This window comes from Chrysemys picta, chromosome 6 (genome assembly GCF_011386835.1).
Source record: "Chrysemys picta bellii isolate R12L10 chromosome 6, ASM1138683v2, whole genome shotgun sequence".
Taxonomy (NCBI): domain Eukaryota; kingdom Metazoa; phylum Chordata; order Testudines; family Emydidae; genus Chrysemys; species Chrysemys picta.
In genome coordinates this window covers 131,922,242-132,066,420 of record NC_088796.1, presented here as the reverse complement: position 1 = coordinate 132,066,420, position 144,179 = coordinate 131,922,242, and positions in this window count along the sequence as shown.

Below are 144,179 nucleotides of genomic sequence, written 5' to 3'. Positions count from 1 at the left end.
AAATGAAGGAGAAAGAGCTGAAAACAATCAAAAGTACTGTTTTTTTTCATAGAATGCAATGACTCCGTTGGCCAACGAGGATAATTCCTGAACAATTTGCTAAAATCAATATCTTTGTCAATGTAAACTAACATCCCCAGTTCCCAATAGTTTTCCAATTTGTTTTTAGTAACTGACCTTAAAATTACCGTCCACATCCGCACATAAAGAAACCCCACCTCCGGACTACATGCACAAACATATGTTGCCTATGCCTTGATTTTCAGCAACCACATATTAAGGTGACATCATAGAAGTGCAAATCTTTGTAATGGTTCTTTGCTTCTAGGAAAAGGCTTAAGGAAAGTACACAAGCTCACCCATGCATTTTAAAAACTAAGCAGAAATGTCATGACGGGCTGCCTTGAGTTGGTTCCAAAAAAGCTTTACAAATTATAACCATCAGCACATATTCTGCCAAGAGCAGAGAATGAAACACCATTAAGACTAGCTGCTCCTCCTTTCTCTCATGCAGAGTTTAGTGTCCATCATAGAAATACTTCCTTTTAAATGCAATGCACTAACAGTAATTACCATGATTATGCTGCAAAGCCAAAGTTGGTTCTTTCTCTTCTCACTGTGACCATATCTCTTCCCAAATCCAATTTTGGTAATTTACTAAACATGTCCATAAGCTGAAAACTCTTATTAGAATCACTTTGAATAGGAAGTGGGGGTGGGGAGGGTGTCAGCTTTTAAAACCCAGGTCAACATTCTTCATTTGTTCCAGCCTGGATCCAGGCCTGATTTAGAAAGAGCTGAAGCATTGCAAGAATAGGCATTCTTGTGAGATTCTCACTCAAGATGGCAGAAATCTCAGTAAATCAGCTGATCTCTTGAGATTTTACTCTACTTTGGGACAAAATCTTGCAAGAATAGTTCACAAGATTTTATCTCTAGGGTAAAGCTGACAAGTTTTGAGGACAAAGGCGTCAGCTAGGGATGACAACAATATTTGATATTAAATGACAGGAGAGAAATTACATCTCTAAGCCAGATCCCTGACCCAGTTCTCTGCCCACCTGCTTTGTGCCTCATCAGTAGAAACAGATCTGATAGGCTGGGTATTTCCCTATCTAGGTGAATATGAGATGATAGGGACACAGACACTTCTCTGAAGGAATATTGTGCCTCCAATCAACTAAAGTTCTCAGAGCATGTCAGCACCAGAGTGGATCAAGGGCAACTGGGTTGAATAATTTAGTTGGACTTTGAGAAAGAATCTTTTCAAGAGGCTATTAGGAAACTGAGTAGTCATGAGGTGAGGGGACAAAGTGGATCAGAAACTGTCTGAGAAACAGAAAACGGAGTAGGAATAAATGGTCAGTTTTCATCATGACAAAAGGTTAACGTTGGAAACCACTAGGACAGTTTGATGGCAACAATGTTACTTGCCAATAAATCCACAGCAGCACATACTTTCACCTTATGGGGATGCACCTGACTGCAATTACAACTACAAGTGGCAATGGTCATTTCTGAGGGGTTATGCAGTGGAAACTATGTAAGTTTTCCAAGCAATGACGCTTGTCTAGAATGACTGCTCTCCTTCCAGCCAGTTATATCCCTTCATTTCCCACTGGAGCTCTAACCATGTGGAGTTCATAGGGAGAAGTATTTTTTTCTGGACCGGCAGGAGCATATAGTTTAGTTCTCCAATTCCCACTACCTGCTGTGCATACTAGCCGTTACTAGGAGAATAATTGCAGACAGATGTTTTCTCTCCACAGCGCCATGGAGAATTGACCCTTCTGTCACAATTTAAAAGTGGCCATGGGCAAGGCTGGCTGAAAATTTTCCATCAAACCTCTTGTTTACCAGAAAGTTTGGGGTTAGATGGAATATCAGATTTTGAACAGAATGAAAATTTTCCACAGAATTTTTCAATTTTTTTAATTCAAACACTAGAAAATGATTTTTTCCCCAAAACCCAGATTGGGCTACATTCAGCTGAAATTTTTTTTAATGAAATGTCAACATTTTCCACTGAGCATTTCAATGGAAATTATATACACAACACACACACAAAGAGAGTGTTGAAGCAAGGATTGGAAATGAAGGGGATATTAAATGGAGAAGGAGAATGTGAAAAATGCTGCACAGCAGACAAATAATTTACATATTTGCAAAGGAACTCAACGTTCGTCAAGCCATTGATTTAACACTGCGTTGATTTATTCACTGGATGAGTTCATTCACTTATTTGCATATGGTTATTTTTTGCTTCTGAGTGAGCATTTGCAATTGTAAATCTAATTAAATGTTAAGAGCTCTTTATTGGTATTTACATCTAAATGAATGTTTTATGAAGATAATTCAAACATTTAAAAAATGTAAGAATTTGGCTTTCCAAAATACAGGGATACATATGAGTGGTAGAGATCCTATCCACACATCTTCGACTGGGAAAAAATAGGGGAAATCTTAGAAAAATAAAATTTCTTGTGTGATTTCCTGGGTGTTTATTTGGTCAGCCACAAGATTCGCCTTCTTTATGGTATTTTAGAATTTCCACTTCCTGTTCTGGATGAAAGCATCAATTAGAGCACATGAAAATGCTTGTTTAAAGTGCATTCAGACTGCTACCACTTAGATGATTAAAAATGCAATGATCAATGGTTAATATTGCTGTTATATACTCGTCAATGTGTTGTTCGGACACTGTCCTACTGTTGAGCAATACAAACGACCACAGTTTCATTTTGTGTGGCAATCGAAACCCTTCCATTTCAAAGAGCAATAGAAGTTTAATAAAGTGTTCCCCTACTAACCATTAAATGGTGTTGTATTTCCATCCGCAGGTTTGGGCAAGGAAATCTCTTGCTTTTGTCAGAGGCAACTGAATAAAGGACATGTCATCAAGAAGCAGCCCTTTTCTTTGAGTTTTGCAATCACTGCATAACAGACTTAGCCTAGCAGGATTTGTGTTAATAGTCAAAAGGATATCCAAGTGCTGCCTGTCCTGGAAGTGGAGGTCAGACCCCTGTGATATTTTGTACAACTAGGCTTTCTTTGTGTATAGGAATTAAATGTGCACCATCTGGGAAAAAACAAAGGCTGCAGGAGGATATGATAAGTACATAAATGATGCCACATGATGTAGTGGTTGCAAGGACTTCCTCAAGTGCAGATTGTAGAGGAGACCTCCTGCTGGTGGAATTTGCCCACAGGTGACCTACAGAGCCCCAGAAGAACGTGGTAGCACCTAAGCAGTGTTTATGGCCAGGGCATCCACAGATGCACTCATGCACTGTCCCCAAGCCGTGTTCATTAGTAGCATGCTCCTGGAGTGCTACGTCCAAATTCCATGAGGATCCCCATAAGGGGCAGCGGTGCAAGTGAAACCCCTGGTGATTGTGTATTACTACAGGTCTTTCCCTGTGCCCAATACACAGTGGATAGCTAGAGTGTTGGCTCTTTTAGCTCAAGCTATAGCAGCTCATGCTTTTAGTTCTGGGGGTCCCTGGTTCAATCTCTTGTGTTTTGGCCATGGTGGGAGTATCTTGGGAGTAAATCCCCTCACTGGTGCAACCTGACCTGCTGGCAGAGAAGTAAAGCAATAATTTAGAGGGGCAGAATTAAGATGAATTCAGATAGGGCTGCAGCAGAATTCATTTTTAAGGAACAAAGATTCCAGTTCCCTGCAAACATCTTTACTAATTAAAAAACAAAAACAAAAACAAAACAGAAGCTAAATCAGAGGCCAGAAAAAACAGGGCCAATTTCAGAGGTAATGGTGCTTTAATAGTGCAGTGACCTCAATGCAAACTGGTGTAATCAAACAGACATTAAAATGATTAAAGCCAATTCACTGGGAGCACCTTCTGCACTGATCCTCAGGCTACCGGCATCTCTGGTGGAACTCTATTGAAATCCCTCTGTGTTTAACTCTTCCACAGAGTTTCAGCTCCTATTTCCTGGCTGACGTTGCTGGTTTTGTATGCTCACACTTTTTATATCTACAAAACCAGGAGTATTTGAAACTCCCTTTGGCCGTTTTACTACACTGGAATTTGATGATAGTTCTAGTGATAATTCCTAATTTCATATATTTTTTAAAAAATACTATTTTCAAAACATTGAACATCTTTGAATTTTTTATATGCAATCTGAGCTACATTTAAAAACAAAACAATGCAATTTGCTATTTTCCTGCCCTTGGCCTAAAACATAGGCTTAAACTGATCCTCATGCGCCTGGAGGACCCAACCAGTATCAGGGTCTAGTCTTCTAGGCATTGTGCATACACACAGTAAGAGACAGTCTCTGCACTACAGTCCAAATACTCAGGCCACAGGATGGGAGGGGAAAGAAAGCCATAGAGAAGAGAAATGACAACTCAAGAATTATCTCATTTTACAGACGGAGAACCAAGGTATCTAGAGATTAAGTGACTTGTCCAAGGTCATGGTGGGAGTTTGTGGCAGAGACGGGAATTAAATGAAATTGTCTCAGTGCCTAGTCTAATGCCTCCGACACAAGTTCCATATGCCAAACTCCCATAGTTTTCAATAGGAGTTTTTTCTGACACTGAAGGAATGCTATAGATAAGTTAACTGATCTATGACTCCTATAAGGCACCCCAATCAAAATATTGTGGGTGTCAATTTTTCATACAAAACTCAAAATTTTCTGTGGAGAATTGAAATGAATTTTTTTTAAAAATCAAAGTTTGCCATGGGGAACAACATTGGATCGTTGGAGAACATTATTTTTCCAACCAGCTCTAGTCTTAAGGCTTGAAAAATATTCAAAGGCTTGTTGACTTATTATATTTTACAGTTCTTTTCCCATAAAAGTAATGGAGGCTGTTTGCTTTGTGACTCATGTGTTCTCACATTCCAGAATGTAACATTGCTCAAACTACAGTTAGTTCTGCAGCAATCATGCAAATTCTGGTCGGTGTCTCTTGACTCACTACTTTGTTTTTTGAGTGCCCTGACATATGAAATGCATCCTGCACAGAGGACACTGCTAATGACTAGTGGGATGGCCAGCCTGGGCTCCCTCACCCTACTCGCTGCGCCACAGCTAGGCCTGGTTGAGTTACTGGTTGCGATTAGTTTATCCATGAGTTAGACACTTTTTTTCTGTACCAACAAATTCTCTGGCTCTGCCGCCACCACTCAAATCTTTCTCCACCTATCTTCTGTACAATGCTCTGCAGGTTGCTGCAGAGCTCAGCTCTATCTTGAATAGGAAGGGCAAGAATATCCTGTGCTTGGGACACTAAAATCTTGCTCTCCCCCTTGCATGGAGGCGACACAAGATCCCCCACCAGTGAGCCCTCCGTGCTATGGAGTACAGGCAGAATTGACGCCTCCAATTCTCACTGAAGGGAAGGAATGCAGTAATGAGTTCCATGGGTGAAATCCTGACTCTGTTGAAGCCAGTGGGGGCTTTATGATTGACTTCAATGGGGACAGGATTTCACTTAATGCATGTAAAACTTTTTGAAAACAGAGAAAAAAATCTCACTCTTTGCATTTTTTTCTTTTTCTTAAAATCCGTTTCAACATGTGAAAATATTAGACCAGGAGCAAACTTTTTAAGAATACATTTTTCAAAAGAGACTTCGGTGCTTGCGAGCCTAAGGGCTTGTCTACATGGAGCAGCAATGCGCTCTACAGAGGTGTGATTTCTCAAGCGCACTAATGCCTTGTGCATTAATTGATCTGTTTAGACTCTGTCAGTGTGCACAAAAGTTTCCTTAGTGTAAAAATATAATTAGGAAGGCCAAAAAAGAGGAGGATAGGTCCATCAATGGCTATTAGCCAGAATGGGCAGGGATGGTGTCCCTAGCCTCTGTTTGCCAGAAGTTGGGAATGGGTGACAGGGGATGGATCACTTGATAATTAACTGTTCTGTTCATTTCCTCTGGGGCACTTGGCACTGGCCGCTGTCGGAAGACAGGATACTGGGCTAGATGGATCTTTGGTCTGACCCAGTACGGCCATTCTTATGTTCTTATGTTATGTTCTAGTAGTGTGCTTTAACATAATACTTTCAAACAGAACTATAGTAAAGTGCACTAGCATGGTCTACACCAGGGGTCAGCAACCTTTCAGAAGTGGTGTGCCGAGTCTTCATTTATTCACTCTAATTTAAGGTTTCGCGTGCCAGTAATACATTTTAACCTTTTTAGAAGTCTCTTTCTATAAGTCTATAATATATAACTAAACTATTCTTGTATGTGAAGTAAATAATGTTTTAAAATGTTTAAGAAGCTTCATTTAAAGTTAAATTAAAATGCTGAGCCTCCAGGACTGGTGGCCAGGACCCAAGCAGCATGAGTGCCACTGAAAATCAGCTCACACGCTGCGTTCGGCACATGTGCCATAGGTTGCCTAACCCTGATCTACACTGACCAATTAATGTGCAACATGTGAGTTTGCTTTTGAAATCATATTCTTGTAGAATGCATTACCCCACATGTCTCATTGAAAGTCAATGGGACCTAAGCTGTTAAATGTCTAAGTCACTTTTGAAAATGGGACTTAGGTGCTTTTGGAAATTTTACGCTAACTTTATAGTTGGTGAAAAAAGCAGACACAATTTTTCATGTACAAAATATCTCTCTAACAGTTTCCCCATTATGTTTCTTTGTTTTGTTCAAATTTTTTAAAACTCTCACCCAGCTCTAATATTTAAAGAAGAATTTTTCCAGCGAGCATTTAGAAATGCCTATCATTATTTCTGCAGTGTCCATTAGTCTTGGCACCTCTCTCAGTGAATTAAGTCACTGGGTTGCCACATAGACATAGGGATGTGAGCTGGTGGTCCCAATGCAGTACTAGGCATGGTGAGTACAATGAAAGGAACAATCTAATTGGATTTGGCCAGTGGAATTGACTTGTGTTAAAGCTCTTAGTTTGCAGTCTATAATCCAATCCGTCAATGGCACACAGTGGGGTACATGAAACACATACATGTACCACCTATTCCTTCTGCTTTGGGATACACACACACACACACACACACACAAGGTGCAAGGAAAAAAGAATATCTTAGGAGCTTATGTGGCCCCCATCAGTGTAGTATTTGAGCACCTCACAGTATTTAATATATTTATCCTCACCACACCTCCCTGAGAAGTGCTATTATCCCTATTTTACAGATGAGAAACAGAGACAATAAATGACTTTTGCAAAGGTCACACATGAACTCTGTTGCAGAGTAAGGAATTGAACATGGATCTTAAGTCCTATGCTAGTACACTAACCACTGGACCTTTTCTGTTTGTTTGAAGAAAGCTTCAGCAGAGACATCCACAAGAAGACGATCCAACAGAGAAATTGTAACCTGTTTCAACATTCATTGTTGTTTTCCATTTCCCCAGGATTTGTGTAGTTTAGTTTACACTGTCACATAGTAAGTTCAACATTAAATCAAAGTACTTAAGCATATGCTTAACTTCAGGCTTGATTCAGTGCTCTAGTGAGTAGGAATGGACTGAGTGCTTGCAATATCCGCAGAAGTTGCATTGGTTTAAAAACTGATTTTGTGAAACTGATGCAAAACGCTATCTAGATTTCTTATTCTTTTAAGAGTGGCTCATTTTGATTTAGCTTAAGTTGGTAAGGAATTAACTTAAAGTATATGAATATAAGCCACTAAAAACAAAATAAGAGTGTCTACATACCAACTTGCACTGGTTTAATTAAATCACTTTAACCACACATTTTCAATTAAATCAGTGCATATTTGTATGTAGACAAGCCCTAAGCATGCACTTACAGTTAAGCATGTGCTTAAGTGTTTTGCTTTGTATGTGTCTGTACACGGTTCTCTCAGGTTTTTTTTTTATTGTTTGTCTGATTCAGTGATAATTGCATTATACACATTATGCACATGAATAACAATTATAGTTACATCAAATGCATTTAGTGTAAAGTACTCCATCCCTCAAGTTAATAGCAATGCATTCAAATGGCTATTAATGGAAAACACTCTGCCTCACTATAGATATGGATAACAACTTGAGTTAGGATGAGAAAATTGGCTCTGGAGTTGCTGAAATGATTTTAAATAATTCAGTTCATAAAGGTCATCTATAAAATTAACATACCTTCCATTTCTTGAAATCAGAATTACCATCCCAAAGGGGTTGCCAATTTAAATGATACTTTCTGACAGATGGCCAGTTTGAGGAGGCAAAATAAAATGAAAAGTGTCAGCTTCCTCTTTATAAAGCATTGGAAATTAGATCATTTCATGTAGATTCATCTGTAGATCCCCAAATGCTATACAAAGGAAGATATGTATCATTACTGTGAGGACATTAAAGAACAGGGAGGTGACTTCTCCAAAGTCACTCAGCAGGTCAGTGGCAGAGGCAGAAATCTACTCCAAATCTCCTGATTCCCCCCCCCAGTTCAGTGTTTTATCCAACCACTAGATAATGTTCCACCCAAACTAGTTACTGAGAAATCAATGACACATTTTGATTATTATCTGTTATTATTAATATAAAACGTACTTTATAGTAGCTTTGAAAAGTCCTGATTCACATTGATTTCTAATGGGAAAGGAAATCTGTTTAATTATACACTGATATTTCACATCATTAATTGTCAAAATGGCAGTTTACCACTTGATTGGGTGTTATGATTAATTATTTATTATTAATGATTTATTATTATTTTAAAAGGTACAAATATCCCATACAGGATATATGGACCTTTTCTGCTTGAATTAAGTTTACTCTTAGTAAATGTTGCATGTCACACTCACATCGCCAGAGGCCATTAGTATATAGGGTCAGTTCATGACACTTGGATATGCATTCCACCTTGCCACCCAAAGGAATTGCTAGGCATTTCAGTCTCCAGCTGCTTCCACAAGTCGTTCAAATTTCACCCCTTTTTTCAACTATCTATAGTCACAGTTAATTGTTTAACTTTTGATCCTTGGGGAAACTTGTAAGTGATATACTGTAAAAACCAGCACAAGTGATGATCCTTTTAGGTAATACCCAGTCTTAAGGGACCAAACTATCCCTCCTCAATATATTGACTACACTTATTGAGACTTTCATAAGAAGGTCATTATGAAACTAATTGTCATCAGTTTCTCATTTGGTCGCTTAAGACAAGTTACACATTACTTTATTTTCACCTGTAAGGAATCTATCTTTTCACAGAGTGCTCAATAGTCCCTTGTACTTCTATGGTGCATTCCATCTGATTATCTCAGTACGCTTTACAAACATTAATTAATGTAGACTACTGAGGAAGCTAAGTATTGCAGTCACCATTTTTTCAGATGGGGTAACTAAGCTAAAGATAATTCCTAGATTCCAAGGAGTAATGGTCTCAAGTTGCAGTGGGGGAGGTTTAGGTTGGATATTAGGAAACACTATTTCACTAGGAGGGTGGTGAAGCACTGGAATGGGTTACCTAGGGAGGTGGTGGAATCTCCCTCCTTAGAGGTTTTTAAGGTCAGGCTTGACAAAGCCCTGGCTGGGATGATTTAGTTATGGATTGGGCCTGCTTTGCGCAGGGGGTTGGATTAGATGACCTCCCGAGGTCCCTTTCAACCCTGATATTCTATGATTATGATTCTATAAGGCCAGAAGGGAGCATTGTGATCATCTAGTCTGACCTCTTGTAAAACACAGGCCAGAGAACTTCGCCAAAATAATTCCTAAGACATCTGTTTAAAAAAAACATCCAATCGTGATTTAAAAATTTCCATTGATGGAGAATCCACCATAACCCTTGGTAATTGTTCCAATGGTTAATTACCCTCACTGTCAAACATTTCCACCTTATTTACAGTTTGAATTTGTCTAGCATCAACTTTCAGCCATTGCATCATGCTATATTGCTAATCTCTGCTAGATTGAAGAGCCATTATGAAATATTTGTTTCCCATTTAGGTATGTAAAGACTGAAAACAAGTCACATGTTCATATTCTCTTTGTTAAGCTAAATAGATTGAACTCCTTGAGTCGATCACTATAAGGCATGTTTTCTAATTCTGTAATCATTCTTGTTGCTCTTCTCTGAACCCACTCCAATTTATCAATTTATTCTTGAACTGTGAACACCAGACCTGGACCTAGTATTCCAGCAGTGCGTGCACCAGTGCCAAATACAGAGATAAAATAACCTCTTTCCTCCCACTTGAGATTCCCCTGTTTATGCCTCTCAGAATTGCATTAGTTCTTTTGGCCACAGTGATGCACTGGGAGTTTATGTACAACTTATTAGCCACCGCAACCCCAATTTTTTTCAGAGTCACTGCCCCCAGGAATAGGATCCCCCATCCTGTAAGTATGGGCTATATTATTTGTTCATAGACATATACATTTGCATTTAGCTGTATTAAAACACATACTGTTTGCTTGCACCCGGCTTACCAAGTGATCTACATCACTGTGTACCAGTGACCTGTACTCTTCATTATTTACCACTCTCCCAATTTTTGTGAAATCTGCAAACTTTATCAGTGATGATTTTATCTTTTCTGCCAGGTCATTAATTAAAATGCTAAATAATGTAGGCCCAAGAACACACTAGAAATGCACCCACACAATGATGATTCCCCATTTACAATTACATTTTGAGACTTATCAGCTGGTTTTTAATCCATTTAATGTGTGCCATGTTAATTTTATATCATTCTAGTTTTTTAAGTAAAATGTCCTGCAGGACCAAGTCAAATGCCTTACAGAAATCTAAGTATATTACATCAACCCATTACTTTTACCAACCAAACTTTTAATCTCATCAAAAAAGTATCAGTTAGTTTGACAGGATCTATTTTCCATAAACACATGCTAATTGGCATTAGTTATATTACCCTTCTTTAATTCTTTATTAATCAAGTCCCATATCAGCTGCTCCATTATCTTGCCTGGGATCAATGTCAGACAGATTGGCCTATAACTACCCAGGTCATCCCCTTTATCTTTTTTAAATATTGTCACAACACCAGCTTTCTTCCAGCCTTCTGGAACTTCCCAAATGAGCTACGTTCCAAGACTTATTGAAAATCAACATTAATAGCCCAGCAAGCTCCTCACCAGATCCTTTAAAATTCTTGGATGCAGGAGAGACCCACCCACTCCAGACTAGCCCATAGCTCTGTAGTTAGGGCAATCACCGAGGCTCTGAAACACCCCGATTCAAATTCCTGATTTGGAATAGGGATTTGAATGTGGGTCTCCCACATCCTAGGTGAGACCCCCCTAACCCGCAGGCTATAGTGTCAGTGTCTCTCAATGTTGGAGCTCTTCCACTTTGTTAAGTAATTAAATATTCATCGGATCAGAGAAAGACTGACTCCATAGCCCAGTGGTTCTGATGTGGATTGAAAACAAATGTTGAAACTTCAAAATATTTCATGAAATGGAGCTCTTGTTTTCCAGCCAGCCCTACTATTGAATTGCTGGGAACTGAATTCAGGTCTTCTGATTCCTAGACATGAGCCTTGACCACACAAAAGCCCATCCATTTTTCCTCTTCTTTAGCAATATGAACAAAGCAGAAGAAAATCCAGAGGCCGAATTCTGCTCTGTCACATGCATTCAACCAAGTTGTTTCCACTGGGGTCTTGTGTGCGACTGAGAACAGAATTTACCCCAATATATACAGCAATATGTGTATTGTCAATTCCTATAGAAAGTGCATGAAGAGTATTTTCACAATTTTGAATCCTGTATTTATGATATTGTATCATCTGATTAATAGAATATGATATATTCTATTTTTTTAAAATCCATTCAATTATATTCCATGACTGATGTGTAATCATCATGAAGAGTATCACATAAAGATCTCACATACTGTAGGTATGACAGGTGACTGTCAGTGCTCCATTGCACTAGGCGTGAAGATATCACTTGCTATGCAGAGGACAAACCTAAAATTGCACAACAGCAATTACTAAATCTTCCCCGCAAAAGAATCTGTAGACACACCTTGCCTTCTGTAGTAAGATCAAAGAGTTATACAAACATGTTGGTCAAGTACTTTAGAGTGCATTATCCCCAATTCACCTGGAATTTCTGAGTGACATGTCAGGTGCTAATGCCCTTGCTGACATATCTAAGCTCCTCTTTGGGAAAGCACGCAACTCACATCCATAGCTAGACAGAGAAAGAAAGAAGCAACATTAAGAAAGAACCTTGAACAACCAGATCCTCAGCTGGTTAAAGATCAAGGAAGTGTCAACAAAGCTACAGCAGCCAATGATCTGGTCAATGATTAAACTGTTATTATTAAAACCTAATCTGATCATTCTGACCTATATTTTTATTTTAAAATAAATACTTCTTCACCAAGGGCTTGCTCCAATTGACTTCCCAGTGAAAGCGACTGGCTCCCAGTATAGCTTTGCTTTTTCAAAGATGATTTAACAATCTGTCTGCAAGAAAGATCTCTATTTCATGTTCTGTACTGGCTATCTATCTTAGGTGCTAATATATGGCTGCATTACTGTAGTAACTGAGCACCTCACAAACTTCACTGTGTATAGCCTCCCAACACTCTGAACTGAATCACAGCGAAGTTAAGTGACTTGCTCAAGGTCACACACAAAGTTTGTGGCAGAGGAAGGAATTAAACATGGATCTCCTAAGCCCTCAGCTAGCATCATAGCCAGTAGACCACTTCTATCCTTACCTCGTGTAATTGTCTCCTGGATAAGACTGGAAGTAACGTGTAATGAGTGGAGAACATGCAATAGAGAATTGATGCTGGTGGTAAGAGAGCCACTGTGTAAATTGAGAAACATTTAGATTTCACATTAATTGTATTCATCTTTAGATTTTAGTAAAAAATAAGGTAACTGGACCAAGATCAATTAGGATATTAAAGTTTTGTATTCACCCCGAAAATGGCTGTCCGATTTTATAGCCATACACAACTAGCCACATGCCCTACACCGAAAGTAAATGATGTGCCGTAACAGTGAAGGGAGGCTGGTAAGTTAGGGTTGGAGCTTCACATTCAGGTGACCCAGGTTCAGTTCCCTGCTCTAGCTCAGACATCTTGTGTGACCTTGGGTGAGTTGGTTAGTTTTTCGGTGCCCCAGTTCCCCATCAGTAATACAGGTATAGCTGCTCTTCCCTATCTCACACGGGCAGGGGTTGGGAGGATAAACGTGGTAAGATTGTGAGGTGTCCTGGTACTACGGTGACAGGGGCCATATAAGTATTTCTGCTAGATAGATCAGCAGAGGGGGAATTTAGAAGAGTAGTGCACAGATCACCCAATTTCATGCTACCATTCTGTTGCACTTAGCAAGGAATTTCAGGTAGAAATTAGTTTTCTATTTAGCATCATGGCACATGATGTCAGTGCATCCAGGATTTGTTGATCAGCAGCATGCCCAATAAGTGAAAGAAGAAGAGATAAAAACAGTGAAAAAGAAATAAAGCCCAAAGTCACTGTTTGTGTAAGTGGGTGACATGCCATTGAATTTAATAGAGTTTCACCCTCTTGAGCAGTGTGGTGCACTCTGCCAAGAAGGCTTCTTACCTCACTTTTAAACTCTCTCTTTCTCACAAAATGCCACTCACAGCTCCTGCTAAGCATTGTACATAGTGTGGGAGATATTCCACAAATTTGCAGCTGGTGTGAACATTTTTCCCAATGGTATATGGCTTTTTTGACATGCAAATATTTGCAAAATCTGTCCATTTCTGTCAAAATCTGAAAAATGTTATGTTTTTGATTAAAAAAGCAAAACATAAAAGGTAAAGGAAATTTTGATGAAAATGGAAAAAAAAAATCACTGGAAAGAATTTGTTTCCCACCTTGCTCTGATTGGGAGATCCTGTGCTGTGAAGCACAGAATGCACTGCCTAGGGCAAGACAGTACAAAGGAGCCCTTCTTTTGAGAGCCTTCCCTCCTTCCCAGCACTGGCCTGCAATCTGTCTCTGCCACTCTCTTCCCAGTACAAACGGGCTCTGCATTCCCCATTCTTTTCCGCCACTACCCCTTATCTGCCTCCCCCAGTCACAACAGCCTTTTCCTTCCAAACCCCATTCCATCCCAAAAAACTATGTACTCACGTATACATAACACAGATTTTTAATTATAAATATGCGGTGAGGGGATTAATTATATAAGACAGAGCCGCTATTGAGTGGATGTACAGGGACCTCTAATGTGTTTGAACTGGCCCTCCTCACCCCAACAGAACAATATGGGGGAAATTCAGAAAGAATTCCCCCTCATGGAATTTTTCTTCCACACACAGCTTTCCTCTGGGAAGGAGTGATCTGATTCCCTTTCCTTCTCAGAATACCACTGGACAGGCTCAGAAAGTGAGATTGATCTTCTCTCTACCATTAAGGATAAGAGAGCTTAATTGCCCATGAAATTTGTGGAATCACTTAGTAGTGTGATGGAACACGTGTATCATTTTAGATAATTATCTAATCAAAGAACAGACTGACTGAAGCCAAGTTAAAACAAGAGCACTGTCATTATTACAAAAGCAAGACTGAACTTGATGGGGAATCTGGGCTATTACTCTGACAATATCAAGCCTTCAAACTTTCTTTTTTTGGTCAGGTTTTTGCACAGAACTAATCACTCTAACGTAACACTGGAGATTTTCAGTGCTAATAGGTGCCTTATTGATCGAGGGTAGAATTTTCAAAAGCACTGAAGTTATTTAGGATCTTAAGTCCCATTCACTTTCCATGAGACAGTCCCAGAACCAGATTTTCAAAAGGATTTAGGCACCCGAGGATGCAGATAGGCACCAAGTAGGATTTTTCAAATTGCCTAGGTGCCCAACTCCCATTAATTTCATTAGGAGTCAGGCACCTAGGAGCTTTTGAAAATCCCACTGGGTTCTTCTCTGAATCATTAGCTGCATAAATACTTTGAAAATCTGGCCACTAAGTCACGACGATGTTCTTGAAAATTTTGCCTGAAACCTTTATACTGGAATTACAGGAAAAGTCTTCTCCATTATTTTCTCACCATTTCATTGAAGATGATAATAAAGTAATAGTCAATTAGTAAAATAAGACCCCAAACTAAACCTGGTTTGCATATCCCGTGTTATTAATAACATGGCTTAGTCAGATCTAGGCAACAGGCTGTAATTGAATCCATTAGGATCCATTTTCTATTGGTGTTTCCCCTGTCACAGTATTTAAGACCTTATCCACATGCAAAAGTTGCACTGGTTTAATTAAAATCAATTTCAAAATCAATGTAATTAAATTTGGAGCAGTTACCAAATTAAGCTAAACCAATATGATTCACCTGCAATGAGATTTAAAAGAGTCCACGAAGAGATTTGCGCTAATTTAACTAAAGCAGTTGCACAACTTGGACGTGTTCTAGGAAGGCTAAATAGAGTGTGTGATGCCGAATAGTTAAAGACGCTGCCGGAGGACCAACGCTAGCTCCTGTTGAAGAATGAGGTCCACAAGGCCAAAGCATGGAACTCTCACTCATCTGAGCATCATTGAAGTTAATGGGGCTACTCACAGGCCTGATCCTGTAGGATGCTTTCTGAGAGGTGCTTAATACATGGAGCCAACAGAAGGCAGCACTTGCCCGTTGGCTTTAACAGAATCAGGCCACCTTGTGCCCCACCCTCCCCGAGCCCTGTGGCAGCTCTCTGCCCCCCATCCTAAGGTGCCCCCCCCCGCGGCAGCTCCCCACCCCCCCTCCGCCCTGAGGTGACCCCCCCCCGCGGCAGCTGCCCCTGGCCTGGGGAGCCGTGCGGCAGCTCCCCGCCCCAGCTCACCTCTGCTCCGCCTCCTCCCCGAGCACGCTGTTTCCGCTCCACTTCTCCCACCTCTCAGGCTTGTGGCGTCAATCAGCTGTTTGGCGCCGCAAGCCTGGGAGGGAGAGAAGCAGAACGGGGCGCCGTGTTCAGGGGAGGAGGCGGAGCAGAGGTGAGCTGGGGTGGGGAGTTCTCCTGCGTGTCACCCCCCCACCTTACTTACTGCAGGCGGCCCTCCCCGCGCCCCTCTGCCCCAGCTCCTTCTGCCTAAATGACGACGAGGACGAGGGCGGCCGAAGATCCCGCCGCCGCGGTCGCCACGGTCGCCGCTGAAGGACCTGAAATGCTGCCCCCCTAATGCTAGTGCACTAGGCGACCACCTAGGTCGCCTAATGGGTTGCACCAGCCCTGATTGAACCCTCAGCAAGTTTGCAGATGACACTAAACTGGGAGGAGTGGTAGATACGCTGGAGGGTAGAGACAGGATACAGAGGGACCTAGATAAATTAGAGGATTGTGCCAAAAGAAATCTGTTGAGGTTCAACAAGGACAAGTGCAGAGTCCTGCACTTAGGATGGAAGAATCCCATGCACTGCTACAGACTAGGGACCGAGTGGCTAGGCAGCAGTTCTACAGAAAAGGACCTAGGGGTTACAATGGACGAGAAGCTGGATATGAGTGAGCAGTGTGCCCTTGTTGCCAAGAAGGCTAACGGCATTTTGGGCTGTATAAGTAGGGGCATTGCCAGCAGATCGAGGGACGTGATCATTCCCCTCTATCTGGCATTGGTGAGGCCTCATCTGGAGTACTGTGTCCAGTTTTGGGCCCCACACTACAAGAAGGATGTGGAAAAATTGGAAAGAGTCCAGCAGAGGGCAACAAAAATGATTAGGGGGCTGGAGCACATGACTAATGAGGAGAGGCTGAAGGAACTGGGATTGTTTAGTCTGCAGAAGAGAAGAATGAGGGGGGGATTTGATAGCTGCTTTCAACTACCTGAAAGGGGGTTCCAAAGAGGATGGAACTTGGCTGTTCTCAGGGGTGGCAGATGACAGAACAAGGAGTAATAGTCTCAAGTTGCAGTGGGGGAGGTCCAGGTTGGATATTAGGAAAAACTTTTTCACTAGGAGGATGGTGAAGCACTGGAATAGGTTCCCTAGGGAGGTGGGGAATCTCCTTCCTTAGAGGTTTTTAAGGCCCGGCTTGACAAAGCCCTGGCTAGGATGATTTAGTTGGGAATTGGTCCTGCTTTGAGCAGGGGGTTGGCCTAGATGACTTCCTGAGGTCCCTTCCAACCCTGATATTCTATGATTCTATGAACATCTTACAGGAGTGGCCTATTTTGCCAATAAAGGTGAGATTTTCAAAAGCACTCAGCATTGGCCTCACTCTGCTCCCCTGGGTGCATTGACTTCTGTGGGTACAGAGTTAGACATGAAAATTTAACACTGAATTCCCTGACTTGTTAATGTGTCATTAGCATTTCATGTTGTAGTAACATAGCTTGTCAAATAACATCGACAGCTTAGTGCAAAAGCAGACTGTTAAAGCGGGAATGGAATTTGACCTGTCATTGTTCCCCAAGAGCAGTTTGGCGCACCTTTTGTTGCTTTTGGATAGATGGATAAACTGTAGTCCTCCCCCTCCCTTGCACCTTTCTTTCCTTTCAGAGCTTAAGGCTCTGACATGTTTTTTTCAGTTTGACATATCTGTGTTTGTTATATACCTGCTGAATGATTAATCCCGAAGATTGAATGTGCTAACTCAGAATGTACAGCACTGGTAATTCTTTCATGGCTTTTGCTTCCAGTAAGAATAATTAACACTGTAGAAACACTGACAAAAACAAGAATCAAAACCAAAAATCAACTGCAAACGTGTTTGGTAAATAGTAGTTCAGAGATTCTTCTCAAGCTGATGAGAAGGTAGCATTCAGGCAATGATAACTACAAATTGCTATTCCAACAGTATGTGCTGTACCATTTCCACTTTCCAGGAAAACATAATTCCAGAAATGACACTAGATCTACCGTACGGTTTTGCACAGTCACTCATCACTGAAGTATCTGAGAGCTTTCCACCTAAAGAACATTGACAATAGCAAGGTCCCTAGTGGACTTCTTGGAGTCTCTATCTCTTCTTCCATTCTAGGTTATGGAAATCTGTGCATGGGGTAGTTCTAAGGGTGTTCTGAGAGAGGGCAATGGTTATTGATGTGAATGGTATTCAGGTAATGGTGGAAAAGTCTTACTGAATAGGAAGGTTTTGTCATGTTGCCTTCATTGGTGTCAAAATATTATTCCCTCTTTCCTGCAAGAAGGCAGTTTAGTAGGATATAGCACTGTAGTCTTTTGCAGCTTTAACTCCAATTAGTGGTGCCTCTCACACTGAGGCACTAGAACCTAACCCTGAGGTTCTAAAAGGTTGTCGTTCTCCGCTCCCCACGCCCGTGTTGACTTTAAACACTAATTTGTCCACTGACATGTCTAGTAAAGCACCATGTGTTCCAAGAGCATGATATAAATAGTGTCTGCTTGAAATCAAGGTCCTCAAAATCAGGGCCGCCCAGAGGATTCAGGGGGCCGCCTGGGGCAAAGCGGGGGAGCTGCGGTGCTTGTATTCACCCGGTGGCGGTCTGGGTCTTCGGCGGCATTTCGGCAGCGGGGAGCCCTTCAGTGGCTAAGCGTCTTCGGCAACACTGAAGGACTCGCCACTGAAATGCCGCCGAAGACCTGGACTACCGCCGGGCCAGGGCTCGTGGGCCCCTGCGGGGCCCAGGGCCTGGGGCAAATTGCCCCACTTGCCCCCCCTTCCCCTCCCCCCAGGCAGCCCTGCTCAAAACGGGGCTCATGTGGAACTTAAAGTAGGGCATAGCTCATCCACTGGCCCTCTGGACATAGGTGAATTATATTGACAATTATTTTAATATTAAAGAATGTGCCAGCTTCTCAGCTGGCTTCAATGGAACTACACTGATTTACACAAGCTGAAGATATGGCCCAGTGTATTCACTCATAGATTTTCAGCACTGAAGGAGCCATTCTGATCACCAGGTTCACCCTCCTACATAACACAGGCCATGGAATTTCACTTAGTTGTTCCTGCATCAAATGTAATAACTTACAGTGGAAGAACAGCACATCATTTAGAAAGACATCCAGTCTTGATTTAAAGATTCCAAGTGATGAAAACTAGAGCTGATAGGAATATAGAATCATAGAATCATAGAAGATTAGGGTGGGAAGAGACCTCAGGAGGTCATCTAGTCCAACCCCCTGCTCAAAGCAGGACCAACCCCAACTAAATCATCCCAGCCAGGGCTTTGTCAAGCCTGACCTTAAAAACTCTAAGGATGGAGATTCCACCACTTCCCTCGGTAACCCATTCCAGTGCTTCACCACCCTCCTAGTGAAAAAGTTTTTCCTAATATCCAACCTAAACCTCCCCCACTGCAACTTGAGACCATTACTCCTTGTTCTGTCATCTGCCACCACTGAGAACAGCTTAGCTCTATCCCCTTTGAAACACCCCTTCAGGAAGTTGAAGGCTGCTATCAAATCCCCCCTCACTCTTCTCTTCTACAGACTAAATAAGCCCAGTTCCCTCAGCCTCTCCTCATAAGGCATGTTCCCCAGACCCTTAATCATTTTTGTTGCCCTCTGCAAGACTCTCTTCAATTTGTCCTCATCCCTTCTGTAGTGGGGGGACCAAAACTGGACGCAATACTGCAGATGTGGCCTGACCAGTGCGAATAGAGGGGAATAATCACTTTCCTCGCTCTGCTGGCAATGCTCCTACTAATGCAGCCCAATATGCCTTTAGCCTTCTTGGCAACAAGGGCGCATTGTTGACTCATATCCAGTTTCTTGTCCACTTTAATCCTCAGGTCCCTTTCTGCAGAACTGCCATTTAGCCAGTCAGTCCCCAGCCTGTAGCAGTGCATCCTAAGTGCAGGACTCTGCACTTGTCCTCGTTGAACCTCATCAGATTTCTTTTGGCCCAATCCTCTAATTTGTCTAGGTCCCTCTGTATCCTATCCCTACCCTCCAGCCTATCTACCTCTCCCCCCAGCTTAGTGTCATCCACAAACTTGCTGAGGGTGCAGTCCATCCCATCGTCTAGATCATTAATGAAGATGTTGAACAAAACCAGCCTCAGGACTGACCCCTGGAGCACTCCGCTTAATACCGGCTGCCAACTAGACATCAAGCCGTTGATCACTATCCATTGAGCCTGACTAGCAAGCCAGCTTTTTATCTACCTCAGGGGTCTCAAAGTCCCGGTCCGCGGGCCATCTGTGGCCCGAGAACCTCCCCACTGTCACCCACAGAGGAGAGACGCATGCAGCCATACTGCCCGCAATGTCTGCTGCAGGCACCACCGCCCACAGCTGCCATTGGCTGTGGGAGAGGGACAGAGATACCATCATTAGTTGCCGGGCAGAGTCAGCCATGGTGGCAGCATCATTAGTTACCAGGCAGAGTCAGTCATGGAGGCAGCGTCATTAGTCAGCCATGGAGTAGCCATGGAGTCAGCATCACTTTTTTCCACAATGAATATAAACAAGTCAAAATACCGAACACAACTATCTGACGCTCACCTTGCTGCAATCCTGAAGGTTTCAACTGCTCAGTCACTGAGGCCAAACATCAACAAACTGACACAACTGAAGCGTTGCCAGGTGTCTGGCAAACACTAAAAACTCTGGCAGGCGAAGAATTGTATAAAGTTGTATGACAGTTTTATGATTTCTAAGAAATTCAAAATAAAAAATACAAATATAAACGTTTTCTTTTCTGAACACCATCTTCAGTGACATTATTGGCCTGCTGGGAGGATTTGAGGACTGGCACTAGCCCTAAGGTAAACTGACTTTGAGACTCCTGATCTACCTTATAGTCCATTCATTCAATCCATACTTCATTAAGTTGCTGTCAAGAATACTGTGGGAGACCATATCAAAAGCTTTGCTAAAGTAAAGGTATATCACGTCCACTGCTTTCCCCATATCCACAGAGCCAGTTATCTCATCATAGAAGGCAATCAGGTTGGTCAGGCATGACTTGCCCTTGGTGAATCCATGTTGACTGTTCCTGATCACTGTCCTCTCCTCCAAGTGCTTCAAAATGATTCCTTGAGGACATGCTCCATGATTTTTCTGGGGATTGAGGTGAAGCTGGAAGCTGACCGGTCTGTAGTTCCCCGGATTTTCCTTCTTCCCCTTTTTAAAGATGGGCACTACATTAGCCTTTTCCCAATCGTACGGGACCTCCCCCAATCACCACCAGTTTTCAAAGATAATGGCCAATGGCTCTGCAATCACATCAGGAAACTCCCTCAGCACCCTTGGATGCAGCGCATCCAGCCCCATGGACTTGTGCATATCCAGCTTTTCTAAATAGTTCTTCACCTGTTCTTTCACCACAGAGGGCTGCTCACCTCCTCCCCATACTGTGTTGCCCAGTGCAGCAGTCTGGGAGCTGACCTTGTCTGTGCAGACTGAGGCAAAAAAAGCACTGATTACTTCAGCTTTGTCCACATCATCTCTCACTAGGTTGCCTCCCCCATTTTGTAAGAGTCCCACACAGTCCCTGACCTTCTTCTTGTTGCTAACATACCTGTAGAAACCCTTCTTGTTACCCTTCACATCCCTTGCTAGCTGCAACTCCTGATTATACCCCTGCATGCTTGAGCAATATTTTTATACTCCTCCCTAGTCATCTGTCCAAATTTCCATTTCTTATTAGCTTCCTTTTTGAGTTTAAGCTCACTGAAGATTTTTCTGTTAAGCCAAGCTGGTTGCCTGCCATATTTGCTATTCTTTCTGCACATTGGGATGGTTTGTTCCTACGCCCTCCATAAGGCTTCTTTAAAATACAGCCAGCTCTCCTGGACTCCTTCCCCCCTCATGTTAGCCTCCCAGGGGATCCTTCCCATCAGTTCCCTGAGGGAGTTAAAGTCTGCTTTTCTGAAGTCCAGGGTCCATATTCTGCAGCTCAATATCAAAGGTTCCCTCTCCCACAAGAAATTTTGAACACAAAAATAAAAAAAAAATTGGTTGGAATTGACATTTTTTCTAAAAAAAATAAAACATAAACAAAATGTTGACAAAACTGGATTTTTTTCATAAAGAAAACTTTTTTCCCCATTAGCACTAACAACAACTTGACCACAGCCCTTGGTAAGTTCTTCTAGTGGTTAATTATCCTCATTGTTAATATTTGCATTTTATTTCCAGTCTGAATTTTTCTATTTTCAACTTCTACAAATTGATCTTGTTATGCCTTGGTCTTCTCTATTAAAGAGCCTTCTATTATCAGTCATCTTCCTTCTGAGTAGATACTTTCAGATCTTGAGCAAGTCACTAATTAACCTTCTCTTCTTTTAGCTACCATGCGTCTAAATCCAGAAAAAAGTCAAATTTAAGAGGAGAGAAAATATTTACCTGTATTTTTAGTCAAGTAATTATTAAACAACTCTCCTTACTACACTGGTTTATTTAGTACTGTGTCCCTAAAACATGGAGATAATTATCTTGTACTTTTTAAACAATCCCTTTTCTAAGTATAATAATGCAACTCATAATCTTCACATACAAATCTGTTTTCACAGTCCCTAGGCTGACTGTAATTTACTTAGATGACTAATTAAATTGCTAAAGGACAAACCTTTCATTAGCCATAGTAAAAGAAGAGAACTTGTTAAAGAGGCCGCATTACAGTATTTCAACATCTCCTAGAGAAACCCAGTCACTTAATTAATTATTTTTTTAAACGATCAACAAGGAAAAACACGTAAAACAAAAGCAGTGGCTCTTTTTCTCTCCCTTGAAAACGGAAGTCTCAACAACTATAAATGCTGCTGCTATTCTTGTTTCTAGATTTCTGTCCCGGATGTTTTACCCAATCTTCCTTAAACATGCTATTCAAGAAAGCATTTCAAAAATAACAATAATTGTTTTGATTACTGAATTTAACTTACACTGAATAAAACCCCTATTGCTAAAGCTTTTGATACGTGGTCATATTTCAGAGGGGTAGCCTTGTTAGTCTGTATCAGCAAAAACAACGAGGAGTCCTTGTGGCACCTTAGAGACTAACAAATTTATTTGGGCATAAACTTTCATGGGCTAAAACCCACTTCATCTGATTTATCACAAGGACTCCTCGTTGTTTTGGGTCATATTTTGTTTCATTCATAACATCAGTCAATAAACTGGGATTTTTCACAGGAAGAAAGCTGGATCTTTTACCAACCCGTGTCCAATGTTATCACTATTCCCACTGTTCTTGTTTCCAGAGGTATTTTATAAACAAATTTAGTACTCTTGAAGGTTCCAGCTTGAATGGCCTGAACTGAAGCCATTATATATCAGCAAAAGAGGTACATTAGCAGTGCATGCTTATGAATGTGCCTCATTGACTATGACATAGCGAGAAAACGACTACAATGGTGAGGATAGTCCATTCTGTTCTTGGCCTTTCTGTTCAGACTGCCAACAATTATTATTATTATTATTGGACCAACTTCTGCTGGTGAGAGACAAGCTTAGGAGTTTACACAGAGCTCAGGAGCCCTGAAGAACAGCTCCGTGGCGCTCGGAAGCTTGTCTCTTTCACCAGCAGAAGTTGGTCCAATAAAAGATGTTACCCCACCCACACTCTAATATCCTGGGACCATCACAACTACAACAACAATTATCATCGTCCTTATTTGTATAATCAGTACCCGGAGGCCCCAACCAAGTTCAGGGCCCATAGTGCTAGTTTCTGAACACACAGTGAGAAAATGCCTGCCCCAAAGAACAAAACAAAGAAAGATAAAGGGTCAAAAGTGAAACAAAGGCATAGAAAGGAGAAATGATTTTCCCAAGGTCACATGACAGGTCAGCGGCAGAGCCGGAAGCAGAATCCAGGTGTCATGAGAGCCCAGCCAGTGTTCTATATACTGATCCACACCGACTCTCTAATGAGGGTGCCACTGCACAAAGCCACTGATTATCCTCCGCAAAGAACAGTTAGGTTGCTGGCTCACTGAAACCACTGCCTGCCCTGCTGACCAATATTGTTGCATTGCTTCCTTTTGCTCTCCCATCTGTATCTATCTGTTGTCTCTTGTCTTATGCTTATATTGTAAACATTTTGGAGCAGGGACTGTCTTTTTATTCTGTGTTTGTATAGCACCTAGCACAATGGGGTCCTGGGCCAGGACTAGCGCTCCTAGGAGCTACAGCCATACAAATATAAAGTGCCGAAAAGTAAGTGCTTGGTAAAACTGCTAGCAGAAATTCTGTTGAAATGTTAGACAGAATGTTATATGCAGACTGGAGGGTAAATATTACAGGTCATTGTCCTTAATGTAAGGGCTCAACCCTGCACAATGCTGAGCATAGACAGGAATCAGTTCCCATAGAGGGAGGTGATATAAATGCATCAGACACTTATAAGAGACACAAGGCAGGTGAGGTGATGTCTTTTATTAGACCGACTTCCATTGGTAGACGGTACAAGCTTTTGAACTAAACAGAGTTCTTCAGATCTGGGTAAGGAAGCAGTGTCTGAGCTAAATACAAGACAGATTGTTGAGCAGAAGGGGTAATGCACACTGGCACCAGAACCCAGGGGTCCAGAAGGCCATGGCCCCCCCACTTTTAAAAGTGGGAAGGTCATGAACCCAACTTTTTAACAAAATAAACGTGTGCAGAATTCATGTCCCCCACAGATTTTTCCCCCAAGCAGAATAATAGATTCCGCCAGGGAGACGCTGCAATTACACCTTTCACCCACCAGAGGATGCTGTGGCACCAGAAGAAAGGGCAGATGGTTCACCGCTGGAGTAGCCAGCTGCCAAGAGGGAGTGGGCACTCTGACCTGAGCATTCCCAACTTCTACAGAGGTTCCGGCACCATCAGTAACGCATGTCTGAGGCAGTCACTTGAAATGAAGTGGGAAATTATGGGTTAGATTATCATGCATCCAGGGTCTGAAATGGACAATTAAGGGTAGCAGACAGTGGTGTGTTACAAATTGCCCACTTGTGCTGTAGTTGCACACTCAAAGGAGGATCTTCAAACAGCCCTTAATTGCTTCTCTGAAGCTTGCAAAAGCCTAGGGCTATCTCTGAACATCAGCAAATCACAAGTTTTCCACCAGTCAGTCCCTGGTCAAGCATCAGACCTAGCAAGGAAGATCTATATCAACAAAGAAGAACTGGAAAATGTAGAATGCTTTGCCTAGGTTGGCAGCCATCTCTCACAAAGGGCAGATATAGATGTCGAGATTCAACACAGAATTTGCTGTGCCAGCCTTTCCTTTGGCAGACTGTCTCTCTGGGTGTTCAACAATGACAACATCAGAACACACACTAGACTTTTAGTTTACAAAGCTGTGGTAGACCCAACTCTCCTCTATGGCTGTGAGACTTGGGTGACCTACAGAAAAAAGCTGAAAAACCTGGAACATCAGCACCTGCACTTTCTTTGGAAGATCCTCAACATAAAGTGGGAGGATCATCGCACTAATGTCAGTGTCCTCAACATCTTCAGTGCTGAGACCTTGATTATCCAGCACCAGCTGAGGTGGAGCGGGCACTGTGTGCGCATGCCTGATGTGCGCTTACCAAAAAACTACTGTCTGCCCGACTGACCAAAGGAGAAAGGAAATGAGGAGGCCAAAAGAAACGCTTTAAAGACACCCTCAAGATAAACATCAAGAGATGTGGAATCGATACCACACACTGGGAGACAGCAGCCCAGGATAGGGATAACTGGTGAAGACTTGTCAGAGGGAACCTCCACTTCTGAGGAAAATCGCTCTGCCCTGGTCGCAGAAAAACACCAGAAAGAAAGGAAAGACGACGGTCATGTAGCAATCGCGGCCCAACCCTGTCTTCCAACACCACCTGCAATGTCTGCCAATGAGCCTGTGGCTCAAGAATCAGACTCTTCAGTCATCAAAGGACCCATGAAAAATAAAACCTGTGAAAGAGATCACCCTCGACCCCGAGGGATCGCCACGGCCAACAAATTGTTGTAATGAGCCATAAAATCAGTGTCCCTGCTAAGTCCATAGTCTTTGGTTTCTAATAGGTTATGAACTTAAGTTCCCAGGCTCAACTTTTGAAGGTATTTGAGGACAAGTATTCCAAGATCAGGCAGGGGAGTAAACCCCAGATGGAAGTAGCAGGACCACCTCTCTTCATTTGGCCATCTCCACTCCACATATCCTCCCTACTTCCTTTGCATGACTCCATGGCTCTGAATATTGGAAGAAGGTGCTATAGCATAGCAACCCACAGTTGCTTCGGAAAATGAGCAAATTCCTGTCTTCTGTCTTGTCTCATTTGATTTATGACTTTGGAATGTTACTCGAAGGCTTCAGCCTGTTGCCAAAAGATTCTGTTTGAAAATGTTGAAAACGCCCCCTCCTGCATCTCACTTGGGGTCAGATTCTGGTACCAACGTTCACACTGAGTAGTGCCTTACTTCTCCAATGTCACATTGGAATCCTGCATCATTACTGATTTCAGTGGGTCTGCTCAAGGAGTATGGTACTGCTCAGGGTGAGTTATAGTTGTCCCCTATTTGTTTGTTGCTCATGGGACTTAACCGGCTGCTTTTATCTGTGAATAGCCTTCTCTGGCCTGAAGCTTCCTGACTACTGGAAGTGTTTCTAGACAGCATTCCTTGCTGCAGTGCGGCTTCGCTAATCAAAGCCATTCTGATATGGAACGGGGCCCTGGTCCCAAGTGTGCCCCCAGACATGCTCCTTCAGGGGCTGCTAGCACTGTCTCCGGCATTAGCCAGTCCTTCCCTTGTGGTCCCAATACTAGAAGCAAGATCATGGATACCCCATACATGGGTGTGCTGGCTGGTGGGGCTCTCTCTTCCATCTAGCATTCAGGCAGAAGCATAATTTACCCCCTTTACTGGAGGCAAAGAAAACCACTGGGGGACTGGACATTACACAGAAATATGAGATCTGACATACTTGATCAGATCAGTGCTCCATCAAGCCTGGTATCCAACCTCCAGAAGTGCCAGACTTCTAAGGGAAAGGTAAGAGCTTCCTACAACGGATCTGACCCACTCCACAGTGCTATCCATTGGTGTGGGGAAGAGAGGCCTATTACCTCAAATTTCCATAAAGCCAACATAAGAATAAAACTATTTTCCCTCCCAACACTTTTCCTGGGAAGCAGGAACTAACAAAGCATACCATCTCTCAAATAAATACCTTATAAAGCCATTTAAAAGTGTTGATGTAGCCACACGGCAACCTTAATAAGCTTTTGAAATTCTTGTGGCAAATACTTTATAAAGAGTTTGACCATCTTCTGCATAAACATTCTTTGAACCCTCTCTGTGTGTATGTACGTGTGATGTCTATTTAGATATTGTCTGAGTCACCCAGCTCTTGAAAGACACACTGTACAGAGCAATTAATAATCACTGGCCAACAGAAAGGAAAGTCTTATCATAGACAATTAGAACAGATAGGAAGATAAATAATGCCTTATGTATTCATGGCAATGCAGAGAGGAATGTGAGCCTGGGAACTGGATAGGCACATGTGAATGAATGACTAGAGGATGGTTATAGTTTTGAAGGTTTTTTTTTTAACTTAGAGTGATAACTTGCTAAAATTGCCTATTCTTTGTTCATGGGGTTTTGGATCATGTTGGCAATCCCCATGGGTGTGAAATAGAGCCTAGTGAAATATCTCACATCAAAAGCAAAACAATATCAGGACTTATTATTAGACCAGATCTTCGAAAAGTCTCAGCTCCCACTTAGGCATCTAATAAAGTGACCAGAATTTTCAGTCAGACTGCTCAAGATATTTCTTTGTGCTGAGCTCTTCAGAAAATCTGGGCTCTTCATTTACATGCCTACATGGAAGCTGCTGGGTGCTCCAACCCCTGTGGAAATCTGTCTCTTGGCTTATGGTATGTCTACACTGCAATCGGGGAGTGAGTACAGCATGGCAGACAAACCTGCGCTAGTTTGTATCTCGCTAGTGTTAATAAGAGTAGCGGTGATGCTGCTGCCACATGGGTGGCAGCACGGGCTAGCAGCTCAAGTATATGCCCAGCCTGTGCTGCTGTAGCTTCACTGCTATTGTGATTGGAGTTAGCTAGATCAAAGCTAGCTAAGGTACGTCTACATGAGCTGCCATCAAACCTCTGATTGCAGTGTAGACCTATCCAGAGTAAGTTACACAAATAGTAGATTTGCGCCCTCCCAAGTCCTTATACATCTTCTTCCCCAATGCAGTACAATTAAGAACAAGATCAACAGACCAAAAAAAAAAAAATCACCATTTGTTTTTTTCCGGAATGTTCCATTTTGGAAACTTCTGGGAAAATGACAGTCAAGTTGATAGAGAAACAAGGTAGGTGAGGTAATATCTTTTATTGGACCAACTTCTATTGGTGAGCGAGATAAGCTTTTGAGCCACACAGAGTTCTTCAGGCCTGGGAAAGATATTCCCTCACCCACCTTGTCTCTCGAATAGCCTGGAACTGACACAGCTACAACTACACTACATACAATAGTAAAATACATAGATAGAATAATCAGCACCATTTTGTAAAGTGCAGGCCACATACAATGTAACACAAGAAAGCCCAGGGACTGTAGCCATCTTTCATATGAAACATTTGAGAAGCGAAAACCCCATTCGTGCCACACGCTAAAGCATTACGCTGAAACCGGCAGTGGGAGTGTTAGGAGGAATGCTGGTTAGGCTGGCTCAGCGTGTTTTCTGGTTTCCCTCTGAGATTGCTTCACCCAACGTGTTGTTTTATAGGTGGATATTGCATGAGATCATCATCTCACAGCTGTATCGAATAATATTATAGCTACCTGCCAGGATGGAAACATAAACCGCCCCTTTAGTTCGTTGTGGTTGTTATGGTACAGAGGAAGCAGAATTTTCCCTGATGGGCATGTTTCCTGCTTAACATCTGGATTTCAAAATGGAAACCTCCAGCTCTGAAATCCATCATGTAATTTAGTGGTCAATACACCTGCAAACCCCATAAGCCTTGGTTAGAAAATTAGGACTGGAAGGGACCTTCTGGTTCACTGAGTCCTGTCCCCTGCTATCACAGGAAATCCCATCACATAATCCTCTTTATAGGCTTTTCAAGCTCCATCTTAAAACTAGTTGGGTTGTTTGCCCCCCACTACTCCCATGGGAAGGCTGTTCCAGAATGCCACTCTCCTCATGACTAAAAATCTTCTTCCAGTTTCCAGACTAAATTTATTCATGGCCAGCTGGCAGACCTCTCCAGCTAGATCTTCTCAGTATGGCTCAAAGTAGATTTCAATGTGAAGAACACATAGCACAGCATAGATAATATAAAATAAATCCACATACAATCTTTCCTGTAAGTAAAGGAAGAGAGAAAGATTGAAGGAATGAACCACATGGGACAGATGCTAGTTGTGCAACTTAACACCACTACTGGGATACGCTCATACACCACGTTGATAGGTGGGGTGTAGGGACCTGAATAGAATATGTCTGTTTGTACCCATCTATTGTTTCTTGTCTCACTTTAATTGTAAGCTCTTTGGAGCAGGGACCATCACTTTATTCTGTTTGTGCAGCTCCTAGCAGAGTGGGGTTCTGATCCATGGCTGCAGCTCCTAAGTGCTACTGCAGTGCAAAAAACATATTTCTTATTCTTGTTGTTTTTGTTAAATATTTAATCAGAGGTAGTTCAGAGACAGAGTTCTGAGCCCCTTTTGAGTGGCGTCATGCAAAGCCTGGTGGTAGTTCTAATTCTGACTTGTCTTTAGTGAATGTGCATGTGTGATACCTACAGATGGCTCATGCTGCAAAGTTCAGATGGCGACCTGAGGTTATTGAGATCTGGGATTTTGCTTCAGCCCGTTAAAAAAATTATTCGGAGGCCATCCGCAAAATCCAGGTCTAAGTTCTATTTTCAAGTACCCACAACATTCAGCAATGGTCAAGTGTTGGATTGAGGTTGAGGCCCATCTCTAATTGTGAAGCAGCACACACATATTAGAGCTATTAGAAGCTGCTGCATATTGAAAGGGTGCGTCATCATATGTTGGCTGCTGCTACTCTGAGTCAGCCTTCATACAAGTACATGAAGTGCTAATACCGAAGGTACACACTGAGCAAAGGAATGAAACAAGGCCAGAAAGGTGCTGATGTGGCAATGGGGAGAAAGTGAGTTGTGTGAACTCAGTGATTTGGTGATGGCTGGATTGCACGTTCTGGAGCTGACAATGGAGAATGAAGCCCTGGCAACTGGGAAGGAATGGGAATGGAAAGTGGGAATGGCTGTTTCTGTGTGTTTAGCAACCTGTTCTTAAACTTGCATCTACTGCCTTTGCAGAGATAATAACTCGATGAGAATACAGTTACTTTAAAACTATTTAAAAAAAAATCTTTCTTTGAATCCCCTATCTGGAATCTGAACTACAGATGAAATTCCATCTTCCTGTGTAGTTTGTATCAGAAACGTTTAGCTTGCACTGACTCCAATGGGAGGAGTGCTGGATGGGTGGCGTATAGCTGGGCCCATTGTTTGCCTACATAATCCTATTGAGTTGCTTGGTACAATTATAGATGTCAAAATGAAGTTAGAGATTACATGTAATAAACCTTTATTTATCTATGCAGAGATAGTAAACAAGGTAGGCTACAATAAAGGACACCAATATCAAAGGGATCCATTAATTTAATTGATGCACAAGGGTTGAGGAAGATACAGTGGCAAGAAGAACACAGTCCCATCACCCCTGGAAATGTTTTTTATCCTGCTCTTTCAAATCCCTTTAACAAGATCAGTGATTTCTGTGGACCTTGTTTAATGAGCAGTTCAATGTTTCTATTTCTCCTCAGTCAATACGTACATAAAGAAATAACAGTGGTGAGAAGAAGATATCTTCTGTTCTTGCTCCCAGGAGTGCATTACAATGTTCCCCAGATTAAACATGTTACCAGACCTTGACCTGAAATTCCAGTGTATCTGTCAATTTTGGGGGCTTACAGATCATGCGGAGAACTTTTTCCCCCCCTCTAAGAAATCACTGAAGTAAATGGATGATGTCGGGTAGTTTTCTTCTGTGCTAAATATTTACTATCTTTCATTGTTTCAATGGAGACAAGATTTATGTTATGCATCCTTGCATTGTGAAATCTAAACACATAGCACTTTCTGGAGCAGGGAACTTCTTGGAAGCAGAGATTGTCTGTGTTACTGTAGTAAGGTTTCTTTCAGAAAAATTCTGTTGGCATTAGGGTTATATGGAGGCAGCCTTATATCATAACACCTGTTAGGGCTGTATATTCAGTCTCTGCAGGAACCTGAACAAAGCAGAACATTTTAGTATTTGAGGATAATTAGTAGAATATTGCAGAGTTTCCCAGAGAAAGGGACAAAAGCACTGTTACAACACTATAGTTACGATTGCCTAACACTTTCCATGAACACCTTCTGTTTTCAGCTGGTTATAACTTTGCCAAATGTATAACTAGACTGAAGGAAACTTAGGGAATTGTGATATAGGGGATAGACCTCCACTGGTAAAGGGATGAGCTAGATCATAGATTCTCAACTTGCAGGTCGTGAACTGGTGTCAGAGGGCTGAGATCAACATGCCCTTCCGATATTGCTAAATGGGAGAGGCTCCCGGAGGACTCTCAGTTTGTGAAATATAATCTTTTCCATAGTGGGCTGGGACTAAGACCTGCTGGGATAGATGGCTTGATAGGTCTTTGCACCACTAATGATTTTATAATAAATCATTTGCACTTATGCACTTTTCATTTGAAGATCTTAAAAGAGCTTTACATAGATGGGTTAATATTCTATCCCCCTTTTACACATGGGAATATTAAGGCAGGGAGGGATTAAGTGACTTTCCCAAAGTCACCAAGTAAGTCTATGGCTGAGATGGGAGCAAAATAGAAGTTGCCAAACTCTCAGATCCTCTCTGTTCTAACTGTTGGAAAAATAAGTTTCTCTAAATATGACACAGCATGTTAGAAATCAAACAATGTGCTTAGGTTGCATTTTAGACATAGAACAGAATTCTTGTTCTGCCTGTACTGCCTGCAAGGTATTTGCCTGAGATTGTAAGCCTACTGAATAAGTCCCTCTTAGCTACCATTTGTTTGATGACGTTCATGGGAAATCGGGCCACATGGGCAGCCCAGCTGCCAGAAAGTTTCAAACTCCTAACAGAAGCTGTGCCAGTGATGTTCTTCAGCCTACAAGGGAACACGCAGAACTAGATCACAGTGTCTTCATCTTTTGGAATGCAATGGCTTGTTTGGATTCTCTGATGCATAAAATATCTTTGCGTGCCAGCCCAGCCTGAGGGTTATGTAGGCTGAGAGAGAAAAGCGGGGAGGATGTACTGATCCCCAAAGGAGAATACTGATAGGCACTTTCCCTATGGAGGATCTTAGAAGGAGATTATTGCCTGTGTCCTCAAGGAAAATGCCCACCTTTCCCCTGCAGTGTGACAGAGTGGGCCATCACTGAGAGAGTTTGGTGACTGGCTGGAGTTTAGTGGGGGGTGAAGGTTAGGAACTATGAAACTTGCCCAGCTTTGAAAGAGTCAGTCTGCTCAGGGAGCATGAGTTAGACAGAGGCCTGCTCCAGTTTTGGAAGGCTTAGTCAGCCCCGGAACTGAAGATAGCCTGGAAGCCTGGTCTAGGCAGAAGCTTACGCAGTTTGAAAGATTTGTTCTAGTCCTGAAAGACTTACTTTAGGAGCCTATTTTGGGCAGAGACCTGTTCCAGCTTTGGAAGACATAAGCCAGTTTGGGGCCAAAGTGAACCTGGTTTAAGCAAAGACCTCGTTCCATCCTTGAAAGACTTAAGTGCAGCCTAGAAACCACTAGTCTGGAGAGACTGTTAATTAGCCTAGGCAATGGCCTGTTTCAATTCCTGGGAAGAGGTTAATTTATCTTAGAGCAATATTGTTGTAAAGTTGTTATGGGAAATGTTGCAATGTAAGTTATTTCAGTTACCGTGGCACCTTGGGTTAAAAGTTGTGTGTGTGTGTGTGTGTGTGTGTGTGTATCCTATATTTTAATGCTCCCCAATCTTTTTATTCCTTTTTCCTCTTCAGTTTGAGTCTACAATCCAGTGTGTCAACCACAGTCTGACGTGGTAAAATGCGTTTAACAGATTTTTCTGACATTGAGAAAGGCCCCAAAATGATCTAACAAATGTAACAACCTTGAAATAACCAAGATTGCTGGAATCCTCTTCAATGCACTAAGGGCTAAAACCAAAACAAAAAAACTGTGCATTATAACACATCTATATGGAGGTAAGCTGCTAGGTCAATTTGAGCAGATGGAATGTCATTATGGTGACTTCAAGTTAAGATAATCAGTTAACTGAATTATCATGCCACTTACTGAATAGCTCAGAGTGCTTTCTCATTGGTAAAGTTAGGGCAGGTAATTATGATGTAAAATAAATCTTACAGCTCAATTTAGCTTTTCCCAAAAGGCTCAGATTGATCCAGAGCCAATGTAGTGAATGAAGAAAATCCAACACCCGATCTCTCATTTTTTTATTACTATTGTTGGTTCTTTCCCCATCCTCCCTCATATTAACATAGTTTGTCAGCAGTCCAAAGAATAGGATTAGAACACTATTGCAAACTCACATCTATTCTTCTGTTTATAAGAGAAACTCAAAAGGTGCTTTATGCATCAAACTTTATGGTCTTGTAAAGGTAAAGATAATTTTTAGTAGACAAAGTTTCAGTTACTGAAAAAGTGAAGTAGACTCAGTTTTCCAATGAGTAATGGAATTTTTTTTGAGGAAATCAGACACTTTTCACAAAACAATTCATGTTGTCAGAAAAATCAATTTTCTGATGAAAAATGAAAAAATATTGGACCAGCCCTACGTGATCAGAATACAGAAGAGCCATTTGTATAGAATTTAAGTAGGGTTCATTTCCATTCCTGGTTCAAACTCAGAAGTACAGAGGAACAGGAAAATAAAGATTAAAATTGAGTCAATTTTTCAATATTAATATTAATATAATATTAATAATATAACAATAATATAATTATAATAATCAATCAAGGATCATATTCTAACATCCTTCCTCAGATTGAGTGACATCTTGTTCCTTAAGAGGTACTACTGATGTTAATGGGACCTGCTTGGGAAATAAAATATTATTCAGCACAGGTAAGGGTAAAATTGGTTCATTTATTTTTACTGAAACACTATTTTTTTGGTGGAAAAATTTTGTTTTGGTTGAAATGTTTTTGTTTTGTGGGTCTCATCAAAAAAGAGAGTGAGAATGATTTCCCCCATTTAACTCCAAACCAAAAATGACACAATTTGGACAAAATGAACATATTCTATTTTGTTCAAGGTTGTGTGTGTTGAAAATAGGTCATCGTTTTTCAACAAGCTCTAGGTAAGGGTGACAGACTCTGACCCAGAGTTAGTTTCTCTAGTTGTGTTTACCCAGGGGCCTCGATCTGGGCCCCAGTACAGCAGAGATATATGGACTCACTGTGAGTAGTTCTACTGAAGTCAATAGAACTTTTCAGAGTGCATGAATGGACACAAGTGCAAAAGTCTTTGTAGAACCAAATCCTAGGTCAGGCCTCCATTGCACTAGGTACTGTATAGATATACAGTAAGTAACCAATTTAGCCCTCCTCTTACTTTTCCAAACCTATTTGCCCCTTTCTATTACACAATTACCATTTTTGATGATGGAAAAAAACACACACAGCAAGATGATTATATTTGTAGACCACTGCCAGAGTTCTACTTCAGACAACAAAAGCCCAGCCCCGAGAAATGTCAGTCTAATTAATATGGCTATGAGATACGAGACAGCAGTTCATGCTTATATATTTTTTTCCTGGATGGACCAAGTTTTGCGCTGACTTCTACCTGTTGACTGAACACTGTTTTGGTTCACTCTCTTAAACGATGTTTTCAGTGTCTGTTCACTTATTACTACAATGCTTTTAATGATCCCATGTAAAGATAATTTCTCATGATAAACAATTGCCATAGAGTTCAGTCTAGCTACATCTTTATGTTGTGGTTTAAAGGTCCCTTCAAAGGTATTCTGTAACAGTATAACCCTAATAATTTTAAGAATGGAATCTTGATATCATATTTGTTCCTGTACCAGAAAGTAACGGATAAGAGTAAATTAGGGACTTTTTCTCTTTTCAGGTACACTGTATAATTGCTTTTGTATTTTTGTTGTTGTTTTTAGCTGTCTTTTTTTCAATAATAGCCATGTAGTTCATATTTAAGGCACAGTCAACTGGCAAGCTGCAGGTCATGGTCTCTAAGAGTGAAATTTTAAAATTTCCATTACATGCATCTGATGAAGTGGGCACTCACCCACGAAAGCTTATGCTCCAATACATCTGTTAGTCTATAAAGTGCCACAGGACTCTTTGTTGCATTTAAAAAGTGCCCTTTAAAAACCTGCCCCTGAGTCACATATTCACAGTTATCAATAACTGATAAAATAAACCTCCTTTAAACCCTCTTTTCACATCAAAACCAAGGGGCGGATTTTGCCAGCTTTACTCACTTGGATGAGTACCTCTCTCTGGGCCAGTGTCCATAGGTGCTGGAACTAGGGGTGCTGGAGGTGCTGCTGCACCCCCTGGCTTGAAGTGGTTTCCATTATGTACGGCTTCAGAGTAGCAGCCGTGTTAGTCTGTATCCACAAAAAGAACAGGAGGACTTGGGGCACCTTAGAGACTAACAAATTTGTGAGTCTCTAAGGTGCCCCAAGTACTCCTGTTCTTATTATGTACAGGGTTTTCAGTTTGGTTCAATGGTTCTCAGCACGCCCACTATACAAATCGTTCCAGCCCCCCTTCCAGTGTCCGATGCCCTTACTCACTTCACAGTGTTCCGGACTCCAGCAGTGGCCCCATCTAAATCAGTGCAGCCAGGCACAGCATAAAGTGCTGCCTAATGTGACAAACAGTGACAGAAACTAGCCCCATGAGTAGTTCCACTGAGTCAATGGGATTATCTGCAGAGTGAGATGCAACTCAGTGAGAATGAGGATAGGAGCATCCAGCTCTTAAACAAAACATGGTCCACCTGTGAGAATTGGGTAATTATACGATTCTTACGGGTATTCTGGTAGTTCATCAGAGGTCCCAATATTCTAGGCACTGTACAAACATACTCCCTGCTCTGAAGAATTTAAAGTCTAAGGTCTTGTCTCCATGCAAAAATGGTAATACGTTATCTGCACCAGTATAGTTAAATTGATACAAATCTCTGGTGTAGATGTAATTCTAGCGATATAAAACATACCAGTAGAGTTGTTCCCATGGGGAAGGGGAATAAGGTAAAACTGTATAAGGCACCTTTATACCAATATAACTACATCCACAGTAAAGGTGGTACTGATTTAACTATGCTGGTAGAAAAATCACGCCAAGCCCCAACTGAAATAGTTAAACTGGTAGATAAGCTGTATGTAGACCAGGCCTCAATAAACATGGCAGAGAATTTCTCAAGACCACAGGCAGAGCCAGGTACAGAACCTCTGATTCCAAATTCCTCTTGGAGGTCCTTATCCATGGGGCCATGCTGCCTGCCAAGTAGCCGATACAGCATCATTGTTATTCTGTTTGACCATATGGAACAGTAGACTATTTCTGTGATGTTGCCACAGTCAGTGCTCGCATGGGTAACCACGAGCCACATCAAAAATTGCCAAAGACTTTACTTTTCCACCAGTGGGTGCAGCCATTAGCACAAACAAAAGTAAAAGAGAAGACAGATGACTGACATTAAAAAAAGATGGGAGGTTAATCTTCAAATCCGACAGACACCTTAATACCAAGCTGTTATTTTTGTTTAGTTTCTGAACCACTTAAAGCTATCGACGTTGTCTTTCCCCACTGTAAAATCTATGGTAGATGTTAACATGTTCAGCTTGATAAACCAAAACACCACTTTAATAGCAGTTGGCTGGCACACTGTATATTTGCCTAAAGTAAGAATTACTTACATTTGGTGTTGTGCCAAACGCTTAAAGAAATACTGGCTAGTACCTGTTATGTGCCTGCAGCAGCATCTATCTACTGCTGCTTCTTTCTCTACTGTAAAATGTCTGAAAGGGCTGCTCTGTCAGTTAACCCTTTGCGGATCTGGCTGCAGACCTATTTTAGTGGGAACTTTTGCTAGTGCAAGTTAAAATATTGTTCACATTTATTCAGTACTTCAAAAGGAAGGGTGGGTTGCTGGCTAGAGCAGGAGACTAGGGTTGAGGACTGGATTCCCTGCCCCACCATATCGACTTTTCTCATGTGACTTAAGCAAATTAGACAAATCTGTGTCATATCTTCAGCTGGTCTAACTTGGCAGAGCTCCAATGAAGTCATTCAGACATGTCCTTCTCATAACCAGGTTAAGGTGGGGCAGTACTTTTAATAAATTGGATTATTTTAGGAACCCTACCATTTATCTTCCTTCTACACCCTGTCTCACTATCTGTACGTCCAAGCTGCCCACCTACCTGATGCCTTTTTGTTTCCTTCTTCCCATTCTCATTCTAACCCCATCCTCCATGCAAGTCCCGATACTTGGAACATCCTCCAACTCGTCTATGACAAAGGACCACATTCTCCATGTCCAGATCTCTTCTTGTGCAGCACTCATCAGGGTTACCATTGAGATGTGTTGAGACTGAACTATTTTCTTTTACTGTTATATGGTAAAGTGAGACCAGGGGATTGCCACTAGAACTGGGAATTTCTCATCTACCAGTAAGAAGATAAAAAAAACCCTGCACCCACTCTAATCTGCCAGGCCATATTACTTCACCCAGTGAAAGAGTTTATCAGACACCACCTGACCACAGGGCCACCAAGAGCATTCAGGGGGCCTGGGGCAAAGCGGGGGAGCGGACATAAAAAAAGGCGCCACCCGCACTTGTACTCACCGGGCGGCGCTCCGAGTCTTCGGTGGCGGGTCCTTCACTGGCTCCGAGTCTTCCGTGGCACTGAAGGACCCCCCATCTCCAAAGTGCCGCCGAAATCCCGAAGCGAGGTGAAGGACCCCCCATCTCCAAAGTGCCGCCGAAATCCCGAAGCGAGGTGAAGGACCCCCCATCTCCAAAGTGCCGCCGAAATCCCAGAGCGAGGTGAAGGACCCCCGGCTGCCGAAGTGCCGCCAAAATCCCAGAGCGAGGTGAAGGACCCCCTGCTGCCGAAGTGCCGCCGAAGACCTGGAGCATCGCCGGGTGAATAAAAATTAAAAAGACGCCTCTAGCCAGGGAAGGGATTCTTGGGCAGGGCTCGTGGGACCCCTGCGGAGCCCGGGGCCTGGGACAAATTGCCCCACTCGCCCCCCCCGGGCAGCCCTGCCTGACCATCACTTCATCATCTCATGTGTTAGGTGCCCAAACTATTGCCCTGACTCTGTAATCTGATTCACAAGGGTAGATTCACATTGGGTTCATACAGTTATGTTCACACACAGTCCCACTGAAGTCAGTGGGGCTCCCCACAGGGATCTGCCTGCAGTGAGGTAATTGCAGAATTGGTGCTGTACTGTCTCATGGCAGCACAGATTCTTTTCTTTGCTCTGTAAAGCACCAGGCCCAGTGACAGCACTCGGTGAGGCCCAGATCTTGCAAATGGAAACAGTAGCACAGACCCCTGCGCTGACACAGAAAGCTCTTCAAAGGGGCAAGTGGATCCAGTTGTAGAATTGGGGCCTAAATAATGTATATTTGAAATAAATCCACACATCTTTAGCTGAAATGAGTTTGATACAAGGTAGCCTCAGAAAGTACCTCCCTTGTTCTGCTGTAAAATACAGTTTACTGGCACCTGTCTTTACATGTCTCATATTGCAAGACTGTTCCATAAAAACTCCATAACCAGTTATTCCAGTGACTAGTATTTTCATATTCTTAGCCTTTGACTACAAAACATTCCTGTCAATGTAAACCATAATTAAATAATGCATTTCACCCACGCAAGAACATACCATACAAGCATGCGATTGAAGACTGACAGCACAGCAAAGCTATGGCCCCTTCATACTGCACAGTTGTCACAGTGACAGCTGCTTGGATCTTCGTAATGACAGTGCAGATAGAAATCAGATCCTCCTGCTCCCAAAGCAGCTATTGCCTTTATCTGCTTTATTTAACATAAGACATATGATGCACAGCTGTTTGATTCTCATTCCGACCAGCAGAGAGGAGTGTTGCATATAAGAACTAGATTGTAAAGCTGGCTGGGAATTTTTTTGACAATATGGAAACTTTCTCAGGTCTGGAGTTGGAGAGGAGGAGTCATAAACCACCACTACCAATAAAATATCCAATAGCCCGGTGGTTAGGATGCTCACCTGGGATGTTTATGTTCCTGCTCTGCCTGGTTTGGAGCAGGGAATTTAAGATGGGTCTCCCATATCCTAGGTGAGTGTCTTAGCAACTCGGATATTGCCTATTCTAGGCTGACTCTCTAATTTTTCATGAACAAATTTGAAAGGTCTCACTTTCACCACAATGCAGAATGGGAACATTTTTGAAACCTCAACAGTTTTCATGGGACAGGAAAACAAATCTCCCATTTCAGTGGAAGACTTCACATTTATGTAACTTTATGCTAAAATGGATCAAAATGGCACCAAGAGAGAATAATAGATGGGAAATAAAAGTTCACGAATATGTATTAGACCCACAGGGTAGGTGAGTTAATATCTTCCATTGGACCAACTTCTGCTGTTGGAAGGGATAAGATCATAGAATCATCATAGAAGCACAGAAGATTAGGTTTGGAAGAGATCTCAGAAGGTCATCTAGTCCAACCCCCTGCTCAAAGCAGGACCAACCAAAACTAAATCATCCCAGCCAGGGCTTTGTCAAGCTGGGCCTCAAAAACCTCTAAGGAAGGAGCTTCCACCACCTCACTCGGTAACCCATTCCAGTGCTTCACCACCTAGGAAAATAGCGTTTCCTAATATCCAACCTAGACCTCCACCACTGCAACTTGAGACCCATTGCTCTTTGTTCTGTCATCTGCCATCACTGAGAACAGCCGAGCTCCATCCTCTTTGGAACCCCCCTTCAGGTAGTTGAAGGCTGCTATCAAATCCCCCCTCACTCTTCTCTTCTGCAGTTACTGCAATAACCCCAGTTCCCTCAGCCTCTCCTCATAAGTCATGTGCCCCAGCCCTCTAATCATTTTCGTTGCCTTCCACTGGACTTGGATATTAGAAAAAACTTTTTCACTAAGAGGGTGGTGAAGCACTGGAATGGGTTACCTAGGGAGGTGGTGGAATCTCCATCCTTGGAGGTTTTTAAGGTCAGGTTTGACAAAGCCCTGGCTGGGATGATTTAGTTGGGGATTGGTCCTGCTTTGAGCAGAGGGTTGGACTAGATGACCTCCTGAGGTCCCTTCCAACCCTGATATTCTATGATTTTATGACTCTCTCCAATTTGTCCACATCCCTTCTGTAGTGGGGGGGACCAAAACTGGGTGCAATACTCCAGGTGTGCCTCACTAGTGCCGAATAGAGGGGAATAATCACTTCCCTCGATCTGCTGGCAATGCTCTTACTAATACAGCTCAATATGCCGTTGGCCTTCTTGGCAACAAGCGCACACTGCTGACTCATATCCAGCTTCTCATCCATTGTAATCCCCAGGTACTTTTCTGCAGAACTGCTGCTTATCCAGTCGATCCCCGGCCTGTAGTGGTGCATGGGATTCTTCCTTCCTAAGTGCAGGACTCTGCACCTGTCCTTGTTGAACCTCATCAGATTTCTTTTGTCCCAATCCTCCAATTTGTCTAGGTCACTCTGGACCCTATCCCCACCCTACAGCGTATCTACCTCTCCCCTCAGCTTAGTGTCATCTGCGAACTTACTGAGGGCGCAATTCATCCCATCATCCAGATCATTAATAAAGATGTTGAACAAAACTGGCCCCAGGACCGACCCCGCATGATCCCTGAAGATTTCACTGTTAAGCCAAGCTGGTCTCCTGCCATATTTGCTATTCTTTCTGCACATTGGGATAGTTTGTTCCTGCACCCTCAATAAGCCTTTAAATCACAGCTCAGCACTCTTTGAGGGCAGAAGTAGGATGTAACTGGTCCACATCCATTGAACAATCTCTGCAGGCAGGTGAATTTCACACACTACTCCCTGTACTTACAATGTCCTTAGCACAGGGAATAGCAAGGCAATCTTATGGATGCAAAAGGTCAGATTCTGGTGTGTGTGTGGGAATAAATAGCTAGATCTACAAATAGAGGTGATTCCAAAGGTTTTAATGGTGATCATTGTACTATGGATCCAACATTATACACATACCTATATTTCATCACTTATTTAAAAAAATGTTACAGGATTCCAAAAGTGATGGACTAAAATGTTGTAGGGTGTAGCTTCTTCAAAGACACAAAGGGCAGTTAGGTGTCCAATTCACATTAGAAGTAAATGGCAGCTGGGTTTCTAATTGCCATTGCAGCCTTGTAAGTCTCCTCCTGTGTTAGCACTATTATGAGATGCAAAATTTTGAATCACTGTTGTAGTTATTCATAAGGGATAAGCAGTAAAAAAATGCCAAAAATGTTATTTGTTTGCTTTCCACGAGATTAAAATGAAGAGAAAAGGATCTAAGGGTTTTTTTGGGTGTGAAAAAAGTGAATTTATATCTTTGTTAAAAAAAATATCGAGGATATTTTGGAGTAGAGAACATACTAACTTCATCCCTTCACACACATCTGGGATGGGAAAAACAGTTTTAGAGTTCTTACTTTAAATATTGATGGCTCAATTTTCATTGGCCTCAGTGGGGATACTCCTGATTTACGCTGCTGGGAGAGGAGATGCTGGCCCTGAACATTTAAATCCTGAATACGATGGGGAGAAGGAGTCAGAGAGTCACACATGACTAAACCAGATTCACTTCATCATCAGCTATAGGTAACTTATGCCAAGGGCAGAGTCAAGAGACAGAAGACGAATAGGAAGGTATTTGTAACACAAAGGATCAACATCAAATTCCTTTCCAGGGGATTGTGTTCCAAATGGCTTTCAGACAAGCTGATTGGTCACTTTGGTAGGTGAGAAGTGAAACAAAACAGAGAAGCTAAAACGTCAGCGTTTCACTATATTGCATATACATATTATAGCAATATGGGGGTGTTGAGGGAAATGACGATAGTAATTGTCTAATAAGAGGATACAAATGAACATTTCAGACAGGGAAAGTAATTGTTTAGTGGAAAATGAACATGATGAGCCTAGAAAGGAAGAAATCAGGATCATTTTATGAGTAGGGGGAATAAACCTGGTTCAAACTCCAAACTAAACTCCAACCCTTCTGTGCAAGAAACAATAAAGCTGAGATTTTCAAAGACACCCAAATCCCATTAAAATGAAAGTTGTTGGGCATCTCAACACTGTACATGGTTTTTCAAAATCTCAGCCTAAAAATGTGTTAGAGCAAACGAGTAAGGGGATGAAATAGCATTTCTCTTTGTGTTTATCACACCAGAAATCAGTCCAAATATAAGTGGCTCTATAGCCCCATTACATTTGTAGTACTACTATTTGTTTAGATTCTTTATTTTCTATATTTGTCAAGCAAAAAAAAAAAATCTCTGTGCTTACCTATTGCCTTTCAAGTTCTCAAAACTGCTTAACAAGCATGAATGAATGACTCAACACCTCTGAGAGGTAGAGTTTATTGTATTTTTTCCTAAGGATTTCCCATCCATCTGAGGATGAACGATTTTACAAAGGTGGGTAAGATATTTTCCCATTTTAGAGGTAGGAAAACAGAGGCAAAGAAAAGTTCAGGCATTTATCCAAGATCTCAAAACAAGTCTGTGAGACAGCTTCATTTAGAACTCAGGGGAGCCTTTATTCTTAATTCTGACCCCTGCTCTAAGCACCAGACAATCTATAAAGGGATTTATTGTCTAGATTAAATACTGACTCACAGCAGCACAGGAAGTGGCTTGGGCTAGCCACTCGAGTACAAGCCCATCTGGGATCCCAGGTACATACTCAGTCTGTGTACTGCCCACGGTGCTGTAGCTTCATTGCTTTTTTCAGTGAGATAGCTCGATCAAAGCTAGCTCAGGTAAGCCTGCATGCTGAAAACACGCTTCCTGACTCCAGAAAGAGATATGCTGTTGAAGTAGGTGCAGAATCACTGGATGAGCATCGTTGGCCTGTGTTATGCAGGAGATCAGACTAGATGATCATATTGGTCTGTGATGGGGTGTATGGGCTCATTTTGGGCTCAGCCAGCCCTACCCGCCATACCTGCAGCAAATGCTCCATCTGCTGGAGGAATTAAAAGGCAGTGAATTAGCTCAGTTGAGGAGCAGCGCTGAAGGTGAACAGACCTGCAGCCCACAGCTCCAGCAGAGCAGAGCGAAACCTAAAGGCTCTGACACAGCTGCCCAAAGGGGCCCTCTGTGAGGGAAGGGAGGACCCTTTGCAGAGGCAAGCAGAGAGGGAAGTATCCTGTGACCCTGGACAGTGGTGACTCCCACTTGCTTTCTTGTGATTTGGATTTTCCCACCAGGCGAAGGCCTTGGACTGAAGTGACCCCAGATGGGGAGCCAAGAGGAAGAGGCCCAGGGAGAACAGCCTTAAGTAGTCTTGGTTGCCAGGTTACGGGTAGCTCAAGGGGCCCTGGGTCAGAGCCTGGTGGAATGGGAGGGCCCAGGCTCCCCTCCACACACTCCCTTTGGCAGTCTGGGGTTGTGGCTATGACCACTAGGTCACACTTCCCAACTAGACCCATCTGCCCTTAAATATATAAAAGCCATACTACCTACTTTATAAAGCACTTTGAGATCTACTGATGAAAAGCACTATATAAGACCTAGGTTTTATTATTTACTTTAAAAAGATGCATAGTAAAATACAAGTGAATGGAAACATAAGGTGCATCTTTGGATAACAGAAAAGAATACATGTACGTGTGTAAAGAATGACTGCGTAGGCTGCATATTAGTCATGGGTAAGCAAGATTTCTGAGTCACTTTATTAAATAATTATAAAGTGCAAACAATGTCCTTATATACTGGGCCCGCTGTATAACAAACAGATTCCCTACAAGTACCACATCACTGCCTCACCCCTTGGCCACTGCTTTCATTCACATAGGCAAAGTGGCTATTCTGAGAAATTATTGCTTAATTAAACTAAGGCTTAGGGAGGAAAAAAGCTTGTGTTAACCCCTTCACTGCTGTTTAATGTGCCACATGTGATGGTGAAAATCTGCCGCTAGCTGCTACACCAGACACATCAGCTACATTGTCATATTCCATTGCGGTTTTGGTACCATAGGGCGTTGATACAATGTTGCTATGCATCATTATGATGGTAAGTTCCTACAAGTCAAACTGAAATCAGGGACTCATTGTGCTATGCACTGCGCAGCCTCACAATGAGATAGTTCCTGCTAAAATGTTTACATCTAACTGGATGAGACACTCCAACATTGGGAAGAGAAAGAGAGGTTGAGAGCTGAAGTCACTTGCTCATCGTGGAACAGCAGTAGTGTAGAACCTAGATCTCCTGATTCCTAGTCCAGCCTTATCTTCTGGACAATTCTGTCTCTTGTGCATCACTCCAGTGAAGATGTTTGAAAAAGGTGCAGTGGCAGAAGTGGCAACATCAGCTTCAGAAGTTACACAGAAAAAACCCTTCTTCTGTTTCTCTGGTGCACGGAGCTTTTGAGCATCTCCACCACATATCATTCACACCCAGATTATCTCCTTACTTTTGATGAAGCAAGGACTGTATTACAGACCTTCCATTTTAATATGTTTGTTGCTGCTCTGTATCTGTATGATTCAGGGTCAGAATGTCCCCAACACAAGTTATTCCCTTAGAGAGAACTGGAAACCCTGGATGTTTAGACTCGCTGAGTTTCTGTCTCAAGGTTGGCCCCCTGGCAGTATCAGAGGGTTCAGCGCCTGACACCCACACATTGCCTGTGTCTCAGCACTGCCTCCCAACACCCCACCAGCTGCAGCTAGCTGCGAGGAGATGAATATTGAGGGAACTGGGGTAAATTCAAGCCAATGGGCTCAGCGGTAACTTATACTGACCCTTACCCCTCACAGCTCAACCCACCTCCCTCTATGGAGCCAGACCCCGGGGAGCACCCACAGAGGGCTTTTGTGGTATCCAGCAAATGGAGGAACATGCTGTGGAATGGCACTCCTCTTTCACGTGCCCCCAGGAGCAGCTCTATGTGTTTTGCCGCCCCAAGCACGGCTGGCAGGCGGCTTTCAGTGGCCACGTCATCGGCGTCCCCCCCACCGAATTGCCGCCAAAACCGTGGGACCAGCGGACTTCCCGCAGGCATGCCGCCAAAAGCTGCCTGCTTGCCGCTCTCGCAACGACTGGCAGGCTGCCCCCCCCGCAGCTGGCCGCCCCCCGCAGCTTGCCGCCCCCCGCAGCTGGCCTCCCCCCGCAGCTTGCCTCCCCCCGCAGCTGGCCGCCCCCCGCAGCTGGCCGCCCCCCACAGCTTGCCGCCCCCCGCAGCTTGCTGCCCCCCGCAGCTTGCCGCCCCCCGCAGCTGGCCGCCCCAGGCACATGCTTGCTGCGCTGGTGCCTGGAGCCGCCCCTGTGTGCCCCTCACACATGCCTCAGCCTAGATCCACCCAAAGTCCATTCCCTCCTTTCATTCCAGTTCTGTGGGCCATTCTTAAGCATCTGTACTCATTCACTTAAATAGCTAGCAAGCTACTAATAAGAAAACACTGAAACATGTAACTAGAGATAAGCTTAAACCTCAAACTCATCATCAGATCTGAATCCAAGCTGCACTGATGTTCACGAGAGCTCAGAGCCAAGTCTGCAGTTGAGCCTCATCTGTAGAGCAGATGCACCATTTCATCATGGGAAGGATCATCTTAGATACATGGCTGGGTTTGCATTAGAGCAGACTGGAAAATGCACCTCCACACCCCCCCCCCCCCAAACAAACTTTTGGTGAAAACAAAAAACTTCCACCACAATCTCTCCTCTTGGTGAAGGGAGATGGTGCTAATGGGAGTCCCTGGCCATGCTGCACCATGGGAGATGCACTCCAGTTTGGGAGCCCAGCCCAGCCCATAGAAGAGAATGGGGATTTGAGGCTACCCAAGTACAACTCCCATGAGGGACCACAATGGCATATCAAAATCAAAATACTTCCATTATGAGGCATTCACTTTTTTGTTGAAACAGGGTCTATTTCTGTTTATTATACATTGTTTTATCCATTCTAAAATATACAAAACTCTTTTACATAGACAAGACTCTGGTTTTCTAATATTTAAAACAAATTCTAAAGAGCCACTGCTTAAAAAATGAAGGTGGTAAACCATGCCCTTTAGAATATAGAGCATGCTTAATGCTTTTAAGAATGTATTATGTATAATTTTACATCCGGTTTGCTGCTGCTGCTCCTATCTTCCAGAACTGAAGTATATGTGAACTGAACAACTCAGACTTTAGTCTAAGCAATAAATCAAAAGCCTAATGGGTAAAAGGTATTTGCAATAGTTCTGTCTGAACACTCAGTCCTGTGGCACATAACTTCAAATCATAAATACATAAAATAAAATAATGATACTCATTAGTAAATACACAATGTGAGTTCCATATGTTAACAGATGGAAGGATTTCAATGCAATCTCCTTGCAGTTGTCACTGAGATGATGGAGGTAAGCTAAGAACATCCAACATTCCTGTAAACAAAGGCTATTATTGTTTTTATATAAGCAATAAGACTAAGAGTTGACTCATCCACTAGTACGTGTGCCTACAAATCAAGTTTCACAAGTTAATGAAAGCTGACTGGACTAACAAGAATTTAGCAACAAGTCACTTTTTCCACCTTTCATCTTCAGCTACCAAATTTGTCCTGCTTTGCAACTGCCAGTTGTTCTAAGAAATACATTTATTGGATAACAATATTCTTCCTATATCCACTTCCACTACAACCCAGACTACCCAACTCTGAATTCTTGTTTCACAGGAGGCTCTTTAGCTGCTAGGTATTACTGTTACCCCTCGTGTATTGTTACTGTAGACAATAGTTTAAGGTTCTCACAGATTTTTTTTTGACTGATTAGTAAATTCACTGAAAAATGTGTTTTTCAGGGCATCAAACTATTTGCAAATATGGTTTGAATTTGTTTAATAGTTTCATCCAGAAAAAAAATGAAAAGTTGAAATTGTTTGTTTTGACTAGTATCAGGGGGTAGCCGTGTTAGTCTGTATCTACAAAAACAACAAGGAGTCTGGTGGCACCTTAAAGACTAACAGATTTATTTGGGCAGAAGCTTTCGTGAGTAAAAACATCCGAAGAAGTGAGGTTTTTACTCACGAAAGCTTATGCCCAAATAAATCTGTTAGTCTTTAAGGTGCCACCAGACTCCTTGTTGTTTTTGTTTTGACTATTTTGCTCTGAAACATTTGGACTTTTTGTTTCAAAACAATGTTTCATTTTGAAATTTAGGTATATTTATTTAAAAAACAAACAAAAGGATAAAATCATTCAAAAACTAAAGAAAAAATGGAAAAAAATGTCAAAGGAAATGTGTTTGACCCAAAACAATTTTTTTTCCAATTTTTTGTTTCAGTCAGAAAAAAAAAAAGTTTCAGTGTGAACCAGTTTTTTTTCCAGGTTTTTCGATTTAGCACCTGAACCAAAAATAAATAAATAAATAAATAAATTATTCACTCAGCTCAAGTTATATGCTCTAGGGGAGCATAACTAGTGGGTACGGCAGAGAACAGGAAATTACCAGGACTGCTCCCATCTCAGTGGTGTGAATGTAGCCAATTCAAATTTTCTCTGTACCTCAATTTTTTCATTTTTAAAATGAAGTCAATGTAAAGCTGTTGAATTTTTGTGTGAAAGCATTTCCCCCCTAAGAAAACATAGCTTTTCAACCAAAATGAAAAGAATATGGAAAGTCTTTATAGACAATTATAGCTTTAAAAATTTTAGCCTGTATATCACAGAGGTTATGCCCATTTTAGAAGTGACATTTTCATGGGCAATTTTCAATTTTCTTGAGAAAATTTCTGAATTTTTGACCAACAAAATTGAAATAAAAACCAGAAGCTTTCAATACAAAAATATTTGGGGGCCAATCCTGCCCCCCCAGTTTTGGGATATCCTGTGAAAAATAATTGGCATCTTTATGACTAGCTCTAGTTCAATTATATTACCTACATTTGTCCGTTCATTTGACATCCTTAAATGAAAGGTGAAAATCCTATTAGCTGTTATTTGTAATATTAATACTTAAGGATGAGAACCCTTTCTTTACAGAACAGAGGTCACTGTGTGCTGGAGGAGGAAAGAAGCAGTGCCTAGCACTTGTATCCCCCTTTTCAAAAAGCTTCTTAGGTTCTCTGCCAGCCTCTGAGCCTTTTCGCCATAGGCAACTATAACTTCTCCATGTTAGACCCATTTTAAAGTCTTCAGCTTGTATGTCAGAGTTCATGCCCATTTTAGAATTGAAGTTTCCATTACGCAATCAAATTTCCCCCTCGCTGAGCTGTTCTTTTTTGTTTCAGGTCTCCATAACCTCAGCTAGACGATGCTGGTTTACCCCAGCTGAGGGTCTGGCAGTGTCTCTCTTATTTTGTTCCATGAGCTTGTTAATTTTGCACATACTTAAAAGAAAAGAATGGTTTGCCAACATTGGCATGTGCAGCATCTTGTTGAGACCAAGGAATCAATTTTATTCAGTACGGTTAGAGTTTGAGAAAAACTGATAAATATTTCCCCCCACCCAGATCCTCTCCAAAACAGAGCACACAACACATTCAGCAGCTCGCAATACATCTTTAGCTAATCCTTTGTGCAATTTGGCTTTGTCTCAAAAATATTTTTAATCTCAGAAGGTCTCCTTTGGGCATTTTGAATAGAAGAAATGCAGTTCTGTTTCCCAGCTCTATTTTTAGGAGGGCTGCTGGACTCTGCCCCTCAGGTCATACACACTGTGTGGATGATAAAAAGATTAGACCCCAGTTAACTTTTTAGAGGGTTTGTTGGATACATATTAAAAGGCAAACTAAGTCCTAACATTTTAGCAGCCATGCAGAAACTGCAGCCTGCATGGAAGGAAGGGTTTATGGTGAATGAATGATTATTTTATAGATGTGTTGTGGTACCAGCTAGGCACTTCAACCAAGTGCCCATTAGGCACTTTACGGACAACTTAACAAAGAAGACAGTTCCTTCCCCAGAGAGCTCCGAGTCTGGATGCCAGCCAGGACATGACAGATAGACAAAAGAGATGAAATGGTGGGATGGGTGGGAGGGAGGATGAGGACACAAAGCGAAGAGATTTCAGCAGAACACCACAAGTCTCATCTCACTACTTCCCTACCCAACGTCTGTGGGCGGACACGGAATGGACGAGCCATGTTTAGTTTGCCAGATATGAAATTGCAGGAACTTGTATCTATCAAAGGTTCTTGCATGGCCCCATTATTATACTATCTGAACACCTCACAATCATCACTATATTTATCCTCCACACCCCTGTGAAATAGGGAAATTCTACTCTCCCCATTTTACAGATAGGGATCTGAGGCATGGAGAGATTAAGCATATATCTAAGGTGTATTCTTAGCTCGGGTTAACTAACCCAGGTTAAAATAGCAGTGAAGACATGACAACTTGACTTTTAACTTGGGTTAGCCGCTTGAATTCAGCCCCAGGTTCCCGGAGATGCTTTAACTGGAGTTGTTACGTATTCACTGCTATTTTAGATTGAGTTCAGAACACACCCTTTTTGGCAGTGTAGGCATACGCTAGGTGAGTTGCCCAAGGTCACACAGAAAGTGTGTGGCAATGCAGGTGCTTGTAGTATCCACGTATTAGGCTAGTGATCTAACCACAGGACCATCCTTCCTCTCTATTTTTGCGGATTTCACTGGTGTTTTACAGTTCTTTATTCTGTTCATAAATGATCTAGAAAAAGGGGTAAACAGTGAGGTGGTAAAATTTGCAGATGATACAAAACTACTCAAGATAGTTAAATCCCAAGCAGACTGCGAAGAGCTACAAAAGGATCTCTCAAAACTGGGTGACTGGGCAACAAAATGGCAGATGAAATTTAATGTTGATAAATGCAAAGTAATGCACATTGGAAAACATCATCCCAACTATGCATAAAAAATGATGAGGTCTAAATTAGCTGTTACCTCTCAAGAAAGAGATCTTGGAGTCATTGTGGATAGTTCTCTGAAAACATCCACTCAATGTGCAGTGGCAGTCAAAAAAGCGAACAGAATGCTGGGAATAATTAAGAAAGGGATAGATAATAGGACAGAAAATATCATGTTGCCTCTATATAAATCCATGGTACGCCCACATCTTGAATACTGCATGCAGATGTGGTTGCCCCATCTCAAAAAAGATCTACTGGAATTGGAAAAGGTTCAGAAAAGGGCAACAAAAATGATTAGGGGTATGAAACGGGTTCCATATGAGGAGAAATTAATAAGACTGGGAGTTTTTCAGCTTGGAAAAGAGATGGCTAAGGGAGAGATATGATTGAGGTCTATAAAATCATGACTGTTGTAGAGAAAGTAGATAAGTAAGTGTTTACTACGTCTCATAACACAAGAACTATGGGTCACCAAATGAAATTAATAGACAGCCAGTTTAAAACAAATAAAAGGAAGTATTTCTTCACACAATGCACAATCAACCTGTGAAACTCCTTGCCAGAGGATGTTGTGAAGGTCAAGACTATAACAGGGTTTAAAAAAGAGCTAGGTAAGTTCATGGAGGATAGGTCCATCAATGGCTATTAGCCAGGATGGGCAGGGATGGTGTCTCTAGCCTCTGCTTGCCAGAAGCTGGGAATGAGAGACAGGGGATGGATCATTTGGTGATTCCCTGTTCTGTTCATTCCCTCTGGGGCACCTGTCACTGGCCACTGTTGGAAAACAGGATACTGAGCTACATGGACCTTTGGTCTGACCCAGTAGGGCCATTCTTATGTTCTTCCTTTATGTCTCTGCAGGATAGATATATATACCAATTTAAGTCATATAAAAACAACTTGCTGGAATATTTTTTTCTATTAAAGCAATGTCATTTCCATCTCCTGCTGACTTGTCCTCCTTTGCAGTGTCTTGGAGGACAGAGGATACAGATATTTAAAGACAATATACGAGGGGAAAGACTCCGAATCTCTTTATTTCCCACTCTTCATTTCCCGAAGATGTACTATAGACACTTTACTTATAAGCCTCACGCTTAGCTCTCTCCATACTACAGGTCATGAACCTGATCCAGACCTTGGGTGTGCCTGCACAGGGGGTTTAATTGGAAGCTTTTTGATGAGTGTCAGGTAACCCCCATATGCCAGTCACACAAATGGCATGCACACTCCTATTCCATTTTCAATTTACGTTGTGTGAACACACAGCAGCAGTTTGCTGCAAACTGAGGGCACAGTGGTCTCCAGGGGTATACACCAAGGTCCTTTGCTTCACTGCTGAGCAGCGTGCCTCCTGGGACTGGTTTTGCTGTAAATTGTGGGACGACAGATGGGTTCAATTTTTAAAAAATCCCATGATTCCACAGTCTCTGCCCCATACTGCTTTTCTTGGTGGGCTTGTGTCATTTCTGAATTGCTTTCTGTGAGCAGGGACCCTACAATGCTTTAGGTCACATGGTGACAAATGCGAATACGCAGAGGCTACTCAAGCTGTATTACAGCAGTCAAAGATGGATGAATTAGGCATTAGAATTCTCCCATTGCACCACCAAGCAGATCATTCAGGAGCAAAAGAATAGTCTACAGCGGCAGCAGCAAGAGCAGGAGGAGGACACTCTGTGGTGGTGGCAGTAGGATGAAGAGGATAAACAGTACAGTACTGAGCTGTTGGAATAAGAGAACCAGTTCCTGTATCACCAACACAGTGTTCAGCATGGATTGGTGGGAGAGGATTTGTTCTGCAGACGTGGGACGACCAGCACAGTGGTGAAAGAACTTCAGGATGGGGATGGCTACCTTGTTTGAGTTCTGTGCAGGACTGACCCTGGAGCGTCAGGAACAGCATACCAACATGTGGGGTCCCAAACCTGTGGAGAACCGGGTAGCCATTGATATTTGGAAGCAGGCCATCCCAGAATATCATCAATTCCAATTGGTGTAGCCAACCAGTTCAGCATGGGGAGATCAACTGTTGGGGCCATTCTCATGCAGGCCTATTATGCCAGTGACAAGGTGATGTCTAACTGGGTCATACAGTTGGGCAGTGCTCAGGAGACTATCAATGGATTTGCATGCATGGGGTTTCCCATGGGACAACGGATGCAACCCATGTGCCTATGATTTGCCCACGTCCAGGGTGTAGAATTTATACACAGAAAGGGTAATTTCTCCATGGTGTGCCAAGGACTGGTAGACCACCATAGCAGATTTACAAACATAAATGCAAGGTGGTCTGGAAGGGTCCATGATGCTAGGGTCTTTTGGAACTCAGTACTATTTCGATGAATGGAGAAAGGACAGTTTGCCCCTAGGATCACTTGGACATTAATGGTGTGGAGGTTAGTCTGTTTCTTATCGGAGAACTGGCTTATCCTCTGATGGGCTGGCTAATGAAACCACACACAGGCCACTTGGAAGGAAGCAATATTTTAACTATTGCCTGAGCAGCTGCAGGATGGTGGCTGAACGTGCATTTGGCCATTTGAAAGGCTGATGGTGCTGATCATGCAATAGGTAGGAAGCAGAAAAAACATTCCGATCATTATAGCGGCATATTGTGTTCTGCACAGTATTTGTGAGGGCAAGGGAGAAAGCCTTAACCATGGGTGGGAGGCTGAGGTTCAGAGACTTGCTCAGCGGTTTGAGCAGCCAGCGATGTTCCCACAGAAATGGCTAACGCACGGTGAAATGCTGTCAGGGATCCCCGTTGCTCCTCATTGGAAAAAGAACAGTGTTTATTGTTCATATTCCAGACAGGCTACGATAGCAGTTTTTTCATATGTATATGTGACTTCACCTCCTTGAGACTCTTCCCATTCTTTGGGACTCTCAGAGATGGTAAGCGATCCTGGGAACTGAAAACCAAAGCAGGGAGAGCACACAGGTAAATGGATAGGTCAGGAATGGTCTACATGCAAAGCCCTGTGGGATAGCTGTTGGCAGCATGCAAATAGTGGTGCACAGCAATTGTGTGCACATGAACAAAAGAGCTACTAATTCAATCTGGAGCAAACCTAGTCCACTTTGCAAGAGGATTCTGGAGTTTGTGATAAAAGCAGAGTTAGTGCACAGTGATACATTGTGTCGTCTGTACGCAAGCATTTTCAAACTAGATTAACTCGATTTGATTCAGTTTAAAACCCCTGTGTACACAAGCCCCTCAATTCAGGAGAGCACTTCAGTACATGCCTAAAGCTAAGCGCGTTGTCTTGAAACACAGCCCTACTGGCAATTGCAACTAATACTGTATTGCTTCCCCCCCTTCTTTATTTCTACAGGTAAATAACTTCTGAACTTGAACCAAGGCCCCACTCCTAAACACTTTGAACTTTGAGAAAATTTAGATCAAGATCTGATAGTTATAACTAGCCTCTGTGTTTTTTATGGAGTGACCCAAGACCCCGGATGGAAAATGTGTAACTGGATTTTGCTCTGAACTTGGTGATGGGAGCCTATCTCAGTTTTTTAAGGAATTAACAATAACTTCATGAAGAGCTAAAAGAAACTGAAAACCGTCACAGAGAAAGTGACACTGCTGTGATTCTGGATCTCCCAGTCAAGCACTATGAAATGTCCTTCAAACTCTTGGGCGTGACATCACTATATTAGATAACACACTGATCCAAAGCTCAGAAGGGATGGATTCAAAGTTCAGTGAAATCAATGGAAAGATTTCAGTGGGCGTTGGTTAGATCAGAACCTTAATGCATGACTACTGTATCCCCCAGCAAACAGCAGACAGTAAAAGCAAGAACAAGAAAATTGAGCTTCATGTAGAAATTAGTGAGTAGCTTCCCTGGCCTGTGTTAGGTAGGAGGTGAGACTCGATGATCACATATCATTTTGAATGGTCCCTGCTGACCTTAAAATCAGAATTCAAAGTGACACAAAGGATAAGAATTGAAAGCCCACATAGGTGTGTTTCCTGTGCAGGTATGGAATGTTCAGGGTGTGTACCTGCTCACCCACAGCTATATTTATGTTCCATAAAGACAAAATACAAGTTATTGAGCTAGGAGGGGGAAATGAGATAAAAGAACTTGCCTAATTACAAATGCACCTCTACCACCATTTTCCTTAACCCCTGACTTGTTATAATCAGATTCATGCACACTGACATTTTTGTTGCTTTCCACTATTCAGATTTACTCAGCAAATATTAAAGCATGTCCATATTTTTTATTTTTTTTGTTGGATTTTGGTTTGGTTTATAAATTAAAACAGTGGGGTAAATTTTGCTCTCAGATAGACCTGAGCCACCCCACTACAGGAGCTGGGGAGGTTCAGCTGTCACAAAGGGCAGAGCTTGGCATAGGGTTTGCAATTTTTCCTCCATATTTCGATTGGAAGATGGCTATTAAACATGTCACCACTCCTCATTTTGAAGGAGTTTTGTGTTACTCAAGGTGGGGTGAGGCAGAGATGGAAAAGGTAAAGGGAGAAGTGGGTAGGAGGTGAACACAATGACACAGTAAATGGGATCATAGGAGGACACAAGTATGGCTGGTTGTCCCTCAGAATTCCTGTACTACAGGAAATTTCAAATTTTAAAAAATAATAATAATTCCACATCCAAACAAAGTTTGTTTGTTTAACAAACCTTCAAAAGGGAGGTGGTGGAATCGCCATCCTGCGAGGTTTTTAAAGCCTGGCTTGACGAAGCCCTGGCTGGGATGATTTAGTTGGGGATTGATCCTGCTTTGAGCAGGGGGTTGGACTAAATACCTCCTGAGGTCTCTTCCAACCCTGATATTCTATGATTCTATGAAAATATTCCATGGAACAGGACTTGCAAAATTTCATTTGGAAAAAAATTCAAAACATTTAATTTAGACTTTTAAAAATGAAATTGATGAGGCTCATGTGAATGACTGTCAATGGGATTTTGTCTCCTAAGTGCCTAAATCCCTTTTGAAAATGAGACTTAGGCTCCTAAATCACTCAGGTGATGCAACACCTAAATACCTTTCAAAATCTTGGTCTCAATCTAACAGTATTTGGAGTAAGATTCTAAGGTACGCTGCTCTGTTGTCACTTGAGTAACACGTACAGACTTATTGGCTGCAGCTCTGCCGGGGTGTCTCCCTAGTATTGTGTGTTGTGGTCATGCCATCACACCCCCGTCCCATAGCGACGCTCCCTATGAAGGGTCTGCACTCAGTTCCTTCACTAAGAGTATTGTCTCCCAGCCATATCCAGGGCGTGTATGGGCCCTGTTTACACTGCTCCTGCCCCTTTACCCAGTATAAAGGAGCTGGAGCAGGGGTAAAGCTCCGACTCTTTGTTTATGGCGAAAGGACTATCACCAAAACAAGCTCAACAGCAACAGCTTCCCCCTCAGGCTCTGTGACCTTACTGGAGAGTTTGTTTGTAGTAGCATCGCCCGCGCACATAAGGGAAGGAGGTGTCAGTACACTTGCCCTGGACACGTGTGAGGAACCTCTAAGTAGCTTCCTCTTCACCTTACTCTGTAATAAGAGCCTGTGGTGCAGGAACCAAGCACAGCCAGTTTTCACGTAGCAAAGTGGGAAAATTACAGGGCTAGCAATGCATTTGGAGGTATGTTGATTTACACCATCTGAAGAACTGGCCCCTAATGTCTATATAGCATTTTCCATATTTGAATTGCAGTACAATTAATCACCACAACACCCTTGTGAGACAAGTAACTAAATAGAACTTCCATTTTATACATGGAGGCTGAGACCCAGGGAGGTTAAGTAACTTATTCAAGGCAACGGCACAGAAAGGGAGTATCAGAATGGCACTGAGGTGCATACAAAGCCAACTAGTTCACCCTGGGTGCAATCACATAACTTCAGAGATCAGAACTAGAGCTGGCCGAAAAGTCCTATTCGATTTCCATGGACATTTGATTTTTCAGTAACAAACATATTGCAAACTAGTTAATATTTTGTTTTGTTTAGAATTCATCAAAACCAGAAAATGTTGTTAACATTGAACTGTTATTGCCAAATGTTTAGATATTGACAAAACTGCTTTTTCCCCACTAAATATTTCCATGGAAAAGTTTTGACCATCTCTACTTAAAACTAAGAGAAGAGGAGAAGGGATAAGCATGAGCAAAGTGCGGTTTAAATGCCATTTTGACATTTTTGCTCTGTCCCCTCTTGTTTTATTGTCTCAATTTCTTCTGTTTGGTTACAGAACTGTCCACATTGGATGCCAAAGAGGATGTGCCACCCACACACTTGCCATCAGTGAAATGCCTGATGGTAAATTCCCACTGGAATCCAAAGACTTCTTCTTTCCCTAATCCCAAGGGAACTCAATAGAGTATGGTAATTTCCTCTGGCGCACATATTGCAATGAGTGAGACTGCGAGTCTGTTACAGAGGTCATGGAAGACATGGATTCCCTGACTTTCCGGGACCTATGGTCCCAGGCCGCCCCTTCCATCCCCCCTGCAGCAGCAGTGGTCCTGGGCTGACCCTCTCCCAAGCCTCTCTCTCCCAAGCACCAGCGGGTGTCCCAGAGCCCCCCCCACAGTACCAGTGGGTGCTCCAGAGCCTCCTCTGTACCAGAGGATGCCCTGTACACCCCTCCCAGCACTAGCTGGCACCTCGGAGCCCCGCCAGCACCAGCAGCATCTCCAGAGACTCCCAGAACACCCAGGATTTAGTCAGGGGTATATAGTACAAGTCATGGACAGGTCAGGGCCCGTGAATTTTTGTTTATTGCTCTTTTCCCAGCATAAAGGAGTTGGAGCAGGGGTTCATGACTTTTACTGTCCATGACTTTTACTAAAAATACCCATGCCTAAATCTTAGCTTTAGCAACGAGTACCTTGGGTTTGGATGCTGAATTCGTAGAACTAGCAAATGCAGTGATGCAAAGTCTGGGTTTAATTCATAAAAGTCTAGGAGTCTCACTGTGATACCATAAAGGGATTCAATGCAGTTACACCAAACTAAACTGGACTATTGCAATGGTGAATCATACCCTAGATTTCCAAATGGATTTTTTTTTACTGCACCTATTACTAATGTAGCCCTTTCTCACAGAGACTTAGAACATACATACCGTTTTAGTCTTTGATGGTGCATTTACACTAAAATTCATGAGGTAAACATTAAAGTGAGAATCTGAAACCACAAGAGAATGATAATTTACTTGAGAAGATCAGAACGAGCACGCTGGAGATGTTTCTTATTCAATGGCTCTATAAAGCCAAGCGGAGTGCCCCAAGCTTCAAGCGGAGTGCCCCAAGGGTTGGTCCTGGGGCCGGTTTTGTTTAATATCTTTATTAATGATCAGGAGACTGGTGTGGACTGCACTCTCAGCAAATTTGCAGATGACACTAAATTGGGAGGCATGGTAGATACACTAGAGGGTAGGGATCGGATACAGAGGGACCTAGACAAATTAGAGGATTGGGCCAAAAAAAACCTGATGAAGTTCAACAAGGACAAGTGCAGAGTCCTGCACTTAGGACGGAAGAATCCCATGCACTGCTACAGACTAGGGACCAAATGGCTAGGTAGCAGTTCTGCAGAAAAGGACCTAGGGGTCACAGTGGACGAGAAGCTGGATATGAGTCAACAGTGTGCTCTTGTTGCCAAGAAGGCTAACGGCATTTTGGGCTGTATAAGTAGGGGCATTGCCAGCAGATCGAGGAATGTGATCGTTCCCCTTTATTCGACATTGGTGAGGCCTCATCTGGAATACTGTGTCCAGTTTTGGGCCCCACACTACAAGAAGGATGTGGAAAAATTGGAAAGAGTCCAGCGGAGGGCAACAAAAATGATTAGGGGTCTGGAGCACATGACTTATGAGGAGAGGCTGAGGGAACTGGGATTGTTTAGTCTGCAGAAGAGAAGAATGAGGGGGGATTTGATAGCTGCTTTCAACTACCTGAAGGAGGGTTCCAAAGAGGATGGAGCTCGGCTGTTCTCAGTGGTGGCAGATGACAGAACAAGGAGCAATGGTCTCAAGTTGCAGTGGGGGAGGTCCAGGTTGGATATTAGGAAACACTATTTCACTAGGAGGGTGGTGAAGCACTGGAATGCATTACTTAGGGAGGTGGTGGAATCTCCTTCCTTGGAGGTTTATAAGGCCCGGCTTGACAAAGCCCTGGCTGGGATGATTTAGTTGGGAATTGGTCCTGCTTTGAGCAGGGGGTTGGACTAGATGACCTCCTGAGGTCCCTTCCAACCCTGAGATTCTATGATTCTATGATAATATGCTGGACATGGAAGAACATTGGACACCATTTATAACAGAGGACTTTGGTTGGTTGGAAACATACTTCTTTGATTGGCCAAGGACTCTTCTTATAATTCATTCATCCTCAATGATGAGGAATCATATCTTCAAACCTGTGAGAGGGATTGAAACTTTGATGCATCTCAGCTCTAAAATTGCTATTTACCTGTACTTTGGATTGCTCCTCTCTTCTTGGGAGAGAGGTGAAGACTATGCTGGAGTACACAAACATTTATAAGAGTGTGACTTGAAAAAAAAAGTACAATATTTTACAGCAACAGGAATCCAGAGCACTATAGTAGACCTACTATAAAATGCGGTGGGCATTTAGGGTGGGATTTTCAAAAATACTTTAGTGACTAAGGAACAGAGCTGTGCAAACGATTGTCAGTTTGCTGACAATTCCAAAAATAAATTTAAATACACTGCCCTTTATCCAAATGGCCTGGGGGACATCCAAAAGTTTTGGGTAACCGGGCATTTGGGTAAACAGAAGGGCTATTTAAGCTGCAGTTTCACTGACACAGAAATAGAGGGAAGAAGGCAGTAATGCTGGTGTTTGCTTAATACTTTGTACTGTATCAAAGAGTAAATAAACCAACTAACAACTTTGAGTTTATTAAAACACCAAAATTGTATTAAAACCATTGTAGACACAAGTTACTTCCGATTAGTTCAAATTAAACACAATTTAATTTGTCCTGCCAAACTTCCGTTGCTGTTGAAATTAGATTAGGTCTCGGTAACTGCTCAGAACCACTATACAAACACAAATCCAATGATTAGCCTTAAACAAGAGCTTGAGGCTAATTAAGACATTATTAGTGGATGATTAACTAACACAGGACTACATGGGGGAAACACTCTGGATTGGGATAATTAGGATTCTCAGATCAAGGGAATTCAGATAACTGGAATTATACCTTAATCCCTTTTCGGTCAAACAAAAAACAAAATGTTTTGATATTTCTGGCAAGTTGGAAAATAATATGTTTTGAGTCTGTGGAGTGGTTATAGAGAGACTTCCTGGTCCTCCACAGTTACCAGATGGGACGAGGATGTATTGCATTAGGGAGCTTAAAAATTGTGTGAACTTCCTAGTCAGGGAGTTCTCTAGTTACTTCAGGTTCTCACTGTGCTTATCCATTTATCAACATTTGCATTGTCAATTCATGGTTAAATCCCCATGTATACAAAAGATACCATCCTCTCTTTGCTCACTAGATGGTGCTGTTTCTAGCAGCAATTTAAAACCCCTCAAGTTTCAGGAAAAGATGAAAAGTTCTGAAAATACCTTCAGGGGTTTACATATGCACATTTCATACTGATACACTCTGGATGAACTGTTTTACTCTTCCCATGTTCACATACTCTCCTTCTTCATCTGTGGTCTCCCAGCACAGATAACCCTGGCAAACTATGAGCACAGGGATGGCAGTTATGGACCCTTCCTGCCAACACATACACACATGCTTAACTTTAGTCCACTGCTCATTTATGTAGAGGTAAGCAAGTGCACAGAATATTTATAGAATCAGAGCCAGCTGTGTGCAAGTAAAAGGAATAAGAGGAAACGTTGACCCCCAAGGTAGAGTTGAAGGTTTTGAATGTTTCAGTGTTATTTTTCACAGAACATCTAATTTTTGGCAGATTTTGATCAGCACTATCCTAAACTCCTATACAGCATGGTATATTCTTTCCAATATCCTTGGATTTGTTCACAGAGCCGTAGCCACTGTTGTCTAAACATCACGTTTGACACTGTTAGTTGGCATCAAACATTTTTCTGAGAAAGTTAATAATGTCCATTTGAATTTTCTGTATTTGAGTTTCTTTACAGAAAGGAGGGTGGAGGGAAGGTGTATATTTATTTGGAAGGAAAGGATAAAAAGGGAACAATCCTGTACAAGGAGCAATATGGATGAGACGATAAGAAGTCTTTTCACTAGTAGCAACTCCATTATTCAGGTTCTTGGATCTAGTCCACAGTAACTCAATTCCCTCAAAAGTACTGTAGTGTTTTAACCTTAGCACATGTACTTGTCAGGAATTTTGGTCTTTTCTAAATGTTTTCTTTTATTTAAAGACTTTATTGTTGGTAAAAAGTGCCAATCTTCTGGCCTTTCAGCCCAGAAAAGTTGCCGCAGTTTAGCCAAAATCAGTTTTTAAACTGGTTTCTTGCTACTGGTGCAAAAGTGTGGATCCACTGACTAGGTTGCCAGGCATCCGGTTTTGGACCGGAATGCCTGGTTGAAAAGTCAGTCTGGTCAAAACACCTGTCAGCAGCGCAGTGGAGCTAAAGCAGGCTCCCTGCCTTCCCTGGCTCCAGGAAGTGGATGTAGGGGCAGCCATGGGGGGCTGGGCGTGCTGGTGCCTGTGGATGCAGGCAACAAGCAGAGCCCTCTGGCCCCTCCACCTAGGAGCCAGACATGCCAGCCGCTTCCCAGGAGCCGCCTGAGGTAAGCGCCACTCAGCCAGAGCCCGCCCCCTCAACGGCCTCCCGCAGTTCTAATCATCCATCAAACAGGTATAGCAGATGGATCAGCAATGCAAGTCTCCTCAGATTGCTGCTAGAATTATGTTCCATACCTGACATCAAGGGCATGAGGGGTTATCCATATTTATTTTTTCTTTGGACTACTATTTCTACTGAGACAGACACCTGAGCTGGGGATAATGTAAAGAACTATACATTGAGACCACCAACTTATTTTGCACAGGCTTGCAAATTGGTTGGTCTGGACGAGATGGAATGGTGAAAAATGTATCTATTACAAATCACTGGAGAAAGCCAAACCCTTTACTGCACATATTATCTAAACAGTTTTGTATATTCTCATTTTCTTTAAAGTTGTCTGCAATCGGGATATTGCAGATTATGTTTTTTTTAAAGCTCGTTTGCCATCTCTGTGCTTTCACCAGTCCAAGAAAAGATGAACAGAACCAAAAGCCAACATTTTCTTGCCTTTTCTCTTAAGGCTGGCTCAGATACAAGCAGTATATTACATATGACAGCATGTATTCACAGACAATAAAGCTCAATTTTATACCTGACTGACTGAAGACTCCCTAACATTCCCATGCTAACTAGACTGGTTTAAAAATGTGCTTCTCTGCAGCTTCTACAAATTCCCTGAATCTTTTGATGTGACTGAGAAAGTATGCTCAGTACTTTGATTTTAATGTCTTAGAAGTATGATTAATTTCATGACCTTTTTTTAATTCTTGCATAAACGAGATTAATTTTAATCAGTGAAGCAACTGAGATCACTGCAGATAAGATTCTTAGGGAGCAAGTCAACATATCCCCAGCAAAAATACCCAAACAAACAAAAACACCCACCCTTAATTAAGCTATAGTCAAGTTGGAAAATACATAAAGAAAAAAAATACTTTAATACACATTGTAGTTTTTAAAAACATCAGAAATATTTCATTTTGATGCAAATTAGTTTGTAACCACAACATAAAATTTGCCCTGTGCATTTCTTAACAATGTGAAGTATAATACACTTGTTAGATACATAGATTTATTTAGTGGTAAGTAAAATCTTAAATAGTTTAATTTTTTCCACATTGTATGAATAGATCCCAAGTCACAGCACAGCATGGATACTATAATTGGATACTAAGGAAAACTTCTCATATCAAATCTGTCATCCCTGTTACAAATACAGCAGTTATTTTCCTGGAGTCCCAGGACCACATCTTGCTCTCATTGAACTAATAGGTGTTTTATTGTTTTAGGCCTTGATCCTGCAAACACTTCTGCACGTGCTACTGTGATTAGTCCACTGATAGCAAAGGGGCCACTAACAGGAGTAAAGTTAGGCATATGAGTATGGGTTTGCAGGATTTGGGCTTTCCTTTCAAGACTTCGAAATGTAGGTCGTGTTTATCTAGCTACCTGGGGTACTTATCGCCTCCTCATTACTGTGTTATCACAGCACCTCACAATCTAAAACATCCCTGTGAGGTGGGAAGTGCTATTATCCCTGTTTTACAGCTGGAGGATTGAGGCCCAGAGAGACTAAGGATATGTCTACATTTTTTAAAAAGTGTGTTGTTAATTCAGGTTAGCTAATCCACATTGGTTACCCGGGATTAAGATAGTGTGAAGACGTGGCACCTCAGCCTTGAACCTTGGCTTGCAGCTCGAATTAAAGCATGTAGGGGAGCCTGGGGCTGAAGTGAAGCTGCTAAGCCTAGTGAACAGCCAAGTTGCTATGTCTCCACTGCTATTTTATCCCAGGCTAGCCACACACCTCTTTTTTGCACCATAGACCTACCTAGGGTGACCAGGTGTCTGGTTTGCGACCGAACATCCGCTTGAAAAGGGATCCCAGTGGTTCTGGTCAGCACCGCTGACCGGGCCGTTGACTATCTGGTTGGCGGTTCCGCGCAGCAGGGCTGGCAGGCTCCCTGCTAGCCTCCACGCCGCACGGCTTCCGGGAAGCAGCCGGCATGTCCCCCCTCCAGCTTCTATGCATAGGGAAGGGGTGGGGACCCTAGGGCACACGGGCCAGATCCGGCCCTGTGGTTAGTTACATCCGGCCTGCAGCAGCCCCCCCGGGGGCAGGAGCCGTGAGCGCTGGCTCGCCCCACTGCGGGGGAAAGCCCTGAGCCTCCATGTCCCCCTGGGCAGATGAGTGGCCAGCGATTGATTTTTTTCTGTGGGTCAATAACCTGTGACAGAAAAAAAGTTCCCTGCCCCAGAATCTGCATCCCCATCCAGAACCCTCACACTCCTCCCCCCAAACCCTACCCCCGTGCCCCAGGCCAGAGCCCCCTCCCACACTCTGAGCCCCTCAGTCCCAGCCCGGATCCCCCTCCTGTACCTCAAATCCCTCATCCCCGGCCCCACATCAGAGCCTACAGCCCCAGCCAGAGCCCTCATCCCCCCACATCCTAACCCCCTCCTCAGCCCAGAGCCCCCTCCCACACCCTGAACCCCTCATTTCTGGCACCACCCTGGAACCACACCCCCAGCCCAGAGCCCGTACCTCCTCCCACACCCCAACCCCCTGCCTCAGCCTGGAGGCCCCTCCCATACTCAGAACCTCTCGGCTTCACCCCCCAGCCTGGAGCCCCCTTCTGCACCCTAAACCCCTCATCCCAGGCCCCATCCCAGAGCCCGCACCCCCAGCCAGAGCCCTCACCCCCCCGCACCCCCACACCCCATCTCCCTGAGCCAGCCCAGTGAAAATGAATGAGTGAGGGTTCGGAGAGTGAGCGATGTGGGGGAGGATGGAGTGAGTGGGGGAGGGGCCTTGGAGAAGGGGCAGGGCATAGGTGGGGCCTCGGAGGAGGGGTGGAGCAGGGACCGGACAAGAGTGTTTGGTTTGTGTGAGTAGAAAGTTGGCAACCCTAGACCTACCCTAAGTGACTTGCCCAAGGTCACGGAGGAAGGCTGTGGCAGAGGATGCTAACCATTGGAACTTCATTGCTCCCTGATCCCTTAGGTAGCTAAGCCTCCTTTGAATTTGTAACACACTTTGAAGATGTAAAACAGTATATAATGCAGCAGTATACAATGCAGCAGATACAATAAGTATTATTATTATCATGCCTGCTAGATCAACGTTCAGGAGGGCAGAAGATGCCAACAGCATTTGCATCATGCTCAATATGGTTCAGGGAGCTCTTGTTTTTTTCTTTAAATACAGCATTTTGTTTACAACACTGAACACACACACACACACACACACACACACACACACACACACACACACACACACACAGAGCCACTCAATATTAACCCTTTTATCTTGGCACACCATTTTGGTGCCCTGGCTGTAGATAAAAGGGTGCCAAGCATGCCCAACATGCTGCAAACCCTAGCTCAGAGATCCCCCAGCAATTTTTGCAGCTTCTCACCCCCGCTACTCCCTTTGAAAAAGCTACATTATACTGAGGTCAGGTAAATAAAAGAATCATGAGAAAAGCCTGGCACTTGCTGATTTGATGAAATGTCTATTGTTTTAGTGAATAAACTGGCTGTAAAATCCTATGGCAAGTGTCAGATTTCTGGAACAACAGCTTGGCAACATAGTCACCATAACCTGCAAGCAATGAAACTAACAGGTCAGCATGACCCAATGAATCACTTTAATTGAGAGTCAGGGATGACTCAAGAGGTCTCCTATTTTCTTATACCGCGCTCATCACTGTAGTATCTAAGCTTCTTCCAGTAGCGCATTAAGCAACACGACTAACATCTGGGAAGTGGTGTTTGTTCTCTCATCTTCTCCCCGGGGGGGTAGAGTGTGTGCAGTGGAGTGTCTTGTTTGGGCAGGCTTTTTTGTTTTGTTTTTTTAAATATCTAAATATACCTTTTGCTATGTGTTCATGTTAGGTAAGACAAGGTGAAAGAACTGTGCCTCAGTTTCCCCATCTGTGAAGTGGGGATAGTGATACTTCTTTGTAAAGCCCTTTGAGATCTCCTGGTGAAAAATGCTGTATAAGAGCCAGGTATTATTATTTCTATTATAGAACAACACAAGCTCTTTGAGGCAGGAACCATCTTTGTACAGCACCTAGCACGATGCAGCAGGCTCTCTAGAGGCTACATAAACAAATCCATACAAACATGACATGACTTTGTAATAACCACTTGTTCAGTGTTTTGGGCCCATTCCCACTAGCAAAGTTTTTACTTTCTTACCCCACCTCCTCTCTGGCAGCTGTGGGACCTTCCCTGTGCTAGGTGAGACACATATTCCCTGCAGAAGACAGTCAGCAGTAGCATCTGTGCACCAGCATTGGGCAGCCTGCCTCTATAGTCATCACTTGATTGCTCATGCAAGGGGCAGATTAAAGTACAGGTACTATAGCCCCATGTCTAGCCGACCCATAGGCCACCTACTGGAGTCACACGTTTACATCATCTTTCGTTTAAAATAAAATAAAATAAAATCACGTTTCCTGCCCTCATGGACATGCACAGAAGCTTGACAATGGGATAAGGTGGGGAAGCCATCTGAATTGCCACACAGCTTGGAATTTCAGCTCTGATGGGTGCAGAGTGACTCATTGATCTTCATTCAAATTGGTGCAGGGCCACAGTGTTGGTGATCAGGGACATAGGCTATGTGACTAGGATCCTGGATTAATTTAATTCATTACTTCCCCCATCATACCTCCATGCCCTTTCTCCCAAGGCCTCTCTGCATCTCTCTCCTCAGTTGTTTCTACCTCCCCCAGCCCTCTGGTTCCTTACTACCCCTCCACCTTTGGGTAAATGGGCTTAGCTAATGATGGCCCAAACCCATAAACATTGATCCTGAACTTCAAAAGCAAGATCCTTAGCTGGGTTAAATCAGCAGAGCAATACTCGTTTTAGTGGAGTGGTGCCAATTTGCATTTGCTGAGGATCTGGCCACATGCATTTAGATGGCATCCAGATCTGGACTGAACCTGTTTCTGGTTTTGCAATACCAATACTCCTAACAAAAAGGTTTTCTACCAAAAAAACCCCAACCAACCAAAAAAAAAAAAACCAAACAAACAAACAAAAAAAAAAAACCCAAACCAGTCTGGGTTTTGCCCATCTCCAGTACCAGCAGATTCATTTGGTTTCCTGTCAAATCAGTGTTTGTTTGCAGTAATCTCATTCAATTTTAATTGCTTATTCACTGGCATCTATTTGACATTTTCTCCCCATCTAGTGATCTGGCTAATCAGTATCAGTATGCTTTGCCATCCTGAGATTTGACTGTTTTGAGGATGCCAGCTGCTTTCCTGGCACCCACCATTCCAGTCCCACTTTTCTTTTCTTTTCTTTTTAAGATTTAGGTATCATTGTGTGGTTGTTAAGCTACTGAAAATATGTCTCCACATCCAAATAAATGGAAAGAAACAAGGGTATGAGATTTGATTCCTTGCCTGTTCTGGAAAGAACATGAGGTGGATATTGGGCCATAGTCTTTTCAGCAGAACTCCTCACTGATTTGGGGAAGGATTCTGCTGAAAAAATGGGTGCACAATATGGCCCCATGGATCTCTGAAACCATGCAGGACCACAGTTTTGAGAGTGCATCGAAGGCCGGATTAATTACAATGGGAAAATTTCTACATGTGATATGCCACTGAGTATTGAGAAGGCTTAATTAATTTGTTTCCAAAGTGCTTTTGATTTCTTTGGATGAAAGCTTCTATAGAAATATTACTGTTAAACATGGTTTGCTGATATATGGCCAAACTCTGTTTGAATTTACCATGATCAGGATTCAGTTCTGTGTGTCCGAACACTAGGAGTATGGAAAATTATCAAGAGTAGCCAAAAGTGAAATGACAGAAAATAGGAAATAGTGGGCATTAAGGATCATGTTGTTAATCTTTTCACAATTGGAATCTCAATATTGATGGGTACAATTTACTGTACAATATAGAAGATAGACTGAAAGAATTTTCGAATTTACAACACTTACTCTTTGAATACAGAATGTTTTTTTGATACTGTCCAAGTAAATCCGTTAATTAGTATATGAGTTAAAATTAATTAAAAATGAATATGTCCTTTCAGAAACATAACAGCTTTGTCACTCTTTTCTTTTCTCCCTAATTATTTCAACAGAATCATTCAAACACTGCAGTGCAACAACAAGGGGATAATTTTATCTTAATGAGTTTCCTCTAATCTGGAACCACAAACATTAAAATGCCTTACTCTTAATCACATGACTATTCCATGCAGGACAGAGTGAAAGTTCTCTGGGTACCCTGCTTGAGCATTTACATACCTTCATGTCTTTGGATGTCTTTTAAATTGAACCTGAACTCTGAAATTCCTGAATTTACAGTGCTTGTTGTTGAGATGACAATATCCCTTGTAATGTATTTTACCCTAAATTACTGGCATGTACGTGAACCTTAACTCTGTTGTGATATAAATGGGAGCACTGAATGTACTTATAAAATCAGTGAGGCAATATGCAGTGAGTGAATGAGCTAGGAAAGTGCTCAAAAATAGCAGAGTTAAATAAGTGTTTGCTGATATCTGGCCATCCTCTGCAATCTTTACTCAAGCAAAAATGCCATTGAACTCAGTGGGAAAAACTTCATTTTCTGTTCATGTTTGGTTCTCTCAGCGACATGAGATTCATGACAAATTTGAGAATATTCAGATTTGGAAAAAACATACTGGACCAATCTTTCAAAAAATGCTTCTTATTTTACCTCTTATAAATGAAAGAAATAAAAATACAGTTATTCGGTACATGAAAAAAATGGCATGAGCAATTGCATCATTTGCTTGGACAAGTAAGGCAAATAGATTGACACTTACCATACACACACATGCAAAATTAGAAGCAAAGTGGAGACTGGTTGAAAATTGGGCTATGCATGGAAATAATGGGGCTACATTATGAATGGGCAGAAGAATGAGAGGAGTAGCAGAAACTTTGTAAAATGGCAACAATTTGTAGCACTCACAGGTAATATCCCATTAATGATCCACCATCCTCCATCAAACACCAGCTGGCTCACAACACATGGTTTAGAGGACGTGTGGTATTCCCCAGCATGTTGCTGTCCAGTGGCATTCATAACGCCAATTAAATAGCAGTAGAGGAGCCGGGCACATACCGCAGGCAGCGGTGAAGATGGTGGCAAACCGCAGCATCTACGTGAGCTCCGGGCATTAAATGCGCTTGGGTGAAGAATGGAGAGGGCAGCAGGAGTTCAGTCCATATGATTGAAGTGAATGGCCCAGAACTGGCTACAAGTCAGTAGCAGAGGAGAATGGAGCAGTGGAGGAAAAGCAGCCTGGGCACAAGTTGTGCCCGAAGCAGAGAGCACAGACAGAAATGTTTAGCAGACAGATAAGAACAGCTCAAAGTAACAATCACTTATATGGCCCCACTCAATGCCAGACACACCCCGATTGTAAGCAGGTATTTATAATACATAGGTCTCAGAGTGCTTCTTCTACTGACTTGGGTGCTAAACTCACAGACTTATTACTGGGTGACATATTAAATGACTCCTTTTATTGCTGAGTCTAGGAGCTCTGCTTCTACCAGTCCATCCTCAAGCCAGCAGGGCAGGAGAGGGGAGGAGTATGGCTAAGGCACACTCCACTCCAGGTCCCACAGATGCTAAAAAGGGGGCAAGGAGCTCTCAGAATGGGACCTCTGCTACCTCAGTTGGTTCTCCGTGGATCCTGTCCCTCTCCTTTTCCCTCATTCAGGGATTGTGGATGCCACTTTGCCCAGGGGCAGCCCCTAGATCCACTGGCACAGCGGAAAGCAAAATGCCTGGTGGCAGGATTTCTCAGTGTATGCCCCTCCAGGTCCAACACTTGTGAAGAAGTGTAGATTAGGGGTGTGGTTCATCTTCTATTATCCTGGCAGGGAGGAGCTTGTAGGGACAATAGGCACCCAACTGCCAGATAGCAGCTTCATTCTGGAGCTCGGAGACTGCCCCCTCTCTCTCTGCCTGATTGTTAGTCACCCAGATAGACTCCTCCCCCTTAACAAGGCTTGGATGATGCTCTGCTTCCTCGCCTGCCACTCCCCAACATCTCCACTGCTATAGGTAGCAGTTGCAGACTACCCCCCGTTTTGTTCTCCCCCCGCCCCAGGGAATGGCATGGGGCTTGGTGACCAGGGAGAAGTTACACAGTCTCTAGTTGCTCCTTATGGCTGGAAGCAGTGATACATATATGCAGACTCACGATGGTCTTGTAGATAAGACACTGGACTGGGATTTAGGAGCTCTGGGTTCAATTTCTGGTCACTAATTTCCTGTGCAACCTTAGGCCTCCGTTCCCTCTCTGTAACATGGCGATAGTGATCATTTCTTTCTCCCAACCTTCGTCTGTCTGGTCTATTTCGACTGTCAGCTCTTTGGGGCAGGGATTGTCTCTTACAATGTTTGTACCTAGCATCCAGCACAGTGGGACATAGATTTCAGTTGGGGCTTCTAGAGGCTACTGTAATAAAAATAATTAATAATAACTGTTTTTTTAAAGTAAGCTCATTTACCAGGGAAGTTATCTTCATCTTGCTCATCCTTTCAATTACTTTAGTTAACATGCTGTAAATTAATGATTAATGTAGTTTCTCTTTTTTTTCCCTAGAAGAGAAAGGATTCTTTTCAAACAGTTATTGTCTGTGGCACATGCCAGCAAGAAAACAGTAAAAATAATAATTTGATACTAACCATCTTTTATAATAATAATAATAATAATAATAATAATAATAATAATAATAATAATAACTACTCAAAGCTTAAATAAAAGATAAATCAACATTACTATTGCACTTTGAAACATCTGGATTAATTAAATTTAAAATGTTTTCATTTGTCTTTAAATTTTTAATTTAGACACAGGCAGTTCCAAAACAGAATGCTTTCTAGCCTTACTTTCAAGTTCTTAATATCACCTCACTTGCAAATTTGCATTGTCACAGCCTGCACACACAGTAAGTATAATGAGAGGGTTAGGTGCAGAAAATGTGCTTGAGTAGATTAGCCTAGAGCAGAACTCAAACCTACATCCCACAATGCACTAGGACAGACAGCAGCTTCAAAGAGAAAATGCTTTCCCTAAAGGGATAGGGTAAAATTGGAGTTGGGTGAACCTCAAAGGGATTTTGATCTCACAAACATTGCTTGTGTTTGGATTTGGAATTAAAGTTGGCTCCAACGGTTGGCATCCCCTCCACAGGATGTGAACTGCACCAGCCACAGAGAATTGGAGCTTGAGGGAGAAGACTGAAATGCAGAGTTGACTTTCTGCTAAAATTAATGTGCATGATGATATAATTATAGCATTATTTACATTTAATTTGCTGTTTATTTTTATAATTTAAGAAAGTATCCTCTCGTTTTCCTTCCCTTCTAATACTCTTCCAACGCTTTGTATTGATTCCATCTCTTTCCACTCCACTCCCCATCTCTGTCCTCTACTTATTTGCACCTCCAGAGTAGCACAAAATAAGTGGAGACTACCCATAAGCCCCTACTCTTCCCCATCCACAGCCCGTGGTGCAGGGAATGTGTAGAGACCAGGGCACATTTTCCCAGCTGTTCGATAGTCCCTTGGAGACATTAGCCAGCTGGTGCAAATTAGATCAACCCCTCACTGTTGTTGTAAAATGGGCCAGAGAATCAAGCTCTTTACTCAGGGTTCAACCCAGCAAGCCCTTCATGTGTACAGCTCCCAGAGGTGTCAATGGGAGCTTCAGGAATAGAAATCTCGCAGGATTAGCCCTGTGTATCTACACTTCTTCTACTTCTGGAGTTAGCCTACTCAGAACAAAAGCACACGCAGGGTGCAAAAATTCACCCAAATGGTTGCCTACAACTTCAAAATCCTGCTTACTCTAGGGAAATTTACAAAATAATTCTCCCACTTGAGAGAGAGAGCTGTGACCTAGACACAGCTCCAATGTCCAGACACATTTCATTACTGTACAAGTTAAACCACATGAAAGTAACTCTAATAGAAATAGCAGCACAAGTGGGTATGGTCATGAGAACTTTGCCTCCCGTACAGCTCTCACTAATGCAGCTGAGATGGAGTTTCAACCAATGGGGATTTTTTTTTCATTATTTTCCCCAGTAGAGATCAGGCCTAACTTGTCTATGTATAGCAAGAAATTGGAGGAACCTCCTGGGACACATCCTGCCCGCATAAAGATATAGGATAAGAACTGTAACTTCATAGGGGAAAAAGCAGTGCAAGGGCAAAGCTAGATGCAAACAGCTCAGGGAGGGCAGTAACCATCATTATAAAAAGATCAAGGACATGGAGTGCTTCGTAGCATAGGTGCCACCGCATAAGTCACTTCTCTCCATGCAAAGAGCACACAGCTGCAACAAGTGGGCAGAATGGTAACCAATGAACACCAGAGCCATAAAACATCAACATCCCCAGGCCAAGAGTGAAGGAAGAGAGACACCACAGGCATGGTGGAGGAAGCAAGGAAGCAAGACAAATTGTTATTGTTAGACCATACAGCACATGCACGTGACCTGAGGAGGCCTTTCATTTCATACCCATCTCCCACACACATTATATGGTGGATCCAGCCAGCAGACCATAAGGCTAACATTGCTGTACCTACACAGAAAGAGCAGAACATGCACCAGTTCCCTCCATTCTCCACTTTCTACTAAAGAGAAGAAACAGAGGGACTCCAATATAGTCTGTCCCCTACATTGTTTAACCTGTTTGAAGCACCTTTCATTTTGCTCAGTGCTGCTACTGAACATGCCTTGTAAGGCAAATATACAGTGCAGCGTTCATTCTTCTGATCACACTCCTTTTTCCTGTGACCACTCCTTTGACAGGGCTGTACACTGACCTAAAGAGTGCTGATAAGCAGAGATTCTAGTTCCTTGTTGTGGCTCCAGTCCTATAATAGACTATTTTGTAAAATAAAGAGCCACTTGGCCAGAGCATGTAGAGGATGACAAATTAATTAAGTGATGGGAAGATAAATCATGGGAAGCTGTGGTGGTCACCCCACTCCTGCCCCAAAGAGCTTAAAACAGCCCGGGGAGAGGGATGCGGTGGGGGAAAAGCTGGGCTGATTGGGGGAAGCTGCCACAGGTGGGGCCAGGCTCCAATCAGGCCACAGCTGGCCCTATAAGAGCGCTGAGGGCCAGAGACTGAAAGAGACACTCTCTCTAGCTTCCTAGAGAGAGAAGGACCTGGCTGCCTGGGAAGCTGAGGAGGGGAGCTAGGGTGGAGCGGTGCTGGGGAAGGGCAGAGGGAGCTGGGGAGCTCCAGCCTAGCAAAGCCCCAGGCTACAGGCTGAGTTAGGGGACCACAAAGGTACTGAGGCTGAGAGGGGCAGCCCAGAGATAAGCAGAGGCAGCTGGTCCAACTCCCCGTGCCGATGGTGAGTGGTTTACAGACTGCGTCTGCCCCAGGGAGCAGGGGCTAGATGATGACGGGCAGTAGCCACTGAGACAAGGTGGGGATAGGGGGCTGGGGTTCCCCCAGACGGGAAGACCCAGCTTGTGGGTTACTGCAGGGGCTGAACCCTGATGTAAAGGGCACTGGGGTCCCGGAGGGACATGGGGGCCAGCGACAGGTGAGACACCGGCCTGCAGAGGGCGCTCTAGAGGCTGGAAGAGCTAATTCCCGGGACAACCAGCAGGAGGCGCCGCGCTGGTGAGTCATCGCCCCGCCACAGAAGCAAGGAGTTGCATTCATCAGAACTGCTCCACAGAGTGAAGAGAAGTAAATACCAGTTAGTTGGTTGATATTGGGACAAGTTATTATTTAATAGCCATATTCACGACGTGAAGGAGGAAGTGCAGAAATCAGTGAAGTTTGCTGCTGACACTAAAATGCTCGAGTCAGCAAAACTATAGGGCAATGTAGGAATCCTACACATTTCGACACATTGGAAGGTTAGGTAGCTTTGATGGTGCATTACATTTTGCTTGAAGAAATAAATGTAAGGTAATGCACACTGGAATAGATAGGCAGCAAAAGCTGAAGGAGGAAAAAATTAGATTAAGATTGGCAACAAAAAAATACAAGGATCCTAATCAATGTAAGTACAATCTTCAGAAAGTAAAATAGGTAGTATTATATTAAACATATGAGTGCAGTGTTCAGAACATCTTAGTTTCCTTTACTATGATGAATTCCGATCTTACAAATTATTGTGCAACATCGTTCAGTCCGTCCTGCTCCAGAGGATTCTATTTAAAGATACATTTTGATAGCCCGAAAATGTAGTATAAGGACCTCATGGAGCAGGTCCTCAAGGAATCAATTATGAAACACTTAGAGGAGAGGAAAGTGATCAGGAACAGTCAGCATGGATTCACCCAGGGAAAGTCGTGCCTGACTAACCTAATTGCCTTCTATGATGAGATAACTGGCTCTGTGGATGAGGGGAAAGCAGTGGATGTGTTATTCCTTGACTTTAGCAAAGCTTTTGATACGGTCTCCCACAGTATTCTTGCCTCCAAGTTAAAGAAGTATGGACTGGATGAATGGACTATAAGATGGATAGAAAGCTGGCTAGATCGTCGGGCTCAAGGGGTAGTGATCAATGGCTCCATGTCTAGTTGGCAGCCGGTTTCAAGCGGAGTGCCCCAAGGGTCGGTCCTGGGGCCGGTTTTGTTTAATATCTTTATTAATGATCTGGAGGATGGTGTGGACTGCACTCTCAGCAAGTTTGCAGATGACACTAAACTAGGAGGCGTGGTAGATACACTAGAGGGTAGGGATCGGATACAGAGGGACCTAGACAAATTAGAGGATTGGGCCAAAAAAACCTGATGAGGTTCAACAAGGACAAGTGCAGAGTCCTGCACTTAGGACGGAAAAATCCCATGCACTGCTACAGACTAGGGACCGAATGGCTAGGTAGCAGTCCTGCAGAAAAAGACCTAGGGGTCACAGTGGACGAGAAGCTGGATATGAGTCAACAGTGTGCTCTTGTTGCCAAGAAGGCTAATGGCATTTTGGGCTGTATAAGTAGGGGCATTGCCAGCAGATCGAGGAACATGATCGTTCCCCTTTATTCGACATTGGTGAGGCCTCATCTGGAGTACTGTGTCCAGTTTTGGGCCCCACACTACAAGAAGGATGTGGAAAAATTGGAAAGAGTCCAGCGGAGGGTAACAAAAATGATTAGGGGTCTGGAGCACATGACTTATGTGGAGAGGCTGAGGGAACTGGGATTGTTTAGTCTCCAGAAGAGAAGAATGAGGGGGGATTTGATAGCAGCCTTCAACTACCTGAAGGGGGGTTCCAAAGAGGATGGTGCTCGGCTGTTCTCAGTGGTGGCAGATGACAGAACAAGGAGCAATGGTCTCAAGTTGCAGTCGGGGAGGTCTAGGTTGGATATTAGGAAACACTATTTCACTAGGAGGGTGGTGAAACACTGGAATGCGTTACCTAGGGAGGTGGTGGAGTCTCCTTCCTTGGAGGTTTTTAAGGCCCGGCTTGACAAAGCCCTGGCTGGGAAGATTTAGTTGAGGATTGGTCCTGCTTTGAGCAGGGGGTTGGACTAGATGACCTCCTGAGGTCCCCTCCAACCCTGATATTCTATGATTCTATGACTCTCAGGAAGATGGACATGTTTTAACATTTTTAATAATGTTATTTTTAAGTTTCCTGCAGCATATTGGAAGCTCTTTTTACAGTAACAATAAGAACAGTACTAACTCTTATCTAGTGTTTCTCATTATTATTATTATTATTATTTGTATTGCTGGAGCACCAGGAGTTCTAGTCATGGAGCAGGACCCTGTTGTGCTAGATGCCGTACAAACACAGAAGAGAAAGACACTCATCTGTAGATCTCATATCGCTTAACAAGAGGAGGAAAATATCATCATTCCTATTTTACAGATGGGGAAACAGGCACAGAGAGGTGGTGCAGATAGCTTAAGGTCAGCTAGCAGGCCAATGGCAGAGCCAGGAATAGAACCCAATCTGGTCCCCTAGACCATACTACCTGCCCAGGGGGACCTTGAGAAAATGCACTTGGTAAACGGTAAATCTACACTGAAAATGGATTTTAGCATTTGCTGTTTGCTGAAGCACAAGTGAAATCCTGTTGGCATATCACAGATTGGGTTTTGACTTCATGCTTTCTGCAAGCTACAGCAGGACTACATCACTCGGTGCTCAATATTACTCTCAAACAGAAATAGGGCACTTATAACTGACTGGTGTTGTTGGATACCTCTCCCTACCCCAGCACTTGCTCGTTTGCAAGATTCACTAGGTAACCCTAAGCACCTCCCAAGAGTGAGGTCCTCCCGAACATATTTAATGCAGTATCTTTCATGGTGGTGGTAATGTATGCATATATAGTATATAAGACCCAAATTCAGGAATGCATTTGTGCAAGTGTTAAATCCATCCCTGTTCAGCAAAGTAGGGGAACACACACTTTACTTTGTGTTTAAGTGCCATTTAAGTCTCAATTTCCCCATCTGTAAAATGGGTCTAAGGATACTGACCCTCCTTTGTAAAGTGCTTTGAGATCTACTGATGAAAAGTGCCATATAAGGGGTAAGTATTATTAGTATTAGTAACAGGATTTAAGAATACTGAAATGCTCTGTTAAATAGGTTGAATCACGACCTAAGCCACAAGAGCCAATGATCCATAGTAGGTTTCTTTGTCCTTAGTGCTCAGTAAGACACTTTCACTATGTATCTGATGGTAAATGAATTCCTCGTCAGTACGACATAAGCCAATTATAGTAAAAAAGGTTTTACACAAGGGAAAAAGTTTTACACAAGGGGAAATTTAAAATCACACAATGCATCAACTCTTGGGATTACTGGCTTCTGTTCCTTTCCGTTTAAGGATGGAGGGAGAGTATTTTTCCCCACAAGAAACTTAATTATTTCTCAGCAAAGTCCAACATATTTTGAGAGTCTAAAATGTGTTACCAGCCTGTCCCAGTACAGGGTAACACAATTTCTTCATTGCACCACATATTCTTCCCACAACCAACCTGGCTGTAATGCAAACATTTGCTATTTCAAAAGATCATAAACTTTTAGACGTGATCTAATAGAATACTGGCAAAAACAAGGTGTCTGGGAAAGAGGAAGTTTGCATCTGTTTACCTTGTGTTGTAACACTGTGTCACACACATTCTGTTTTGGGCACTGCTGACTGGCAGAAGTCCTGTAAGAAAACAACCGAGCTGGTTAGCTAGTATAGTTAGCACCAGATCCACTGCCAACCTGAGTGAATGACAGTGTTAAAAACAGACGGCACTTCAAGTTAGCAAGTGGGAAATTAAAAAAAAAAAATCTGAGGTGATAAATTCACTCATTTGGATAAAAGCTGAGTTGTTCACAAAGATTCAGACTGGTGAATAAGCCCCTGCTATACTCCTTTGAAAGAGTTCACAAACCCATTGTGTCTGGCTCTTGGGGAAAAAGAAAAAAAAACATGGTTCATGGATGTACAATGACATTTTGAAAATAGGCACTGACTTTTCAGGAATGTGCCCACTGATTATTAACCAAATAGCCAAAGTTCCCAGCATGGCCAGAACCAGCCCTGCATTTCTGTTATGTGCAGGGATGTTCTCCCATTTATTTGTAGGTGTTTTAGACTCAGAACATGAGCTGGAGAAGTGTCACTATTCTGGAGTTCTGGTCATGGCACGACCCATTCCATTCTGACACCGACATGCTAACCTTGTCGAGCTCTTCTTCACACACTCAGTCTCTTTGAGGAAGAAATGGATCATGCTTATTTGCAACACAAAAGAAGACTTTTTGGAATGTTTATTTAAAAAAGAAACAGGCTTTTTTTGTGTTTTTAAAATGCAAGTTGTGAAAGAGACCTGCTTTTCTCTTTTAACTAATAGTGTTAACCACAATAATATTCCACACTTAAAAGTGGCTTTGTTTGGAGTGTTTTGGGATCAGAGGATGAATCAAACATTCTTTGATTTTAAAAATGTAAAACATCAATGGACCAATAATATGTTTGAACTCACGGGCCCCAGTTCTGAACCCCACCTCTCAGCAGACACCACTCAGGAGTGACAGCTTGGTGGGACTGAGGACATGCACATGCTTTATGCCACCTGCTTAAACAAGATGAAACCGAACTCATCTTCCAGTGGTAGCACTGGCCTGGCCTCCCTGCTGCCCAGGATGCAAGCAGAGCCAGTCTACATACCGGTCAGATTTTGTACCCTGGGATAAACTGGAGCAGCCTTAGTCTTAGATAAAATTGTCATGCCGGGGCTGTCTGGCAGCTCTGAAGCACTGGAGTATAGTGAGTTCTAACCACACATACCCTGACTTTCCCAAAACACCACCCTGGTATGGCCTGTCACTAGGTGCCGCAAGTAAGGGCTGTAGCCATCTCTGTGCCACCTGGAAAGTCCCTCTGGATCAGGGGAATCCCTGGATGGGGAGCTCTGACTGCGTTCCAGTTCCTGTGTTAAGAAACTATGTGAGGTTCATTTGTGGTTTCCATGACATTGTTTCCTTGGAGTGGAGGGAAAGCCGTGTTTTCCCCACCAAGGAATGATCAGTAGGTTGTGTCTCTACAAGCCACAGCGCCCCAAAGAGCCAGAAAAATCTTTGGTGATGGAAGCCCTAGGCCCAGACCCCGGAAGGCCCCTTCCGCTCCCTAGCAGCCCACCTCTTAAAGGGATCATGCTGCTACACTCTTGTTCTGTCCAACATGTTTTCCATGGGAGCTGAGTAAGGAAAACACCTAGCACTTTGGAAAATCCCACCCAAAATTCTTATTCTACCAATAGGACAAGTAGGCAGAATCCAAGCTTGAAACCAAAACTGCAGACAAATCCATAAGAAAGGCTTGTTAAAGCCACATACACATATCTCATCTTTCCAGCCTGTTTGCAGACTTAATCTCAATAGTAGGGCTCTGTTGACATACCAGCTCTGACTAATTAGGGATTTCCAATAAAGCCTCAATGATTTAGTTTAGCTCATTTTAATTTTAGGGTTTAAGAAAATAAAAGGGATATAACAATACAGACTAACCATAATTAAATGCCATCATAGTTTCAAATGGGATTAATCTGTAATCTGAGTTAGTTTATGATGCCGTAGAAGTGGGACAAATGTGCTCACATCTTCTTCAGTGATGAGATCTCTTCTTTAAATACCTCCTCCCCCCAAATCTGAATCTAAATCTATACACAAATTAATGGGCTAAATTTAACCCAGGATCTATGCTCGCTCTGCCCCCCACTGAGGTACTCAATTCACCAGAGAAGAAGGCTGGAGCAATTTCCTGTTACTGGAAACAGCTAGTGCAAGCTAAGACGTGGACAATGATGTGCAGAGAAGGGGCATGTCCAGAGATCTGAGATATGGACTGTATGCAGTTCAGGAGAGAGACCCCTATTTTGTTATGTGTTTGTACAGTGCTTAGCACGAGGAGTTGGGAACTTCTAGGCACTCCTCCAAAACACAAAATATATCATAAGCATGATTCAGCAAAGCCTGTCAGCAGACTCCACTTTCAGATCCCCACTGAATCCCAACCATGATCTAGAGCTGTTCTACCTAGCAGAAAATCTTGTCTCCTCCCTCAGATCATTTTTTCCTGGGCCCCTGGGGATCAGCTGGCCCAAGGAGGTGACAATATATAATATCTTATAAAATATCCTCACAACATTACATTGTGGTATTTCAGTACGTCTAAAGACCCTGCTGGTGCATTATTCGACATTGGTGAGGCCTCATCTGGAATACTGTGTCCAGTTTTGGGCCTCACACTACAAGAAGGATGTGGAAAAATTGGAAAGAGTCCAGCAGAGGCCAACAAAAATGATTAGGGGTCTGGAGCACATGACTTATGAGGAGAGGCTGAGGGAACTGGGATTGTTTAGTCTCCAGAAGAGAAGAATGAGGGGGGATTTGATAGCAGCCTTCAACTACCTGAAGGGGGGTTCCAAAGAGGATGGAGCTCGGCTGTTCTCAGTGGTGGCAGATGACAGAACAAGGAGCAATGGTCTCAAGTTGCAGTGGGGGAGGTCCAGGTTGGATATCAGGAAAAAGTATTTCACTAGGAGGGTGGTGAAACACTGGAATGTGTTACCTAGGGAGGTGGTGGAGTCTCCTTCCTTGGAGGTTTTTAAGGCCCGGTTTGACAAAGCCCTGGCTGGGATGATTTAGCTGGGAATTGGTCCTGCTTTGAGCAGGGGGTTGGACTAGATGACCTCTTGAGGTCCCTTCCAACTCTGATATTCTATGATTCTTTGATTCTATGTATGATTCACAGTCTGAGGGTATGCCCTTCCTGTAATGGCTTCAAAGTTTTCCCATGAAGTTGTATTTTATGGGTGAAATCCTTGGCCCCATTGAAGTCATTGGGAGTTTTGCAATTGACTTCAATGGGGCCAGGATTCATTCTATGTATCTCTGACCTGGAGAAGAACTTGAGTGAGATGTGAAGGCACCAGCCTGTGCAGCCAAGAGTATCTGAACTGCTGAGGCATGCAATGATTGTTTTAGGTTACTGGACATTCCCACTGTTGGCAATCGGCTACTTATCGTAGGTGCCTGTACACGAATGCAAGAAGACTGGGAAACAAGCAGGAAGAATTGGAAGTCCTGACACAGCTAAGGAACTATGATGTGACTGGAATAATAGAGACTTGGTTGGGTAACTGACATGACTGGAGCACTGTCTTGTATGGCTACAAACTGTTCAGGAAGGACAGGCAGGGGAGGACAGGTGGAGGAGTTGCACTGTATGTAAGAGAGCAGTATGATTGCTCAGAGATCCAGTATGAAACTGGAGAAAAGCCTGTTGAGAGTCTTTGGTTTAAGTTTAGAGGCGAGAGCAACAAGGGTGATGTCGTGGGGGGCGTGTGACCACCAGCCCAGGAGGATGAGGTAGACGAGGCATTTTCCAGACAACTAAGAGAAGTTTCCAGTTCACAGGCCCTGGTTCTCATGGGGGACTTACAGGGAAGAATTGGGAGGGGAAGTAGCAGTGGGTGGTAACCTGGGAGGCAGTGACCATGAGATGGTTGAGTTCAGGATCCTGACACAAGGAAGAAAGAAGAGCAGCAGAATACAGACACTAGACTTCAGAAAAGCAGACTTTGACTCCCTCAGGGAACTGATGGGCAGGATCCCCTGGGAGGCTAATATGAGGGGGAAAGGAGTCCAGGGGAGCTGGCTGTATTTTAAAGAAGCCTTATTGAAGGTGCAGGAACAAACCATTCCGATGTGCAGAAAGAATAGCAAATATGGCAGGCGACCAGCTTGGCTTAACAGAGAAATCTTCGGTGAGCTTAAACACCAAAAGGAAGCTTACGAGAAGTGGAAACTTGGACAGATGACTAGGGAGGAGTATAAAAATATTGCTCGAGCATGCACGGGTGTAATCGGGAAGGCCAAAGCACAACTGGAGTTGCAGCTAGCAAGGAATGTGAAGGGTAACAAGAAGGGTTTCTACAGGTATCTTAGCAACAAGAAGAAGGTCAGGGAAAATGTGGGACCCTAACTGAATGAGGGAGGCAACCTAGTGAGAGATGATGTGGAAAAAGCTGAAGTACTCAATGCTTTTTTTGCCTCGGTCTTCACAGACAAGGTCAGCTCCCAGACTGCTGCACAGTATGTGGAGTGGGTGAGCAGCCCTCCGTGGTGAAAGAACAGGCTAAGGACTATTTAGAAAAGCTGGACATGCACAAGTTCATGGATGTGCTGCATCCAAGGGTGCTGAGGGAGTTGGCTAATGTGATTACGGAGCCATTGGCCATTATCTTTGAAAACTCGTGGTGATTAGGGGAGGTCACGGATGATTGGAAAAAGGCAAATATAGTGCCCATCTTTAAAAAAGGGAAGAAGGAGAATTCGTGCAACTACAGACTGGTCAGCCTCACCTCAGTCCCCGGAAAAATCATGGAGCAGGTTCTCAAAGAATCCATTTTAAAGCACTCGGAGGAGAGGAAGATTATCAGGAGCAGTAAACATGGATTCACCAAGGGCAAGTCATGCCTGACCAACCTGATTGCCTTCTATGATGAGATAACTGGCTCTATAGATATGGGGAAAGTTGTGGACATGATACACCTTGGCTTTGAGAAAGCTTTTGATACGGTCTCCAACAGTATTCTTTCCAGCAAGTTAAAGAAGTATAGATTGGATGAATGGACTATAAGACTAGAAAGCTGGCTAGATCATCAGATTCAACAGGTAGTGATCAACGGCTCGATGTCTAGTTGGCAGCTGGTATCAATCTGAGTGTCCCAGGGGTTGGTCCTGGGGCCGGTTTTGTTCAACATTTTCGTTAATAATCTGGATGATGGGATGCATTGCACCCTCAGCAAGTTCGCAGATGACACTAAGCTAGGGGGAGAGGTAGATATGCTGGAGGGTAGGGATAGGATACAGAGGGACCTAGACAAATTAGAGGATTGGGCCAAAAGAAATCTGATGAGGTTCAACAAAGACAAGTGCAGAATCCTGCACTTAGGACAGAAGAATCCCATGCACTGCTACAGGCTGGGGACCAACAGGCTAAGTTGCAGTTCTGTAGAAAGGGACCTGGGCATTACAGTGGATGAGAAGCTGGATATGAGTCAACAGTGTGTCCTTATTGCCAAGAAGGCTAATGGCATATTGGGCTGCATTAGTAGGAGCATTGCCAGCAGATCGAGGGAAGTGATTATTCCCCTCTAATCGGAAGGTGATGAGGCCACATCTCGAGTACTGCATCCAGTTTTGGGCCCTCCACTACAGAAAGGATGTGGACAAATTGGAGAGAGTCCAGTGGAAGGCAATGAAAATGAATCGGGTCTGGGGCACATGATTTATAGGGAGAGGCTGAGGGAACTGGGATTATTTAGTCTGCAGAAGAGAACAGTGAGGGGGGATTTGATAGCAGCCGTCGACTACCTGAAGCGGGGTTCCAAAGAGGACGAGCAAGGCTGTTTTTTTCAGTGGCTGTTCTCAGTAGATGACAGAACAAGGAGCAATGGTTTCAAGTTGCAGTGGGGGAGGTCTAGGTTGGATTTTAGGAAAAAACATTTCACTAGGAGAGTGGTGAAGCACTGGAATGGGTTACCTACGGAGGTGGTGGAATCTCCATCCTTAGAGGTTTTTAAAGCCCAGCTTGACAAAGGTCTGACTGGGATGATTTAGTTTGCGTTGGTCCTGCTTTGAGCAGAGGGTTGGACTAGATGACCTCCTGAGGTCTCTTCCAACCCTAATCTTCTATGATTCTGTGACATTCATAAGAAGAAAGTCAGGAGGGAATCATAAAACCTGAAAATCTTTTAGGCTTGGTTTGGGGATGTTTTCAATTTTTGCTGAAGGAGTTTCCCCACTCCAAGTTACAAATGTATCCAAACATGCAACGTATTTGTATATGTACATGTTAGAAATTCTGCAGATAGTAGGGCAATTGCCTGTAGAGATGAGTTGATTTGATTGGCTCACAGTATGTTTTTAAAGAGCTCTGCCTCAGAACAAGAATACTCTTTAACTTCATTAATTCCTTTGATCTCACTCTGTCCTTTACAATTTCTAGATGATAATTTGTTAAGTACTATTTATCCTTCAACATAGCACTTTGTATTGAGGAGGTGAACATACTTCGCAAAAACATACCAGCTCAAAGTCTGGATGAATTTTCATTTTTCCCCCCATAAAAACATCCAATTTTTTCTTGCAAAAATAAATGCCACCATTTTTAACCAGCTTTAATCACCTGTTAGAAATGGGTCAATTTCTTTTATATCACATATTTTATTTCTCTAGGTACAGAGTATTTTTCAGATTCTGTCTCTTTTGGATATTGTACACTATTCACTAGTCTGGTTATCAGAAATGTATATCTGAAAGTGTAGCTCTGTTGGGATAAATAAGTAAAAGCTCCAGTCCAAATTTTCAGTCTGGACTGCACAAAGTTAGGCACCTACCTTTCTATTTAGTCTTGTCAAGACGGCCCATAGAGGACAATGTAGGAATGAGGGACCCAGAACTACAATTCCCATGATTTGCTGAGACAATACAGGCAGATGCAGACATTAATGTTGATCCAACTTGAAACAAAACATTTCATTTAGATTTTTCTCATGGAAAATTTAACTGAAATGTATCTTTTTCCACATAAAAAATTAGTCTTAACAATGGGAAACGTTTAGTTCGAAATTTTTCAACCAGCCGTAGAATACAGAAAGAATACAGGATCTTATCACAAGTCCATTTGAAATTAATGGAAAGTCTTATGTTGATTTCAAAGGCGTTGGCTCAGGCCCCAGATGTCCTCTAAGGTCTTGTCCATCTCTAATTTCTGTGGTTCCTTTAATTTGCAAGAATTAAAGGGATGAGTGGATTTCTTGAGCCCTACTCTGACCCAGACTTTCAAGACACAAGTCTTACAATATCTGTTGCTCTTATTAAAGCCCCAGGTGCTGGAATAAAGATATGCATGAGAAGCTCAGCTTTCATGAACAAAAAAACAACAACTTCTAGCCATCATGGTTGCCAAGAAAAGCTTGAAAATGTGAAGCAAGTGCACCCCAGAGGCACAGAGATGTGAAGCAACTTGCCCAAGATCATGCACTAGATCATTGGCAGAGAACAGAACACATCTCCTGAATGTCAGGTCCATACTATGTTAGCTGGACATTTCAACAATGTCTACATTTAATTTAAAACTGCAAGGTGTGTATTTAATTCCACAGCCAAATTTATCATCATTATTATGGGTTCCTACATATCTTCTGCCTTGGATTTTATATCCTTATTGAACTATGCTGGAAGCAAAAATGTAGCTTTAATAATCAGAGAACTGTGATCTCAAGCTGTAGAATTGATTGCATTTATTATTTTTTACAATGGGATACCTTTATTTATTCTCAGATGAGTATTACTGCAGCAGTCGTCTGCAAATTTGCCAAGATGAAAGAACCCACACTCAAAGAAGAGAGTCCACGCAAAATTCAAATTTTACATCAACAATGCAGCATTACGTTTCATTAGGATTTTAATTACACTAAACCACAACAAAACACAGACATACAAACAGACACACACACATACAGGCATATTATTCAAAAACAATAATCATAATAAAACTCAACAATCTGGTTGTAAAATATTTGCTATAGAATAATATCATTTCTTCAATAGCCGAGTGATGATAATTCATCTTAGATTTTATGATTGTCCTGAGGCAGTGCAGCCGAGCAGATAAAGCATTAGACTGGACTTAGGACCTGGCTTCCACTGCAGCTCTGCCATTGACTTCTTGTGTGAGCTTACACAAGTCACATTGTCTCTTTGTGCCTCAGTTTCTCTCTCCCTTAAATGGGAAAAATGATATTGACCTCTTTTGTAATGTGCTTTGTGATTTACTGAGGAAAAGCGCTAGGTATTATTATTATTATTATCTAATTCTGTAACTTAAAATATAATGTAAAAACCATTGTGCTGCAGATACACTGCTATAGTGTAGACACTTTCTACAGTAAAGGAAGGGTTCTTCAATCAGTGCCGTTCATCCATCTCTCCAAGAGGCGGTAATGAAATTGACAGAAGAATTCTTCCATCGATCTACGTAGGGGCTAGGTCAGCTTAATTACACAGGGCATGACATTTTCCACCACCCTGAGTGATGTATTTAAACCAACCTAACTTTGTAGTGTAGATCTGCAAGGTCTCTGGGACATGGATTGCCTCTTACTATGTGTTTGTATAGGGCCTAGCACAATGGGGCCTCAATCACAATTGTGCTTGTATGAGTGTTACTATATTACAAATAAATAACCATGAGACAGTCTCTGCCTTAGAGAACATACAATCTGCATGACAGGCAGGATATAACAGGTTGAAAAAATGAGATCTAGACCAAGAAGGTGGGGAGTGGTGGGTCAGTTGGGCTGATGAATTAACAATAAAAAAAAGTTTAGCAGAAAAAACTCTGCCTGGGGATTTTCCTACAAATATTCACTTGTGCTCCTGTGCAGACACAAAACCTCACTCCTCTGAATGATGAATGAAAGAAATAGGCCATGAATAGGAGTGAAGAGAATATTCACCAATCCTCTTTCAGTGCGTGTGTCTTTGGCCACAGCAGCATAATCTAATTTCAAAAAGTCCTGAGGCTCTAATAAAACCAATTGTATAATAAGAGTGTATTTCTGGCTTGTCAGTTCTCAGAATTTCAGTGCAAGCATTGCCTCTTTCAGGCTAGATGTGGGTTTCCCAGTGACATTTTTATGTTGATTGTAACCACTAGCAGATGGATTCAGTTATAGTAGCTGCTACCTCTTCTTAACCATTTACACAAGGCTTCTTCTGGAATGGCAAAGTTCTCAGTTCTATCCAATGGCAGCCGGCCACTGACAACACATAAAAGGCAGGTTTTTTTCAAGAACTGGTCCTTCATTTAATGAAAGACAGGGCCACTTGCAACGCCAAGTATAAGGCACATACCAGGACTTCCTCACAAACCAAAAATGAATATTCTCCAGGCAGAAATTGTACTTTAAATAAACACGGGAATATCACAAATGAGCTCCTCCCAGTTCAGAGCAGGGAAGAAATCCCTAACTGAATGAAGCACTAAGGCTTCCCCCATTCTATGCATGTGGATGTCCTGAGTGGTACTGAAAATGCCCATACTCATTTTAAAAATAAGGATCCCAAAATTCCGGTGACCAAAATCAACCAGCAAGGATGTTTCCATTGCTCTGGTCTCCTTCAAAGATCTCTAGACATCTTTGGAAGCCTCTGGTCCCCATTTGCATGTCAGCCATACCAAAGGATTTGGGATGCTATTGGTAATCTCATCTGAGATTGATGAGTTTGTGCATAGTAGAATAAAGGGATTCTGAGGTGACACGTGTCTAATGCGGTACACTGGGCTGGGGAAGAGGTGTTCAAAACAACAAGCTGAATTGTGTTCTCGGTTACATGGGGGAAACAGCTCATTAGAAGTTGCACTTATGGAACTCAGAGCAGACTTTGGTTCAGTGTACTTGGCAAGACATGGAATAGTTCACCAAAGCAGTTTCATTAACTACTGGCTTTCTCTGGGGTGATTTTCATTTTATTTTGGGTGAAGGAGGTAAGATATTGTGAAGGAAACCTATTAGTAGAGCTGGTAAAATATTTTTTACTTGAAACTTTGTTTCCAAATTTTAGAAAATGGCTTTTTGATTAAATGGACATTTCTACTAAAAATCCATTTTCACCAAAAAGTATCAGGTTTTCATTGAAAAACGAAAACCCTCCAAAATAAAAATAAAAATACAGATTACATTTTTGGGGTATTGTTGTTGAAACCCAAAACGTTTTCCAATCCATTTAAATTTTGAAGAACATTTTCAATGAAAATGAAGGGCTTTTGTTTTCATGGAGGTTAAAAAAAAAGTAATTAGCCAACTAACTCCATCCGTGACATTTTTATAAAGATTTTAGACTGCTGCACATATACATGAATAAATACTTCATTTACAAGAAAAGGGGCTTTCTAAAGTCATGAAATATGGTATATATTAAGGACATATCCTTCACAGATAGCAAACAATAAATCTGATGTCATATTGTATTATTGCTATATTTTCCTTTAATTAATTTTATTGTAAAAAAGCCCAGATGTAGATCATTCCTTCCTGCAGAAAACCTGGTGGAGATAGCTTGGAAGAGTGGGGGAGTCTGGGTTTTAGCTTTGGGAGTATTCCTGGACTTAGCCCCTCATTTGAAAGGTATATATTGAGATGGGGGCAGGGGGGAATTTGGTAGCCTTGAGACCTTTTATGTATTCCTCGGGATCTACAGAGGCTGGAATCCCTTTCAATACCGAGAGTGCTCACCATTCCATGGCAACATGGTGACAGCAAGGTGTGTGCTGTCATTGGCGAGAATGCCTGGAATTGCTCTGTAGTAGTTGAGTAGGGGATTTAGAGAGAGGTAACACAGCTTTGAGCTGTTTCCTCTTCTGTCCCCATTTCCTCTCTAGATGGACAATACTATGGAGGATGCTTTTCTGCTCTTCCTCTCCCTGGTACCCCACTCTAATGGAAGAGTATCTGCATACATCAAAGAAAGGGATGGTGGGCAAAAGATGGCATGATCTGGAGGCATGAACACAGGTCTGAGACAGAAGGTCTTGAGTTCTAGTTCTATCACCAAATCCCAATATGGCAGATAATTTCGCTACCTTTTTCACAATCTGTAAAATGGGGATAGTACTGGGGATCCATCTATCTTACAATGGAGAACAGTGCATAGAAGGACTGCAATATTGAGAATTTCATGTTCCTTTTCCTTGTTGTTTTTTTAACAGTAAATATGACTTGAACTCTACTCCATTTAGTCGGCCTGCATAATTTTATCTCCTTAGATGCGCACTAGTTTATGAAGACATCATTACTGCAATGACAATGTTTAACACCCCAGACAGGACAAAATTATCAACACCCTACACTATAAAAAGGATACAAATGTCATTAAAAGTTCTTTAACTTTCAAAGAACAGAAAAGCCATTTTCTTCACTTCAACCACTGCTTGCAATTTTTCTAAATCTTTTATTTGTCAAAACCTTGGCAAAAAAGTGGTCTGCATTGTGCTCCAAATGATGTTTTTGGTTGGGTTTTTGTTTTGTTTTTTTGCCACTCAGTAACTAAAAAACATATTGAAACTACCTTGGGCTTAAAAAGAGAAAGTCAAGATTTCATATGCAAAATCTAGCTGAGCCTGAACCATAGCCCACGCTATCAGTGGCAGGGACACTTTAATTTGATACATAAACTGGCACAGACAATGATTCAGGCTTTGAGGATAAGAGTTCAAAGCACAAGTTTATGCATCGTGATGAATGGGATTTGATATTCAAGAAACTTGTTTTAAAAGCTTGCTTCAAGGGCCAGAATCTAATTCCAGATGTATGCAGTAATATAAAGGAAACATTAAACAAAGCAAGCCTGGGATTCCTAACAGCTAATCTCTCATTCTAGTAATAATTCTACAACCCTAAGTCACAATTCATCTATGCTCAGGAACTCTTATTTTGAATTTTCTTGGCTATGTCTTTTCATTTCTGCATCAGCCAGGACTAAGGTTGAACCTTGCCTCAGTTTGAAGGATTCACAGGAGACTATACATAGCTTCAATGGTCCTGACTAGAAACAATAGTGAGAAAATAAATAAACCTGATTTGCAAAGTTTTTAATAAACGAAAGCACCAAGATTGATTTGCTACAATTTGGGGCTCACCTTAGTCACAGGTATTTGAACAACAAAGGGGTATTTGTGAAAATGATCAGAAAATCCCAAAGGTACAAAAATTTCAGTTTGAATTATTTGATCAAAAATTCATACCAGATGGGTTCTACTCAGCATTTGCTTGTAAGCAGAAAGCAATGACTACACTTATTTCATTACAATAGCACCTAGAGGTCTCAACCAAGATCAGGACCCATTGTGCTGGGCCGTCTATAAACATATAATAAGAGACAGTCGCTGCCCCCAAAGAATTTACAGTCTAAATGAACAAGACAGACAAAGGGTGGGAGGGGAAACAGAGGTAAAGGGACTTGCTCCAGGTAACACAGAAAATTATCACCAGAGCCAAAAGCAGAGGCCAGGTAACCAGAGTCATAGTTCAGCATTTTATCCATTGAACCACACCACCTCTCAATGCTAAGGCTATGTTTACACAACAGCCTATGTTGGCAAAACTTACATCGCTCAGGGGTGTGAATATTCCACCCCCCGAGTGACATAAGGTACATGGACATCAGAGCTCTCTCCCATCAGCATAGAGCATCTTCACCAGATGCTCTGCAGTGGCACTGGTACAGGTGCGCCGCTGCAGCTCCGTACCTATAGACATGGCCTAAGAAACTTCGGTCACCATCCACACAACATGAGAAACAGCAAATAGGCAAAGAGAACAGTTTGTGAGCAACTCGGAGTTTGAAAATAATTCATTCTCTCTGACAAATAACAAATACATTTAAAGAAAATCAGGATTTGAGCAGAGATGAGTCATTAAAATCAAAGGGGCTTCCTTTGTAATGAATGGTACCCTTAATGAATATTTCAACCATAAGAGAACTTCTTTTCACCACTGACAAAGTGTGAGTTGCACACAGTGAAGAGGAGCTCCAGCAACTTTTCAATAGATTTGTGCTAGCTTATGGTGAATTTGGACTAAGCATCAGTCTAAAGAAGACAAAGATTATGGCACAAGGTATGTTGACTGCACCAGAAGCTTTAATAGCAAACACCACACTAAAAGTTGTGCGTGTGTTGTGCTATTTAGGATCAACTGCATCGGATATCTCTAGATGATGAGCTTGATTCTTGCATCAGAAAATCAGCCACCACATTTGGCCAACTGAGCAAGCATGTATGAGGTAACAGGAAACTGGCATTGAATACCAAGGTACAGGTCTACCAGACATGCATTTTGAGCACGCTGCTTTATGGTGGCAAGACCTGGACCACCGTAGGCATGAGAGAAGGCTAAATACCTTACATATCAGCAATCTTTGCCATATTCTAAATATCAAGTGGGAAACCAAAGTTTCTGACATTGAAGTACCTGAGAAAGCAAAATATTAACAAGTCTAATCACTATTCTCAAACACAGACATCTCCCTTCCCTTGGTCATGTGTGCTGGGTGGATGATGAACACATTCCAGAGGATCTCTTGTATGGAGAACTTGTGGATGCTCCAAGGCCAGTGGGTTGACCTAGGCTCAGGATTAAGGATGTTTGCAAGAGGGACTTGAAAATTTTCAATATCAACACAGCAAGCATAGAGATGCATCTAGCAACAGTCTACACTGGAGGGCTGTGCTGTGCTGTACCAAGAAGTCAAAAAGGCTGAAGAGAGGTGGATTAGAGAGAGGGCAGTAAAGAGGAAAGTGCAGCAGGCCTCAAGTGCTAGTAGGCACAGGCTTCTGGCCCCACGCTTTTCACCTGCATCATCTGTGGCAAGGACTGTTGCCTGAGAATTGGATGTTTTAGCCATTCATGATGCTGTGGCACAGCACACAGTAACTGAACTGCTTTGGCGCTTACACGACCATCTTTCAAAATAGACAGTTGTCCTAAAGCTTTGTTCAACCACTTTCAGACCCAAACTTGTTTATATTGAAGTCAATAGGAAAATTCTCATTGACTGCAGTGGGAGCAAAATTGAGCTCAGAGGCCCAGATTCAGCAAAGCATTTAAGCATGTGCTTACAGAGCTTTGCCTAAACTCTGAATATGCAGTTTAAGCAGTTAACAAGGTCTTGGGCTGTCCCCTTAACCCAACACACACACACACTCTCTCTCTCTCTCACTCTCAGTCTCTAGCTGTTCATAATCTGGTCCTTAGAAATGAAAGCCTGCAATACCAATGGAAATGGTTCAGCAAAGCACTTCTATTTAGGAAAGTATTTCAAAATCATCTTCATGATTAATGCATCAGCGTTCTCTGCTGATACCCCACGCTGTACCCTGGAGCATTTTCCCACGAGGAGCTGCTGCCATAGTAGATATATCTCAAATGCTGTGAATGTTGGGATGTAGAGTAGCTTTATTTTTAAAAATTGAAGTCAATGGGAGTCTCTCCATTGACTTCACTGGCATTCGTGTCAGGCCCATTATGCATCACCCTGATTTCTTCTCTGTTGTTGCCGTCTACTTTTATGACAACTAGTATTTTTTTAAGTGAGCATTAAAGAAGTTTTTAATAATTTTAAAATACAAAAACAATGGCGTTGCCTTGCAGAGCTCAACTTCAGGCCATGTCAGGCTTTTGAAATTATCTGAAACATCATCCAAAAAGGAGAAAAAGCAATAGGATACAGGAAAGTTGGTGAGAAATTGAGAATCCACACATGTTGATTTTTAAAAATGAACATTTTCTGAGGATTTTTTCCCCTGAGCAGCTCTCAAGCTGGAAGAAAACTTTCCAAATTCGTGATAAAAAAAGGGAAAATATTCCTGTGATTTTTTTTTTATTTTTATTTTTCAGCCCCATCTGTTACAGAGATCATTGCAGGAATGTTGGAGAGCTGACTGAGACTGTACTTGTTTATATTCCCACTCTTTTAAAAAAAAACTGCAAGAGATTTTTGTTTAATTTGTAAAAAGAAAAAAATTGCTCCCTGACTGAAACTTTTTCTTTTTCTTTTTCTTTTTTCTTTTAAAGTTTCAGCAAAAGCATTTTTGTCTTTAAATGGCAGGGTGAATTATAAATTTCTAAACACTGACCCTTCAAAGCTAAGGCCACTAATGGGAAATGATCTTAAAGGAATATAAATGTGCTTAAAAATAACTAAAGAAGTAGCCAAATCAACCATTTGCTCACCTCCTCAACCTTGAACCTTCTCTCAGATAATCAGTGAAGGAGGAATATATGCCAAACCGATAGGAATTAGTTTAGCTGAAACTACTCTCTGAAGTCCAGTATTTCAGGTAAATATGGAGCTGGCCTGTATTTAGTATTTATGTGTATTTTTAGATGCTTTAGATCAGATATGGAAAATTAGTTTCTTTCTGGCCTTCAATCAGGGATGTAAGATTGAGGCCATATGGTGCTGTGTGGCAGCTTTGAATGTCTTCTGCAAACCATAGCATGTGTTAGTCAGCCCCAAACCACTAGTCTTATTAGATGCCTCAGATTCCAGGACCTTCAGTGTCTATGAATAAGCCAGCTTGTCAGGCATCTCTGGGTGAGCTTGGTCAAACAACTGCTTGATCTCCAAGACAGCACTTGGTTTAAAAAAATAAAATAACATGCTATGCTTCCCCTCTGCCTGCTGATTACATCTGTTAAGGAGAACGGAAGATGTCAACACAGAAACCACTGCCATCCACATTTCTCCCTATTAACCTGCACATCGTATCTATTAGCACACAGATGTTTAAAGTAATTATTGCTTCGATAGATTGCTGAGTTTGGGGCCACTAGATTAAGCTATTAGCCAAGATGATCAGAGATGCAACCCCCATGCTCTGGGTATCGCTAAACCTCCGACTTCCAGATGCTGGGACTGGGCGAAGGATTGATCACTCAATAATTGCCCTGTTCTGTTCATTCCCTCTGCAGGATCTGGCACTGGCCACTGACAGAAGACTGGCTATTGGGCAAGATGGACTATTAGTCTGACTCAGTATGGCCATTCTTAAGTGTTATTGTGATCCTCTTATGCTGCAGTAATGTGTCTTCATTGTTCAGTACATAAGAACATAGGTTTTTCAGCACACAACAGTTTTGTTTTGTTCTCTTTTCTAAATGACAGAGTGAGTTCAAACTCCCTAAAACACTGGCTCCTTGAGTCTAATGACATCAGTGGAGACCAAAGGTCAGATTTTCAAAGGAATTTAGGTGTCTAAAGTTTCACATCTGCCCTTAGTGGGATTTTCAAAAGTGCTTGGTGTCTAACTCCTATGGGAATCAACTGGAGTTAGAGCTAGGTGCTTCTGTAAAGTTCCACTTGGCAACTCTGTGCATCCTTAAGTGCCTAATACCTTTGAAAATCTGGCCCTAATATAGTTGAGTAATAGATAAAATTTTCAAAAGCACATAGTAGAGCTGATAGGAAGAAAGACTGCATTTTGCAGAAATTTTCAAGGTTTCAAAATTTGGTTTTGTTCTGCTTTGGAATCAACCTCTCTCTCTCTCTCTCTCTCTCTCTTTCTTTCTCTCTCTCTCTCTTGCTCTGAAATACCTTTTCAATGAACATGTTCTGACTAGCTCTACTTAGCAGCTTAAGTCTCATTGGGAAAATAATCACTTCAAACAAAATTGGTGAAATCCACAACTTGTTCACCTCCTGAATCATGCATTTTCCAGTCTAAACAGTTACAATGGGATTAAGTCCCAAACTACATTGTACCTCTCCTCATGATCCATTCCCAAGAACTTTGCAAGTTAGAGTCCTGATCCTAACTAGGGGCTGAGCACCTCATGTATGGTATTTGTGATTGGATCCTGACCCTACTGACTGTTTCTTAGTCAGCGGTAGAAACAGACAGCAAAGGGTTAAAGGATGTGGCTCGCATGCAGTTGGGCCCAGCTATTAAGTATAAAAGGAGAAAGAAGCAAGTATTGATAGCTGTTTGTGGGCAGGTATTGATGGTGACTACCAGGATCAAGGGAAGTGCAAATGCTGTTCTCCAGCTTGAAACTCAAAAAGGATGTAACTTGTTTCAAAGGGTTTTGATAGACTTTGCAGAGGGAAATACATTTAGCGAAACTTTTATTGAACCCTGAGAATCGGAAGGGCATTTTGTTTCATTGGATTATTTATTCTACTCCATGCAGTGGTAGATTTAGAGCTTGTTTAGGTGTTTTCTTCTCATACCACTGGGAGCATTAAATGTTCTCAGCTTGCCCTAGAATTGAGGGCACACAAGATCTTAGAAGACACTCAGGCCTTAGCGTGATTAGTCCTGATGGGTCCAGTCCGGCAGCCCTGTTTTATCAAAACTCCCACTGAATTAAATCGGACTTTTGACTAAGTAGAACTACAGGATCAGGCCCTCAATGCATGAGTCACTTGACCAGCCCTATCAAAATTTAGTTGGCTTTGTAGTTTGATGTGGCAGCTGTTTAACAGTGCAAAGGAAGCCTACATAACAGCTGAGAGTGGGAAGTGAAGAAAGCTGCAATATCCAATTAAAACTAGATAGGGGTTTTAGTTAGGCAGAATTACCCAAATTTTAATTTGGCCAGAACATCATGGTAGTGCATAAACTGCTGCAAAGAGCGTACAAAGATCCCACAAGTGATCAGGATCATGGTTTTATGATTCACCCAAAACCCAGCACCTTCATCAGCACTGCATATCCTGCAACCATGTCAACAGTGACTCAGAGGGAAAAGAGCCACCTGTTGAATCATCAGCACCAAATATTTTCCTTTGGGATTTGCTAATTCATAACACCTTTCCCCTCCTTAAGCTATATTATGTTTTGAAGCACATATTGTTTTGTTAATCACCTTCTAAATATTTGTATTTATGTAGGACATGAAATATCTTTTTAATTGTATTGCAGTATTAGTCTGCTCATTACAAACCCCTTGAGAATGAAAATCACTTTTGTAAGAGAAATACAACCAAGAAGACGGTACCTGAAAGAATCATAGTTGATGAGTACCTGATGAATCAGCAATTGCCCCAATCATTCCTGTAGGTAGTGTCTCACTGACTTACATGGGTCTGCTCATTAGGTCTAAACATATTTGCACACGCACATGCACACACGCGCACACACACAGATCACTGCAAGCAGCTGCAATGATTTTGCTATTTATACCGAAAAATCAAATTTGTTAGGGTCTCTATCAAATGTAACACTCACATAAATTACTCCTTGCAATCTGCCCAAAGACTAAATTTGGTGACTTGTAGGGATAAAAATGTTCCATCTGATATTTCAGTGGAGGACATGCTGGAGATGAAAAGGTACAGTTGAACATCAGAGTAATGCACACCTTGGGAATGGAGGTTGTTCGTAACCCTGAAATGTCCGTAACTCTCAACAAAACATTATGGTTGTTCTTTCAAAAGTTTGCAACTGAACATTCACAGAATCATAGAATATCATGGTTGGAAGGAACCTCAGGAGGTCATCTAGTCCAACCCCCTGCTCAAAGCAGGACCAATTCCCAACTAAATCATCCCAGCCAGGGCTTTGTCAAGCCTGACCTTAAAAATTTCTAAGGATGGAGATTCCACCACCTCCCTAGGTAACCCATTCCAGTGCTTCACCACCCTCCTAGTGAAAAAGTTTTTCCTAATATCCAACCTAGACCTCCCCAACTGCAACTTGAGACCATTACTCCTTGTTCTGTCATCTGCTACTACTGAGAACCATCCTCTTTGGAACCCCCTTTTAGATAGTTGAAAGCAGCTATCAAATCCCCCCTCATTCTTCTCTTCTGCAGACTAAACAATCCCAGTTCCCTCAGCCTCTCCTCATAAGTCATGTGCTCCAGCCCCCTACAACAGAAAAACTTCAAAAACAGACTCCAACGAGAAACTGCTGAGCTAGAATTGATATGCAAACTAGACACAATCAACTCCGGTTTGAATAAAGACTGGGAATGGCTGAGCCATTACAAACATTGAATCTATCTCCCCTTGTAAGTATTCTCACACTTGTTATCTAACTGTCTGTACTGAGCTAGCTTGATTATCACTTCAAAAGTTTGTTTTCTCTTAATTAATTGGCCTCTCAGAGGTGGTAAGACAACTCCCACCTGTTTATGCTCTCTGTTTGTGTGTGTATATATATCTCCTCAATATATGTTCCATTCTATATGCATCCGAAGAAGTGGGCTGTAGTCCACGAAAGCTTATGCTCTAATAAATTTGTTAGTCTCTAAGGTGCCACAAGTCCTCCTGTTCTTCTTTTTGCGGATACAGACTAACACGGCTGCTACTCTGAAACTAATCATTTTTGTTGCCCTCCGCTGGACTCTTTCTAATTTTTCCACATCCTTCTTGTAGTGTGGGGCCCAAAACTGGACACAGTACTCCAGATGAAGCCTCACCAATGTCAAATAGAGGGGAATGATCACATCCCTCAATCTGCTGGCAATGCCCCTACTTATACAGCCCAAAATGCCATTAGCCTTCTTGGCAACAAGGACACACTGTTGACTCATATCCAGCGTCTCGTCCACTGTAACCCCTAGGTCCTTTTCTGCAGAACTGCTTAATAGCCATTCATTCCCTAGTCTGTAACAGTGCATGGGATTCTTCCGTCCCAAGTGCAGGACTCTGCACTTGTCCTTGTCGAACCTCATTAGGTTTATTTTGGCCCAATCCTCTAATTTGTCTAGGTCCCTCTGTATCCTACCCCTACCATTGATTTAATACAGCTTTGAAACTTTACTATGAAGAAGAAAAAATGCTGCTTTCCCTTTATTTTTTTAGTAGGTTACATTTAATACAGCACTGCACTGTATTCTTTTGGTTTCTGCTGCTGCCTGATTGCGTACTTCTGGTTCCAAATGAGGTGTGTGATTGACTGGTCAGTTCGTAACTCTGGTGTTCATAACTCTGAGGTTCTACTGTAATATTAAAAAGAGCAGAATGGTAGCTGGGGATTGAGATGAAACTCATGTGGTTCACTTACACGAACTATTCCTGGAAAACTCAAACTTCACATTCTTGCAGTGTGAAAAGTCATTATGTTCTCATCAATTTTAAAATAAATTGACAGAAATTTTTAAAAATCTTTCAGGCTGAGCAAAACCTCGCTGCTTGCATCATAACGTGGCTCTTGGTCCAAAAACCATTTTACAATTCTACATGTTATGATCATTGGAACTTTATTTTGGTCAGTAATAATAAAATAAAGATTGTGAAAAACAAACAAGCAAAGAAACAAGAACAATCAGCAAAGGCAAGAGATGGAAAGTAGGAGCAATTGGCATCTATTGTGCTACATTCTTGTATGACAGACAGACACCGATCTTTAGAATGGAGGAATGTTGATGGAGGTAAGAAGCTTGTCCTGGGCTACGGGAATGACAGATATATAGCATTTATATTTCTAAAAATAGCAACAGTTATTTCACCAGCTGAAGTCATACACCACTTTGGGTTAGCAATTTATCAGTATTTTCAAGCCATGGCCAGGCCAAGTACTTTACTAGGAAACTTTCAAGGAAAATCCCAGTGCTATAGGAAGTGGTGGTAGTGACTCAGTATTAGTAGTGGGAGGCATGCTTCCTGTGAATCAGTTCTGGTGCTCTGGGGTGTTGTGCTGCTGGATTTGCTGTGTATGGAGGAGATCTAATTGACCACAAATGGTTTTACAACAATAGTTCTCTTAACTCCGATGTCCTGGCTTAATTCCAGGGTGGCTAATTACTGACTGCTTACATATCTGCTGCATTTTCAATCTTTGCTTTCTGCACCAAGGGCTTGGCTACTCTGGTATTTTAGCCGCCCATGTAACTGCACTGGTGTAGATATGATTTAGAGCAACAGAACAGCCCCAGTTTCAAGTACATCAGGGCAGCTATGTCCAAAACTAAAACCCCAGTGTAAAAAAGGCCTAAACTGTTGTGTAGTGTTTGCTCTACACTGTTAAACAGCTGCTACATTTTGCCCCCAAGGTAGCTGCATAATCTGCTGGTTAATCTGCTGGTTAAAGCTCTAGTTTATTCTTTAATATACTGGCAGAATGGAATGGAAGGATGATCTTGTGATTAGGGCACTGGACTGGAACTCAGGAGATCTAGATTCCATTCTAGCGCTGCCACAGACAGATCTCAAGCTAGTTATTTAACCCCCCAGTGTCTCAGACCCCTATCTTCAAAATGGTCAGCAAACCTACATTTACAGGTGATTTTAAAAGTATATTTCTTAACACACTAGAAAATAGAATGTACGCAGGGCTAAGGTGTTTTTTTTTTTAAATTAGGCATTGCAGGAATGTAGCCCTGAAGGAAGCACGAAGCAACTGGAGAATTATAGCAACTATCCATTGGACACTGCTAGCATTTGCTCAGGTTTCAAGTTAAATTGTTGTATATTTAATTGCTGTTTTTTTTACAAGTAAATAATCAAAACTCCCTCAGAACATGGCACCACAAATGGACTGTTCTATTGGGGTTTGTACCTGGCTTCAGAATAAGACCAAGCCAATCCCCTGTTGTGCCGTTTGATTTACTACAATTAGACAGGTGGCATGGTAGAGTCCCATGCTTTTGGTTCCTTTTCAACTTTGTTCTCCAATGCCATACTTCCAACAGTCAGTGCTTGCCTTGATCCACAAAAGCATCTCTTCTCCAGGATAGCAGCGAGGCTCGTGCTTAACTTAAAGTCAATAGGACCAGCACCTGATTAAGTGCTTTCCTGAATTAGGGGCCATGAGAGAAGTTTTAACTCTAGTCCTTATTCGAGAGAGCTTCCCTTCTCCCATGCCAACTATCGTTACATTGTTACCGCAAGATCAAATGACGGACCCAGGAGGGTGGCTGCCAGAGTGAAATGGCTCACACAGCTAAAAGTTTACCTGGCTTGTTTTAGATGTATGAGACAGTTCTGTGTCCCCTTGTCCTCAAGAGTCATCTCTCGTTAGCCTCAAACAGCTGCTCTCACATTCCATTAACATCACAATAATTTTTTTTGATGAATACCTCAGGCCCCATTCAAAATAAAAATATAGTAAATGGGTTTGCCTGGCTGTGTGCAGAGTTTCTATATTTGCATTTCAATCTTATGAATCTTGTCATTTGTATGTGGCAAAAATATACATGTTTTAGTTTTAGACAAACATTGCAGTGGGAATTGTCAGGTATTCTCTTCTGAGTCTTTAAAGGGACTCTGTTAACATACTGTTCATATATTTTAAACAAATGTACACATGTATTCCTAATAGAACCCCAAATTAAGATTGAAATAATTTTAAAACTCTTGGGCCAGATCTTTGGGTTCTCTTGATCTACTCTTGGGGGGAGGGGGAGGGAAGAAAAGTTACAGGACTGCCATGGCAACACTTTTTTGCCCCTCTTCCCGATACTGGGAGCCAGGAGCTGGTCCAGACCCGACAGCATTTTAAAGCAGCCTCAGGGTTCCTCAAAGTTACAACCAGCTGGTAACAGGCCCCTATAGGCTGTTATGTCAGCAGGGATCTCAAGAGGACAGTATGTCCCAGCCACACCTTCTCCTGTCCCCCTACAGCAGGGTGGGGGAATATAGCCAGCTATGCAGACTTTGCCTTTCCTGAGGATATGCCTATGCCAGGGAAATATTTTTAAACAGACAGCCACTGTCAATGCTTTTGCATGGGTATAATAGTTAACCCTTGCTCTGGAAATATTTCAAGAATATAGGCATTCGCTTCAGCTCAGGGTTCAGCAATACATGCTATGAAAACAGTTTTTTTCCATGGCATTTCCTGGTCCTCAAAGTGCAGATATGCACAACGGGGGTGGGGGGGAAATCACTGCCAAAGTTTTTTGAAACTTAAAATTTGAGTTAAGTTTTGAGAAAAGGTTCAAGTTGCTTCTAATTTATTCAGCTCAGTTCAGTACTCTGAAAAAGTGTGAATTCAATTTGACCTGAACAATACTTCTCACCCGAAAATTTGGGACAAAGTTTCACAACTGGTTTTAATTTGCCATTAAACATAGACATTCCTCATGGCTGTACTCTCACACAGATCACATTCCCAAGGTGGCACAAACATGGATTTCCAGAGATTGTGCAAGCCATAGCACTGTTCTCTCTCCAAAGTCTGAATGCTATCAATCAAAATATCTCATCAAAAGATGTCTGTCTTTTCATGACACCTTTATACCCATTCTGGAGTCAGGTTTCATAATGAATTTAAGCCAGCTGAAATACTATGAGGTTTGGCCATTTGTATATTCAGGTGTAAACTCTCCCAATTTTGGAATTCTTAACTGAAGCACTTCATCTCCACTTCATCCAGACCATAAGCTCCTCAGTATCCCAGACTTCTTCCTCCTTGAACCAACCATATAATTTCTCCTTGTTGCTTACTCCATCCTTCCCTTTTCCATTGTCTTCCAAATACTGATATCTGATTCTACTCTCTCCCTCCTTTCTTGCTGGGTCCAAAAGGGGATCTCTTCCAGGGATCTGACTATGTGGATTGGAGAAGGTTTTGACAGATGAGAGAACAGCAATTTATATATATATTTATTATACATTACGTCCCTCGGCCCGTGCCACTTCCAGCAGCTCCCATTGGCCTGGAGCAGCGAACCACGGCCACTGGGAGCCGCGATCGGCCAAACCTGTGGACATGGCAGGTAAAGAAACCGGCCCGGCCCGCGAGGGGCTTTCCCTGCACAAGCAGCGGAACAAGTTTGGGAACCACTGCATTATACAATACATTTTATAATACAATATACATTATATATACTTTGTTTCCATTCAGGAATATAGTTGAGGTCTGGGCAACTCATATATATATATATATATATATATATATATATATATATAAGTTGCCCTTCCTACCACAGCTGTTCTCTCATATGTCAAAAATCTTCTCCAATCTACATAGTCAGATCCCTGGAAGAGATCCCCTTTTGGACCCAGCAAACAAGGAGGTAGAGAGCAGAATCAGATATCAATATTTGGAGGACAATATATATATAACAACTCCCATGAGGCACTGCAGCTACATTTCACAATGGACATTTTCCAGTTTTCAGAATAACTATGTTGATTTTTAATTTTTTGTTGAAAACAATCCAAGTTTTCCATGGAAAATATATATGGAAAATAATTTTCATCAAAGCTTTCCATGGAAAAAAAATCCATTTTCTGACCAGCTCTAGTCTCTATGGACCCGATTTTTGAAAGTGTGTAGTCACCTCACAACAATCCAGATAGACACCGAGTAGAATTTTCAAAAGCACCTAGGTGCCTAACTCAGAATAATGTCTAGGGGAGTTAGGTACCTAGGAACTTTTCTAAACCCCACTATGCACTTATTAGCATCTTTAGACACCTAAACACCTTAGGCAAATCTGACTCTATACCTTTTCACTCCCAAGCCTCTCTGCTGAGACAAGGATCCCCACTAGTGCTAATTTTTTATTTTGTATGGATGCTTATCCTGCAAGAACTGCACTGAGGCACTCAGCTCAGCATAGACCAACACACATCACATATAACCCCCCGACACACACCCTTTTGGGGAACACAGATCCCTAAATAAACGTACAAAGAAATGATCTCTGGGGCAGTTCAACCTCATTAAGGACTGTATACAACTTGCTCTAGATTAAAAATGACTTGGCTTGTATTGCTTGTATTACAGTATTGTAATTTGAGACCAACACAGTTGTCCCTTTCTAAAAGAGGAAGAATAAAGGGGTATTAGAGTCCTCACGCAGTATACAATTTTCCTCCAGGCCTCTTATTTTGTTGGCCTCAGCTTGTCATTCTTGATAACATAATAGGCAGTTTTACATGAGAAATAAAGACTTATGCCAATTTGGGTTTTTTCAATTGAAGTTATTACACGAAACAACATTTTTTTGCTTTTACATTATTCATAAATTGCCTCTAAGGGTCGGCATGTTCTTTAGACAAGAGTTTGGCTGAGGAGGACAATTAGAACTAAGACCTGTGACCTGATTATGCAAAGATGAAAGGCAGATTTTACAGGGGTCCTCCCTTCAGGCAGTGTTTCCACTCTTTTCCAAGATGTCTGGGGTGCTCAGGCTGGCAGGTGTCTGCTATAGCTGGCGGTGTCAGGATGCACAATTTCCCCACTCCATGGGGAGCTATGAAATGCTGAAATAAATGTAGTTCAGCTGCACTCCAAGCTCTTAAAATTCACTGCAACTTGAAAGCAAGAGAATTATCTGAACCATAGTCAGTCAGCCCCCGACAGAAGACACGCTGGCTCCTCCTTGGAAGCCAAGTAACAGTTTGCAGTAAAATTAGGTAGTATCCTGTCTTCCAACAGTGACCAATGACAGATGCTTCAGAGGACAAGAAAAGAACATGGAAATTCATAGAATCATAGAATATCAGGGTTGGAAGGGACCTCAGGAGGTCATCTAGTCCAACCCCCTGTTCAAAGCAGGACCAATCCCCAACTAAATCATCCCAGCCAGGGCTTTGTCAAGCCTGACCTTAAAAACCTCTAAGGAAGGAGATTCCACCACCTCCCTAGGTAACCCATTCCAGTGCTTCACCACCCTCCTAGTGAAAAAGTTTTTCCTAATATCCAACCTAAACCTCCACCACTGCTTGTTCTGTCATCTGCTACCACTGAGAACAGTCTAGATTCATCCTCTTTGGAACCCCCCTTTCAGGTAGTTGAAAGCAGCTATCAAATCCCCCCTCATTCTTCTCTTCTGCAGACTAAATAATCCCAGTTCCCTCAGCCTCTCCTCATAAGTCATGTGCTCCAGCCCCCTAATCATTTTTGTTGCCCTTCGCTGGACTCTTTCTAATTTTTCCACATCCTTCTTGTAGTGTGGGGCCCAAACCTGGACACAGTACTCCAGATGAGGCCTCACTAATGTCAAATAGAGGGGAATGATCACGTCCCTCGATCTGCTGGCAATGCCCCTATTTATACAGCCCAAAATGCCATTAGCCTTCTTGGCAACAAGGACACACTGTTGACTCATATCCAGCGTCTCGTCCACTGTAATCCCAGGTCCTTTTCTGCAGAACTGCTGCCTAGCCATTTGGTCCCTAGTCTGTAGCCGTGCATGGGATTCTTCTGCCCTAAGTGCAGGACTCTGCACTTGTCCTTGTTGAACCTCATCAGGTTTCTTTTGGCCCAATCCTCCAATTTGTCTAGGTCACTCTGGACCCTATCCCTACCCTCCAGCATATCTACCTCTCCCCCCAGCTTAGTGTCATCTGCAAACTTGCTGAGGGTGCAGTTCATCCCATCATCCAGATCATTAATGAAGATATTGAACAAAACCAGCCCCAGGACCGACCTTTGGGGCACTCCACTTGATACCGGCTGCCAACTAGACAATTATTGAATGATTCATCCCCATTGTCCACTCCCAGCTTTCACATATTTATCCCATACATAGTTCTAATGCATCAGTTGACATTAACATCTTTATTTCATTATAAACTCATTGGAAATTAATTTTGGACACTTGCAAATAACTCTCGTGGCCACAGCAATGTCTGAGTGCTTTGATATTCTCTTCTACTAACTTGTGACTATGTAGAGAATTTGGTATTTTCCTTTATTAGCTCATGACATTTATTATCATGTCTGTTATACTGAGCCCTACATTTAAAGGCTAGAGTATTTGAGATCATTCTGTCCTTTAAGTGCAGATTCTATTTATACAACCTGTCAGTACTGAAGTCTGATGAGCTTTGCTCTGACTATTGTTCAATGCATCAATGACGGAACATTACTCTGTTGCATCATTGTTAGAGAGGCGTGTTGCAATTCCTATTAGCCACAGCCGCACTGGAAACAATATTTCCACCAACAGGTCTGTGCCCCCTATACATTGACAATCAGATATCACTGCAAACCCTGTTGCTTGTCAGAGGGCCGAAGGGTTTGGAGGGGAAGAGTGGAGGGTACAGATGGGCCAAACTGCATATTTTGGATCTGGAGCCTTGCTCACATACTCATCTCTCTGTCTTTCAAAATACTCTTAAACTTTTCAGTTTTCCTGCTGAACATAAGTCATAAATATAATATGCAGCTATTGATCTGCGTGTTTAGGAATTTAGGAAGTCACAGTTTATACAGGAAATCATGTGCATGGTACACAGTAATTACCATACTTGATCAGATCAATGATCCATCTTGTCCAGGATCACGTCTCAAAAAGTGATTCAGAGGAAGGTGTCAGAAACCCTGCAGTAAGCAGTTATGGGATAACCTCTCTCCCAAGTTTCCCCATGTTCTTCCATTATGAAAAAGGGGGAATACAAATTTTCTCTGTACCATTCTGTATATTTTTCAGTTTGTAAACTGGTAAGTACCAAGGATTAAACATTCATTTTCTGAATAAAAAGGGCGTAACATGCAATAATTTAAACCCATCACTAATGAACCATCTGTGATTTCTTATTTTTAAGTACCTAGAAATTACAATAGAAACCATAGCCTTAGTGTAAATTTGCTACTTAAAATTCAGAAAAACAAAAGGTTTGCTGTTCATCTGATGTACTGTGTTCCAACAATTGACAAATGACATTAGTTCATCACATCATTTAAATTATTTGGGTCATGTCTGTATTTTCTACTCTGGTATATACATTGACGGCTCTAACACCAGGGTTATCCAGAGGAAGGAGGTGAGGCCACATTGCATAAAAATCCAGCAAAACTTTTAATGTAGCCAAAGTCCACACACAGCAGCACCTGCCGCTCCTGGAGTTGGCAACAGCCCACACATCCACCACAAGAACACATAATTTTCATCCTATTCCCGCAGCCTCTTTCTCAAACCACACTCAATTTCACACCAGCTAACAGGGACAAGGGTGAGAGTGGTGGGTGGGATGGGGAGCACATCACAATATGATTGAGCTCAATGGCAGTTGCTGGTAGGGTAGGTTGAACATTTTCTGGCCTAACTTTTTCCTCCAATGGAAAATGGAGTTTTGCCTAAATGAAACATGTAATGCAAAGTACCTGCTTCCCTCAACAATTTTCAATTTCTCCTTGGAAAATTGAAAACTGAAAATTTAGCCAAAAACTTAAAAAAAAAAATAGGTTTTCAACGCTGAATTTTCCTCTGAACATTTTGACAATATTTCTTTTTCATTTTTTGTTGAGATGTTTCCATGAAAGAAACCCAGCTCCAGTTGCAGGTGCTCATTACCTCTCAAGGTAGAGCCTAGAAGTTTGGAAACATGGAGCCAGAATTTCAAGAGAAATCAGTGCTCAATGTGCACCCAATATGCTGAGCACTTTTGAAAATCTGGCCATTTATTTGGGTGTCTAAATGGGAGCTGAATTCGCTTGAAAATTGGCCCCTATTTTGTGTGCTGAGCCATTAAAAAAAATATAGCCCCGTGGAGGCTGCTCCTCCACCGCCTTACATCTTGTGCAATCACTTACAGCTGTGTGAAGAGCACATAAAACACTTCCAAATCAGTCAGCCAGTTTGAACAGGTGCAAAGTGATGACACAAAGTGCAAGGCAATGGAGAATCAGGCTCATGTTTTATAAGTCCTTTTTTTATGCCAAGCATACTGAGAGCATCCCAAAGATACCAGTTCTTTAATTGTGGTATCGTTTTCAGACTATGTAAAAAGCTTTCATGTGTAATAAACTGGAGTTTAAGCGCTTAAAAAAACCCACCTGGCATTGAGTTTGGCCAATTGAAGGTGATGTGACTGCCTCTAAGCCATAGAAGCTTTCAAGGCTACAGCTCTGCTAGCTGGATAAAGAAAATGCAGCACTGTAAACCTGATCTGACAGCTAAAACAAGGATTACACTTAATTACATATATTAACAATATGCAATTTTAAGACTGCATTAAATCATTTACTCTTGGGAGCTTGTAATAACTCTGGGTCTTTTCACATAGATTCATTGGCACAATAACACTTGTTAAATGCTTCTTTTACATTCTGGAGACCAAAAAACCCTGCGTAAATGGCATCATTACTCACATTTTCTAGTCGTATGTAGGCTGTTTCCATTTAGCATAATCTTCATTCAGTACCAAAGAATCACTCAGTATAACTCGGCAGTGATGTGAAAATTAAGATGAACCGCACAGGAGAAACTTGAACAAAGAAAGATATAGGGCCTAATCCTGCCCAATGGCAATATTCTTAATGAAATCATCGGTTCACTTTCATTCCATAATAGCTATCTAATGACCCCCAACTGTGGTTCCCACTATTCTCTCCACTTATGGGCATCTGGAATCACACACCTGGGCAGGGAGGATATGGAAGGACTGAGTGCTATTTCCATGATATACTCAACCTTCCCCATGCCAAGTCCCAGGGAAACTCATCCGTGGGGGCTCTGAGGGGCTTGAAAAACACAGCTTGGGTACGGGGACAGGCCTGGAGCTGACCTAACTCTGAATTCTCTTCCCTCAAAGCCACAGGAAACACTGTTGCACATTCATGAGATGCAGCAATAGCTTATGGCTATCTCCTGCAGTGGCTCCTCCTACTAGGGTTGTCAATTTTGGTTGGACGTATTCCTGGAGGTTTCAGCACAGGACATAATCTTTGATTAAAGATTAATTTTTAATTCCTGGAGACCCAGGACAATCCTGGAGGGTTGGCAACCCTACCTCCTACTCTCTGCAGGAGATTTCAGAGTCATCTGTGGACTGGGGATGCTCGAGGCAACATGGTGCTTTCAGGAACATGACTTTGGTAGGGGTGTGGGGAAGCAGAATGTAATCTAGGAATCTTGGTGCCTATGGAGCACCGGCTTTTCAATCTAGTTCTCACACAGCATTTAGAATTATCTGAAGCAATAAAGCAGCCTCCAGTAAATAAATCCAATGGAGTCAACTGACTTGAGCCATTACATTGTAACGACTATGGACCTGGAGTCAAAGTTCCTGCGGTTACCCAGGGTTGTGCATGAACACATTTTAAAATGATGCTGGGCCTTTATTTTTGTGCTCCCAAGGTAATTGGGCCTGATTCTGATGTAACATAGCCCCTTTTTACACCAGTACAACTCCACTCAGCGCATCTGATTTACAGCAACAGTACAAGATCAGACTCAGGCTCTGAACACAGCCTGGAAGAAGTGAAATCACAAGTGTAAGACCAGAGTGCTACTGACTTGTGTGTGAGAGAGACTTGAAATGCCCCATCCCCCTCAGAGCTTTCGCTTCCCTTCCCGCCCCACACTCCCATTCATTTCCACCTTATGGGTGGACAGGCTGTCCAAGACACACACCCTCCACCCCGTATTTCCCTCTTCCCTTTCAATTGGGTTTTAGGGCTTATCGGCTGCTCAAGATTTCTTATACCACCACCGAATGCAGTAAGAAAGAAATCAAAATAGCAAACAGGCCATTCATAGGATAAACCCTTCCCAAAGGGTTGAGCCAAGGCATATAGATATACATATGCCTCTGTGAGAACCCTCTCCCAATACTATCTGCCCCTCACACAAAGATTTGTTGTACCTTTGGCTAGTAAAAGCTTTTGATGATTGGTTTATGCTCCCTATTTGTATTGCCTTGTTTGTTTTTTTACTCTCAATTACTTGTAGTCATGTCTTTAAACATTGTATAAGGTTTGTATCTGAAATATATAGCATATTAAATATGTTATAAATGTTTTCCAAAACCATTTCTGTGCATGTCATTGAAATCAATAGAATTATGCCAATTAACTTCAGCTGAAGAACATTATTTCTGAGAGAACAAAGTGTTAGCAGTGAACAATCATTTCAAGTGGAGATGGTTTTCTGTATAATTAGGTGTATCAGATCAAACCCACTTACCTAAACTGGCTTTCTATAATTTGTAAAAATGGGTGAATATGTGTGTGAAATTATGAGAGACTATTTTTGGCCAATTTATTTTGTATTTACAGCTCCACTTCAATTTTTTGGTTATCTGAAAATTAATCTCAATCAATGCAATGTGGGAAACTTCATAGTTTTGAATTTTCTGAGCATTATTATTACAGCTGAAAAATGGAGGTAGTAATACTATAGCGACTCAGAAAAATACAAATAATTTTAATGATTCTCATTTGGCTTTTAAATAATTTTGCACATCTCTGATCAAAATTTTCATTGAAACTTTCTCCTTAATCACTGTCTAAATAGGAAATTTTCAAAAATCAGGGTTTTTTTTTAGCAGCTTAGATACATGGTGGGATTGAAACAATTCAGAATCAAGAATCATTTTCAGAAATTTCATATTTTTAAAATAATCAACACTAAATGAAGCATTTTGGCCTAAAAATAGGCATATAAGATTTCACTTTTTTTCTTTGAAAAATCTTGTCCAGATGTACTAACTACCAATTTGGTTATGAAGCAATATATGTGAGCAGATTTATCAGCTATAAACTCGGGCTGCAAAACCTGATGTTTTCTAACTTTAAGCAGAAAAGTCTTGAAAGCAGAAAGGGAAAGCAATCAAATATGTTCTGCCACCCTTACTCATATGGGAAGAACTCTGTATTCATTGAAGTCAGTAGGAGTTTGGCCCTTGACATTAATGGGGCCAAGATTTCACATGTGGAGTAGTACCTATGGCAGATATTGCAACTCCATCTTTGGGGGGCCTTGCATTAAAGTTATGAATTGGTTATGTAGGATTGTGTTCTGCTCCATGCAGGAGGGTTACCACAGCTCCTCCAGGAATTAAAAACAGCAGGGCATAATTCAAGTGAGTCTCTAAGATGCAGAGAGGTGCTGGTTTGCATATATTAGGGTGGTTTGCATATACTGTTTCAAGCTGGGTTTTCCAGAGACTTTAAGACAAAGAAAAGACTTTTGCTATAAAAAGAGGAGCTTGAATTGACACAAGGCTTCTATCTGATCTAGCAAATGGAGAGGATCTTCTGTCCAAAGGCCCCAACCTTTGCAGAAGGGTTAGAAAGACTTTGGCCTACTAGGACCCTATAATACTGACGAGTGACTCCTGGTAAGCTTTTAGGAACTTTTATTGTTTTTTACATGTTTTCTCTGTAACTTGTAGTTTCTGGCAATACCCTGGTCATAGCCCTCGGAAAGAAAGCAAAGCACGGAGCTGGCTTTTAGGCAGACTGGCTTGCTGGCAATATCCCAGTGCAAGGCAGGGAGCTGAGCAGCCTTAAACACCCCACTCAGAAGGAAGTGAGACAAGTGCCACTGCCTAAGTGCCAGCAGAAGACCTGAGACCCGACTGGGCACTCCAAGAGTGAACCACAAAAGGTGGGGGGTGGGGGAGAGGAATACAACTGCAGTTACCCTGAGACTGCGACAGCACTACTCAGCATGAGTAATGATGGCAGAATTGATCCCCAAGCAAGCGGAGAGCTTTATTCAGTCACACAGACAACGGCTTTTGAAAAAACCAAACCAAAACACAGATACTAAATCTGCATATGGGGATGTAGTTATTTCTATTCTAGAAACAGAACACTCAGGAACTTGGATAGTTTCAAAATGAAAATGCTGTGGACTTCTTGAGATTCTTCATTTACAATGCCTGAAATGGGCAAAGAAAGGAAGAGTGCATCTTTAATTAATACCCTAAGGAAAAAGGGAAAACATATATACATATACTACTCATATACAATTTTCCAGAACTTTTCATAGTTCTCATCACAGGGTATTTTTATGAGATCACTTGCCTTGGAAATTTACTACGTTTAAATATAGGCACAGCTGGTTAAGAAATACCCTTGACTGCACCAGTTCTAAAGAGTAAGTGTATTTTAGTCAAAGGGAATGTGTATATATGGTGTGGATAAATTGCATGGGGCTTGTTTGCATAATCTGTGATTTGCATAGTGGCAAGAGTTTAGATGGAGGAAAAAAGTCTAATGACTATGTACCTTTATACTTTTTAATGAATCATGGTAGAAAAGCTTCGCAACTAACCTTGATAGCAAAGTTTCTGTAATATGTTTGAACTACAATAATACAAAAATAAATAGCATGCGCTATCTTGATTATCACTACAAACGTTTTTTCTCTTAATTAATTAGCCTCTTAGAGTTGGTTGGGCAACTCCCACCTTTTCGTGCTCTCTGTATGTGTATATATATATCTCCTTACTATATGTTCCATTCTATGCATCCGATGAAGTGGGTTGTAGCCCACCAAAGCTTATGCTCAAATAAATGTGCTAGTCTCTAAGGTGCCACAAGTACTTCTGTTCTTTTTGTGGATACAGACTAACACGGCTGCTACTCTGAGACCTGTGTACCTAGTGTTAACCTGCCTGGTGAAGGATGGGCTGGCATAGTCCAGAGGAGAGTGCTTGAGTAGCAAAGGGTATGTCTACATTGCAATGAGACACCTGCGGATCACTTTTGGAAACAGAACTTAGGCTCCTTAGTCACTGGGAGGCTCAGATGCTCTCATGGAAGCTTTGTAAAATAACATAATGCCCAGCTGTCAAAGGTACTGAGGCATTCCCAGTTCCTGGAGAGCTGTACATATGTTCTGCTTCAGAGCTGCTATTTCAGAAGCTTTGCTTTTTAATTAAGCTTTCAGAAATAGCACCATGACGTGAATAGTGGTGTGTGTTTTAAAATTTAGCAGGAGGCAGAAATTCTAACCCAATAGCTTTGTTGTGTGTTACGCGCACATTTATACCACGCGTCTCCATTCAAATAGTGCCCTCTTTGTTTTCTAGGGCTGTTGTTTGCAGGATGATATGCCATAATTTTCTGCTTAAGAAGCACTAGCTTGTTGTTCTGCAGTATGCCACTGGCACTCTGGGTAAACCAAATCAAGAAGCAACAGACTATAATAAGTGTAAGGATTCGGGTCAGCAGCCAGTGCCAACTGCAATAGCCTGCAAGCCAAGCAACCAGCCAGATGAACACAAGGACTCTGTGCTGAAAGCTTCCATACGAGAAAGCTGAGGACTGCCTGTCTTTCCCTTTTGCTTTTAAAGCTCCCTGTCACCAATGCACCTGATATGCCTGTCTAACTGGCTAGATTTCCTGTCCTCATTACACCCATGATCAGACTGATCCTCATGCAGATGGTCACAGTGGTAATTGAAAGAATAATAATAATATTTATCATTCATTTTTAATCCACAGAGATTAAATCACTTTACAAAGGAGGGTAAATATAATTAATCCCTGTTTTACAGATGGGGAAACAAAGATGAAGTGACTTGCTCAAGATCACATATCAGGTCAGTGGCAGAGCCAGGAATGAAACCTAGATTTCCTAACACCAATCCAGTGCTCACTCTCTGTTTTGATCTTTCCAGTTCTTTTCTGCCCATAATGCATTCATGGATATGTATGTTCCCATCGTGCCATATAGATGCACACTGCGGAGGGTCTCCTGAATTTTATCGATGGCTTCTGGACTGATATATTGATATATTCTAAGACACTTCCAAAGAGTAATCCAGAGATAACCCTCCCCCTTCCCCACAACTGAAATCAATCACACCTATAAGTCATTCAAACTTCTGTGTCTAAGAAGTAGACATTTCTGATATGAGAGAGGAATTTTTTCCTCTAAAAGTGTATTTTTTCAAATCATCTGTTTATTGTGCTTTTAGTTTTGGACCAAACTATAGGACTCAGGAAAAAAATACCCCCCCTTAAAGCCAATGATTTCCCAGTGCATTATCAAGGTATATGATCCTGTACATCTTATTAGCCCAGGATCCCGAAATAGTTATTAGACAATGGTTTTCTTACAGTTACAAAACTGTGAACTTCTAGGATAATTTCAGCCTCATTACATTTCTAAAACTTTACTAGTGACAGTATTGCAAAGACATTATGGTACATTATTAGTGCCTGATTTGTAATTGAACAATGCACATAATAGCATGCCAACTATTATATACACACACACATGTGCGCGCATACACACACACAAACACTAGGCTTTTGTAGATGAATACACACACACACACACACACACACACAGCTTTCAGCTCTTGAGATACATGCTACCTGCAAATACATTGGAAAGATTTGCTTCTGGGACACTGGATGATACAATAGGAGTCAGAGATTTCACATCTAGGGCCTGGTCCACACTAAGCCCCCAGTTCGAACTAAGATACGCAACTTCAGCTACGTGAATAACGTAGCTGAAGTCGAAGTATCTTAGTTCGAACTTAAAGGTACTTATCGTGGGTCCACATGCGGCAGGCAGGCTCCCCCATCAACTCCGCATACTACTCTCGCAGAGCAGTATTACCGGCGTCGACGGTGAGCACTTCCGGGATCGATTTATCGCGTCTAGACAAGACGCGATAAATCGATCCCAGAAGATCGATTGCTGGCCGCTGAACCAGCGGGTAAGTATAGACGTACCCTAAGTCAGCAATTCCAATCTCATCTGGTTAGTAGCAATCAGTTGATTTGTATTTGTTCCAATGTGTGTAATGAATTGTTGGCCTCAATCCACTTCCTAGTGGAGAAGTAGCTACACCACGCAAATCACCATTACAACTGACATTAGCTATCACTCTTGTTGGTACATTCAACAAAAAATGCCCAGGACACACAGGTCTCTTGCCCTCAAAAGTGGATCATTCAAGTCAAGGAAAAAAGGAATGGCAGGGAGGAATAGCTCAGTGGTTTGAGCATGGGCCTGCTAAACCTAGGGTTGTGAGTTCAATCCTTGAGGGTGTTATTTAGGGAACTGGGGTAAAAACTCTGTCTGCGGATTGGTCCTGCTTTGAGCAGGGGGTTGGACTGCATGACCTCCTGAGGTCCCTTCCAACCCTGATATTCTATGAATGTACAGAGAACTCTACTACTGCTTTAGCTGTGCCTATTCTGAGGTAAATAAAAGATGTCAGTCTCTCATGCTGGCCCTTTTCATGAGCAGGGCCCAAACCTGCCCACCATACTCACAAAAATAGCCCCATAGAAGTCAAGATGACTACTTAGGTGAGTAAAGGAAGCATGATTTCAACTTTAAAGTATTTTCTCTCTTTAAAAACAAATAAAAAAGGAAATATGCTAGCTTAATTCACACATGACCAATGAAACTCACCAGAACCCTTCAAACAGCACAACCTGTGGTGATGGCAAGAAGGCAGACTCAGAATTACTTCACTGACTGTAGAAATGCTGCCTTATCCATTAGGTTTTTCTGTCCCTGACAAGAGTGCTTCTGTACAAGTGCTCTGCTCCTTTCCACTAGGACAAATTAGGCAATGCAGGACTTTGTAGAGCAGGAGGATGATTTTGAAGTTAAGGGCCTGACTTGGGACTCTTGGGTTCAATTCTGACCACAGCTCTGTTTTTTCTGTGTGACCTTGGGCAGCTCACTTTTTCTCTCTCTCTCTCTCTGCCTCATTTGCCATCTGTTAAATGGGGATACTAATGCTTCCTTTATAAGCTCTTTGGGACACAGACTGCCTCTTACTATGTGAATAGGGCAGTCTGCTATGTGAAAGTAACACAAAGAGGCCCTGATTTCAGATGGTGCCTCTAGGCACTACTGGACTACAGATAGCGATAGTATTTTTATGAGTGCACATCAGTGTTCTATTTACTTCCCTTTCTTTGAAGAAATTAGTAATTGTGTTATGCTTAAAGGTTCTGCTCCCACTGTTCCCAGTTCTGCCCCCACTGAAGTCAATAACAAAATTCCCAAGGGTGCAATATTGGATCCTAAACTGTACGGCAGATGATTGTTTGACAAACAGCAACCAAGCACTCCACATGTAAGCCCAACAATTGCATCCGTGGCTACTGCTTGTTGCTGGGTTTAAGTTGCCACACCCAAAGCCTAAAATTTCCAAATTCCTCTCAACGGAGATAAAGAGAGCCACACAAAATAATCAATGAAGAAAGAAACACGGACAGAAAGAAAGTAAAATAAAATAAAGCCACAGGAGTTCTGTAACATGGCAACTGTGTATTAGCTGGTAACACATTCAATTTCCCTGGATTATTAAAAACAAACATAAAACTCATCCAATCCCACTAGAACCTGTTTAAACTACTAAAATAACCCAACTGTCATATTCTCTTGCATATTTTACCATGCATCCAATCAAAGCAATGAAAGGTTTGCTTACAGCGGACAATGAAAAAATCACAAAAGAATTCGCAGCTGTGCTAAATGAACTGCACATTCAAGAAATATGCATATCTTCCCCCCCCTTTCACGTTCCCAAATGCTTTCAAGAAATCACTCATCTTGCACAAGAGGCAGACTTAATGTCAGATGCTGAAGGCTTAAATGCTTGTTTGGGGAGGGGCTGAGTGAAGCCTTCCATTCTGTCAAAATAGAAATGACTGATTTGTCTTAATAGCTCTGCAATGAAGTGATGTTAGGTATTTATTAACCCATACAAAATTCTGTGTAAAGGTAAAACAAATGAGATTGGCTTTGACTTTCTAAATGATCCCTAATAGTCCTGCATATGTCGTCCAGTTTAACATTGCTATTTTTCGATTCTGGAAGCACTTTCCTGCATATACAAGGCCCTTTTCTTGATTTTGGAAAGGTTTGTACAGGGACAGATTCTTTGCACAGTTTCCTGCTCAATCAATGTTGCCTGTAACATGTTGTACATGGGGCTACATCATAAACCTGGAGCTGCTTGCGACATTTTATTATACAGATCACCTGTGTTATTAGTCATGATGATGATGATGATGATTGGAAAACTAGCTGATTTTTGTTTTGGTGGCTGAACCAATTTTTTTTTTTAAAAAAAAACATCATTTAGGTCAACCTGAAATGACAGTTTGCTTAGTTTTTCTCTCTAAAAAGGAAAAAAAAAAAGATGTTTCAGGTAGAACAATTTTTCCATTCACTTTTTTTAAAACTTGAATCTAGCTACATTTCTAAACAAAATGTTTTAGCTTTTTGTAATTTTTCCCTCCTTTGTTTTGGCCAAAACTATTTGGCAAAATCCACCTGAATTTGCAAATAGTTTTGGACTAACTAAAACTGCATTTTTCAGTGAATAAATTATTTGTCAATTTTTTTTCACCCAGCTCTAATAACTACTATCATTCCTCTCCCAACATTTGGGAGTGTGTATATGCAGCTATTGAGGGAGAGGAATAATAAAACCAATCTGAAAACCTTGTTTAGTAAAACTATGCATGAATATACTTAGTTATATGGCTTAATATATCAGCCAGCACAGTGTACTACTATAGATCAGGCTGAAATAAAACCCCAGATGTGAGCATATCAATCTTAGGAAATGTCCATATTTGCTTCCTGTTGCTCTATAATGGGCTGCAGCAAAACCTCAGGTCCAAACATCCCCAAACTTTGGTTGTGAATTTTACCTTCTGGCCCATCTTTATGTGATATAAGATGATCTTTCAGCAGCCAGTTCTAAATCCTGTTTGCTAATGAGGTTATTAGCTATGTAGTCTCTTCTTTGGCCTTATTCCAGCTACTAGACAAGAGTAACATGGTGGCTGCCCAGCAGTGTTTTCATTAATTACACAGAATCTGGTTCTCCTGTTGCTCATCACTTTTTACTTTGTGTTTTCACCCACAACACAATGCACCTCAACTGTGCAAAATCAAGCTGAAAATATGCAGTATAAACAGTGGGCCAAAACTTCAGTTGATGTGAATGGGCACCAGTGTCTTCTGAAGCTCATTTTAGTGCCTGTAGGATGAGATACATTTCTATCTGATACCTTGAATTCACATATTAAACATGACTGTATGTTGCTTATCTCCTTTTTTCTAAACTGGAGGGGTGCACTGATGTCATTTTAATTACTGGAATTCTTACCCCTCCAGATTGCTGAGGGGCAAATGGAAACCAAGTTTTGAGATTTGCAAATGTGCTCCCGATTCCTGTTACAATCCCTTGGATGAAAAATCTCAGCCTGTTTCAAACGAACAACCCTTTTTCCTAGTCTGGCCAGGGAAAGCAAGTTGGAAGCAAAGATGTAAGGAAGTACTTCATCCAGCTACTTTTACTCACTCCTGCCATGACTCCCAGCAAGGAGTGCTAGAGGAAAGGGCAGCTTTTAGAATGGATGGAAGAATATCTCCAAAGTGTTTGGGTTTAATGAAAAGTATAAAGCTATGAAGTTTGTGGGTGTTAAAATATACACCCAAGGGTGTTCTTCCATCACTGATGCCTGCCACAGGAAAAAGCTATCTATCTAACATACTTACATAACCTGCATTACTGAGCATCTCATGATCTCTAATGTATTTATACTCACAAAATCCCTCGGAGTTAGAGAAGTGATGCTATCTCACTTTTATAGATTATGAACTAAGGGATTTATGGAGGGTTATGGAAATGACAGAACAGGGAATGGAACCCATGTGGCACACCTTGGATACTAGCACCTTAACCATTAGACCATCCTTCCTCTAAAAGCAAGTCTAGAGCTCTGTTTGATATAGCCAAGGTATACTTAGACCGCTTCAGATGGACTCAATAATCTGCTACTTCCATTGCAGAAAAATGTAGCTAAAGAGGAGCCAGATCATCTCCCATACAGGGAAAATTGCTTAGGGAACTGGACACTTCACCAACTGAACCTTGGGGGGGGGGGGGCTTCCTGATGGATCATACCATTGAAGTGAGACAGAAAGTGTGACTTTCAAAAGATAAAAGATGAACAATATGCACCTCCCAGGTCATCCTGCCACCTAACAGTGACAACCACTTAGGATCCTTGCTTTCAAGAGACCTTGCATTCACTTTCATCCACACTCTTGCCCAGAATGGTTGGGTTGGATGCAATGTTCAGAGATATTTGGATCTGCATTACTGTGCACAGAACATTTTCTTGGAATCATAGGTAGATAATACTGTAGACAATATACCAGTGTCCAACTCCACCCAACTTGACCACACCATGATCCCCTGAACTTTTGGGAATGTAAACCCACAGTGGGGGATTTCCTGAGTTTCAGGAGAAAAGGAGATGATGCTTTTTCTGAGCCTTCTCTATGGCACATACCAGCTAGTTCTAGGTAGCACTTGTGTAGTTTCCAGCCCTGCTGATGTGTGCAGGGGTATCAGATCAGGAGGACCAAATCTTCATGAATTTCAGGATGGAACAGTGGAGATGCCCCATAATCTATTAGTTCAGCTGGAATGGCAAGAAGAAAACCTGATCTAGAAGGCTGTGCCCATTTGAAACAGGTGTAATTCAGCCAACAATTAAAAGAAAGAAATTAAAAGGACAAAGACATTGGCATAGAATCATAGAAATGTAGGGCTGGAAGGGACCTTGATAGGTCATCTAGTCCATTTCCTGCACTGAGGCAGGACTAAATATTATCTAGACCATTCCTGACAGGTGTTTGTCTAACCTGTTCTTAAAGAACTTCAATGACAGAGATTCCACAGCCTCCCTAGGTAATTTTTTCCCAGTGCTTAACTACCCTTACATTCAGGAAGCTTTTCCTAATGTCTAACCTAAATCTCCCTTACTGCAATTTAAATCTATTATTACTTGTCCTGTCCTCAGTGGTTAAGAAGAATAATTTATCACTTTCCTCTTTATAACAATATTTTACATACTTCAAGACTATTATCATATCATATCATAAAGGTCAAGGCACAAAACGAGATTAAATTAGCTAGGGACATAAAGGGTAACAAGAAAACATTCTACAAATACATTAGAAGCAAGAGGAAGATAAAGGACAGGACAGGCCCGTTACTCAATGGGGGCGGGGGGGAGAGGGGACAATAACAGAAAATGTGGAAATGGCAGAAGTACTAAATGACATTTTTGTTTCAGTTTAGTAGCAATTGGACGTCTAACATAGTAAATACCAGTGAAGATGAGGTAGGATCAGAGGCTATAATAGGGAAAGAACAAGTTAAAAATTACTTAGACAAGTTAGATGTCTTCAAATCACCAGGGCCTGATGAAATACATCCTAGAATACTCAAAGAGCTGACTGAGGAGATATCTGAGCCATTAGCGATTATTTTCTAAAAGTCATGGAAGACAGGAGAGATTCCAGAGGACTGGAAAAGGGCAAATATAGTGCCAACTTATAAAAAGGTGAATAAGGACAACCCAGGGATTTAGAGACTTGTCATCTTAACTTCAATACCTGGAAAGATAATGGAGCAAAAAATAAAGCAATCAATTTGCAAACACCTGGAAGATGATAAGGAACAGTTAGCATGGATTTGTCAAGAACAAATCATATCAAACCAACATAATAGCTTTCTTTGGCAGGTTAACACGCCTGGTGGATGAAGGGAAGTGGTAGATGTGGTATATCTTGACTTTAGTACAGCTTTTTATACTGTCGCGCACGACCTTTTCATAAACAAACTAGGGAAATACAACCTAGATGGAGCTACTATAAGGTGGGTGCAAAACTGGTTGGAAAACTGTTCCCAGAGAGTAGTTATCAGTGGTTCACAGTCATGCTGGAAGGGCATAACGAGTGGGGTCCCGCAGGGACCGGTTCTGGGTCCGATTCTGTTCAATATCTTCATCAATGATTTAGATAATGGCATAGAGAGTGCACATATAAAGTTTGCGGACGATACCAAGCTGGAGAGGGATTGGAAATGCTTTGGAGGATAAGGTTAAAATTCAAAATGATCTGGACAAATAGGAGAAATGGGCTGAAGTAAATAGGATGAAATTCAATTAGGACAAATGCAAAGTACTCCACTTAGGAAGGAACAATCAGTTGCACACATACAAAATGGGAAATGACTCTCTAGGAAGGAGTACTGCGGAAAGGGATCTGGGGATCATAGTGGATCACAAGCTAAATAGGAGTCAACAGTGTAACTCTTGTTGCAAAAACTGGCAAACATCATTCTGGGATGTATTAGCAGGAGTGTTGTAAGCAAGACACAAGAAGTAATTCTTCTGCTCTACATTGCGCTGATTAGGCCTCAAGTGGAGTATCATGTCCAGTTCTTGGTGCCACATTTCAAGAAAGATGTGGACAAATTGGAGAAAGTCCAGAGAAGAGCAACAAAAATGATGAAACATGAGAAAACATGACCTATGAGGGAAGATTTGGGTTTGTTTAGTCTGGAGAAGAGAAGACTGAGAGGGGACATGATAACAGTTTTCAAGTACATGAAAGGTTTTTACAAGGAGGAGGGAGGTAAATTGTTCTCGTTAACCTCTGAAGATTGGACAAGAAGCATTGAGCTTAAATTGCAGCAAGGGCGGTTTAGGTTGGACATTAGGAAGAACTTCCTGTCAGGGTAGTTACACACTGGAAAATATTGCCTAGAAAGGTTGTGGAATCTCTGTCAATTGAGATTTTAAGAGCAGGTTAGACAAACACCTGTCAGGGATGGTCTAGATAATACTTAGCTCTGGTCTACGCTACGAGTTTAGGTCGAATTTAGCTGCATTAGATCAATTTAACGCTGCATCCGTCCACATGATGAAGCCATTTTTGTTGACTTAAAGGGCTCTTAAAATCGATTTCTGTACTCCTCCCCGACGAGGGGATTAGTGCTGAAATCGACATTGCCGGGTCGAATTTGGGGTAGTGTGGACGTAATGGCCTCCAGGAGCTATCCTAGAGTGCTCCATTGTGACTGCTCTGGACAGTGCTTTCAACTCAGATGCACTAGCCAGGTACACAACACGTGACGAGCTCATCAGCACAGGGGACCATGCAGTCTCAGAATCGCAAAAGAGCTCCATCGTGGACCGTACGGGAGGTACTGGATCTGATCGCTGTTTGGGGAGATGAATCCATGCTATCGGAACTCCGTTCCAAAAGACGAAATGCCAAAATATTTGAAAAAATCTCCAAGGGCATGATGGACAGAGGCTACAACAGGGACGCGCAGCAGTGCCGCATGAAAATTAAGGAGCTCAGGCAAGCCTACCAAAAAACCAAAGAGGCAAACAGCTGCTCCGGGTCAGAGCCCCAGACATGCCACTTCTATGATGAGCTGCATGCAATTCTGGGGGGGGGAGGCCCTACCACTACCCCACCCTGTCCGTGGACACCTGCAAGTCTCATGCAACAGGGATGAGGATTTTGGGGGCGCAGAAGATGAGGAGGTGGAGGAGGATAGCACACAGCACGCAAGCAGAGAAACCATTCTCCCCGACAGCCAGGAACTGTTTATCACCCTGGAGCCAATACCCTCCCAACCCTCCCAAGGTGGGCTCATGGAGCATGAAGCCGGAGAAGGCAGCTCTGGTGAGTGTACCTTTGTAAATATAATGCATGCTTTAAAAGCAAGCATGTTTAATGATTAATTTGCCCTGAAGACTTGGGATGCATTCGCGGCCAGTACAGCCCCTCCTTTTAAATGGCCAACCCAACTGGTGCTTGGTATGGGAAAGGAAGGCGCTGCTTTTTGAAACCATTCCCACATGTTATGAAGGTTGAAGAAGCTGAAAGACTGTGGCTTACCATGGCTGCCCGCAAGGCGAATTCTGTTGCCCGGCCCTGCGTGTGTGATCTCTCACACCAAACTGGCAGGCCCTCAATATAAGAGGAAAAATGTGACCTTGTACCAAAAGCACATGTGCTATGTAATGTTAACAGCTTGGTTCACTGTGAAAGAGTCTAAGCTGCAAATGTTTCCCAGGGCTAGCGCAGATAAGAAGGTGAAAAAAACGCACTCGCGATGAAATGTTCTCTGAGCTCATGCAGTCCTCCCGCACTGAAAGAGCTCATCAGAATGCATGGAGGCAAACGATGTCAGAGTCCAGGAAAGCAAAAAATGAACGTGAGGACAGGAGGGACGAATGATATGAGAGGTGGCGGGAGCGAGATGAGAGGAGCCAGGAGCAAGATGAGCGGCAGCAAGATGCAATACTGAGGCTACTGGGGGATCAAACTGATATGCTCCGGTGTCTGGTGGAGCTGCAGGAAAGGCAGCAGGAGCACAGACTGCTGTTGCATCCCCTGTATAACCACCTGCCCTCCTCCCCAAGTTCCATAGCCTCCTCACCCAGACACCCAAGAATGCGGGGGGCTCTGGGCACCCAAGCACTCCACCCCAGAGGACTGCCCAAGCAACAGAAGACTGGCATTCAATAAGTTTTGAAGTGCAGTGTGGCCTTGTCCTTCCCTCCTCCCCTCATCCGCCACCCGACCCGGTGCTTCCCTCCTCTCCCACCCCTCCCGGTCTACCTTGGCAGTTATCCCCCTATTTGTGTGATGAATTAATACAGAATGCATGATTTTGAAACAATAATGACTTTATTGCCTCTGCAAGCGGTGATCGAAGGGAGGAGGGCGGTTGACTTACAGGGAAGTAGAGTGAACCAAGGGGACGGGTCTTCATCAAGGAGAAACAAACAGAACTGTCACACTGTAGCCTGGCCAGTCATGAAACTGGTTTTCAAAGCTTCTCTGATGTGCAGCATGCCCTGCTGTGCTCTTCTAATCACCCTGTTGTCTGGTTGCGTGTAATCAGCAGCCAGGCGATTTGCCTCAACCTCCCACCCTGCCATAAAAGTCTCCCCCTTACTCTCACAGATATTATGGAGCACACAGCAAGCAGCAATAACAATTGGAATATTGGTTTCGCTGAGGTCTAACCGAGTCAGTAAACTGCACCAGCGCACTTTTAAACATCCAAATGCACATTCTATCACCATTCGGCACTTGCTCAGCCTATAGTTGAACAGCTCCTTACTACTGTCCAGGGTGCCTGTGTATGGCTTCATGAGCCATGGCATTAAGGGGTAGGCTGGGTCCCCAAGGATAACTATAGGCATTTCAACATCCCCAACAGTTATTTTCTGGTCTGGGAAGTAGGTCCCTTCCTGCAGCTGTTCAAACAGACCAGAGTTCCTGAAGATGCAAGCATCATGTACCTTTCCCGGCCATCCTACGTTGATGTCGGTGAAACATCCGACAGCACCATTGAAAAGTACCCCGTGCGGTTTATGTACTGGCTGCCAAGGTGGTCCGGTCCAAAAATAGGGATATGCGTTCCGTCTATCGCCTCACCACAGTTAGGGAATCCCATTGCAGCAAAGCCATCCACTATGACCTGCACATTTCCCAGAGTCACTACCCTTGATAGCAGCAGCTCAGTGATTGCATTGGCTACTTGAATCACAGTAGCCCCCACAGTAGATTTACCCACTCCAAATTGATTCCCAACTGACCGGTAGCTGTCTGGCATTGCAAGCTTCCAGAGGGCTATCACCACTCGCTTCTCAACTGTGAGGGCTGCTCTCATCTTGGTAGTCTTGCACTTCAGGGCAGGGGAAAGCAAGTCACAAAGTTCCATGAAAGTGCCCTTACGCATGTGAAAGTTTTGCAGCCACTGGGAATCATCCCAGACCTGCAAAAATATGCAGTCTCACCAGTCTGTGTTTGTTTCCCGGGCCCAGAATCAGCGTTCCACGGCATGAACCTGCCCCATTACCACCATGATGTCCAAATTGCCAAATTGAGAGACGTCTGTGTCCATGTCCTCATCACTATCGTGATTGTGCTGTTGTTGCCTCCTCGCCTGCTTTTGCAGGTTCTGGTTCTGCACATACTGCAGGATAATGTGCGAGGTGTTTACAATGCTCACAACAGCAGCGGTGAGCTGAGCAGGCTCCATGCTTGCCGTGGTATGGCACCTGCAGGACAGCAGGAGAGCAGAGTTGCAGCGGAAGCGGTGAAGGATGATTGTTAGCAATGCGCACATTTCCCAAGGAAGAACACACCTTCCCGGGAGCCCATGACAGACAACATGGAGAAATTCACTAGCGAGGCACGGACAGGAGAGCAGAGTTGCAGCGAAAGCAGTGGATTACGACGGGATGCCACGAGAATAGATATTTATAAAGAACAACGAGAGGACCTGCGAGGTCAATTCATGGCACCAGGAGAGCAGGAGAGCAGAGTTGCAGCAGAAGCGGTGGTTGGATGACGATGGTTAGCAGTCCTACTGAAAGCAGTATGGCATCTGCACGGAAAAAAGGCGCGAAACAATTGTCTGCCTTTGCTTTCACGGAGGGAGGGGTGACTGACAACATGTACCCAAAAACCACCTGCAACAATGTTTTTGCCCCATCAGGCATTGGGAGCTCAACCCAGAATTCCAATGGGCAGCCGAGACTGCAGGAACTGTGGGATAGCTACCCACAGTGCAACGCTCCGAAAGTCGATGCTAGCCACGGTACTGTGGATGCACACCGCCGACTTAATGCGCTTAGTGGGGGGGGAGACACAATCGACTATAAAAATTGCTTCCTAAAAATCGATAATAAATCTATAAATTTGACCTAATTTCGTAGTGTAGACATACCCTTAGTTCTGCCATGAGTGCAGGGGACTAAACTAGATGACTTCTCGAGGTCCCTTCCAGCTCTATGCTTCTATGATTCTATATCCCCCCTCAGTCATCTCTTCTCCAGACTAAACAAACACAATTTTTTCAATCTTTCCTTGTTGGTCAAGTTTTACAGAAGTTTAATAATTTTTGTTGCTCTCCTCTGGACTTTCTCCAATTGGTCCATGTTTTTATTTGTGGCACTGCCCTTCTAAGGCAAATGGGTAACCTTAAAGATAGTTTACTGCAAAGCTTTGGGACGGTTTCTATCTCGAAGAAGGTATTTAGAACAATCCCTTCCCTATATGACTAGCACGAAGAGAAACAAATAGCTGTGACAGGTTGTGGGGATACGTGCCCCACCATGAGCTAGAGCAGGAAATTTGCAGATTCCATCTTGCTTGTACTGGAAAGAAATCAGGCAGTAGCTTTATGTCACTTACACGCACTGCTATAGGCATATTTAGTTCTGCACATCGGGAAACTTGTCATGACAAGACAAACTATTATCAAATGTTATTATAGGAGGTACATTATCTTCCATTATTGTTTTGGCTTCTTTTAATATCACCTTATTCTGCTCTAATCAATGCTTTGCAACAGCATCTCATTCATAGAACACAAAAGAAGACCAAATAATTAACCCCCTCCTCCCCCACACAGATCCTCAGCTGATGTAAATTGGCATAGTTACACCAGAAGATATTGGAGCTATATTGATTTATGCCAGCTAAGTATCTGGCATTCAGTGATAATGACTGCAGAGAAGGCTATTGACTATATACTACCTCTACATGGATTTGTTTCTGTTCCTGTGGAAGGTGATGGGAGTTTTACATTTGTCTTAAATAGGATTGGGACTGAGCTTTATGTCTTGGGTTGATGGGAAAAGGTTGTGGGATTGTGATTCTCACATAATATGCGTAACTTCTAGCATGGTCAATGGGAGTTACATGTAGGGACCATTCTTAGTACCAGGCGCTGAGCTACACCAGTGAACTAATTATCATCTTAGCCCTTTGTGAACTGCACCAAGACATTCTGGGCTCCACACTCTCCTGTGCTATGGTCCCTTTGTACCATGTAACTGTAGCCAAACCAGGCACTAGGGGCTTGGTCCATACAGTGGAGCCCCCTGGTGGCAAAGGAGCTGGCCTAGTGAACTCTGTCATCATCCTGCTCCCGGACTCAGCCACAGGGAGGTTGTTGTAAGAGTTGCTGGAACATCACTGTGCTCAGGCAAACCCCAGATGGTATATTGGCCCTTCGGGATCTTAGCCAGCTGATATAAATTAGGAGAGCCCTTAGGCTGATCTAATTTAGCTGCACTGGGCTTAGAAACAAGGCTACAGTTGGGAAGCTAGAAAGCCATTTTAGAGCACTCCACTCAGCAGCACCCAGCTTTCATGGATTCACTTGAGAATTTTAAAGGCAGGGCTGGTAGCAGAATCTATTATTAAAGTGGTCCAGCACATCCCATTGCCAGACCTTGTTTCCAGTTGCTTATAACTTTGCTAAGCTTAAATTGCTTAGGCTGACGTTTTCCTTGCCAGGTGTCTGCCTCTTGTTGAAATTGTTTGGAATTGTTTCCCCACATTGAAAAATTCTGGTGGCTTTTTCTTTGAGAAGCTCTTGTGCTCCCATGCTTTGGAACAACACTTGAAATTTGACAAGAGAGGCCACCTTTGTGTCAGGGATGTGCCTTTTGCTATACACATGAAAATCCACCCCAAATTTGGCCTAGTTATAAGCCTTTGAAAAATTGCAGTTTGCACATGCTCAGTAGAGACTTGCTAGAGCTTTGCAGCTAAAAACTCCAAACATTACAACCACTCTGAGCATGCTCCAGCCTGGGCTTAGCAGGACTTCCCATGTAATTGCAGCTCTAGCCTGCAGTGGCCCATGCTGGGGCTGAACATCAGACTCTCATGAACAAGGAGCCCCTCTCTCCTGTGGTCTCCATGACCTCTCTGCTGGCCCAAGCAGTGTGAAAGTGGAAGCTGCCTGATTTTAAGGCAGAGGAGACAAATGCCAGACCTGGGGGTAGGGAGTAGATTGGGATAAGGAGCCTAGGGTCAGAGACTGGGACTGGAGGTTGACAGGGGGAGCAGAGATGGAAACTTGGACTGGGAGATGGGTGGGGAAGATTAGGACAAGCTGGGCAAGCAAACTGGGACCAGGAACAAGTGAGATGGTGGACAGAGGTGCAGGGAAAGAGGAGACAGATCTGACAATGATCTAGGCTGCAGGGAAAGAACTGGGACTGGGACGGTATGCAGACTGGGACAAGGAGCTTGTGCAGGGAGAAGGGGAAAAACACTGAGATTGGACAAAGAACCCAGGGAGTGAGACTGGGACTGGAATCCAATTGGGAAAGTGGGAGACTGGAGATCAGGGGAAGGAGAGACAGATTGGATGAGGAACTAGGAGAGGCACAATTGGGACAGACTGGGCAATGAAACTGGGAATGAGAGAAGAATGAAACTGGGAGGGGGAAGACTGGGAGGGGGACTCCAGGCCTGACTGGTCAATATGATGTAATGATGGAATTTTTAAAGTTTTTTTTCAATATGCTTTTTTAAAAATCTAGGAAATTACACAACAAGCTATGTTAAAAGAACATTATTAAAGTTAACAAGGAGTCTGGTGGCACATTAAAGACTAACAGATTTATTTGGGCATAAGCTTTCGTGGGTAAAAAACCCACTTCTTCAGATGCATGGAGTGACAATTACAGATGCAGGCATTATTATACTGACATATGAAGAGAAGGGAGTTACCTCACAAGTGGAGAACCAGTGTTGACAGGGCCATATCTACTCTAGCGACACCATCAGAGGACCCAACCACATCAGCCACACCATCAGGGACTCATTCACCTGCACATCTATTAATGTGATATATGCCATCATGTGCCAGCAATGCCCCACATTGGCCAAACCAGACAGTCTCTATGTAAAAGGATAAATGGACACAAATCGGACATCAGGAATGGTAACATATAAAAGCCAGTAGGAGAACACTTCAGTCTTCCTGGACATTCTATAACAGATTTAAAAGTAGCCATCCTTAAACAAAAAAACTTCAGAAACAGACTTCAAAGAGAAACTGCAGAGCTACAATTCATTTGCAAATTTAACACCATTAATTTGGGCTTGAATAGGGACCAGGAGTGGCTGGCTCACTACAAAAGCAACTTTCCCTCTCCTGGTATTGACACCTCCTCATCAATTATTGGGAGTGGACCACATCCACCCTGACTGAATTGGCCCTGTCGACACTGGTTCTCCACTTCTGGTTCTCCCCCTTCTCTTCATGTGTCAGTATAATAATGCCTGCATCTGTAATTTTCACTGCATCTGGAGACGTGGGTTTTTTACCCATGAAAGCTTATGCCCAGATAAATCTGTTAGTGTTTAAGGTGCCACCAGACTCCTCCTTGTTTCTGTGGATACAAACTAACACGGCTACCCCCTGATTATTAAAGTTCCAATGTCAAACACTCTATAGTTTAGGAAATGCCAGAATAAAGGTTGTCTATACAACCTTAATTTGACCCTCTTTATGAGACTCTTTAATCACATGATCAAATACTAATTTTTAAACAGTTTCCCTACCTCATTCAGTGCACAGGATGGAGCTGCTCTGGGGATGAATCAGGATTGTCTACTACAGATGCTCCCCAGGTTACACAAACCCGACTTACGGAAAAAGTTCCGTAAGTGGGTTTTTGTGTGTGTGTGTAATTGTCGGGTATACATCCCCAACTTACGCAAAATTCAATGCCGGAGCGGAATGCTTGCGTAAGTCAGGGAGCGTCTGTACAGAAGTTGGAAGGTGTGTAGTGAATGAGGCAGGGAACAGCAGGAAGATAAAAGATGATCTCATATAAAGGTAATTGAAAGTTTCCCTGGAAAACTGGATTCTATCCCTGCTTCTGCCACAGAGAAGCTGTGTGATGCTGTGCAAGTGACTTAAATCATTTTTTTCACGGGTGGAAACTAATTGTGTGTTCCTCATTTTCTAGATGCCTGATTTGAGACTCTACAGTCTCATTTGCAGAAGTGCTGAGCATTCCCAGCTGTAACTGACGTCAATGGGAGCTGTGCTCTGAACATGTAAAGTGCTATATATTGCTAAGTATTCTGAAAAAAAATCAAGACCTAGATATCTGAAATTGGACACGCAAAATTAGTGGATACTGTGACAGACCCAGACCAGTGGGGTACAGGAGTCTGGTAGAGGGCAAATATACTGGTCACTGGATGAGCAGTTTTCTGTTCCCTGAGTAACCAGAGTAGGGGCTGCACTAGAGTAATCAGGAACTTGCTAGAACCAGTTCAGGCAGGCAGGCTAATTAGGACACCTGGAGCCAATTAAGAAGCTGCTAGAATCAATTAAGGCAGGCTAATCAGGGCACCTGGGTTTTAAAAGGAGCTCACTTCAGTTTGTGGTGCGAGTGTGAGGAGCTGGGAGCAAGAGGTTCAAGGAGCTGAGAGTGAGAGGGTGTGCTGCTGGAGGACTGAGGAGCACAAACGTTATCAGACACTAGGAGGAAGGTCCTGTGGTGAGAATAAGGAAGGTGTTTGGAGGAGGCCATGGGGAAGTAGCCCAGAGAGTTGTAGCTGTCATGCAGCTGTTATAGGAGGCACTATAGACAGCTGCAGTCCACAGGGCCCTGGGCTGGAACCCGGAGTAGAGGGTGGGCCCGGGTTCCCCCCAAACCTCCCAATTGACCTGGACTGTGGGTTCTTCCAGAGGGGAAGGACTCTGGGCTGTTCCCCAACCCACATGGTGAATCTCTGAGGCAAGAAAATCTGCCAATAAGTGCAGGACCCACCAAGATAGAGGAGGAACTTTGTCACACTGGTGTCAGCAGTGGGATCTTGGGGCGCACAGCACGGCGGAAGAAGGACGGTGATTTAAAAAAAAAAAGGAAGAGGGTTTATTTCTTTCACCACAATGGATGACGTAGTGCGGGCACTGATACAAGCTACGGCAGCCCAGCAGGAGGCTACCCGTGTCCAGGCAGCTGCCCAACAGGAGGCAGTGCGGCTGCAGCAAGAGACTAATCGCCTGCTGATGGACCAGGCTGCTCAAGACCGAGCTATGCTGTGGGAACTGGTAAACCAGGTAAAGTCCCTTACAGAGCTAAATCGCGGCCATGATGGGATGTGGCTCATATGGGCCAGCCATTGGCTGCAGAAAATGACACGGGAGGATGATGTAGAGGCAAACCTTCTGGCCTTTGAGAGGACAGCCCTACAGGAGGCCTGGCCTCAAGATCAGTGGTCTGGCATCCTTGCCCCATTCCTGTGTGGGGAGGCCCAGAAGGCCTACCATGATCTGCCTGAAGAGGCTGCGGCAGACTACCCCCAGCTGAAAGCAGAGATCCTGGCCAGATCTGGGGTATCGACAGCAGTGCAGGCCCAGCAGTATCACGGTTGGAGGTACCAGGAAGACAAAACCCCGCGGTCCCAATTGTATGACCTCATCCATCTCGCACGAAAGTGGTTGCAAACAGAGTCCCGGAGTCCAGAAGAGATACTAGCGGTTCTGGTCATTGACCGATACATGAGGGGACTACCACCAGACCTTCGTGCCTGGGTAAGCCAGAACGAACCCTCCACCTATGACGAGGTTGTCGCCCTGGTAGAGAGGCGAAGGACAGCGAGGGAGCTGACCCGACCAGTTAAGGAAGAGGCACCCCGGGTTAAACTAGCAGCACCAAGCCCTAAAGTTCGGGTGACTGGGCCACCAGGAGGGCCCAGGTGGAAAAAGAGAGAGGCTGAAGGCCCATCAGAGGCCACAAAGAGTCGGAGCACTGAGGGAGAAGAGGAACGTGATGTTAGACTGCCCAAACCAAGAGACCGGGGAATGCATAGGGCTCCATACAGATGTTATGCCTGCGGGGAGTGGGGACACATAGCTGCACAGTGTCCCAATGCTGAGGAGCCCATGCAGTGTAACCTGGGGAACTGGGCAGATCCATGCTCCCTAATCCACCTTGTGGGGGTCTCACTAACCCCACATATGTATACCAGACCAATGAAACTAAATGGGGTAGGGACCACGGCACTGGTTGATTCGGGGAGTGCTATCACGCTTATCTCAGGGAAGCTCATGAAGCGTAGTCAGCTGCTACAGGCTAAATGTATGGGGATAACATGCGTCCATGGGACAGTTAGTTACTACCCCACCATCCCAGTAACAATCGAGATCCAAGGGAACACTACTGAGGTAGCAGCAGGTGTAGTTCCTAAACTCCCATACCTGGTGCTCATAGGGAGGGACTTCCCAGGGTTTGGAAATTAACTCCCAGTAGGGGGATTGGAGAAAGATGGGGACCCTAAAATTGGTGAGGCATCCACAGCAGACTGTCAACCCCCAATCTTCTCTGAAATATCCCCAGATTTGTTCTCCACTCCCAGACAGGGTAAAAAGACAAAAAGGGAAAGAAGGGCAGCTAAGGCCTTGGGAACCCGAATACTGACCCAAAGCCAGAGGGTCGCTCTTGTAGGTAGGTGGACCCGCGCAGCTGAAAAGGAGACCACGCAGGAGGGAGAAGCACCTGAGTCTGACCCCCACCCTAATGTTTCTGAACCAGTAGCGGCAACAGAGACTGGGCCCCTAGATCTTGGGCAGATTAGCCCCGGGAGAGGAAATTTTGGATGGGACCAGGCAGAAGACCCAAGGTTTGACAACATTAGGAAGGAGGTGACTGAAATAGATGGGGTCCCCATGGAAGGGAAAACCCAGGGACCAGGACCTGACTTCATAATGAAGAAGAATCTCTTATACCGGGTTGCACCAGTACAGGGGCAGAAGGTACAGCAGATCCTAGTACCTCAAAAACACCAGAACGCTGTATTAAGTCTTGCTCATAGTCATCTTTTTGGGGGGCATTTGGGGGTAGAGAAGACCCTGGCACGAGTCCTACGACGGTTCTTCTGGCCCAGAGTACATGAAGAAGTGTGGAGGTACTGTGCCTCCTGCCTGGAGTGTCAGCTGCACAGTCCCCGTCCCCACTTGAGGGCACCTTTAGTACCCCTTCCCATCATAAAGGTCCCCTTCAAGCGAATAGCCATGGACCTAGTGGGACCCCTGGAGAAGACAGCTCGGGGCCACCAATATATACTTGTTGTTTTGGATTATGCTACTCGCTACCCAGAATCCGTCCCCCTGCGGAACATGGCCTCTAAAACTATAGCCAAAGAGCTGGTGGGGATCTTTGCCCGAATGGGGCTACCGAAGGAGATATTAACCAACCAAGGAACCCCATTTATGTCGAAGCTAATGAAGGACCTCTGTACGCTGCTCCATATACATACCCTGAGAACTTCAGTTTACCATCCGCAGACTGATGGGTTGGTAGAAAGGTTTAACCGAACCCTCAAGGCTATGATAAGGAAGGTGGTAAGTCGGGCCGGGAAGGATTGGGACACCCTACTACCCTACTTTATGTTCGCTATCCGGGAGGTACCACAGGCCTCAACTGGGTTTTCTCTTATAGACGGTCTTGAACCCCACCGCATATCAGACTCGGATTAGGCCCGTCTGTGTCAAGTTTATTTTCAAATGTGTGAAATGGGGTTCTCCAGGCTTTCCTTACTCTGCTTTTGTGAGGATTTCAATATTCACTAGTCAGCACTAGTTTGCTAGTTTTATGAGGTTGAGATATTGCAAAATGCTATTCAGCTAGCTTTGTGAGTGTTTATTTATAGATACCTGCCTCTGTGATTTATTCTCCATCAAATTATAATTACTAGTAACAGATTTAATTGTCATCTTAACTACCTGGTAATTACCTCCATGCTTTCATGAGGTGATCAATCCAAGTTTAGACTGAAATTGAGTGGTTCAGCAGGTTTTCTAGATCTATGTTAACCTTCATTAGTCTTGTTTCAAATAAAGAGATGTGCACGTGTGAAGGGGAAATTATACTTTGTGCTTTCAAGTATAATTTATAACACATCATTTTTAAGAATCATTGATGGTACCAAGGACTGTAGAAAAGTCACCAGCAAGATGGCTGATGACATTTGATGTTAGTGTAGAAAGGAATGCCCTCTGAGGGCTCATTTCCATTAATACGCTTAGGCTGTGCTTTTCAAAGGAGCCTAATGGAGCTCAGTATCCAATCCTATCGGCTTTCAATGGAGCCCTTAAGCTTCTTAGCAAATTTCAGCCTTAGTTAAGTAAGTCCCTGTAGGCTTCAGTAGCAAGGACAAAATCCCATCAGACCCTAACCCTATAGCAGGAAGGCATTGCGTGTGATCTTTGTAGCAGTTACTGTGAAGAAAATGAGAACAATTAGATGATGGAAAACAGATGGAGGGAGTCCATTCCTACTCCCTCTGAGACACTTAGGCCCAGAGCCTCAAAAAATATTTAGGCACCTAAATCACTTTGATTTCATTGGGGGTTAGGAGCCTATCTACCTTTGAGGATCTGGGCCTTAGAGCTAGGCCATTGACTTCAAGGGGATAAGATATAGGTCCTGTGGTGGGGTGGCTGCCCCACACAGGGAAAAGAAGGGGTTAAAAGCAGTACCAGGGAGGCTGCGCAGAACCCAGGAATCAGGAAAGGGCTTATTGAGCCCACCTATAGTGGGACGGCTTGCTGGAGCAGCCAATCAGGGCTGGCGAGGGCCATATATAAAGGGCTGTTGTTATCTCAACTACCTGGCAATTACTGGAAGGCAAGGGAGGAGGACTGGCTGCCTGAAGAAGTGCCATAGATAGAGCAGTGCTGGGCAGGGGCAGCAGAGTGCGAGGGTGAGCTGCTGTCTGACCGCTGCCAGGCTGGGGCCTTGCTACAAGGGCTGAGAGGGTGCTAGGGCTATGGGGGAAGTGGCCCAGGGAAATAGGGAGCAGGTTGGAGGAGGGCAGTAGGTAGCTGCTGACTATAGGGACCCAGAGTAGCGGCGGGGGGGAGGGGGGGGCTGGATTCCTCCCCCTTGCACTCTACTTGCCAATGAGGAGAATGGCCGGTATCCAGACTGCAGTTTGCCCCTGAGTCGAGGTGCTGGACCTTGGGCTGCAGTTGGCCGCTGAGGCAAGTGGCGGGGCTAAGGACCATGCCAAGAAGAGGACGCTGCAGTCCATGGAGCGACACACGTCCAAAGAGTGGAGACAGCAGTGACGGCAGGCGTGACACCTAGCTGAAGGCGGACTGGAAGAGCCAAGAGCTAATTCCCGGGAAGGCCAGCAGGAGGCGCTGAGGTGATGAGTCACACCCTGTCTCACACCCCCATAATCTTCCCCATTCACTGGCACTGAAGTTCATCACTGCATTGAATCTGATGGACATGGCTGTGCCATACTGAGAGATGAGTCCTGTACTGTTAAGTATGAAGAACTTCATTTTTAATTTTCATCTTGAGCTTCTTCAAACTCCTACACTTTAGGCTGTGCTGCATTACGTAACAGTAGCCACAGTGATACTAACTCCTGCCATTTGACAGAACTATAACCTTTTGTAACTTTGACCCATGTCATGTGACTGGAGCCAAGAAAGTTCGTTCTCTTTAGCATCACGCGTGTGTATCACACCTTTATCTCTCAGTTGCTGTTGTCCGGACTTGCCTACTTTTGGCTCTTCTTCTTTTCAGAGACTCTTTTGGAAATATCCTATGGATTGACACCTAATGTTATGATGTAGGACATCTGTTCTTGAGTTATTAGTTGCCCCAAGGTAGAATAAAGCAGGACACTTTGGTTGATTATTCAGTGACAGTCTCACGCTCACTAGAACAGGTTAAAAATCTGTTAAAAAATCTTTGCAAAAAAACAAACAAAAAACCTAAAGAGTTTCCATTTCCTATGACATTTTTCATGATTATTTTTGTCAGGGCCCAGACCAGCTAGGACCAGCAGCTGGCCTGCTCCCTGACTAGATTCACTGCTGGGTAACCAATGAGCCTTGGAACTGACAGAGTAGTCACAACCCCTAACTACCACATCCACAGCTGCACTTGCCTGCTTCCAGCCCTTGTTCCAGTCCCTGCTCCTGCCCTGTGCCTGTCCTGCTCGGACCTTTTTTCTGAATCTGCTCCAGCTCCACCTACTGACAGCTCCTGCTCCAGTCCCCGTTCCCTTCCTTGGCTCTGCCTTTGGGTTACCATCTGGCGTTTGGCTTCTGTTTCTCTGATACTGACCCTTGGCTCATTCCTGGACTCTGCCCACTATAGCCAGCTCTAACCAGTAGGCAAAAGTCTCATTTCAGCCACTAGGCCTGACTGCCACCAGCCCGGGTGGTCACATTTTTTCATTTCTTTGTAGTGTGAAAAATCCCACTTTTTTATTTAAGGAGGGGAAACAAACCATTCTCCCCCACCCCTTTCTTCAGGAGAATAAAAAAGAGAGATTTTTTTTTAATCTTTAAAATTTAATCTATTTAATTTTAACATAGAGATTTTTCACACCTAAATGAAACAACAACAAAAATTTGTTGATATTTTTCTTCAATGTTCTTCACTTTTGGATGAAACCCTCAAAATGTTAAATGAAAATGGATTTTTTTTCATGAAAATTTCCATTTAATCAAAAAGATGTTTTCAATCCAGAAAACATTTTGATGGAATTTTTTTGACTAATTGTAGAGGAAACCCCAGTTGCCCTCCCCTGCCCTTTTTAGGAGAAGGAGAAATATCTTAGTCCTCTCCACTATCTCTTCATGGTGAGCAGGGAAGAAAAAGCTAGTACTAGTGCCCTGGCTTGTGGAGAAGAGGGAAATCAATGCTATGCTCTCACCTTGAATACTATGTGCAGTTCTGGTCATGACTTACATTATAAATGGAAAAGGTACATAGAAGAGCAACAAAATGATTAGGGGTATGCAACAACTTCTATATGAGCAGAGACTGGGACTATTCAGCTTAGAAAAGAGATGACTAAGGGAGTATACAATAGGGGTCTATAAAATCATGAGAAAGTGATTTTGGTGTGGAGAAAGTGAATAAAGAAGTGTTATTTACCCCTTCATATAATACAAGAACCAGAGGTCACCCAACGAACGTAATAGGCAGTAGGTTTAAAAAAAACAAAAGGAAGTACTTCATCACACAACACACAGTCAACCTGTGGAACTCATTGCCAGAGGATGTTGTGAAGGCCAAAAAAAATTAGATAAGTTCATGGAGGATAGATCCATCAATGGTTGGATGGTCAGGGATGAGATCCCATGCTTTGGGTGTTCCTGGGGCTCTGAATGACAGCTGCTGGGACTGGATGACAGTGTATGGATCACTTGATGATTGCCCAGTTCTGTTCATTCCCTTTGAAACATCTGGCATTGGTCACTGTTGGAAGACAGGATACTGGGCTAGGAGGACCATTGGTCTGACTCAGTATGACCATTTTTCTGTTCTTAGGTTAAAAAATCAGCACCACTTCACTTGCCTTCCTAGGAAAGGGAGAAATGACTGGTCTCTTCTCAGATACAGAGTAAAGAAGAACTTAACACCAGCTCTCCAGTCTGCTGGAGGCAACAGTGTGGTGAAATGTTTTCTGCTCCCTGTTCCCCTCCCATGCAGAGAGGGAGCCACTTCTCCCAACCACTGGATATGTATGTGTAGGGCCTACTGCCATCTTGTCTCTCCACACCCAAACCCTCTGCCACACAGGTGGTAGATGCAGCGAAGAAGGGCCTATTCAACAGAAGTGCTGGCATGAGAAGGATAGCCCCATATGAAACTCCTAGCCCTTCGTTGTGGTGGATGATGGTTGTCATATGTACATGGGGATGGAGAAGTAAAGTGGAAAGAGTGGAGATATCTGTTGGGCTTCGCTATAGGATTCCTAAAGGAAAATATTTACACTATTTCCCTGGCTGGTCTATTCCTTTGACAACCCTTAATTCTTTGTACGTAGCATTACCATGGAGCTAGCATTACTCGACTGAGCAGACTAAGAGCCAAAGTGTCAGTTATAAACAGAGAACTGAACTTCAGGAACTCCACCTGTTTATAGTTAAGAGAATTTCCAAAGCTCGTGTAGTTCCCTGTACAAGAAGAAGGCCAAACTCTGGTTTCAGATAAAGAAAGTCATGTTTTCTTTTACTGTCTAGTGCTTAGAAAAGGCAGAAGTTCAAGGGCAAGCATATGACTTGCCTTCGACTAACATGAAACAAAACAACTCATCTTTGGTGAGTACAAAGTGTCCATGGAGCTCCTTCAGTGGATGGAAGGGGAGCAGTTCAGCTTTAGGACAGGAGTGCAATGTAGATGGCGTGTTCGCCCAGAAAGACTAAGCACAAAACCAAATACAACACTGTCCTCTGGGTTTTGTTTTGTGTCTTTTCCCTCCTCTCTCTAAACAATCAGCTCTACTTTGAGGCTGAAAAAAGGGAAATACATAAACTGAAACTGAAACTGAGAATTGGCTATAAAGCGAGGACATCTGTGAAGCTTGCAGGGAAATTTACATGCTTATAAGATTTCAAGTTACACATTTTTTGTTGCTTGGTAACCAACATCAAAGTTCCCTTTCATGTTTTATTTTCCACTGTATCCCCTGTTTATAGTTTAATTATTACTGTGACATCATAATCCCACCATTGAACAGCTGTCAGAGCGTCTGACTGCTGAGTAAACAGTCTTTTACAATCTCTACTATTCCAGGTTAGTTTACTAAATAGATCAATATTTGGTTTGTAGTCAGAAGGATTAGGACATGGAAGTGCCTTTTGAAAAGCCTCCTTATCTTCCCATTGCCCAGGCACACCTGAGAATTTTGTAAAGAAAAGCAGATTCCCATAGCAAAAAAGAAAAGAAAGGCACATATAAAAGCTGCCCATGGTTCCTGTAAGTGACTTTACAAGGAAAAAGCTCGGTTTCAAAGTAAAAAGACACTTTGTTTTGGAATTGGTAATGTATTTAAACATTTATGTAGCCATTCTTTCTTTTTAAGACTGCTTACTGAGGGCATTTTCCCCTTCATGTACTCTTTGTAAATGGATGCCAGGCCTGCAGGGGTGGGACTGAATGCAAAGAAATGATCTGAACCCTTCCTTCTGGGGCAACAAAACAATTGCTCTGTCTTCTCTAGGACTTGTAGCATCCTAAAAATGTGCTGCATTTCCAGATTTAGTGCCCTGCTCCCACTGAAGGCAATGGCAAAACTCCCATTGGATTTGGTGGTACAAGACTGGGTCTGTGATGGGTTCGGTCACAGAGACCCCCTTGGGACTGTCACCTGATGTGCTGGAATTACCTCTGAGCCCATTTTCCCTGACAGCTTGGGACTCCAGAACCCTGCCTTGTTGAGCCAGACACACTAGCCTGCTGCAACACAGACCCAGGTCTGGTCCACCCCAAAGCTACAGACTTCATGTATTATTGATTAAGTACCCTCAGTGAGGCGAGTGGTGCATATTATGCAAAAAGGTCCCTTCTTTGAAGAATGTATGAGCACCAGGCCACATCCTCACCCTGCCCCTTCCAGCATCAGATTTAACTAAACCCCTCCTACACACTGCCATAGGTGCACAAAGTGCAGCTTGGAACAGAGCACACAGAATGCTCTGGGAAGCCTAGGGAAACAAATATAGCTCACAGCCATTCCAGACAGAAATGATTTGTGGCATTATCTAATCATTCTCCTTGCCCAAGGAGGGTTGTTGTGTACAGCTTTCATCCAATCCACTCTTAAATCAACACAGTGTGAGACAATGAATTCAAACAGGCATTATTTCATGGCTTCCAAACATTTGCAAAGCCCTGGGCTCTTTTCTATTGCACGTTTTGTTATAAATCGGTCGCATGACATCAGCGAACATTAAAAGAAAACACATTTGAATGGATTATAATATTATCAAAAGATAACTATTGTTCAGAGTACTAATAGAGCTGATTTCAATATAGAGTAATGCTGGGGGGCCTGAATTACACACATTGTGCATGAACCAATAACACTGAAAAATTAGTTTGGTTGTATTTTTGTGTAATGAAGGTGTGAAGCAACCAGTCTGGATTCTGTACAAAGAAAACAAACAAACAAACAAAGAATGGAGGCCCAGAAGGCACCACATCATTTCACTTAGTACTAATATATTGTCTGCACACACTAGTCTGAACAAATAGGTCCCAACAAGTAAGACATACCTGCCAAAAATCAAAGGAATGCCTCAGCTTGTGGGAAGGAAGAGAGGCAGGGAAAAATGATGCATTGAAGGGGGGATTTAGGATCAAAGTGACCCCAGCAGTTATGCCAAGACTTTAGCAAATGATTAGAGAGAGGCAGATTTGTGAGCCCTCCTGTCTCTCTATGCCAAATTCAGAAACTGCTCCCAGACTGTCAAACATTATAGTGACTGTAATGAGATTTTTAAAAGGGTCTTTTGAGATCTTTTAGGTGCTCAGATTCCATAAACTTTTAATCCCCTAGACAATTTGGAAAATCACAGCCTTGTCTCTTTAAAAGACATGGACTTCCAGCCTTGATCATGGACACTTCCTTTATCTTACCATCAATTTCTGAGCAGAACTCTCCACTGAATTCAAATAGGAATTCCATGTAAAGGGACGTATGACCTCTTGGCATTGTATTTTTACCCACATTTTCAACTTTAATCCCACTATGCCAAACCGTGGCTATTTGTGAATAAAATTACCCTCTTCTTTTCTCTTTATAAGTTCCTGATGTCTAATGCTTTTCTCAGCATAGCAAGAGATAGCAAGATTTAACATCACAAACAACAAAAATCAAATAAAAAAGGTCAAGTTATTATTTTAGTTGTTTATACATTTTTTGTAACTTAACTGAACTCATAGAAAAGATAGATCAGTCAAGAGTCAGCGTGTCGTACAAACATGGAGAGGCCACAAGGCAGATGCATGAAGGGATTTTTACTAGCAGTGGAGTGAATCTTATAAGAGCTGGAAGTCCACTCAGGTGTGGATCAATATCCACAAATCTGTATCTGCCTAGAACTGGTCAAGCTATAGGTTGTGAACAATTTATTCAATGAATTTAGCCTTTCCCCCCCTTGCTTGCCTGGGAACAGCTTAGGACATTTATAATTTATTATTCAAGATGGTTTTACAGTTCACAGTTTTAACTCAAGATGGTTAAGTCTCAGGCAGACTGTGAAGAACTACAAAAGGATCTCTCAAAACTGGGTGACTGGGCAACCAAATGGCAGATGAAATTCAATGTTGATAAATGCAAAGTAATGCACATTGGAAAACATCATCCCAACTATACATCTAAAATGATGGAGGCTAAATTAGCTGTTACAACTCAATGATCTTGGATTCATTGTGGATAGTTCTCCAAAAACATCCACTCAATGTGCAGCAGTCAAAAAAGTGAATAGAACATTGGGAATCATTAAGAAAGATATAGATAATAAGACAGAAAATATATATTGCCTCTATATAAATCCCTGGTACCCCCACATCTTGAATACTGCATGCAGATGTGGTCGCTTCATCTCAAAAAAGATAGAGTAGAATTGGAAAAGGTTCAGAAAAGGGCAACAAAAATTATTAGGGTATGGAATGGCTGCCAGATGAGGAGAGAGTAATAAGACTGGAACTTTTCATCTTGGAAAAGAGAAGACTAAAGGGGAATATGATCGAAGTCTATAAAATCATGAATGCTGTGGAGAAAGTAAATAAGGAAGTGTTATTTACTCCTTCTCATAACACAAGAACTAGGGCTCACCAAATGAAATTAATAGGCAGCAGATTTAAAACAAACAAAAGGAAGCATTTTTTCACACCACACACAGTCAACCTGTGGAACTCCTTGCCAGAGGATGTTGTGAAGGCCAAGACTATAACAGGGTTTAAAAAAGAACTATATAAATTCATGGAGGATAGGTTCATCAATGGCTATTAGCCAGGATGGGCAGGGATGATGTCCCTAGTCTCTGTTTGCCAGAAGCTGGGAATGGGCAACAGGGGATGGATCACTTGATGATCACCTTTCTGTTCATTCCCTTTGGGACACCTGGCATTGGCTACTGTTGGAAGACAGGAACCTGGGCTAGATGGACCTTTGGTCTGACCCAAGATGGCCGTTCTTATGTTCTTATGTTATGTTCAAGAATAGCTTTTACAAATATATTTGCGAAGAGAGATATGATTGCTTTCTATAAAAACATCAGAGGGATAAATAGGAGGGAGGGAGAATAGTTATTTAAGTTAAGCACCAATGTGGATACAAGAACAAATGGATGTAAACTGGCCATCAACAAGTTTAGGCTTGAAATTAGGCAAATGTTTCTAACCATTAGAGGAGTGAAGTTCTGTAACAGCCTTCCAAGGGGGGAAGTTTGAGCAAAAAACCTATCTGGCTTCAAGACTGAGCTTGATAAGTTTATGGAGGGGATGGTAGGATGAAACTGCCTACAATGGAATATAGCCAATCTATGATTGCTAGTAGCAAATATCCCCAACAACTGGAGATGGGTCACTAAATGGTGAGGGCTCTGATACTACAGATAATTATTTCCCAGGTATTTGGCTGGTGAGTCTTGCCCACATGCTCAGGGTCTAGCTGATCGCCACAATTGGGCTAAGGAAGGAATTTCCCCCAGGTTAGATTGGCAGAGACCCTGGAGTTTTTCACCTTCCTATTGGGCATGGGTCACTTGCTGATTTAAACTAGAGTAAATGGTGGATTCTTTTTAACTTGAAGTCTTTAAATCATAATTTGGGGACTTCAATAACATAGCCAGAGGTTGGGGTCTATTACAGGACAGGGTGGGTGAGGTTCTTTGTCCTGTGATATGCAAGAGGTCAGATTAGATGGTCACAATGGTCCCTTCTGGTATTAAAGTCTATACGTCTATGAGATATAAATTGTTCATAAGCTGTTCATTAAAAAGGCAACTAATGTTCATCCCTTTGCAGAGGGTCAGCAATAGGCATACACATCACTGACATCTTATTTAAGGTATCAAAAGAGGAAATTGAGAGAGAAAAGAGAGGGAGGAACCCTCTCTCATAATGGAAAAACAAAAGGACATTCAATTAAATTGAAAGGTGGCAATTTAAAAAGGAAATAAAACACAAAAATCTCAATTAGTCTGTGGAACTCATTGCCACAAGATATCTTTGAGGCCAGGAGCTTAGCAGGATCCCCAAAAGGATAAGACATGTATATGGATAATAAGAATATCCAGGAGGCACAATAGGATTAAAAATAACCAAGTGTTTGGGGTAGGCATATAAAAGTTCTTCGGCTTCAGCCAACTTCTAACTATTGGGGGCAAGGAAGAAACTTTCCTTGGGAACAGGTTATTCCATAACTGCCTATTGTGCGGGTCTTTTGCACCTTCCTCCAGAGCATCTGGCACTGACTACTGTTATAGACAGGATACACTGCTCTACAGCCAAAATGCTTCTGAAATAAATGTAGTCAAACTTTACTAATTCTGGGTCACTGAGAACGAAAATGATGCTTAAAATTGTTGATTGGCTCTAGTTTTCAAGATATGCTATTGGGTCAGTATATACGACCCTTGACTTGGGAATGGTGGAAGATAAGTGAGTTATAAAGGGAGGGGATCTCAATTTAAACCAGAAATGACTAAAATACATCTTTGACTGGATCTATGAATAAATCTATGACTGGGTTTGGACAGTACTTGCTTTTTAGGCAAAACAATGAATGATGCAATCTGAAGCTGGTATTGTGTCATACATGATAAGAATTGCATCATGTTATTCCTAGAAGTCATGGATGATACAATCATAACGAAGCTTACATCACTCTGCTGAACAAATTGCCCTATATCAGCTCTAGAAATCATACAGTGTCGTGCTCTCTTATTTCTCAGTGTTTGATTTTGCAAAGGGACACATTTCTGTTTAGCCAAAGTGAGCAGAGATGCCTCGTACTTGTGTGAACAGTGCAGATAACTTCTGCTATGTTTGTGGTGAAGTGACTTTTGCATCACAAAAGCGCAGTATAACCACTATGGTTAAGAAAGCCTATCACCTTTATTTTGGCTGCAAAATTGGAGATTAGGACAAGAGGTGAGCCCCACACATATGCTGCAACACTTGTGCAACAAATCTTCGCCAGTGGTTGAACAGGAAAAGGAAATCTATGCCTTTTGCAGTGCCAATGATTTGGAGAGAGCCAACAGATCATACCAGCAATTGTTACTTTTGCATGGTGCCTCCAGTTGGGAAAGGTGTGTCAAAGAAGAAAAAGTGGACTGTGCATTATCCAAACATTCCATCAGCTATTCGCCCAGAACCCCATACGCCCAGTACCCCACGGAGAAGGACTGCTGGTTCCTGATGCACCAGAATCATTCTCACTTGAGTCAGACGAGGAAGAGGATGAAACATCTGGCCCTGAACCATCAATGTCACAGGACCCACATTTTCTCCCATCCTCCTCCTCTGAACCACACCTCATAACACAAGGTAAACTGAGGGATTTGGATTTGGAACTACCCAAGAGTAATACAGAGCTGTTGAGCTCCAGACTACAGCAGTGGAATCTCCTGGCAGGTGAAGTTAGGGTTTACATGTTCCGTGACCGTCAAAAGGATCTTGTCCCATTCTTCTTCATGGAAGGTGATCTTGTAGCCTGCAACAACATCGATGGTGTGATGGCAGCCCTCAACATCGTTCACTCCAGATGAGTGGAGACTGTTCATTGATTCATCGAAGACAAGTCTTAAAGCTGTTTTACTGCATAATGGTAATGTTTTGCCATCAATTCCAGTTGGTCATGCAGTCCATATGAAGGAAACCTATGACAACATGAAACAACTTTTGAGGTGCATAAACTATGACCAACATCAGTGGCAGCTTTGTGGCGATTTGAAGGTTGTTGCTCTCTTGCTTGGTCTGCAGACTGGATACACAAAGTACTGCTGTTTTCTCTGCGAATGGGATAGTCGTGCAAAAGATTCCCACTACATCAAGAAAGATTGGCCACTCCGACAGTCATTGGAGCCTGGGAGGAAAAGTGTTCAGCATCCACCACTTGTTGAATCAAGGAAGATTTTGTTACCACCTTTACACATCAAGCTGGGTCTGATGAAGAACTTTGTCAAGGCCATTGACAAAACACAAGCAGCTTTCAAGTACCTCCGTGGAAAATTTCCAAGGTTAAGTGAAGCTAAGATAAAGGAAGGTGTCTTTGTTGGTCCTCAGATTCGTGAACTTCTTCGAGATGATGCATTTGACCATGCACTGCGTGGCAAGGAAAAGACGGCATGGAAAGCCTTCCAGTTAGTGGCAATAAATTTTCTCGGAAACAACAAGGCAGACAACTACAGGTTGTTGGTGGAAAACCTCCTCAAGGCATACAAAAGCCTTGGTTGCAACATGTCACTAAAGATACATTTTTTGCACTCTCATCTTGATTTTTTTCCACCAAACTGCGGAGCAGTGAGCGACGAGCACGGCGAGCGATTTCACCAGGACATTGCAACAATGGAGAAACGCTATCAGGGCAAATGGAGCCCATCAATGCTTGCAGACTATTGCTGGACAGTGACAAGAGATGCTCCATTTAATGAATACAAGAGACCAGCCAAGAAGGGCCGAGTAGACACTGAATAGGACTAAACTATGTACATAATAGTTTTTTGCCTTTTGTTTCATAATACATTTTATTTATATAACCCTTTTGCTGATTTTTAAAGTGTTACATAAACAGGACAGGTGAAATATTATCATGTAAAGCAACCATAAACACATGAAAAGACCTAGGTTTACAATTTATGATTAAAACTCTACTATCTGCCCAATATACATAGACATAAAATGTAAAAACTTAAATATCTTAGGAACAGTAGCCAATCAGTTGTTTTAATTGTCATATTTGAATTCAGCACATCAAAATACATAACAAATAGCACATTTTATCTCTGAAGCAGACGACTTCTCAAAAATTGTAGACCAGTGATTGGACTGGCTGGACCTGCCAGTATTGCAGTTGTTATTTTTTCTGATACCCTCATCCAAGCTGAGTTTGGAGCTGGCAGAGACTCCAGCTCCAATGTACCTAAGAGACCCCCTGATCAGCAATTGCAGCCAGTGCTACTCTGCAGTTCCCAAGGTCCTCCATATTTTCTTCTCTGTGAATTCATCACCCCACACACCCTGTGTGCACATGAGCTCTGCTCCAGTTTAGTTCATTCTACTGTTTATGTTGGATTCAGCAGCAGAGCTGGGCTGCCTTGGAAACTCCCTGCCTTGTGAGAGTGTAATTGTTCCCAATTTTAATCCTTTACATTGTTTTTTTAATATAAAAACAGCTTAGTGTGATAATTATGGTTATAAATAGAGTCATTATTTTAATAAAATCAGCTTTACATAAAAACCAACAAAGATTAAATAGATTAAATGCAACAGAGCTCTTGAAAGTGTCAGTTTTCCCATGAGAACTAACATTTACACCTTTCTAATGTTGATAATACAAAAATACATTGCACTAAGGCCTTGTCTACATTAAGCCTTGTCAACACTAGAAAGGTTTTGGCAATAGAGCTAGACTGGTCCAGCTATACAGGCAAGCCATCCTAGTGGAGATGCAGCTTATCCAGGCAAAAGAGTTTTTCGGTGTGTACATGAAGACTTTTCCCAACACAGCTATGTTGGGTCAAGAATGCTGAAAAAAAAGTCGTCGTCCTCTCCCCCCAAACCAACATGGTTATACTCACAAAAATTTTAAGAACAGACCAGGGCATAGAAAGACATACCACTTTCACCTGCACATCTACCAATGTGATATATGCCATCATGTGCCAGCAATGCCCCTCTGCCATGTACATTGGCCAAACCAGACAGTCTCTACGCAAAAGAATTAATGGACACAAATCTGACATCAGGAATCATAATACTCAAAAACCAGTGGGAGAACACTTTAACCTGTCTGGTCATTCAGTGACAGACCTGCGGGTGGCTATATTACAACAGAAAAACTTCAAAAACAGACTCCAATGAGAGACTGCTGAGCTAGAATTGATATGCAAACTAGACACAATCAACTCCGGTTTGAATAAGGACTGGGAATGGCTGAGCCATTACAAACATTGATTCTATCTCCCCTTGTAAGTATGCTCACACTTCATATCAAACTGTCTGTACTGGGCTATCTTGATTATCACTTCAAAAGTTTTTTTTTTTTCTCTTAATTAATTGGCCTCTCAGAGTTGGTAAGACAACTCCCACCTGTTTATGCTCTCTGTATGTGTGTATATATATCTCCTCAATATATGTTCCATTCTATATGCATCCGAAGAAGTGGGCTGTAGTCCACGAAAGCTTATGCTCTAATAAATTTGTTAGTCTCTAAGGTGCCACAAGTACTCCTGTTCTTCTTTTTGCGGATACAGACTAACACGGCTGCTACTCTGAAACATACCACTTTAACTATACTGGTCAAACTGCATCCACACAAGGGCTTGTTCCAATCTAACTATCAGTCAAAAAATCACTCCCCTGACTTACTTAGTTGTATCAGTACAACCGTAGACCATCTCATAAAAAGCTCTTGAAGGCCCAAAACCCAGAAAGTTATTCTGCACAGGCAGCTCCCTACACCCAAGTGGAGTGACTTGTAGGATCAGGACCAAAGTGGAAATGGGACAAACAAATATTTAGGGTATGTCTACACTGGAGATGCAGATATAATTTGCTGTTAGAAACAGCAGCTAGCTGTGGTTGTGTGGGCATCTGGAAGGGGGAGCTACCCCAAGTACATACCTAGGATTTTAGATAGGATCAAACTCGGGGTGTCTAGCCCATTCTGCTGCCCATACAGCCACGGCTACACTGCTATCACAGCTAGAATGGGTATGTCTTCCCAAACTGCAAATTATACTTCCAGCCCCAGCGTAGACACACCCAGAGTGTCAAACTAGAGTAAGGTGAACGATCTGAAGTAAATAATTTTTCTGTGTACCACTTGGCTGTGAACAGCATCTGATGTTTTTGAAAGTATTTGGGGGGTTTTGCAATAATTTATAATTCATTGCAAGTACTCCATATTCATATTTGGAACAGAAAATTGAGCTGTTGTGGATTAATTTTGATTGAATGCAGAAGTCCATGGTATGCTTCTACGTCCTGACTGGATGAGCATAAATCTCTGGGCTTGTCTACACTGCCTTGCAGTTTGGACTGCGAGGGTGTGAATAGCAGTGCACATCAAAGTGCTTGAGCTGTAACTCTGCCATGTGGATGCTGTGGTCACAAACTGA